The sequence below is a fragment of the Falco peregrinus genome, chromosome 3 (genome assembly GCF_023634155.1).
Source record: "Falco peregrinus isolate bFalPer1 chromosome 3, bFalPer1.pri, whole genome shotgun sequence".
Taxonomy (NCBI): Eukaryota; Metazoa; Chordata; class Aves; order Falconiformes; family Falconidae; genus Falco; species Falco peregrinus.
Genome location: NC_073723.1, coordinates 89,821,842 through 89,962,541, shown reverse-complemented (window position 1 = coordinate 89,962,541; position 140,700 = coordinate 89,821,842). Strand labels below are relative to the sequence as shown.

Genomic DNA, 140,700 nt, shown 5'->3' with positions numbered 1-140,700 from the left:
ATCTTTAAATCAGTATTATAAAACTCTTAAGAAAAAGAAAAAAAAGGTAATTATGAATCAAGAGAATGACAACTTTTTTAGTAGAGTATGTACTGAGTTTACATTTACAAGTCCAGTTTCATTCTCAACTTCCTGCTCTATCAAGCTGGTGTCTACTTTAATGAATTTCTTTGTCCAGAAGGTACCAGTGTGACCATAATCATCAAATGGTGATTAGAAACTCCATGCAGGTGCTGTTCCAGGTAGGTTTATTGGAAACTGTATCCAAAGGAGGGCAGAATTTGTCTCCAAGTGTAGATCGAAGGTGGCATACAGGTTTAAGTCACACAGTTTCCTTGATTTTTGGTGTCAGTGGTTTGTATTAGACACGTTTCTTCTATAAAAGCTCTGAATGGTACTAGAAGTGGAACATCCACTGTGTTTGGTGGTGGTATTTCCCACTGATTACCAGCTTCGTTGTAGATGTTGGTGCATTGTTTGTACTTCTAATTTGCGTGCTTCAAGCCATTCATTTTCATTATGCTGAGTTCAGAGTTGAAAACAGTCCCTTAGTCGTATTGCATAGTCATTTCTCTGTCTTTCTTTTCTGATAAGTGGAACAGATAAAGCTCTTATTTTCCCTAACTGCATATTTTCTTCCTGCTCCAGATCGTTTTTGGCGAGTCATTTATGCATCTTTTCTGATGTAAGTAATGCAGATGTATGTAATAAGGTACCAGGCAACTTTGTGATCATGGATACATGAGTCTGGCCCAGAGAATTGATACAGACTCCTGAAAAACGTTTGCCTGATAGCCACGCTACACTGAACAACAAATTCAGCGGTTGTCTGAAGCGCCTTTCTGTAGGCGTGGGATTGGACATCCATGAAAGTACATTATTGCAGGTGCCAAAGTAGACGCAAGTGTAGCTTAAAAGTTCAGACTACCCAAAATGTCTTCCAGAGCTTCACTTCTGAACTAATCAGTATGTGTATTTTCATAAGCATATTTTTGTACGCATGCAATGAGATGTTCTTAAATGTGGGGTTTTTTTTAAAACTTGACCCCACAGCACTACCTCACTTGTTACAGCTTCTGTGATTGCCTTATCTTAATAGATTGATGCTTTAAATCCATTTCAGAGGATGAGAGAAAACAAAGGAAAAAAGCCAAACATTCTGTAATTTAGAGAGTGGTAATAAACCGTTAAAACATAAAGGAGGGGATAAAAACAACAAGATAAAGGCAAGTAACTGCTCTATGCTAGATGCTGCTGTTCTTTGACTTCTGAGAAGTGATTCTAACTCATAGCTTCAGTCTGTAAAATAAAAGCTGAAACGCCTCTGAACAGCAGTAGTCTTGAAAACTAAGCAGCAACAACTGCCCTCAAGTCTTTTGTGTTTCAAATTCCTTTGTACAATTGCCCATCTGCTTCTAGCAGTAAGAGGAAATGGTGCATTGGTAAAGGGTTAAGCGTAATTGTGTACACCATTATTTTATCTTTCCCTCTTAACTGTGACCAGATTCATGTGTTTAACAAGTAGAACACGTAGTGACTTCATTTTCAGGTGTATGGTGGCTTTGCAAATTTCTCTCTTCCTATCTGATATCAGCAGACTACCCCAGCAGAATTGTTAACTCATACTTTAACATTTTCTTTCTTCCTGTGCATCATTTCACTTCTCAGCTATAAGAAGACTGTGAGCTTATTCATCAACATTTGCATAAAAATGTCTTGAATTTATCAGATATGCTGTCTGGGGGAGGAGGAACCCAGAACTGGTTTTTTGACCCAGAAATTGCTTGAAAACAAACTTCTAAAACAATTTCTGCATTGCATTACAATTAATGATTTTTAGGTCTTCCTCAATAAATGAGGACAATGACCATTTTTTTATGAGTGGGCTATGTTCCCTTTTTTTACTGGTTAAGCATGGGCTAGGAAGATTGAAGAAATTTTATTTTCCTTGAGGGCAGAAAACAGAAGGTAAAGAAATTCACATTTCCTTTGTCTATATCAAAACCACAGTGTATTTGCACATGCGGTGTCTAAAAACAGTGGCTGTGGATGTTTCTGATAATTTAAGGAGATGCATGGAATGTGTAATGTGAGCGTAGTGCTTTGTAACATACACTAAGAACAGAAAGTTGTTTAAGTTGCCTTAAATTTCAGAAAAATTATTACTGCGATTATGCTAATCAGTGGAACAGCTGTAATTTATAACTAGGCAACTTTGGCTGCTTTTTTGGAAATGTGAAGGTGTCTCTGCCTTATTGATAAAGTCCTGTTTTTTGATTGCCTCAGAGCCTGATCTGTCGTGATCTAGTTCTCATGCAAGATCTGTTGACTTGATTTGGGTACAAGAAGATGAACAAAGAGCAAGACAGATCTATGTGGATCCATCAGATCCCGTGAAAGCACATCTTTTTTTATTTTTAATGTGCATATGTACAGAGCATTGAATAAAATTGTAGCTCATGTGATTAGGAATTTGAATTGGACTTGCATAACATTCATCATCATTATTTCCAGAGCCTAAGCGTGCTTTGTAATATTCAGTTTCTGGAAGATTCTTTAACAGTGATACTAAGAGAACCTTGGCCTCTAAGAGTGTTGTAAACATTGTCACTAATAAAGTTTTCCAGAAAAGACTTCAGGCATAGTTGTTACTTGGTAAAACAATTTGGAAAGATCAAAAGGCAAATCCTGATCATCTGTCTCCCTACTTCAAAGAGTCTGATTATACAGGCTGCATATTTAAATGAAGTGGTTCATTTGTAAAAAGTTTCTGTTTGGTAGAAGAGCTTAAAGAGTTGATTGTGTACATCGTACCATTGTACATTGTCTTTGATTGGGATGGTATTGCAGTAGAGATTTCTGTGACCCATACATCCCACCCTGCTTCTCCCCCTTCCCACCCCACCCTGGGTTATATGTTTTTCATTGAGCATTTGAAATAGTTTTGCCTAAATGGGGAGTAATAACCAGAAAGTGGTTCCTGTTTTGTTTCTTCAAGTGTAGTGAAAACTTGCAGTTGAAGGGTGCTCTACTGTCTTCTGTTGCCTGCAGGCCTAAATGTTTAGTGCTTGGAATGACTGGCATCTTCGTGTGAATAGGCTCAGAAATGAAATATGACATGTCTCGTCATTGGGTGCTGGTAATTATTCTTGGCCAGTACACCATGCTGCCAGAGGACAGGCATTCTGGGTTCTGCTCTCTGTACTTCCATTCATAGTTAAGCAAATGTAGTGAATAACCTGGAAAGCAGCTGCAAAATAAACCAGTGGCTGGATAATGAACTTACATTTACTTATTAGACTAACAAAAAATAATAATAATAATGCCATAACGATATGGTAGGCAGAACAGGGAATCGGATCTTTAATGGACACACCTCAGTAGCATTTATTCTTATTGCAGAGTTGCTCATTAGACCATCTACTGCTGAAAATTAGGTTAACCCCTTGTATTTTGAAGACAATTTGTATGAAGATGCTCATTAAAGTGGATTGCAAATCTGGAGGTGTGCTGGTCACTTCAAATTATAGGCAGGGTGGCAGTTTTTATTTTGGTGAGAATGGCCTTTTTAAAGCATTTAATGACTTTTTTTCCCCTCATATTCTGATGTGGTTTGTGTTCCCAGCTTGAGTTACAGATGGTGTGTTTCTTAGCAAATTGTTCATGTTCATGGACATACTAAGACTACCTAGCGATGAAATGTTAGGCAAGACCATCCATCACATCTCATTTCTTTGGATTCCCATTCTAAAGCCATTCTCTGTCTGTAGAAGGGCCAGTGGCTTTGCACTGGTCTCATTTTGTTTTCCTCCTTTTTTTCTCTTCATGGTAGACTACCTCATGGCTGTTGCAGTGAATTGCTCAGCAAGAGCAACGGTCCAAAGCCTGCAGACAAGAAAACCATCCTAGGCTCTTGTGTCTGTGCTTTCTGCTTGTAGGTGCATTTTTGACCTGGAAGGTCATGAGCAGAGGGAAGGCATCATTGCTGACTGGAGGGCATTGGGTGGCATCAGCATCCTGGAAGATCTGCCAGGGAGTCACAACAGCAGTGCAGTCAGGGGCTGCCCCCTCAGCTGAGCTGAGTGCACTGGCCAGAACAGGTGGGCTGAGTCTGTGAAGAGAAATTAAAGGAAATGTCTTTTGACTTTTTTAAGAACACAGGAGATAAGGACTGCTCAAAGACAAAGTGACTTTTCTCCAGCTGTCCTGGATTTTTTGTTTCCATGCCTGTTTTTTTAGGTACCATCAAATTTCACAGATTCTTTCTGGGGTCCTAAGATGAAATAGGCTACATGCTCCAGCCACTCAGATTTCCCCGTCCATCAGGGAGCATGTTTACCTTGGAGGCCCTTTTCTTCCCCTGTTTGCTACAGGTAACAAAGGGAGCACCAAATTTCACCAAAAACCTCACTAACTAGGTAAAGTTCTCTTTATCTAAATCCTCACTTCATTCCTCAAAAGGATTCCCAAATCTGTCATGTGTAAGGGTCTAAACGGTATACCTGTGACTTAACAGTCATACCTGAATGCCTCAAGCATGATTCTGTGGCTCTTCACAGCACCTGTGTAGAGGGAATAAGGGACTATTTCTTCTATTGCTGAGCGATGAAAACAAGGATGAAATTGTCACTTGGGTCCAGGCCTCAGGAGGTCTGTGTTAGGGCAATGATCCTCATCCAGTGGATGCCTTAGTCTGTGGATTAAGTATCTTTTCTTTGAAAGCCTACTACATTTCTCTACCTGTGCCTGAGAGTGTCTTTGAGGCAGAAAAGGAGAACTTGGCCATGCAGACTGGGCACTGTCACCCTCATCCCTTTTCCCTGCGTAGTCTTGGAAAACGATGATTGAGATGATCACTAAAATTGGAGGCTCTGCTATGAGAAACCAGAGCCCAAACAGTGTGTTGCTTATATGCCTTTTTAGAAAAAGTAAGTAAATAAATAAAACCATCCACTTACAGCAGACATTTCAAAAGTAATCCATCAGCAAAGGACAGACTCGAGCTGACAAATTGTGAACTTTTACTGGTGGCAGAAGCAGCTCATACCTTGGCAGTCCAGAAGTGATGCAGCAGTGATGGGTGAGTGTTTGTCACTGGAGGTAGCTTTTTACTTTATTTAAAGATGGGGATGGTGGTCATGGGAACTCATGGGACCCCACTGATGCAAGCTGAGCCAACATTTCTAAAATAAATAAAAAAAAAAATTTACTACCCTGAAGATTTTCTCCTGTCATTACTTCAGCCATTTACTGTGTCAGAACAGTTCTGACATGGTGACCAGTTTCTGCTGCCAACTAGAATTACAATTCAAATATTGCAGCTCTGTTTCCAGAGGGACACTTGAACTGGCAAACAAAAAGCAGCCATCTCCCAATCCAGCAACACTTTAAAATGCTGATGTTATTCAATACCCAATTATGAATTTATTTTTATATTTAGAAAAAGAAAAAATTAATAATCTTTATCTTAGACAATTTAAAATTACCTCATTGGACAAGTAATCCAAAATTGCTGCTCTTACCTTCTGTTCTTGTGATGAGAAACATTGTCAAATACACACAGAATCTTTCAGCTTTGTCATCATTAAGAAAAAACAAATGCCATCCAAAGGAAAAAATAAGAAAAAATCCTGGTTTAATCTTTGATATTTAAAATTCCTGTCACTCAATACTGTTGTCTTCTTCCTTCTTCCAAAAAAACCAAGCAAAATATTTAAAATACGTTTTCCACCTGTCAGAATGTCAGATTTTACAACCAATATCCTGTCTCAGTAGGTGTCTGTACACTAACAATCAGAAGCAATCTATGTGTTATTGCTTGCTGTTTTTTGAATCAGGGCTTAGCCAGACATCCAAAACTGGTGGGACACTGCCAACCTTGTAAGCCCTCAAAACTTCCAGAGTACTCAATGGCTTTACCCAGCAACTGGTTTTCAAAACTTCTGATGCCTTTTGCCCCCATTGCTTTCAATGCTTTCCTCATTTTTCAATGTTTCATTGTTTCTTTAGTTTGTGATGTGGTCTGTAGCGCTGCTGTCTCCTATTTCAAAGTTCCCTGATGTTTACTTCTGGTCAGTAAGATATGGAATCAATTCCTTGCCCACTGTGAAAAAAGAAAATAAATGACCTTGAACTCTTTGCCCTTGCAAGTCATAACTCTGCATTTGTATCAGAAATCAAGTGCCAACAGCAATAACGAAAGCCTTACTGCGCAGCCATGCAAATAAAATATCAAATCTTTTCAGTTCAATTTTGGGGGGATTCTGTTGGACATTTTAAGAGAGATTGTGAAGTCTTTAGGCATGTAGTGATGTACTTTTTGCTCTTTATGTTGTGAATTTGTGCAATTGGATTGGCATGTGTTTCAGCTGGCAGCTTCTAAATGGTAAGGGGAGAGAAGTAAGAAAAGGCGGAAGTGTTACTGAAACCACTAGAAAAAGACCTGTGTCAACATTGACTGCTGAGAAGCAGGTTGGTTGAGATGGAAAGACACGTTAACCACTTGCAAACACATATTGAAAAATACGGGGTTTCATTGTAATGTAAATACAATTCTGTGCCATGTGCTTGGAATAATGATGGCTTTTTAAAAATGCATTAAAAGTGGAGTTTTATGCAAAGCCAGAGTGCAAATCTTAAGGATATGATACAGCAAATCAATACTTTTTCTTAGAAGTGAGGCAATAAACTTTTAATATCTTAAGATACAGAGGTGGGAAATAATCTAGCAAAGCTTTAATAGGCATCTAGATTTTAATTAGGAGCATATTTGAATACATGTGTTTGGGGTAATTCATATATATATGTATTTATTTATTTATGAAACATCTGAAAAATTCACTCATTGCAACATGAAAATTTTTTACCAAGAAAAAAGGTCTCCTCTGTGTTATTGTTGGTTTCACAGGTATTTAAATATTGCTTGTATTGTAGTAGCATCCAGATTTATGCCAGCCACTATGAACACCAAATGAAAGGTGAGTCCCTGACCCAGAAAGAAATTGAAAGCAAACAACAAATTACTCAGTCACCAAACAGGTCAAGGGTAGAAATGAGAATAAAACCCGAATCTGTCAAATCCCAGCTAGGATTTATCCTCTCTTCATCCTGCATAGCATTTAGCTTTAGATATACTAGTTGTTTTATTTCTGCATTAATGTGGGCATTTTAAATTTCATGCCCAGCAGACTAGAATGCAGTTTTACGTAATTTCTTTCATACTGAAAGCTTGTAAAAGTAATTTTAAAAAGTGAAAGAAAAATCAAGTGGCTGGTGCTGCATGGTAGGAGTCTCTCTCTTCAGCCAGCATGTTCATGTTTGCCTGGCTTTGCTGTTGAGCTCCTGCTGTGGCAGCTCAGGCTCATAGCTCCAGGGTCTACCACTCGGCACATCACAACGGTGTGTGTGACAAGCGTCACTCGGGTTGTAACAATCTGCGTCGTTGTGCTGTGGCAGAGCTGGCATTGGCTCTGCTGTACACACACAGGACAAGGCAGGTCTCTGTTCTGGATGCACGGCCAAGCGTTAATGGCTGGGGTTTTTTTAAGTCCGATCATATCCTCAGTACATCCATTAGAGGTTAGTATGGCTCTAAGCACATATAATACACTTCCAGCATGGTTACAAAAGGAAATAAGCACACAAACAGCTGTGCTGTCATTTGTGCAAAGTACTTGATTTTGAGGTTGCCTAAGCAATTTCCTTGGTTCCTTGAAAATAAGTTGAGGAGACTCTGCCTTCCCATAATGGCCACAGATGGGCAGAGGGAGCTATGGGTTAAGGCCGCTAAAAGAGAAGAGCGGCCCCTCAGTCTCCTGCTGCCATGTGTACTTGCTCCTGCAGGAGGATTAGCAGCCGCCAGCCCCCATGGCAGTTACGGGAGGTGGAGGTAGGGCAAGAGCGCTCGCCATGTGCTGAGGCACAGCCCCCAGGCTGGGAGCGTTGGGTGCCGGTGCCGCGCCAAGCTAGCCGGCGTGCATCCAGTGTGTTTTCAGCTGGTAAGGAGGCGAGCGCAGGAATAAACATGGGGTTTAGCCCAGTCTTGACTGGCAGAAATCACTGAGATGGGAGTGAGGGCAGAAGGCAGAAGCAGCCCCTCTCTTCTCACAAACTGCCTTGTCACATGCTGTGGCTAATCTCTGACTGAAATAGTGTTTCCCGTGAGCCGGTGAGGAGGAAGACTAGAGGTCCAGAGGACAGTGCACGTGCAGAAGAGCTAAGTTCAATCAGCTGTTGCTTCCGTACTGTTCGGTAATGGCTTATCTCACAGCTTCTCATGTCTTGAGGGGGTATTTGCCTGGTACCACACATTCATGCATTGTACAGACATACGTATGCATATGTGTGTGCGGAGTTAAACAGATAAGAATATGTGTGTGTGTGTAAAGAAGTTTGGGACTTTGCAAGTGTGGGAGTGAAGGCGGCCCAGAGAGACAGCTGCGTGACTCCTTCGGCTCCTAGGCAGGTCTGTCATTCCTGGCTATAGGATTGGTTTGTTTATACCGTTTAATGATACTGACCTTTGTGTTGAATAGGTTGGCCTGTTGAAAAGCTAGGATTTGTGGCCTTTTGGGACTTTAGTTGTTTGAAAGACAGGATAATTTTTACTACATCGGGTCCAAAGAGAACGACTTCTGATGACCCAGCTGCCCTTAACTCCTTTGCCCTTTACCTTTTGACAGACAAAGTGACTTCAGATTTAGTCACTTATTAAAGACTGTCTGAACTTGAAGAACATTCTGGTAATAAATAATGTCTTTTGGTAAAGGGAAATTGAAAGCTGTTTTGAAAATTCCTGGGTTTATTACGTATTGTATGTACTTTCTTGGGGGAAACTAACCCTGAATTTGTAGTGTGAATTTTTAGAAATTACTTACCTTGAAAGGTAGAAAAAAAGATACTAATTTGGATACACTGGAGGGAGTATTGCCTCAAACTGATTGTCTTCCACATGAGATCTTACACCAATGTTACTTTATCTGTCTCTGAAAGAGCAGTTTCTCTCTTACAGTGTAAGAAGTTGTCCCCAAATCTTATTTGATTTTAGACCCCCAGTCTGATTCCACAATCTGTTTTAGCTAAGTGAATCCCTCAGGATTGGTGCAGAAGGGTTGACACCTGAGCTGTTTTGCAGCAAATCAACAAATAGCCTCGCCTCATTTGTTCTTTAGTCCCTAGACTTGTAGTGGACCTGATCCTGCAATGCTTATGCCTAAGATTAGTTTTAAGCACATGACTGTTGAGTTGAGCATGTTAGAATTGGCAACTCACATTGTTTTGACTAGCGTGTTATCAGCACCACCAGCTTTGCAAGCTCTGCTTGTACATACAGCTCTCCTCTGCAAGCAGCAGGAGCGTGGTGGTGGTCGCAGTCCAGAGACACACAGGCTGCCCAGGTGACCCTGGGGTTTGGTTAATAGTCCCGTAAATACACACGCTCAAAATCCTGTCCTGTTTGCTTCCCCTCAGCTGTGTATTAGTTCTGCAGGGTGGAAAAATAAAGATTTTAGTACTTTCAGTGGTAAGTTAAGCAACACTCTTTCTGACTTCACACAGGAAAGGGTTCTGCTGAGTAAGAAAGTGCTAATTTCACATCGTTATTTTTCGCAGTAGAGCTACATTGTAAGTACCAAGCCCGAGAGGAACGAGAGCGTAGTCAAATTAATGAAAAATAGGTTATGATGATAAATTATTCAAGTGCATAAAATTACTTCGGCTTCAGATGATGCTGAAACTTAAGGGCCAGGTCCTTTTCTGGTTTAAAAAAGATTCAGCTTCATCACTTGCAGGGAAACAGTGGGAACTTATATAATTCAGTTGATAATCTGACTGATTGGCAGCATAAGCAATCATTTAAAACTTGGTGGCACATATTTCTTCTACTTTGGGTGAAACCATAAGGTGAATGTTTTAAATTCTGACATGGCATAGCCTTTCTTTTGAGATCGGTGGTGTGATTTGAAAGGAGATGAGATAAAAGCCGTGCCTCTCCAAAGGCACCTTTTCTCTGATGTTAAAGGAAACAATGTAAAAATATGCCCACTAAATAAATCATCAGGGACTTTCAGAATAGATCACATCCTTCTGTCTTAAAACTTGTAATACAACTCAAGATGTTCACCTTAACTCAGTTTCTTTTGTTCAGCAATTTTTCCGTACAAGTAGGCATATGTAGAGAAGGCAAGTCTGGAGGAGACACCCCATCAGAAGACGTTCCAGTGAACATAGATAAGAAGCTCCTTTTCTGGCACGGCACTTTCAGAAGTTTAATCCTCCTTGATCCCACTCACATTTCCAAGGAGGGGATAGTGAAGAAAAGACTAAAGGCTGTTGTTTTCCTGAAGGTGAATACCAGCAACCTGTGAACATACCTGCTCTGCAGAATAGCCTCTATTTCAATTACCTTAGCCAACATAGTGGAGGAAGCATGCTGATTTGGCTTCTGCTAATCTAGGATGAATTTTCACTAACGTTTGTCTCCAGCTTGCTTGCATGTAAGCATGCAGAGTGGTGGAGGGAAGCATAGGCTGGCACAACAGGCTTTTAAGGACCATGTTTGAAATTAGAACTTGCAGCAAGTGTCAACTATGGAAAAATAAAATACCCCAAGCTCAAGAACACCTGGCAGTGTGCCGTACTAAACTCTTAAGGCTGAAACACATCCTACCAAATAGTAGACACTGAAGTCATAGCTATGGGTCCCTAGGCCCCTGCTGTGATAAGTCAAAAGAGAAATCAGTGCCTCCAGAGACTAGTTCATGGCTTAGGCAGGATGAGTCACCCAGTCTTGCCTGAGAACTGAAGGGTGACACCTCTTTTATCTTTCTGATTAGTCTAATGCACATAGTTAGAGGAGTTGAATCTAGTCTTTAAACATTTGTGGCATGTAGCTCTAATAAGATGTAAGTGCTGAAATTGAGCCAGCATGGCATAGCCTACTTAACACTTCACATGGCCATTGCTGTAAGGAGGATGCTTCTTTATCCCCAGATGACTCCTTCAACCATCGCCTTCAGTGCAAATGTGAGGAGTGACAGTTTTTCCAAAGTGAGAGTATTTTCAAATGTCAAGAAGCTTTATTTTTTAATGTGTTAAACCATATAAAATCCCCAGATAATATACCTCATAAATGAAATTAGTCTAATTAGTAGGAAGTAATGAGAGAGCATTTACAGAGGTTACATCCCAAGGTCCAGTCACTGCTATGGAAAACGTGAAGGAGGGGTAAAAACTGCAGTCTGCTTTGTTCCTCTAGCACTGGCATGCATAGCTGTTAATTAACACCAGCAAGGGCAAGTTTAGAATGGCAAAATGAGGAGAAAAATGTTAAGGGACTATGAACTTTGTCTTTGCTTTCTCTCCCTTTTGCCTCCTGTCATTGTCCCTGCGCTGGTGTGAGCTCCTTACTGCTACACCGCCCTGTCCTTGCATCTGTACTGGCTCCATCCAGCTTTCCCTGCATTACAGCCACACACTGGGAAGCTCAAGTTCAAGTGCTTTTTCCAGGAAAAGCTTAAGGGCTACTGGGACACTGCAGAAGTCCTTTTGGAATTGGTCATCAAGGTTATGTAGGTGCCCAACTCCTTTTTAACTGAGTGAGCTACCCACCTGCAAAAGCAGAAAATAGCACTTATATTATTGGAAATGTAAGTCAGTTCCAGGTCTTTGAGCACTTGTGTACAAAGTTATGGAGAGTTGTGTGAGGACTTAAACCAGACTGTTGAATTATCTGTGATAGCAGAAGTGGAAGCTATTGTACTGACTGCATGGTAAAGGATCCAAATGGCAAATTTATGTTCTGGGTTACTTAAGATTGAATAGAAGTATAAGGTCTCATTCAAAACTCATCTGTGTTGATAGGGTCCTTCCCTTTACTTTAATAAGTGTCTACATTGAGCTGAAAGCTGAACCTTGAAAAGAAACCTTTCAGAATGCGAGTAACTGAGACTTTGAAAGCATGGATTTACAGTTTGTCAAAATATCAAGGGCATACTGCTGATAAAACCACATCTATGCTGTGTACTAAATCATAATGCACTTAGTGAAACACAGATGTCTCTTGAAAGAAAAGACCCATTGAAAACCAGCTCCATGTTGAACAAGGGTCATCCATTTGCAGAGCTTTTAACAGTCGCCACTTCCACCTGAATGCCTACAGGCTTTCTTGGATCAAGAGAGAATTCAAAATGCTTGAGGCAAATGCAATTGAAGGAACATGCAGTCAAATCAGTGCTCATTGCAAAAGAAGCATCTGTATCTATATCCTGATTGAAGGAGCTGGATGGAAAGGGAACAAAATGATGAGCTGAGGAGATGTGGTGACTGAAGTATAACTGATGAGAAGCCAAATAAGATTTTAAAAAAAGAAAAGAACAGTACTGATGTCAGCTGTCATAAAAGAAAAAAAAATTATGAACAAGCAGGTGTAATGAGAAAACAGGTATGTTGCAAGCCATACAATTTGAACACTGTGCCAATCTGTAGTTGATCAGACCATTGTGGAGAAAAATCATAGACGGGGTACCAGGGGAGACTTTCTTCTTTGTTTCCTCTCAGAACTTAAATTTTACAGATCTGCTCTCTTCCCCATGTTATTCTTGGTCCATTGTTCTTAAATACATGGATTAATTGCACCTCAGCTACCTTTGAATTTTTCAGTAGCCTAATTACCTTTAGGTTTTTCCTCATGTTTAGCCTAAACTTTTCCTTCCTTTGTTTATGGACATTACTTCTTTTTTCTGTTTTCTTCTAAGATGTGGCGTAATTTCCTTTCTTCGTTTATATGGTTGCTTTGAAGATGTTTACAGGCTATGCTCATTTTTCTGAGGTTTCTCTTTTCCCCTGTGTTTCTCTTTTCAGTTCCTTTCTTTTTTATTCTTTCGCTCATTTTTATGCTCCCCATCTCTTTATATTACCGGTACGGTTTTGCATTTTGACTAATTTTATGTGTGATCTTTTTCTCATGTGTTTAAGAGTAATAGTGAAGTAGCAGAACTGACCTTAAAATGCTGAGGAACATTTCCACAAAAATACTGCGTAATATTCTCTCTTTTATCACCGTATTTTGTGCTTTTAATGTCCGTCAGCAGCAAACTTATTGTATTGCTAAGCCAGCTGCTGCAGTTATGAAAAAGAAATAAATCTATAGCCCTCTTTTTTTTTTTTTTTTTTAAGTAGGATTTTGTATTCCCATTTATTTAACTTCTTGTTGGTGCATATCTTATTTACAAACTGCCCAGACTTGCACGGGTTCTGCGTAATTTGTGGTAAATACCTGAATCTGGTGCGTGCATTTGAACAAGTAGCCAGTCTGTGCTCCGCAATGAAAACTCCAGAGTAGACTCGGCGTGCATGTCGTGTTTTGGATGTTTTCCATTTAAGAAAGGCCAGGCCAAATTTGCAGTTATATTTAAGCAGATAGACCTGCATGCAGATGTCTGATGGGATTTTTGGAAGTGATTAGGCAGGCCGAGTTCCTAATGCTTAATTTCCTGATTTTGCAGGTTTACCCATGAATACCTTCAGAAATCTGCTACCTCTTCTTGGTAAGTTTGCTGGGGAGAGAACTGCCACTTTCTCTGTGCAGCGCTGAAAGCAGCAGAGCTCTGCCCTTACCAGTAGTACCAACTTACCTCAGCAGTACCAACCTGAAAATGCCTAACAGCAGCAAAACAAAACCAGACTGATGTCGAGGGGCCATACAGCGGGAATTAATATGAAGTAGAAAGAGCCAAGCAAAAAGACACCATGGAATCAGTTAACCTGGTGATGAGAAAGTGAAGAAATAATGATCAAACACATCTTTCTTAGCAGTTCAAGATGAGGCATTGTCTTTCCATTCTTTGCAAACAGACTGATTAAAAATATCCACAAATAAACAAACAGGCTGGAAGTATATAAGGTGCAAGAATATACTTTTTGCAATCTCTGGCCCTGTATTTGTATACAAAGATTGCAGCTGTCCCTCTGTTAATCTGAGAATGCGTCTGCACTGGCATTGCAGTGCAAGGGAATGGGAATCTTCAGTCTGTCAGAAAAGGAAATGTGTATAGCAACCCACAGGCTCGAGAAGATGCAGCTCCTTTGCCCTGAACCCCCTATTGTCACTGGCTGCTGTCAAGTGGAGGGTTTGGTTTCAGTGTTGTGCAAAACCATAGGCAATCTCACACAATGCAAGTGAGAAAATGACAGCCCTCTGATGATGCAGCCGGTTTTCCTGATCAGCGTGATTGTATGAGAGTGCTGTACTTAGTTATATCGATTTGTCTCTGAGAGCTCTTTCTGCCACATAAATCTCATCAAAAATCTTTAAAGATCTTGCCCCAGAAGGCCACTATGTTTTCTTGCTCAGTAAAAAGAAGCAGAGCCAGGAATTAATTTCTCGAAGTTTTAACTAGAATGGTCCATTTATGAGGCAGGTCTGAATGCACCTCTATTTTACATTTTGAAACATTTAAAAACAGCACTGCACTTTATGATTAACCTGCACATCTAAGCAGTACTGCAAAGAGCTGTATCTGTCCCCTCACCTTTTTTTTTTAGTTTGAGAGGCCTGAATGAAGAAAATAAAGTTTCTTTTAGATGGAAGAATTTGAAGGAACATTGTGTTTATTGTAACTCAAGCCTTAAGTACAATAGGCACCACATTATAAAGATAATAGTTGTGCCATTCTAGTTAAAAAGACAGATAGTGCTCCCCTGATGAATTTTTTCTTTCAGAGTAACTAAAATTATTTTTAAAATAAATAAATATTGTAAATTAAGAATCAAGTCTTTCAACTCCGCCAGGGCCAAGGAAGCTCAAAATACAAATACATACTAATTCTCCATAGAATTATCAACAAATTTCAATCACAAAGTGTGTCTTTATGCCTGACAGACTCATTTCTTCTAGTATATATAGAAGTAAATAAGAGAAAACACAAGACATTTGACTTTTTTTTTTTCCTTGACAAAAATACTTTTTTGAAAAAAGCGATTATTGAGTCTTTATTATCTGTAACGCAGAAAAAACCTGCTTGTGTAAACACACACATGTGTGTGAGTTTTAGGCTGTTCAGTTACAGAACAGCTTGTATGATGGAGCAATAAATGCTTCAGTAACATTCAATGTTTGGCAACATTATTATTTTTCCCTCTTTAATAGCCTGGTAAATTATTCCTTGGCTTGCTCTGTCACTCTGCACAGATGCAGCGGTCTATCCACATACTGTAAGAAGAGACTAGAGACCTCATTTTCTTCCCCTTTTTTTTTTCTCTTCTAAACAAACTAACTCAAAGACCTTTTGCAACCAATATACGCCAAAGTGTCATTTATTCATTTAAATTGTGCAGCCCAGTGCAACTTAGCTTTGTTCTGCTGTGTGGTAATTATATTTAACTCCATAAAACCAGGACATGGCAAGCAACATCTGACTAGACAAGCATCCTTCTGCAGGTGCAAACCCATTAGCAGCGAAGGAGGGTATTGGAAATCAAACAGGCCATCCTTTTGTCATTTGCTGCAGAGGGATAGACCAGTACTTTTGTATTGAGCCAATTTCAAGTGAATGAGCGCTGCAGCCATCCCCTCAAATGGAGCAACTTTTTGAACATGGCGTTAATTGTGCTAATGAACCCTGGCCTGGAGTATATTCATGTGCTTGAGAGCTCTCTCCAAAGCTGCTTTGCCTAAGTATTCTTATTCTGACTTTATGACAAATGACTTGATGTGGCTACAGCCAATGGATGAGAAGTCTAATGCAGTAAAGCAGCATTGGTTTTGAGGATTAGAACAGACAGCACCTAACAGTACATGTGATAATTTTGTCACAAGTATAAACTCTCATACCTGCAGCATATCAGCATGTCTTCACAAGTGTGAAAGTGTTTTTTTTTTTTTTTCAAATAGTACTTCAGACTGATTAGAGTTTCAATCCGTGTCCCAGACTTGAAGAAAATAAGACACCAATCTTGCCAGATTTATGCATATTTTTTCATTTTATGCACCGGTACCTTTAGTTTCAGTGAACTGACAGGCTGAATAATTTTATATATATATATATAAATTAAAGTCAGTTTTTGAGCCCCCATCAGGTTCTAGAAACCAGCTCCATATTTTTTGGAACAGTCTTTGTATTTCTGAGCTCCCTTTGACCAGCTCTTATGTGCCTGCGATATTAATGGTTTGGGTTTATGGGAGGTGTGTAAATGTGTCCACTAACCCTTTATGACAGTCCAAGTTATAGTTCTGTCAGGAACAACTTTTCTCCAGTTGACTCTCAGCACTTCTTTACATTTGCTGCAGTGTCAACCCCTTTTGTCCTTAAGTGAGACAAACACAGACAGACTCTTGTCTTTTCCACAGCTGGTGCTGAGGATGGAGGGGGAGGAAGAAAGCACTAGCTGGCCACTGTTTTAATTGGAAAAATTGCTTCTAAAACTACTTTCTGGGCCTTTCTTTCAGTGTTGGAGGAATGATATGTGTGTCTTCTTTTCCTGTACTCAACATGCCTCACACCAAATAAAAAATGTGCCTTATTTGCTAAGGAGCCTAAAAGAGTTCTGGTGGCCTCCAACTCACTGCTTGCTGTCCCAAAGAGATTGAGCAGTGGGAAGGTAGGCTAAGTGGAAAGTGTTTTACCTTGAGTAATCAAAATACCTTTTGGAGTTTGCATTTTCTCACTTCATTGAAGTACTAGCTCCAGCAATGACAGAAATAACTCATGTGCTGGCAGGACTGCACATACAGAAAAGGTCTTTTGGACTTTACCAACAAGTAAAAGGTATGTAGTGAGTGCCCAGAACCGTGTGCATCAGTGAAATGTGAATAGTCTATTCACACCTGTAGGTGTAAACCAGAGCGTGGGCTAAGTACCTGGCAGGATTTCAAAAGACAAGATGGATTAAGATGTTAAGACTGAGTAATCATTAGTGTAACAGCTTTATATGTATATAGTTACTAGATATTGTAAATGTTTATGAATGTGTGTAAGCTATCCAGAGGATAACAGAAAGAAGATGCGAGAACAAGAGCTGAATGAAATAAAAGTCTGCAGCTGAGCTTTGGTCCAGTTGGTCTAGAGGCTGGATACGCAGTAGGGGTGGCCAGAGCTGGCACAGAGCAAGCTCTGCTGGCATCAGGGACCTGGGCTTCCAGTGGAGAGGAATTGAGAGAGAGAGAAAGGAGACAGCTGAGAGGATTTGATGATGTCTCAGCTGACATGCAATGAGGAGGTTTTCTGGTTTCGCAAGGTAATTGTTAACGGGCAATAAAATGAAATGCTGAAGTCTCGGCACAATGTTTTATATATTATGATCTTCCTGCCAAAGATCTTTGTTCATGTGTAGTTGTTTTATTTCATAGTCCTCAGGAACAACATCTAAACTGAGTCTCTCTGTCCTCTGCTGTGCTTCATGCTGGTCATGAAACAGTTAACTTGTATTGTCTTTCAGGACTCCCATTTCACTCCCGCCAGAATCAATGATATAATTCTGACTGCTCAAGCTAGTGAGCCCATGGGCCAGATGGGTATTTGGTATCAAAACATTTGAAAGGCTCTTTCTGCAATAAAGAGCTATATGAAGTATTTGCTCTAAAGACAAGTACCTGTCTTCAGGGCATTTGTAATCAATATTATATTACAGGTTGATTAAAAACCGAGATATCAGAACAGTGAATCTCAAAGTGTAGTTTTGACTTTTCTTTGCTACTAAAAACAACTGTAAAAGTTGTATAGAAAAATATTGACAATACCAGAAAACAACAAAACCAAAAAACCAAAATACCATTGTAGTTACTATTTCTGAATGTGCAAACTTGGCAAGGGGGAAACACTCATAATTGGGTCAGTACCTGGTAGATGCTGCAGGTGAGCAGAATATAATAAACTTGCGGGCTAAATATTTTGCCCATCATGTGCTCTGTGCAGGTAGATAGTAGAATGTGTGGAATAATTTCTACACATAGCTCCTTAGACTAGTATCCAGTGTGCGCATAAAAGGTGGGTGCCTCTCAAAAAGTTGGTGGCATGCATGAGAAGCCAAATAGAAGAGCTGAAATCTATTGTCTTCACAGATAAGTCATAAGGGATGCCTGGTATGGGAAACTCTAGATTTAATGCATTTGACACTGTGACAGAAAATGGGTCAGTAAAAGAATGAAGGCTTTGTGAAGAGACATGGCTAAGCCAGCCATAATTTAGAGCAGTAACAGGTGGCTTGGCCCTCTTGTCACTGGATTCCTTTTAACCCTTTAGGCTTTCTGTCTTTGGCAATAGGTATTAGGTTCATGTCCATCTGAATATAAGTGATAAAGTCTGCGATTAGTGAGAGGAGGAGCCAGAGAAAACCTGGCTTTGGTTTTGCAAAGTAATTGTTAATGGGCAATAAAATGAAATGCTGAATGTGTGTGTTTGGTTTTTTTTTTTGGCATAGTGGGGTTTTTTGGCACAATATGGGGGTTTTTTATATTATAAGCCCAACTATAAATAAGTTGGGCCATCAAAATTCCCAGCAGTGGCAAAACAAAGGTGCACATAGCTCTGTTTTTTGGTTTTGAGGGAGAAAAGTATGTGAAATGAGTAACAGGGTGAAGAGTGCACCCTCTGCAAGCTGCCAGTAAGAAGACTTATGGGAATGCTGTGCCAGAGACTAAGCCAGTTAGACCCGCATGTTCTCCTTCTGTCCCTATACCAGCTTCCTCACCGTTTCACTTACCAGAGCTCTTTTATTCAGTCCTCTTGTCAATGTCTTGTTACCAGAGTTTAGGTTTGTTCTTTGGGGGCATTTTTGGCTTTATTTTATTTTATTAAAGGAGGTTTGAGAATTTGTTCTAATATGCTGGAGCTGTAATTGGTAAATGGGTTAAGCTTGCTTCTAATTAAGATAATTGACATGAAATACACAATTGCATCCTGATAGAGAAATAAGTTCCCTAGCTAAGTTGTAAAGACAGCAGCTTTGTCTGACAATGTAGGTAGAAGCAGATGTTTAGAAAAACATATGAAAGTAATCAGGAGGGGATTTATTCATTTGTTTATTAATTAAGATCATGCATGAGCAGCCAGCCAGCAAAGTTCCAGTAGAGGGTACAAGGAAAGCTGTATACAGGTCTTGGGGTTCAGGTGATTTTGCCCAGTTTGGGTTTTGTGGGGTTTTTGTGTGTGTGTGGGGAGTGGTTTATAAAGGAGGAAGAACCCCAAAGCTTTTTGGAAAATTCAGGTCAGTATGTCCCCCTGCGTACAGTCTTTCTGACTCTCTTCCCCTGATCCTGATAAGTTTTTTATCTTTTTATTAAATAAAGTAAGATACATGATAAGGTCCTATCAGGCTACAGGTATCTCCATAATTAGTAAAAATATACATGGTTTTTTACATTCTATGGTTTGCCAAGGTTAAAAAATGCATAAAGAGTACTAGAGCAAGTCTGAAATAGTGAGTGACTGAGGGCTCTGACAATGCTCATGTTTGCTTTCTAATTTGTGGGGAATAAAGAAAGTGGAACTAGGTTTTCTGATTAGAGAGACAGAGATGCTATGCTTGGACATCTGATGTAGGCACAGGCAGCTGCTGAGAACCTGTTGGTGTGGTCAGTTTGGAGAAAAGAAAATGTAGGGGGTGGGTATTTGCTAGACAGCTGACTGTGCTAAAAACAGAGAAAGATGTACTAGTACTGGCAAGAAAGAGGAAAGGATTCAAAGGCTTTAGATAAGAATATGTACTATTTTAAAAAAATGTCTGTACCTTATCCAAAAAATTTCGGTTTCATTTACAGCATCAGAAGTAACATTATCTGCGATTAAAATTGGAAGGACTAACGCTGAATTCACTTGGCTGCTTGTGTGATTATTCCTGCAATTTTAATGCATTTATTAAAGCATCAGTTAAATGTATTGCTTTTTGCTTTGGTTCCCTTGTTTGAGCTGTCCTTGAAATTCAACAGACTGGTTAAATGCTTTAATGTCTTGTCTAGCTAACTTGTCTCTGTGATGACTTTGGTAGTTTTACTGAAAGATGATTATTGGGGGTTTTATGGTTTGTGAGTTGCTTGTTGGGGGGGAAGTTATTTTACATAGGTAAACCTGGTAAATTAATGTCTGAGAATCCAATATGTTTTCTGGCTGAAATGCTAGCCTTTGAGGTGTTCTTTGATATAGTAAATCCAATAAGAGGATAAGAAATGTGGCAGATTCTTCTTTCATGTAAATAAAAGTGGTAGAGTCCTTCTGCTTCTGGCACTCGGAGCCTCAGTACACATGGAGGGTTACAGAGCCTGGACCACCTCTCAGCAGGTGGACAGCCAGGATTCCTGCTGCTGCTTCTGTCTTTCGTTTAGAAGATGAAAAGCTCAAGCTGAGGTTTTGTGAAATCTTGTAGGGCTGCTCTAGTGCAAGAAGTTAACAGAGCCAAGAGATGGGGTAACTGCAGCCCCTCTGTGGTGACACCTGCAAGGTGTGTGTCCTTACTGCAGGGTGGGGAGGGGAAGTAACTACGTCCTCCATGTACAGTGAAGTGCTGAGTTTCTGTGATTTGGTGTTGAGATAATAAGATTGTTAAACACTTATGTATTTATAGCCTTATGATCCACCATTGTCTAAAACACCTGATTTCTTAGGTTATTCATACAGATTTTTTCTTCTGAAGGTCTACCAAGGATTGCAGGTGGATGTTTAACCTAATTCCTTTCATCAGTTACAAAAGTTACACTGTTCTTTTACAAACCACATAATGTGTTTCAGTGTTAAACTGGTTGCTTTTTGTGGTTTATTCTAATGCTTTTCATGAAGTACAGCTTTGCTGTGACCTTTCCCACTCTTTTCTTTGTCTTTGTATTTAGGAAGAAATTTGACCATGATGGATTTTCTGGAGATTTAGACAGATCTCTTATTAAGGAAGTGCTAAAATGAATAATTTTCTCTGGAGGTTGTTCTCCTTATGTAGAAAAATAATGCAAATGACATTTTGCACTCTCCATAAGTGAACTGAGCCTTTAAGTCTTTTTTTTGGACCTCATATAATGAAAGGCAAATAACTGAACAGTGCTATTATAAATGATATGGTCTTTACATGCTTCAAGGAAGGTATTCCACATGATTCTTCAAGAAAGCTCCTGCTGAATTCCTGGGAAACCTTGGCTAGTCAAAATTTGGCTTGTGATTATAGACTAATATCCTCCCCATAGTAAGCATTACTAAATGATGCCTTCTGAAGTGATACCACTCTTCTGTGAGGCCTCGCTGATCACAGAGTAGTGATCCTACTGCTCTTACTGCACATTGCAAGCCCGACACACAACCAATGGCATTTGAAAGACTGAGTCAGTTTAACCCTGTGTCTTAAAGTGATTGCAGAATCTTTTCAAAGGCTGATCTTTATGATAGTGTTATAAATACAAAACATAGAGAGAATTAGGAAAAAAAAAAGTTAGAAAAAACAATTTATTAAGTAGTATCATATAAATAACTTGTTACAAAAATCAATTTGCAAAAAGGCAAACTCACTGTCTGTGAGAAATTGTTGTTGAAATTGGTTTCTCATTATATCCTTAAATTTCATTTCTCCCTGCCCCCACCCCCAACAAAGAAGACAGTACAGTGAACAGGAGATGTAAGGGAAAGAGTGCGCGATTGCCATCTGACCACAACAGATTGCCCATCCACACTACAGAAGAGATAATCATTCCAGCATAGGTCCCTCTGCAACACAGGGAAGCTTCTAGGTGTAAATCTCTTGGGTGTCAAAAATTGTATTGCCTGCAATCGATCCTCTGTGCTGAGCCATGACCAGATCCATCCGATGCTGAGGCTCCCTTGGCACAACCAGGGGATGACATCGTGAGAGACTGTGTGGCTTGAGCATGCCAGCAAGTAAATCTTCCCAGGTGGTGGCATCAGTTTCAATTTATGTTTGGAAGTATTTTTAATTAAAAAAAAATCAATATTGAGAAGCATTTATTTTTAGGGTTTAAAAATCACAAATCGCAATAAGAGTTTGCCAGATTGATTTTGCTCAGTAACACAGTTAAGATGCACATAGCATTTATTGTAAGGCCTTTCTTTTAAGTTTAATTTTTCAAAGCAATGAAAGTAATCACAGAATTAAAACAGTACAGTGATTTTGAAGAGTTTTATGTGTCAAAATTCAGAACAATTTTGTGTTTGCAGTGTTGTTTCTTTGCTGTGTTCACCTGAATGATTAATAGTTCTATACATTTGTTTCTTTAATAAACACTAAAGTAATAGATCATAGAAAACTAAAAGCTCATAGAAAGTGTCTCCAGGTATATTTACATATATAGTGCAGTCTCATAGGAAAGGTCAAAAGCCCATGGGAGTGGAAAGGATTTCTCTATAGGCTGGACTTATGCCTTATCTGTTAAATCGACCTTGTGGAAGGAGAAATTTGAAGTTAGCAGCTCTTTTTTTTTTTCCCTTCCTTTTTTTTTTTTTTTTTAAGAAAGCAAAAGACACATGCAGAAAAAAAAAAGAGCAGGTTCTGTAAAAGCTCTTTGAAATTCAGTAACTCTATGCATAATATGATAGTTTTGTGGCTTCTAAGTGCCATGGGCCTGCTTTGCATATGACTGATTACCTAGCCCCCACCCCCATGCAATTCACTTTCTATCCTTTGAAAGTCCCAGTTCTCTAACTGTTGTACACCCTGTAATCCCAGCCATGGCTTTTAGATACCTCCTGCTGAATTTTATGAACTGTTTGGGTAAGTGTTTATTGTATGACAAATGCGGGTCTGAGCTGAAAAGTGTAATATTGCAAAGTGATGGGCAGGATCAAGATTGTTTCAGCTCTGTCTAAATAAAACTACTGAGAGGAGAGTCTGGCATTAAAACATTGCATTGGCTGCTGTGTTTTTTTCCCTCACTTCTGCAGCAATGCATGAAGCTGTAGACATTAAATATGATTTTGTTCCTCTTCTTTCAGTACAGAAACATTCTCTAAGAAAACAAGTCTTTCTGAAGACTAAACTGAAAATAAAAAATGTTGCATTTTTGACATTTATTAGAGGCAGCTGCTGTTTCACAGGTCTAGAAGGGTTGGAAAAAACCCCTGCCTTTCACAACTTACAACATCATTCACAGTCATTGGAAGTAGTGTAATGACTTAATTTGGTCAGCTCTCATTTGACAAGGGAGCTCTGACTGTCGTGTTAATTGAAACACAAATGGGCAGGGGATGGCAGCATCCAGCTGGGACAGTGGTCTTCTGAAACTACTTATAGCCAAAGGAAACACGGACAAATTTAAAACAGATGGCGACAGGAAGAGCTAACAATGTGGTGTTCAGAGTTACCTGTTCAGAATCGCTCTGTAATTCACCCTGCAGAAGGCCATCAAGATAGATCTGCTGCAGAAATTTAACACATTTTAGTAATAATCATGACAAAAGGACTTTCTTTCCTAGAAATCTGCATGGAAATGACCTGGGTTTAGTTTGCTTGCTCTGAAAAACGTGATTTCTGTCTTCCTAGTCATGCAAATCTCCCTCTGGCTGCTGTAGGAAACCTGGAAGTATTAGAAGTGACTGTGCAGCGTTGGCCCTGATCAACATGGAAAAGTCTGGTTTTCAAACATGGCCAACTTTCAATGTCCAGGATTTCCCTTTTTATTCATACTGTACATGTGCAGACAGACATTCCCAGAGCCATTTCTCCCTGCTCTACTTCTTTATGACCATTCTGCTTTTTATGGTACTGCAGATATTCAGTTAGTTGGGTTTTGTGGTTTTTTGTTGTTGTTTTGTTTTGTTTGTGTTTTCTTGTGACAGAGGAATGGAAATGTTGTGCCCTGTAATGTAGCCTGCTACTTCCAAAACTGAATCATTGTAAGGTTGCCTCTCCCATTCACATTTAACAGCTAGGAAATACCTGTCCATAAAATGCATTAAGACCTGACAACTAACAAAATAAAGAATGTCAGAAAAATATATCTGTTTCTTAGGATAAATTTAGAAAATAATAGTGTAGGTACAAGTGTAGTGTTGTTCTATGCAGAATCTTTCCCAGCAATTATTTTATCAGTAATAACTGGAAAACACAGACAACTTGTTTTTCTTATGGTTAGATATATCTCTGTCTAAGTCAGGTTTGGAAACACATCCCAATCCTGTGGTACTGTCAGTGGAGCCCTGTGGAAACCCTTAAATTCTCTTGTTCAGAGCTCGCTGCAAATTTCTGCCTCAGCTCTTCCAAATGTTTGTCTACATAGCGAGTTGTCCTGGTGCAACTGCACTGGAGGCATCTGCTGCCATGTCTCCCCATACTGGTACTGCTGTTGGACAGAATTGATTTTAACCTGAAATAATCATTCTTCTGGAGTGAAAAAAAATAATCATTTTTCTAAAATAAAGTGGCCTGTTTTGGAACTGGGATGAAATAGCTGTACTAGAAGCTATTTCAAGTGTAGAGATGTTATTGTTTTGCAGTAGTAAGGCTGGAAAAATCTCTCATGTAAACAACGTCCTGGTTTAATGTTAACTCCACTGAATTCCTTGGTGTCTTTTAATAGATACCCTGCTGTTAGATCGGATGCTTTTCCAACTTTAAAGCCTACTGCATTGCTCATCTCTCTATCTGGCATAGCTAAACTTCCTAACAATATTTCTTTTTCTCAAATAGGTGTGGTTGTAAGAAAAGCAGGCTTAAAACAGCCCCACTTCAAAACCCATAGTCTAACATTTGTTTATCTATTCATGACAATTCTTGCATTGTGCGAAAGCATTGTTAAATACTGACTTCTATCATCTAGCACGCTGGCATGCAACAAAGTGCAAAGAAATACTACTGTAAAGTTTTGTATTCACTGCAATATGGCACTTTCAATATTTAATATGCAGTACTGATTTTATAAATTGCACTTTGCGGTACTGCCAAACAAGAAGAAAAGACAGAATTGAACACTTCTTGCTGTGAGAGATTTAAATCTGTCTAATTTTCAGGAAAAATAGAGCTTGCAACCTAGATGCATAAACAATAATTTGGATGCAAGTTTGCCTTGAATTTTCTTAGAAGAATCCATTCGCTATTCAGGCATCATATCTGTGGTGACATAACATAATTTTATATATAATATATTTACACAACAGGCACAAGTAGCCACTCTATTATTTACTGTGTCACTCAGTGGACAAGATAAAAACAACTTCCAATTAAAAGAAAAAAAAAAAAGGAAAAAAAAATCCCCAAACTTGTGCTTGGACTACTACTAGCAATCATTAAATCAGACAAAATCACTGTACAAATATAGGAAAGTAGTTACAAGGAGATAAGTGATCCTCCTGTCTTGTCATTCCACCCCAAGGAGCGGCTAACGCAAGCTGACCTGGGGGGTGGCCGGGACCTTTCAGGGTGCAAAGTCTGTTGGCGGTGGCTCCCTCTTCCCTGTGAGCTCGGGGTGGCTCGCAGGGCCCAAGGCATGTGCGGTTTGCAGCCACCTCTGCCATCCCCTCTGCACACAGATCTGTTTCCTCAGGGCTGAGGAGGGGAAGGGCCAGTTCACTGGCTGGCTTTGGGCACCCAGCTGGGCTCGCTGAGCTTGAGGCGATTTGCTTGTGGCAGCCCCATGCAGTGAAGGGTGAGATGCAGGCCAGTCTTAGGGAGCCGCTGGCGAGAGCCTCGCGAGGGGTACGCTGTCTCTGCCGGCTGTATGAGGAGAGCAGCCTCAAGTGAGGGGCCTGTGGCAGGTGGTGCTGAGCATCTGCTGCTCTCCACCTGTCTGAGACCCAGACGGTCCCTCCTGTGGTGCTACAGCCAGGATCTGTTGCCTCCTGGACACTCTGGTTTCAATGAAGCCATGAAGGGCAAGACTTTCAAAGACTTTTATCACTGTAAATTACTGAGGGGCCCTCAGGAGGGCACAGTAAGGGCCTAGTCGTGCCATTGCCGTTGTGCCAGGTGCAACAGCCTCAACTCCCCTCGACGATGGAGCTGGGCGCCTCACTGCTGGGCTGAAGCACTCTGAGAGGCCTCCATCAGGGAGACCAGGAGCTCTGCACCCTTTGAAACTCTGGGCTCCACTGCTCTGAAAACCCACCCAATCTATCATGCTGGGCACTGTGAGCCATCATGCCTTGCCCTAGAGCTGCAAATGTGCAGTGTCCTCCTCTGCATGGCACAGGGTCCTCCCCAGGTGCAGCCGGGCGCTGCAGCGTGGCTGGCTCACCCCCCGCGCCATCAGCCCATTCACCAAACCTGAAATTATGTCGTCGTGCTTGTAAAACTCTAATACTTACGAATCTTACTGCTCTCTTTATTTAACTCTCTAGGAGTAATGAATTCCAGGGATTAATTTTTAATCCCTTTTAATTTTCTGTTTATTAACTTTTTTCCCTTCTCTTTTTATTTTTAGAGTAAATCAGAGCTGTTGTTTGGTTTTCAAACTGATTCACTTAGGATGAGGGGGAGGGGGGAAATAGATCCATGCCTGTAATTCCAGTATTAAATACCGTTTCAAAATGAAATACATGAGATTAGTTATGTATGAGGTATATTAAAAATAAACTCCTTTCCTTGGCACAGTGCCATGGGCTGTGTCCCTACGTTGGGACACGGGGTAAGTTTTAGCTCCTGGAATTGGGTATGATCCGTGGCAGATCCTTAGGGTTTTCTCCAGATAGCCTCTCCTAGGAGGCTGGATTTGAAGAGCAGCAACTGCATGCATTTGACAAACCAACAGAAATACTGAGTGGTGTACAAGTTATAAAGAAAATAATTTTGGTCTGAGACTACGGTATCTTCCCCCACCCCTTAGCTTGGCAAAGCAGATAAACACACACACACAGACTTGTAATTAAAATTTTACCTTTTGGTGAAGTCTTTAACAAACCTGGCTGAGTAGTTTATTTTAAAAAATGAGTTATAGCTATAAAACCTAATTTTCAGGCCACTGGAATGACAATTGATTCTCGCTTACTTGTGCATTCAGGGCTTGAATCTGGGAAGGAAAAAAAAAACAACCCCAAAAAAAAGAAAACAACCACCCAAAAAGCATGAGAAATTACTTTCTCCAGCAGAATGCCAGCATTTTCCATTGCTAGAGCATTTTCCAAATGACTTATATAGTTTGACATCCTCATGAGGTAGGCATTATTTCCTCACTTTACAGATAGCAAAACTGGCCAGTCAGTGAGGAAGCCACCCTCGGCATCCAGGCAGGGAAGGTCAGGACAAAGAAAACACTGTTTCCTCCTTTGCAGTTGCTCCTGTTGCCCCAATGTGTGGCAGTCACCTTGGGGCTGCTACTAATCCCTTCCTTCGTGTGACAAGAGGCAGAAGTAGATGGATATGAAAAGCCTGACTCCCACCTCCCCAGTGCAGTGGCCACCACTGAACTGATGTGCAGGTGGAGGCTGACCGAAGATGTATGAAGAACAGTTATCTGCTCCTTCCTCTAAGTCATGATCTAATCTGGAGTTGGGTTAAATGACTTACCCTGTATCACAAGGCAGATCTGGGTTAGAACTGGGAAATCATCTAAGAATTAGGTATTGGAGCTGCTAACCACACACGCATGCACGCACACGTATCTCTCCAGCAATGGTGGGTCAGAAGAATATATACATAGTAGTCAATGAACTATATATATGTGTGTGTTAATATGATTCAGTGCACTGGGGGTAATGGCGAGTTCTAGAAAAACACTTAGGTTTAAAAAACCATTAGGCTTTTCTACCCTCCTCATGAGTAAAATGCATGTTTGATGTTTTTTCTCAACTTACTCTACTTGTATAATAAACCTTCATTCCATCACCACTACTTTTGACTATAATACATAGGGTAAACTAGGGTACCTCATTACATTGGGATGTGCAATACACAATCAACAGAGCAGTCATCTGAGCTGAATAGTCTGAATACAAGTAAAAAGAGCAAGTGAGCTTAAACAGTAATATACTCCAATTTACAATATAAGCAGAACAGGTAAAAATATTGCTCCCCATCTGATCTTTTTTCCCCCTCCACTACGGCTGTGCCTGTAAGATTGGCTTGGTAAACTGGATGCACTAAAAAATAAGAATTTTGCCCCTTGGAAGCTCATAAAATGATACTAGAAAAGGTTTTCTGATGGCTGATCCACACAGACTGCAGTCATTTTACAATTTAAATGGGTAGAACAGAGAACCCTTTCACACAGCTGTGGAAAAATAGAGATAAATAGCCACTTCACATATCTCAATGCTGTTTCCAAAAATGAGGAAGGGAAACAAAAAAGAAAAAAAAAAGAAAGGCAACATATTAAGAGTCTTTGTCACTGTCCATTGCGCCATACATATCTGCCAGCTTTTTAAACCGAGGCCCCCAGTCACTGAGGTAATCATAATCCTGATCTCCATCCGTAGTCACCGACTCCAAGGAGCTGAGGGACTCGGCCACGGAACCATTACCTTCATACGCGTAGGTTGCTAACGAGTCATACGGGGGTGCCGTTGGATCTGTATCATTTTCCTTTAACCTTTGGTTAATGAAATCTCTGACATCCGTGTTATCTCGTGCTGTTGCAGTCCGCCGTGGCATAAAAAGTGTTTCTGGCACAATGTCTCTGCGTAATTTGTTATCGTCTATGGCTTCGGGATTCCTCAGCGTGCCAATATCAAATGCCTGGGTGTCTTCCTCTCCGCCACCTTCATCATTATAACTGACAATGTTGTCTCTGATGTCTTCTTTGGAAATAATCAAAGGCTCTTTTTTCCGCTGCCGCCTCAGTGCTGCAAACAGCACCACTGTAACTGGAAACAAAAATAACAGGGGAAGAGAAAGGGAAAGGTTAATCCCTAACTCCATTAAACCCCCAAAGAAATGCTGTGCCTCTGCTTGAATTTGAAGTTTTAAAAGATGTTTTGCAAAACTGCAAATGTGCACGTCAGGTTTTCAGACTGTACTTGCTCTGCCTGTGAGTACCTTGGGAGATGAAATGACATGGATATACACTAGAAGAAAGGAGATGTCAAGCTTGTAAGAAGCCAAGTGAAGTGTCTTTTTGTCAGTAGGCACATTTTTACCCAGAGTCATACAGCAGTTCTGTTGCCTTGAGAACAGAACTAGTTTCATGAAAGCTGGGAAGGAAGAAACACTTTCTCCAAAATGAGTAGCAGATGTTATTTACCTTGAACCCCTGGGAAGAGACGCAACTTTACGCTGTGGACAAGGCTAGTATCTACTGGGCTACGATAAAAGGTTAGCAAAGCTGCATTTCAAGATACGTAAATTAATTCTCCTCTGGAAAAATGCTTGGAACATGGAATGGATTTCCAGCCAGCACGAAGTCCAAGTTTTATTAACTTCCCTGGCATGTTTTTACAACGTACATCACCTTAAAAAACTACATGGCTTAAATCTTAGACTGATGAGATATGATGATGGTATTTTTTTATTCTGCCAGAGGCATGAGACTTCTCAGATATTTAATGCCTTTCATTCTAAGATGTGTGTGTATATACATATATTTTTCATTTATTTGGAGGACAGGAACTCTTTCTAAGGCCCTGATCCAAATGGAAATATTTTTTTCTCAACATTGATCCCTGGTACTGTTGGAGAAGTGGGCACAGAGGGTGGGAGGGGATATGTTCAACACTATTTCCTTTAGAAGCTAATTTCAGATTTCTTAGCTGGATCCTACCTTAAGATGGTAAATGGCTGAATATTTACAAATGAACAGCAGCAAGAAGCAAGGATGTTTTACTACTATCATTGTTGCTTTGGTAATCTGAGGTCCACAGTGTCCAGTACTTCAGCTCTGCTGTGCAAACTCCAAGAAAAGACATGTCTTGCTGTCTTTATAGTTCTTTCATAGCAGAGCAAAGCAAATCAGAAAATGCCTAAACTCATTGATATAAGATGATAAGGTGGATCAAAATTATCTTTCATGTCAGATGTATTTATAAAATGATGTGTGAGTCAAAGCACAGTAACTATTAAAGATTTTTGTATTTTTTTCAGTCCCTTCCTCATTTGTATCCCTTTTAAGGGCGATGCCAAGGACTAAGGACATCCCCCAGACAAAATTTTAGCCCATTGAAACTTGTGTTTCTTAGCTTTGTTTGACAGAAAAAAAAGCTGATTATTTTTGTTTAAATGATGGGCTCCCCTGCAGGATTGCCTAGAGCAAGATGGTGTCTGTTCGTGTGCTCAAGCATGTTGTAGACGTCTTGTAATCTTTCTCTCCATTGACTATAGAGGGATCCAAGAAGACAGGACAAAGTAGGAAAATGTTGTAATTCCAGCTGTGTCTTTACTACAGGAATAGTCTAAGTAAGGGAGAACACCTGCTAATATGAGTTAAAAGGAAATAAGTGAGGTGGTGAAACTGAAGGAATTGGGAGGGCCGGTTCAGGTGGTGAAAGCTTCAAGCAAGTCACCCTAATGATGAGGATTTACTTACAATGTCATGTAAGGGTCCAAATCTGGGTGATGCTTCTTTGTGCTGCTGTGCAAAAATGCAGTAAGAGACAAGTCTCTTCCTTAAGAGCATAATGCTCTGACACCACATGGGAGGACTGGGGAAAGATCCATGTGAGAGAACAGAGGTAGCTGGAGAGAATTTTGGAGAACTTGAAAAACACAGCATCAATTTTGAATAAGCTTCCAGAATAGCGACTTGTAGAATGATCTGAGAAAGCATAGGAATGTTTTTCACATTTTTACATTTACAATTTTTACATTGATGTGTTACTGAAGTACCTCATTAAAAAAAAGACGCTACACAGAATATTCAGGGACGAGATCTTGATAATTATGTCACATCTATGATACTTGGATTTTCTTATTTTGTGCTGAACTTGCAGACAAAACCCCCCATTATAATTTATATGTTAAAGTACATCACCTTTATTTGCATGTCAGTGTTTAGCAGTATCTGAGGCCTCCTGATAAACCGCTAGACTTGCTCAAACTGTAAATAAACCTAGGAATTTGTAGGCACTTTTTGTTGTTGCTAAACTTTAAGATGTGGTTCAGGTCTGCCCAGAGTATTGTTTTTCACTCTGTAGTCATTGCACATGCAAACCCTGCAACCATCTTGAAAACAAAAAATTATATAGCTGAGTTATTTGAAAATCTGCTTATGGTGCATGGTGGCATAAGCAGTAATTGACATAAAGTGCTGCTTAGCACACAGAATCAATTATTTTCGATTGATATAAACCAGGAAATCGTTTAATGTCAGATTGATATTAATGAGCACAGTTGTACTAACAAGTGCAAGACTACCTGCAGCATTAGATTTCTTTCTGGTAAGGAACTTGATACAAAGTAAGCTCAGCCCTTAGAGGCAATGATACCATGTTTTGAAAAATAAATTTAATGGCAAATTAAGAGTAGGATTGTTATTGTGGGAATCTTTTCTGAAAATGGGATAGTGCTTATTTGGGCAAGCCTTGACTATATTGTTAAAAGCTAAGAATCACAATGTGGTCTTTGACTCACTACTGGAGAAGGAAATTTTCTTAATAGTAAGAATTAGGATGATTTGGCAGTGGTGAGGAGCAAATCCAAGGATGGGTATGGTAGAAAGAAGTGGTATCACTGAGGAAACATTTTCTCCTTTGCTTGAAACTACTGCCATAAAATTAGTCTGGCTTCCTTCTCTCCTAAAGGTGACTAAAAACATCTCCCTGAAAACTGCCTGTGTTGTATTGTACATTTCTGCCCAGATGAATAGACTATGGCTACTGACTGAGGGACCGATGGATCACCTGTTTGCTGTACGGTGGAATCCGAGTAAGAGGAATGTGAGAAATGTTTTATAAAAAAATAAATGTTGACCACCTGTAAGTGCTGTAGCCAGACATCTATTTGTACATTCTGCACACGCAGGATCCAACCTGTTCATATTCAGAGGTGGCTGAAAGGAAGGACCTGGCAGCTTTTGAGAGACAGCTTTATTAGCCACCCCATTTCAGCATCCTTTTCCAGCAGAACAGAAGCACGGACACTTCTTTCTCCTCAGTTTAGACACAGGAAGTTAGCTGTTTAAAACGAAGTTATCTGGTCTCCTTCTACAGTTAACAGAAAGAGACAGATTCTTGCAGAGGGTGCCTGGTCCACCTCAGATACCAATAAGGGGATGGGATGAATGTCTCTCTAGAGGTGCCTGTCTCTTTCCATTGACCCAAGGGTGGAGCCCAGCTGTCTTGTCTTCCTTGGACATCACTAACTTTTAGATAACCAAGATTAGATAGGATGTTTTCTATACACTGTATCGGTAGGAGCCCTCAGAGGAGGAAATACAATAATATAAATGCAGGGCAAGACGACGATGTCTTCATTTTGCTCTTGTCCTAGCCTTTGTATCATAACTTGCAGCAATACAAAATAACCATGAAATGAACAAAATACCTCTGAGCTACTTACCAAGTAATATAATGATACAGAGAAGAATGGCAATAAGAGCCCCAGTGCTAAGACCAGTAGGGTGGATCAAGGCTTCTGCATTACAGGACAGCATCTTTCCTCGATGGTCACAAGCACATACTCGAATAGTCACTGTTTCAGTACTGCTCTGGATAGGGTAGTCATTGTCTGATATTACCACTGGCAAGAAATAGGTACTCATTTCATGCCGGTTATATCTGGTTTTTCGGGTGAAAATCCCTGCTGTGTTGTCTGCAAACACAAAGCACGCATTAAATTCTTCATCTGAAGACTGTAAGCAAGGATGAGATAATAAAGAAAAATCTTCCTAGAAATTCACCTCTGTTGTCTTGTAGTGTAAAGTTTGAGCTGCTGGCTGCCTCGGGAGCTAAGGAGAATGAAAACTGATGTCCACTGTAAGAGTCATCTTTATCAACAGCACTTAATGTTTGTATCAGCTGAAAGAATAAGAACAAAATTATCTTCAAAGTCAATGGACCTTACACTTATTTATATATCTAGGATTGTAAAGCAATCTTATTTTATTAAATTTTTTTTCCTCCTGCTTTAAGGCAGCTGATGCTGCTATGGAGAGCTTAAGAAAAGTGATCCATGTGCTGCTGATGCTGTTTAGGATGACCATGTTATTGTATTCCATATCATCAGCCAGTAACATAATGAATTTAGAAGTTGGCAGGAAAATCATGCTGAATTCAAGAGCAAGCTTGGGTTGATGCCACTCCAGACAGGTAGGAAACCTCTGCATGTGACAAGCAATAGAGATGAAAGTTGAGACAGACCAAGCTGGCTGTGTATTTATCTACCCAGATCTCAAGTCACAGGAATGGTTTGGCTGAATCTTCCAAATTACCTGCTACTTTGAACCATTTAGTAATAGGACTGGTAGAGTGAGAGTTATCTGGCAGGAAATAATTATATCACAGACAGGACCTGTAAAAGTTACAGACCAGAAACTGTTTTTGAAGGATACAGTGGAGGTGCCTAAATAATGCAAAGAATCACAGAATGAAAATGAATCGGGGATAACAAGGTGCAGTACAGAAAACAACAGCCTAGAAGATACTGTCACATTGCTGCAAGAATGCCAAGTGTAATCAGATACTGTGCAGCCACTGTTTAGTTTAATTTTGCAAAACTGACAGTTTCATGCAATGCAAAGTACACCTCTTGATGAAGTGATGCAATAGTAGTAGCAAAACTCAGTTAATTTGGAATATTTTCTTAGCACAAGCAGAAAACACACCTGTTCTGCCTTTGCATTTTCACAGACGAAGGTCTCATAAAACATGGCAAACTCTGGAGCATTGTCATTTACATCCAAAACCTTAATGAACACTGGGACACGGCTGCTTTGTTTTGGGTTATCTGGAATGATAAAACCAGAAAGAATAGAGATTTTACTTAGCCCAGCTACTGACTTTATAGAAGAATAAAAATACAGACTTAGGGGCTCATTGTCTTAATTCTTCTCACTCACAACACTCTGCATATTCTGTTGATTTCTGGGGAATGCATGATAGGTAAATCCACAAAATTGTGCTGTGTTATCATTATTCCGATTCTGTGTAAACTATACAGTTAAGGTTGGGCAGGAGTCAAGGATTTACAATTTTTTTTGAACTGTGCAATAATGATTATGAATGTATGTGTGATATATATATATATATATATGTAACATATATAATACTGGAGTTAAATCAAATCTATTTATTAGCCTAACTGATACAGTTTGGTGGCAAAAATTTTTCTAGAACATACTCCCTTCCTTAACTGTGAAGCAGAAAGACTGAAGAGTCATGAAGATGGGACTGAGTGAGGTTTTTTTCTCTCCACCTGTTATATATAATATTCTGCTCCCTATGAATCTTGTTGCAGTTCCTTAAGCTGCCATGATTACCATTATGTTATATAAATATTAACTGTGGCTGTGATCACAGATATTTTCTAATCTGTTGTGAACTGATTTGGCTTCTTTTCTAAAACGTTAACTAAACTGTACCAGCTGAAGAACATAAGAACTATAAAGAATGTGCAGATCCCCATATATAATCACCTTTTTTTTTTCCCTATAAGGACTGTATAGTGCCAAGAGATTGAATTTGACAGGAAAATTCCTGAGCATAAAATACTGATGAAAATAGTAGTCTTTCTAGATAAAAATGAAAACATTTGGGAAAGAACCACATTTTTTAGACTATTCCATTTCCTCTTGGACTATTGGTCCTGTTGGACCATTCCTTTTCCTACTGGGGGGAGACAGGCTTTAGTCATGAAGACAGAGAAAATAAGGAAGAAAGGCAACAGGTGGCAACCTTGCCTAGGAGCCATGAATGGTGAAATAGGCAAGATTCTGAGGCACAAGTCTATAACAACTATCGACTCTTTAAAGGTATCCGATCTGCCCCAAAATCAGTTTGTTATCACTAATCAAAAAGGAAACCAAGAGACGTTGCCAGGACTTGACCTGTGTCCTTCATGCTCCATATCACACAAAGAATGATCTGGGCCACATCACCCAGACATACCCACCTCGGTGGGGCTGGGAATGTGAGAGAGTGAAATCTATGAGGGAATGAGTGTGATTGAAATTAGTTTCATTTAAAAAAAAATACCTTCCCTCTCCCTTTCATGGGGTTCACAATGAGTCTGGCTACTTTAATTTCCTACCCATGTTAATATAGTTTATTAATGCGTTTTAACCTATGATTCAAATGAAAAAAAATGCAATTAAGTATAGCAGACCTAAGACTCTCTATGCTTCTACAAACATTCATTATAGTAGCTTGTTGAGTTAGGCTTTAATAAAAGTCCTATTACTGTGTTTATCATAGTTTTATAAATTCGAATATGCCTTCTCCAAAATTGGCACTGTATATTTGTACTAAAGAGCTCAGTCATTTGGACAAAATATTGTGCTTTAAAGCTCCACAGTACCATTGAAGTTAATATGATTCCATTAGGCATAAACCATTTTCTAATATGAACCATTGGGCTAAATTTATTCAATATATAAAATAACGGTTTATGTACAATATAGACTAGGCTGAATTCTATGCTAAAATACATCAATACAAATGTTGAATTTTTATAACAGGCAGAAATCAAAGGTACTTATTTGAAGTTGCAGGACTATTTTACAGGGGCATACCTTTCTAACAAATACTTTCAATATATTGACTAATGTGTTTCCTCTCCTCTCAAGGATTAGTTGTTTTCTTTCCTGCTTTTTGAACCATGAACTACATATTTTCATTTTACTTCTAGGTGCTTAAGATCATCACAATTTAAAATGATACTGTAATAAACAGAAGTTTCATAAAATCTGTATTCTCTAAGGACATGGGCCTTTTCTGTGATTTAATGGAAATCTAAGTTGAAATATATGTATACACCTCTAAGTCTTTTTTTGTTTTCTCTTTCAAATATAAAAACCCAAGTATTAATCAAATTATCCTTTCAATAATTTTTGTAAATTATTTGATTTATGTTAATTTGTTTGCATTATCCTTTAATTATCGCTGGACTCCATCTCCAAAATAAGCTCCACAGACTCAACAAACTGCTTAAATCTATTCATCCCTATAGCGGTATGTTTTCTGTTGAGCCAGCAAACAAACTATTAAAGATTTTTTTCTGAATACAGCCTCAAAGTCCAACCAACGTTTGATCTACCCTTAAGCATTAAGTAAAGGATACTTAAAAATACTATGGGAATTCTCTCTGGTAAATCAGCTGTAATTCTGCAGCTGTGAATCAGTAGCCCTATGTACTGAGTTTTATTGCCAGTTTGCCTTCTGACTATGGCGGATGTACTGACCGAGTGTGTCACCAGCTATTTGTTTGCAACATTCACAGCATGATTCTCCCGGCTGCTGAGCAACTGCAGCTCATACTGGTGAAAAAGAATAACACTTTAAAAATGGAGCTATTGACATATATTGGCAATTCTAGTCAATTAAAGGCAGAACAACTTCCATATTTTCCTTTTTTTTTTTTTTTCCAGTTGTAAAATGTAATCGAGACCAGTCATCACTGAAAGGTGTTTCTCTTTAAGACGTCATCATTTTTTTAACTTTTTTTTAATCAAAGAGAGCACCCATCTATCTGAATCTACATTCTGCCTGTAACATGAATAGATATTTCTTTTAGGTTACTTCAGTGAAATATATCTGGAGGTCGATGCGATGGTATGCTACTGAGAGCAATCAGTGATTAGCTGGAATTTAGTGGAATGGGACTTGAGCTAGTCTTGCTAGAAATTACTGGTTTTAGCTAGGAATGTTAAGCAGTAGTGCTTTCCAGTCTAGTCTCTTGAGACTAAAATTAGTGAGATAGCCTGGATCAGACCAAGGCTTGTTTAAACAGTAGCTGTATTTCAACCAAGAAAATTGCCTTTGGAAGGCATTTACACCAGTTATGCCAAATTTGGTCTATGTTTAGTGAAACACAGCCTGGGAAGTAGGTTGTTGCAGCCTGGAAGGATTCAGACTAAAGAAGAATAATAGTTAAGACAGAAGCCTGTGTCAGACACAAGAGGTTTAGCTGAGAGGGTTTGGCCCAGTAGAGAGTCTGTCCTTAGGGAAGGAGGCAAGGAAGTAATTGAGTATTTCATATAGGTGCTAAGTTGGTTTTCAGACAGCATACTGCTTTCTATACTGTATATTATTTCAGGTCTGCTAGGATCAATACAATTGTTCTTCCTAAATGTTCTTGCTATTCTTTCCTTTTTAGGTGTTTATTTTTCCCCTCCTCCTCTACCCAGGAGCTCAGTCTGCAACATACAACTCTCGACCTGAGATCACTCCTCCAAAGACTTAATAGAAACACAAACACATGACTAACAGTCAGCCAGAAGCAGTTTGGTATGCTGAAACCACATACCTAGCACTGAAAGATACAACTTTAAAGAAAGGGAGGAAACTATTCAGAAACATCATTCCTGTAGGCTCTAGCCCACCGCTCCTTTACATAACCCCACCTGCTTGCCTCAATAGGATCGTTTCACAACAATTTTCAGTTTTAAAAAGACCTACAGAATAAAGCTAGAGTCAAGTACTCCTTAATTACACCCTTCTCACCATTCAGCATCTGACTGAGCCATCTACACATACACACACCACAAGAAAGCTGAGCTTATATCGTCTCAGAATATGTTTAAAAAAAAAAAAAAAGCAGCCATTTAGCCTCCAAGCTGCACAAAGACTGTCATAGAACTGGTGTTTATATTAGATCTATCTACCATTCCACCATGCTTCGCAATCATATGTACTGTGACTCTGCAAAAGCAAATAGAATTGCATTCCCTAATATGCAAGCATGTCACATGCTTATAGTTAATGTAATAAATAAAGAGGATTGTTTATTAAGGCCACCTAGCATACATGTCCTTAGGTAGATCCCTGGTATTTCAGTTCCTAAAATCAACATGACTAGTAATATCACAAGATTCCTTCTTCTGAGCAATGCTAAACTGACAGACAGATTTGTAACTTTAGCTCCTATTTCAAAGGATATGAAAGAAGTTAAAAATGGAAATCCTTAAAACTGATTAAGATCTGGGCCCCTAACTCAGCTCAGCCACCTTAGTCTGATTTGAAAACATCCAGCCTGTGTTACATTCACTCTGACTGAATTCAGCCATGGAATGCAGTTTGGCTTTAAACCACCTTGCTTGCTGCATGCTAGAATTCTGCAACCATATTAAAAATTAAAAATGGCTATTACTGATTAGAAAACACAGGATTGTTACCTCTGCTCCCTGCTCAGCTAAGTTACCTCTTTATGAAGTGTGTTCCCAGTAAACACAACAGTGTGGACCACCTCTTGCAGAGTTACTGCTTCTTCATTAGTATTGAGTGGACTATCCATATAATGTGACATGTCTCCAGCCGTGCTTTCCACACACTCAGCTAGGAGGCTAAATTCATGACATGAGGGGCAGCAGTGCTATTTAGGTTCGACTTACTGATCTCTGCTGCTATTACTGTAATGTTGTGCCATAGCAGTGTTTCCCGGTCAAGGGGTTTTGAAGTAAATATGGAACCATTTCCTGAATTGATGTTGAATACTCTGTCCATATCAGTGTGTCGATCTACAGAGTACCTGCAAATACAGAGACAGGGGTTAGGAGAATGCTTTCCTTTTAATTTCTAATTCTTAAACCATTTTCTAAGACTAGACATCAAACAGCTAGCAAATGGGGTTGTCTTTTGTTTTCAGCGCAGGCTTCAGAGTCTTTATTTATTCACACAAAGAGCTAGTTCTGAGTTACTGGATAATGACATGTTGGAGGTTTGATTTAGAAGGTGGAGCATTGTCACTGAGTAAATGAATTACTGCAGAATTTACATACCTCTGAGAATCATCAAAGCTTTGTTTTTAGTGAGAAATGTTAAATCTGTGTCCTGAAAGATATGAAGTTTAGTTTAAGGCTGAGTTGGCTTTCCCTTTATAAAAAACCTCTTTTTATGGATATCTCAACTGTTCCAAATGATTTCTGATATAAAATCTGACAGCTGGGGTGCATTTCTGCCTTTTACTTCCCAGCGTTTAAAAAGACTGTCGTACCCCCCACCCCCCGCCCCCCGAAGTCAGCATGGAACAGAGAGTCATTGGTACATATCACATAAGGGTTTGCTGTAATTCATTAAAACTAACATGCTTAGCCCTGCTTGTTGGTATCTAGATGTGAAAATGAATGCTAACGAGCTCTGGAGGAGCTCAGAGTCTGAATATAGTTTCCAATTTTCAGTATGATCTTTGCTTTTTCTGCTGAGCTAAACCCAGCTTTAAAAGCATAACTATCCAGTTCATGGGAGAAGGTGATACCAACCTGATCCAAATGCTGTGACGTGGTTTCATCTCTCACAAAGAGAAAATTCTTGCACAAATTGCAGCGGTTTTGACGGAAATACATCCCTGGTATTGCTAAAGCAAGAATGCAGTTGCATTATTCTGCTCTTGTTTCAAGCCCAAATGTGTCCTGATGTACAATCCAGGACAGAGCCTTAGGAAGCCCAGGGTGCTCCCTCGGTCTCCTTGCAGGTCATGACAATGGAGACAAGGCAGCTACTGTGTCCCCTGTGTCCAGACAAGGAGAAAGATACGGCTGAGCTGGTATGCAGTCAGACAGAAACTGGGCCAGGACAATGACTACAGGATTGAGGGGAATGCAGAGGATGAAGAAAAAAATTCCACTCCCTGTTCTGCCCTAGGATAAGCTGTGTGACATGTCCCTTATTCTGAACAGATTTCCCAGTGCCTGTGCAGTGTCTCAACTTCTCAGAAAGATCTTGCATGGAAAGAGGAGGGAACAGAATAGTCCAGTTGAAACATGTGATTCTGACAAAGGTTTAAAATTACCTAACTTGATAATTATCTTGTAACTGCATTTTTTTTCTTCTTTGCAAGTAAAACAAATGGGATATAATATCCACAGCAAATTAGACTAGTCTTATTCTAAAATAAGAATTTTAGTGTAGCCTACCTTCCTAAACAAAACTATATCAAGTATTAATTATTTGCACTAGACTGGTTTTCTTTTTCCACATTAAATTCCCATGTCAACAGCCAAATGAGATTCAAAGGTACTTGCACAAAAAACTAACCTTTTTTAGTAGGACTTGCATAGGCAAACCTTGCTAGTTTTTCAGGAGTTGATTTAATTTTTATTCATTGCTGTGACTTACCTAAAAGTACTGCAATTTCAGCTGCAGGAAGTCAGCTGTGGTGTCACTAACCTAGTTCTTTTATGCAGCATTGCAACATTACCATCAGCTTGAAAAGAGTATGTGAGAAGGTACGCAATAGGCAAGCGCTGACTGATGGGACAGCTGTGTTATTTTGTCCAAATCTAAACAGCACATGTGAATTTGTTTACTTAGCTGAAATGTTTAGTGGAAACAAGTTGCTACAAACCACTCTAACTCTCTTATATTTTGACAAAGTAAGTATTTGATATGGTAAACATTTCATTTCAACGTTCATTCATTCAGGCTTTTACATGATATTATGTTGGTATTTTGTGAATTCAATTATTTTTTTCAGATATTCTGTAGCTCTTTACCATATCTTTCAGCTGAAATACTTTGGTATTTCCATTTTGCAGTAAATCTAGATTTTGCATTTCTATTTGAAATGAAGTATCAGGATTTTCCATAGATTAGCTGTTCCAGCCAACTGTAATAGTATGTTTCAGGCTTATTCAGCAAGATATTTAAGTAAGCAACTGGCTTTAGGCATGAGTTGTCTGTTCATTGGGAGTTTTAATCTTCAATTATGCCTTCACTCATACTTCCTATTATAAATGGTTTAAAATATCTTACTGCCTTAGCACATTCTAATGCCTTGGCATATTGTAATCACTATGTTTACTTTGTAAGATTTTCTAAATTCAATCTGTGGTACAGTATCTGGAAGAAATGGAAAAAAATAAAATTGTTCTGGACTTTTTCTAAGGTTACCAGAGCTGTAACATTAAGGACTTCTTCAAGATATTGAGAATTTTAAAGTATAAGTCCCTGTAAAACCATATGTATATTCAGTCATTTGTACAGCGGAAAATTAAACTCACAAAAAAACAAAACGAACCAGATAAAAGCTTCTTAATGAAATGTTAATTTTATTTCTTCATATCCAAAAGAAAATACATACAAGGTCAATGCAATTAAAGTATATTCTAATTATACCATTAACCCTTGTCTAGAAGGATGATTTTAATAAGCTAGGCTGTCACTTCTGTTTCTCAAGTTTCTTTTGATCAAGGACTGTTAATTATGTTAAATTGGTGGTGATTCTGACTTATGGATCATAACCTAGTGAGTATGAAGCAGACAACATCAAACTAATTTTTATATTTATTTAATGAAATTACTGGTGTGTATTTGCCTGATTTCAGGACTTCATCAGGAATTCAGGAATTCAGGAACTGACAAGCTAGGAAGTTAAAAGTATCTATGCAGATTCCAGTCTCTCCTTGTACATAACAGGAAGAAGGGGAGGGTGAAAGACAGAATCTAACACATGCAAATATGTTTTCAGTAAAAATACACAAACACAATTAAGCCTTACATTTGTTTGCAGATCATTTTCATCTGGGATACTTTAGTAAATCAAATCACAGCAGGGAGACAGTTCCAGTGACTGATGAACTTCATTATGCCTCTGAGGAGTTACTATAGCAAAAAAACTCAGCTAGCAATGTAAAAAGATCTGATGTACAATAGAGCAGTGCCAGTTGCAGCATTATTTTTTTTAAGTATGAAGCACTTCATAATATTTCTGTTTAGATCAAATACAATCAGGATGCAAACCTTCTTTTTATAACACAGCTGGAGAGTGGAGTGTTACTCAGGAATGTATTAAAGTTGCTAGGCTGGGATGCATATTCAAATACTGCCAAACATCTATTAGTGTATTTTTATATTTTCTCAATTTCATGGCCACAGTAAAGTTTATTTACAAGGTCTGGACTGATGAAATGTATGTAGCTCTACCATACACAGGTCATGAACGATTATGCAGTCTTACAATCAGGGCAGATGCCCACTTCATATTTTGCTATTGCTGCATTGTTCAGCTTGCTGTCTAATGTAACCACAAGTCAGGAAGATTTGTGGGTCAGGAAGGTAAGTGTATGTGAATTTTTCATAATGCATTTTCATAATGATATTTTGAAGGTTTCCTTTAATGGAAGATCAAAGGGGCTTTCATCTAACAGAGTTAAGGCTCAGTTTGTTTAAAAAGAAGAAATCTTCACTCAAGTAGAGGAGAAAATGGAAAGTTTTCATTGTAATATCAAGTGTCTAAAGATTTTATTTTTAACCGTCAAGAAAAATTGACAAGCAAGTGACAAGTCATATATATACAGTCTAATTGCATCTTCCCCGAAGCTCAGAGTGAAAATCGGATTTAGCATCTCTATTGCATGATGGAAAAAAAAAAAATCACCCTGTCAAAAAGATGCCGACTCAACCCATGCCCCTAAATTCTAGGCGATACCCAAGATATTAGCACCATAAAATTATATTTATTACGAGGTAACATCTCTCAGGCTACTGCTCTCTGCTGATTTCCTTCCCCTCTTACTGATTTTGATGTTTTTTCTTGCTGTGTTTATATCTATTACTCTAACCTCTTCCTCATTTTTCTTTTTCTTCTTCTTTCACCTTGCTGTTGCATGCTATTAAAGCATAAAGGAGACAAGTTTTCTGCTGCACTGCATCAGTTTTGTCACCTCTGCTAAATTTTGCTCAATTACTATCTGATATTTTAATATGCAAATATACTGTATTAAAGAACTGCTCTTCGAAAGATAGGTAAATTTTAGCACACACATTCAATTATCAGAAAAAAGCCAGTAGGTAGTACTCAACAATGAACAGCATAATCCCTATCCACAGTAAATCACTTTTAATTAGGAGCTGATGCTGGTGCAAAATGGAAATGGTTGTAGTTACCACCACAGGGAAGCAGGGAAGCACTCCCCTTACTCTCCAGTGTCATTAGATATAAAAAAAAGGCAGGTTCATATGAAGACTGCAAGGGGCCTGGGTGTCACCCCAACCAATTTTTCATCTTACTAGCATGCCCATGAAGACATGCTATAGAAGGTGTTCATTCTGTCCCAGGGCTTCACAAAGTCAGCAAAAAATTATGTTGCTCTTTAAGTTACTCTGCTCTGCTAGTCCAGAACTCCATATAATTGTTGCATGCCATCATATAAATGAAAGTAAGTCCTAGCAAGGATTAGTCTTGAACATGAATTCATATGCAGGTCATTGCATGTAAACAGAAGACAGAGAGGGTTTCTGACAGAAACATTTAAGATTTAGTTTCTTCATCTAGGAAATTAAGATGATAATATTTACCCCTCTCACAAGGTGAGCTGAGAGCTTAAAACTTACGCGTGACTCATAAACATTTTAAGATATCTTGAGGAAAGATACTTGTTTGCAGAAGTGTAAATTATTGATGGATTGGATTTGTATTAGACCTGCATTATTTTATTTTGATCTTGAGACTACTATTGCATTTCCAAGGTGCTGAACCCAGAGACATGCTGAAAATTGACCTGAAATTAGTATTGCTGTTATTTTTCATTTCCTCCTCTTACTGCCTTGTCAGTAGCAATGAACTTTAATTAAAGCACACACCTATTTAAAAGGTCTATCATACTCTATCTAATATGACTTGAATACTCCAATATGTTTTCAGTTGTACTGAAATGGTGTACGTGTAAATTTACAAAAAAACGAAGGTTTAGGTTTAGTTACTCCAACCTTAACATTTCCTCCACTTCCTCTAAGAATAATTTCTTGATTCATGGCAAGTGTACTTCATGAAGTCCATGAGACTGATTCTTGTCTTACTAACCTTACACTGATACAAGTGAGATCAGAGTCTATGTATGCACATGATCTGCTTTTATGGTATTTCTACTTGCAGTTTAGAGGCGGTGAATGTGACCTCTGTCAAGCAGACCTGGACAGATGGGAAAAGAAAGGGCTGCTGAATCGCTCCCCTGTCATATAGCCAAGAGGATGAACCACACTGTAAAGGTGGAAGGCGAAGATGAACATCTTAGTGTTCTTTTGCAGTAAATTCTTCTATGTTAGAAATAGCCACAAACATTAGTTGCTGAAGAGGATAGGATGTAATTCAAGATGTAAGGGCCATGCAAACACAATCACACAGCTAGATATGCTCAAGTGTGAGAGATCATTTACCACCTAGCATACTCCCTTCCCTATTTGAGCATACCTGAACAGTTTCATTGTTACAAGGGATATTTTTATGTGCTGACATGAAAAAAGAAAAATTAGAGCTATAAAAAATTTACTCACAAGATGAAACAGTCTATGCTTACTTGACAGGGTTCTTGGCAGCATCTGGATCCTGAGCAGTTACTGTTCCTACTACACTGTTTATTGGAACATCTTCTTTCACTTCCATGATGTATGCTGGTCTGCTGAACACAGGGGGTTCATCTACATCTTCCACCTGAATTCTGACTGTAGCTGAGTCCTTGAATGGCCCAAGGTAGAGGAATCGAGGGTCCACATGGGTGTTGGTAGCTTCCACTTTCAGAATATACAGGTTTTTATTTTCAAAATCCAATGCCTGGGAAAAGAAAAAGAAAAAAGTCTGAGAGGTCTGTGGGGATTGCTGTGGCTTGTAGACAGGTGAGTCAAATGAATGGGAGGATGTCACAGAGAGGCCTGTGCTAGGTAACAGGAGCCTGATTTGAAATTAAAATGCCAGCACAAAAAAGAAAGTTAGGGTTCTATGCCACTGATGGCATGTTATAGGAAAAAAAACCCCACTTTTTCAGGGAATTCTGTGCCTGCCTGGAACTCCTAAACACAAATTAATCTTTCTTTCTCAAATAGCCGTAACTCTTCATGCCTTTTATTCTGTCATTTTTGACATTTTGACATTTTGTTGTCTATTCCTTGGTGCTAAGCACCACACACTAAAGGGGGGAAGATTTTCTAGGAACTGCTTCTTTAAATATTGCCATTCCATCACTGAAATGAAACACTTTGACATCTAGTGTCTGGACATCCAGGACCACCCATTAAGGAAAAAAAATGGTTTTATGATAGGCTATGACTATATTACACTCTGTTAAAAGTATGAACAAGCAGCATTTAGTGACTCTGTTACAGTACTTAGAGAAATGTGGGGGGAGAGTAGTCACCCCATTTTTCCATTATGTTGTAGAAGATTCACAGCTTCTGTCAACAACAGACAGAAATGCAGACGGAGTTAGACTGATATCATAATCAGCCCCTGGAAGGCATCTCCTAAAAAACAAGTAATGACAGGTGTCATACTGATATCAACAAGCAAGTGCATGTTCGGAAAATCTACACAATGCCTATCTAGTGATGACTGAACTTGAACTGATGGAGGATGATATCTGTAACCTTATCAAGCTTGCCTGATAATGCACTGTAAAGAATATTTCTCAAAACTTCTGACAGCCAATGTGCAGCCTAGTAGATGATGTCTGCTGTGATCCAGCAAGGTGCTGTGATTATTATTTTTCTAAAGTAAAAGCATGCTGATGTATTTATTAATTACATTTTTACTAAATCAGAGTAAAAAAAAAAAATTGTCTATGTACTTTAATACATTATAGCTATAGAATTCAACACTTCCTGATACTGAAAAATAGGCATGTAATACTGATTATTTCTGTGGTCTTAACACAGCACCTTCTAGTAATTTAGCAAATCCTGTAAGCATCATAGGGAGAAAATCAGACAGATGGTGGTGTCTCCTTGAGTTATTCTGTGGATATGTTGTACAATTTTTTCTGAGTCCCATCCCACTCCCTAAGTTATTTACTTTCTCAGATCCTTCAAAGTATGTGTATTGGTTTAGCAAAGGAGGCTATAAGAGGAAGTACCCCAATTAACTGTATAGAAATAAATTTACATAGGTCATGTAGAGATTCCTAATAGATAGCATTCAAATTAAGAAACAACACATGCTGCACTACAAATGGAAAACAAGTATAAGTAAACTTGTGACTGCTATTTCAGAGCATAACATTGTGTTGTGTACCTTTTTGACAGTTATAATTCCTTCCTGTGTGTCCTTGTCTGTGGTAATTCCAAACATGTCATATCCATCCCCCTCAGTGATGCTGTATTCAATCTCTGCATTTTCATCCACATCAGCATCATTAGCTTTTATCCTGCCGACTGGTGAATCAGGTGGCATAGATTCAGGAGCTCTAAATTGGTAGGTGCCTATAGCAGACAAAGAAGGAAATTTTGTCAGTCTTATGGTACTTTGGACACCATCTCTCAGCCCTCTGTCCATGCTGGGCATGCACAAATGAGTTAGCAAGTCACTGTGCCTTCAAGCCTTCCTGGGGCAACAGCCTTTAGCTTCTACCTTACTTTCGTGTGGATAAAAGTAACTTATTTTTCTATCTATTTTCAAGTATGAAGGATAAGCATTTTGTTTTCCTACAAATATGTGTCTTTAGCAGCATATTTCTAGACATTATCAGGGCCTCTGTTGGGCATATCAAAATTGTATATGAAAAATGTCTTGAGGCTAAAGGACAAATAGTAAGAACTGCCACAGGCCAATGCAGCTTAGTAACACTAAAACCAAATCCAGCCCAAATGCCTATTAATAATGTGCTACATTGAATTCTCCTCTGAAAAAAACTCTACTTGGGGTATGCTGGCATTATGAAGCTGTATCTTTGGCTTTTATACTGAAGACATTTATGTCCAGAGATGTATAATTAACTCATTGGGGGTAGAGTGCTGTATTTTCTCTTAAGTTGCTCTAATTTAAATGGAAACGCGTTGCCCACAGCTAAGAACAGACTTTGAACTTAAATGACAAGTTGCTTCCAATAACTTTCCCAGTGACTTAACCGCCAAAGCTTGCTGATTTGTCTGATAGTATCTGCAATTATTTTCTCTAACAGCTGCTTTTGACTTTGACACACACTGACACTGTGATATATACACATCACACACTGCAGTGGTTAGACAAAATAAAAAGAAGAAAAAAAGAGTGAGAAATAAGGAAGGAAAGAGAACAAGAGACAAAGAAGGAAAGAGGCAAGGAAGGAAGAGAGAGACAGAGAAGTGGATGAAAGATGAACCACTTATGGTCATGAATGGTCATTAATAGAAATTACTTTCCAAGAGATCTTGCTCAACTGATTCCCTCAAATATCACACAGATATCTACCAAATGATCTGAAACAGGGGAAAGAAAATAGTCATAAATATCTGGTATATTTATGTACATGCCTTTGTTTCTGCATGCAAAGAATACAGGAAAAGCCACCGAGGCAAATGCTTCCTGGGTATAAATACTCATTTTGATAGAATTGCTCTTGGGATCATTTTACGCTTAAATAAATATGTTTCAAAGCTTAAATAGAACAGATATCTTAAAATGTAGTCAACCACAACATCTAATAGAAATGATAATGCACAAGAAAAGTTTATGTAAGTCGAAGCTATTTAATAGACAGGAAAAACAGAAGTTGTTTCTGTACATTAATTCACCTCTCAGACTGCCTACTGCAACTGTAGATTTGTTTCCCAGTTACTGCAATTAATCTGAACATGATGCCATTTCTTGATTCTGTGTTCTCTTTTTCTTTCTTAAGGGAAGTTTTATACTCACTAAGTACATGACAGCAGATATCTGAGTTAAAAAATAGACCAAACCAACTTTTGTCCGTTTTAAAGTAAAGACATAGAATGTAAATGTTCCATACTCTGGGGGAAGCGAGGTGGGTTGTCGTTTACATCGGTCAGTGTGATGTTCACAGTGGTGGTTCCTGATAATCCGCCCATCTGGCCTCCCATGTCCTTAGCCTGGATGACCACTTGGTATTGCTCCCTGTTTTCACGGTCCATGTTTAGCAAAGCAGTTTTAATAATGCCTGAAAACATGAAAATTAAAGAGGGGGAGTTCACAAGTAAGGTACTGACTTTGATGGTAATTCTTATTAAGAAAAACCCCACAGCCTAAAGAACAAAACAATCTCCGCGTAACAGGTAAACTTTGCCCAGTACAAATATTTACTTTTATAAGATGACTCATTAAATTATAGACTTGTCATATCATAGCTCAGGCTGCTGTCTATGTGACAGACAATATTAGTGGCATCCCAGAAAGATGTTCTACTTATTTGTGAGTGGTGTTATTTTACATAACTATTTATCCCCTTTCAGTTCCATGCTAAAGTCTCTCACTGAACTGCAAAAGGGCTCTTTGTTCATTATAATGTGCTCCATCTTTTCTCTCCTGTTCTGACAATATTTTTATTTTGACAGATGTGGTAAAAAAAAGAAGAAAGCTAACTTCAGCAAGACATCATTAAAGAGGCAGTACAACAACATTAAATGGGAGAAGAGAAATTAATTAAGAAAATTATGAGCATCCAAGCACGCCCAGGTAAATATATTTCTATTTATACATTGATTTGAATAATTATGCCAGTCACTTCCACCTTTAAAGGAACCAATATCAGTTATGAGGCCAACTCCTACTGAAATTCAGTCATTCAGATTTACCATGAAGCAAAATGTTTGCATTCTCACTGGGTCTCTTAAGGCTAAGAACTGACTCCTTTGTAGGCAAAAGGGGGAAAATCTGAGCACTGAAATCCATGGCAAAATTCACAGCAGCTTCAACAGACTTACTTCACTGTAGGAGTTTTGCAATTGATTTCCATGGCAGGAAGATCAAGCCTGTGGTTTACCTTGCTTCCCCTCTGTACCCCGCACAACCCTCTTGCTAAAAGATTACTGGTGAACTCCCAGCTACATTATCCTTATTATAACTCTAGATAAAGAGCACATAATGCACTGTCCAAGTCAGAATAAGTGCATCAGTGCAAAATCCTTGCTTTTATTATCTAATACCTTATGCTTGAAGGGAAGCTCCCTTTGATCTTGGCTCTCCCTCTTTTCACAATTATGTACCTTTTTTTGCCTCAGGTTTTTCTTTGAGATATCTAATCTGTCCCTCCTTTTCCCTGTCTGAGTGTCTAAGATTTATTTAAGAAACAATGCCAAAACCTGATTAATCATCTGGGATAATCCATTCCTTTCCTGTAAGGATGCTGAGGAGAACAAATTTCTCTAGCTTCCAGCAACCTATCACAGTGGATGTTCCCATTTAAGGAGTTTCTTGAGGTCCTTTGTTTCGTGTTGGATAATTTTGTTTGAAAACTTGGGAAGGGACTGTCTATGTAATCAGATAGTCAGTGGTACAGCAGATTCAGTCAGCCAGAATTCATGTTTTACACGCACAGCTTCCAAAGCTGTTATTCAGTCCATAAAAAATTCCAGTCACTGTGTATAATTTCAACATTTTCCAAAAACAGAACTCAGAAGTTTGGGATTCTATTTGTGATCTTCTAGTATAGCACAACAGCCAATTTTACCTCTTCTATCATTATTCTTAATTAAGATTTCTTTCATAGAATTAGCATTAAAGTGATATGTTCCAGATGTACAGAAATTATAATTACTTCAAACAAGTTTTGAAGAAATAGGAGAAGAAAAACCCATGAACAAACCCTCAGTCTTAATTTAGCCATTGTGAAGATCTATGAAGATAAAGCACTTTTTTCCACATCCACCTGTTTCTCGTTTTCATATAAAAGCCAACATGTCTGGTTTAATTTCAGCATCCACAATAGTCTCTATACCCACTGCTTGTTAGAAATGACTGAAAACTGGTTCACATCCAGTACTAATTGTATTTATTAGACTTTACTGGTAAGATTAAAATAATGTAGGTGTCATGTTTACAGATGTATCGCTCTATTAAGTTTGTCAGATTTTGCACTGAGTAAGATGCAATCTCTTTGAAGTTTTTGCCTAGTATGTTCTAGCTTGGCTTAGCATGTCATTTTGAATTACAGACATTGTCACAGAATGACAGATAAGGTCCCCTAACCTGTCTCAGATTCGACAGAGAAATATGGTTGTCCCTGGAGAATACTGTAGACAACTTTAGCGCTGTTCCCATACGTAGGATCATCAGCATCAGTTGCGGTGACTTGCACAACAAAGGTACCTGCAATGATAAATGAAAGAAAATAAAAATCCACATTTTTTTTCATGGTCAAGACAGTTTATTATATAGAAAAAAAAATAGCTTAGGTTCAGGTCAAAAGGTTAGGTTTGTGGCAAAAAGTTAGAGATATTCTTATTTTGTAGAAGTTTCTCTGTTGATAAAGGACACGGATACAAAACCAAATAACAGTTGGCTTATTCTCAGTTCATTAAAAATCACATTTATCGATTAGATATGTAGATGCTTCATCATGTTTCTTACAAAGAAACCAGAAGTGCACCCTTCCTCAGATATTGAAGCTATTCAGAATTTTATCTAGGTCAAGGATATACTTTTGCAAATTTACTTATGCTTGTAAGGTATTTGCCCTAGGAATGTAAATCTGTTATTTCTTGTGTCTTCTAGAGAAACAAACGGTGTTAAATCCTAGGCAAAGTGTTAACAGACATAAAAAATGAGCTTAGGTTTTGGTATTTAGAACAGATTTGTGAATAAAATATTCACTTCACATATTAAAATGTGAATATTAGGTTCTCTCTTCTCTAGATGAGATTTCATCCATATGACAAGTCCCATGAATGAGAGGAGAGAGTATGCCCCAAAGTCTTTATTTTTATATTGCTTGAGCTTTATTTTAATCTCATTCTCGATCATGGTTAATTAATGCTTCTCTCCCTGGATATTAATTCAGATTAGAAGAGCGCTTCTTGCAGTTTAACCATCCATTGCTCTCTGACAAAGAAATCAAAATAACCTCCCTAAGAATCAGAGATAAAGAATCCAAACCTGTCAACTTCTCTGGAAAACATCCAATCTCAAAATCTTATTTCAAGGAAGTTGTTCTATTTTCTTTTATTGATTAATTCTTACAGCTTGATACATTTTAAATCAATATAAAGATTTCAATGAACTTCAATGGACTTTGGAGCTCTTTGTTTTTTGCATGAAAAGAGAAACATAGGTTACAGGAAGTTAATGGCATATCTCAGAATTAGTGATGAGTTGACTTGGGTGACAGTTTTCACTCCTGAAGTGTGTACAACCACTTCTGAACCTGTCCTTTTCTTTTCTTTTCTTTTTTCTTTTTTTTTTTTACCTTCCTGAACCAAAGAAGGGTTGCTGAACAGATCTAGGGGTGGCATGGACATGCTTAGGTGACCATGGATTACCATATTATTACACTGCTACTAAATCACATTAACAAAGCATATTAAACTCTTTACAGGTGTCATGTAACACAGCTTAGCTCAGCTCACTTTCACTGTAGCTACATCAGATTGTATTTTATTTTTTGTAGTACAACAGAGAGGGTTTCACTTAGCTAACATCTCTGATTTCAGCAAACTGTTGTCCCTATTTTCCTGGAGTTAGTTGTGGTTTTTTAAATGGCTGAAGTACTTTTACTCTAGGCTCTAATAGCAGATGTCTGTATTCAATGCCTGTAAAGTTCGGGTTCTTCGTTAACTCCACAGAAAGAACCCAGACCAGACATTAAAATCAATTATTAGTTAGCACCTACCAACATCTGACATTTCGGGAATGCTGGCATTGTAAACATCCTTTGTAAACATTGGCTCATTGTCATTGATATCATGGATCTTAATGATGAACTCAGATTCTGGTTCCACTGGTCTTCCAGTCCTTCTGTTTATAGCCTGGGCACGGAGTATGTATACAGGCTTTTCTTCCCTGTCTAGTCTCTTTGTAGCCTGGATGTCACCAGTGTTTTCATTGATAATGAAGAGGTCTCCTGCTCCATCTCCAGAAAGGATGTACTTAAGTGATCCATCTCCTTTATCCTGGTCTGAATGCAGCTGGTGGTGAAATGGGAATTGAAACAAAAAAAAAAGAAAAAGAAAGGAAAATCAATAATTGGGACACAGTTCTAGATACTTTAATTGACATCATGATACATGCTTTACTATTAGCAATAGCCACCCAAATCGCCGTACACTGCTTTTGGGAAATGATGATGATACCACAGTAGAAGCAGTAAACTGGTAGACTTGTATCTTGATGTTCAGAATTGAAATGGTCTGCAATATTATAAGAAATTGTCTGAGGAAACCCACAAACTGAAGTTGCAGATCGCTCTCCCAAGCGAAGCACACATCAAACAGATCTAGTGTCCTAGAACGCTAGTGGCTTAGGTGGAATCCTAAGAGTATGTAGGACAGTGAAATCCTGCAGTGGAAAAACAGTGGATTCAGGAATTTCAGTAAGCCAAGAATTAAAAAGTGGCCAGGTCAGCCACTTCCTGAGTTTAAATTCTGGGTGCTGGGTTTCTATGCCCCATGGACATTATGTAATATATCACACAGTGCACAACACAATAACATACTAAATACATAGAAGAATAGCAGATAAACACATGCATTCACAAATTTGGCAAATTAAGAGCAGAGACAGGCAGGCATACTAGACCATTACAGCACTGGCAGTGAAGAGGTCAGTTGCCTTATCCAAAGGGACATGGACCAAGATGAAACATGGTGGATGCAGGGGAAAGAAAAAATGATGGTAACTAGCATACAAAGCTTGAGCTGCCCAAACCATTATCTTTTTTTTCCCAGAGATATCCGTGTCTCTTGAAATGCTACTTAGCACACACACAAGGTACGACTGATTAAATCATACTCTCATGGCTGTTCTTTTGATAAAGGCTTATTTATCCCCCCTGGCCTTAAAATCAAGGCTAATCAACTACAATTTATTTTGTTGTTACTTTAGAGAAAATAAAAATTAAACAAATGAAATAAAAAAAATAAAATGCTTTCTAAAGTCAGGGCATAGGTGATTAAATTCATAGGGAAAAAATGAATTTATTAGGTAGCAGATTCATGGAAATTGTTGCTTTCATAGAAAAGACATGTTTCTGAGTCAGGAAAGTTGGATTTTCTCAACCAGTTCTTTGCTTCTCTTTTCCAACATAGAAGTTAAAAAAACCCAGAGAAACCTACTAGACTGTGTGGCAAAGTACTCAGCATTGCTGTATGGTATGCTTTGTAGAAGAGAAAGATTTGTAGGTTGGAAGAATGTAGAAATTTTCACATTGACATTACCAATACCTGGCTATGCCCCTACCATACTGGAAAGGCAGCTTCCAGCATGACCATATGGTCAATGTTTTGGGCTTCCTCCAACTTTCTCCCAGATCAGTGCTATGCTGATGACCTACTTGGTGGCACAGCGTCCCACTATGTGTGCTTATGCCTATGGTCCTCACAGAAGGCATGCTCCATGCAACAAGTCTGCCTTTAAAAGCAAAACTCTTTGTCACCACACATACCAGAAGTGTTCAATAATACAAAATATCATAACCGTAGCATGGTTAATTGTTAGCAGACGTGCTGAGGCACTCTTCTTAATTTTCTCCTTCAGGGAGAAAATGGGCACTCTATGTAATTCCTGCACAGAGCCCTTTCTCTTGATAATAAGAATACAAATAAGTAGCTTGTATGCAGCACTTTTCATAAGCAGATTTCAAAACCCTTCACAAAAGTGTCAATATCATTTGCTCTGTTTTTTTTTAATAATAAAGCATAGAAACTTGAAGTTTCCCAGAAGGCTAGACTTAGAACCTGGAACAGAGCTTAGGTCTCCTGAGTCCCATTCAATTGGCCAATACACTTGGCCATAGGGCCCGAGGAATTATATGATTTACTAGATATAACCTCAGCTTCTGATGAGTATCTGTTAGACCTAAGAAGTCAAGACTATAAGTCTATTGTGGGAAGTAATTTCAATAGGTTTTTTGAGTATAATTTTCCTCAAAGGCAACCTGCAACAGAAAAGGCATGAAAAGAATGTTGTCTTTAAAACTGTCTATTTTTTATGACTCTTTCACACCAAATAATCAACTCTTGTTTGCCTTAAAAGCCTCTTTAACTTTGTCTGTATCATACTGGGACAGAAATATTCCTCGGTAACAGACTATCATTAATTCATATGAATAATGGAATAGTGCTGTTGTGAGACTTGTTATAGGCTGAACTCCCAATCTAATTTTTATCATAGTTTTAATTAAAACTGGTTTCAATGAACAAGTTAGCAAAAAAGGTCAAGCTAGAAAAGGTGTTGGAACCACTGGGAATTGTCTTCCACAATATTCTTTACCTAGCCCAGACCACCTAAAGAGCTAAAAATGGAAAGTCCTGTGATTTTTTTCAAGTCAATTGTTTCAGAAATTTCCACACCTCTTCTGCAAATAATCTACCTGTGAAAGATTGACTGTGACTTTGGTTATCAAGTCAAAGTATATCTTAGTGTAGTGACTCATCAATATAGAGAATGAGGTGTTCTTCACCAAAGGTTTAATCTCTAGCCCTTCAGCAAAAGTGCTAACTTTTGAAAATAAACTTTGACAAGATGTTTTTCAACTTCAGTACCTTCAGTTTTACAAATTTCCTAAGACATGACAGAACAAAGAAGTATTCAGTCGGCCAGGCTGTATGTGGATTATTTCCTGTGAGAGCAGGACCTGAGGGAGGTCACGTCATATGTACCAATGTATATTATGTACAGCTAAGGCTGGCTGAATGCCTACTCTTCAAACCCACAGCGAACTTACAGTGTGTCATCATGTGTGGCCTCAAGAACATGATTGTTCCCTTCTTTTTTGAAAATAATTGGTTTTATGTATTGGAAAAAACAAGCAGATCTCCAGAGAAGTTTCTCATAAATTGTAAATGTGTAACGTTCAGTTGTTAGGAAAATATACAAAAAACTTATTTATTATTTTAGATTACATTATCTGTCCTTGACTGTTTACTTGGTAGAAAAGTTTTGTCCAGGACAAGACAATCATCTGTTTTATCTTTTCTTAAGTGTCAGTTTATCTTGGAAGCAATATTTTGTCTGTGTGATCTATACGAAGGAGGAAATTGCTACTGTAACCAGGTTAAAAAAAAAATAAATTGGAAATAAAATTAAAGGAGAAAGAAGTGGTGCAAGCTGAGGTCAAAAGAAGAGCCTGGAGGGGAGATGCACTTAAAAATACAGTTGATGGTTTTGTAATATAAAACTTAACACTATTGTTAGGTTATGAAGATGAAATGAGTGGTAATAACCCTCCCTTTCCTTTTAAGCTGAAGTTATTTTTCACTCTCTAGACACCTCACTGCAAAGAAAGTTTGCTGTGATGAGATAGGTGTATAAATTATACTGCAGATGCTTTTAGCAGCACTGATCCTAGGCAATGCAAAATATTATAGTTTCACTCTAGTTTCACTCTGTGTGCTAACCTGTGTTGCAAGAGTGTCCATTATCTTCGGTGTAAAGTTGGTCAGATAAATGGGCCATGTCAGATAATCATGGGATAGAATAAAATGTTTGGGACGCAGTGCTCATGTCATCTGAGCTGTATCATATTAATATTCCTCAAGACAAAATTACTTCAGCCAAAGGTTTTTAGGACTCCACATAAAGGTAGATTTTTTATTTCCACAGGAACTCAGCATTACTCAATGGCATTCATTTCAATTGGTGACTGAACTGAGCAATACCCCAAGGGTAAGCTAAATTGTGAAGAAGTAAGTCTATGCAATAAAAAGTAAATGCATCAGCAATTGCACTGTATTAATATTATAGTAAATTGATTCATTCAGAATGTAATCTGAACACTTTTGTGAAATCATCCATCAATCACTGGCTAAGGCTGAGGATGAATGACAAATTATAGATTTTACTATGCCCTAGGCATACTTTTACTCATTTTACTTTAATACCACTGTTAAGTGAACCATCTGGTTTGCTTTTAATGACTTGCAGTCAGGTATAAACTGTCCAGCCTTTGTCTTTCTTCTGCCCCTCTCAAATGTCCTGTCTCCAAATGTTCAAATACATCTGCCTGAAAACAGGGAAGGCTTCACGCCTCCATCAAGAGGTGTTTAAAGTGCACACAGGACTGCAGCATTAGTTGCCTGTATTGGACATTCTGCGTATTGTCAAATTCATAATCATTTTAACAGGAGACTTGTTTTTTTTTTTGGGTTTCATTGGTTGGTTGGTTGTTTTTTTCAAATTAGCCACAGTCTGGAGTAGCCTCTTCTCCAAAGTGTCTCTGGCAGAACCCTCTGAAAGCACCAAGGGCAGTAGCAACGGGGTATCTTCAGCACAACAAAAAGGAAAAGGCAAGTGAATGCTCTGCTCAAAGCACAGGTACTGTGAACATTTTTTTAATTATTATTGTTATTATTTCCAGAGTGAATATATTTACAGCTTTTGTGTTCATCTCCAATACACAGTATTGCTTCACTTTAAAACAACACTCCAGGAAAATTTTACCAGAGTTAAAAAATTGGGTTGGACCCATGCTACACACACAGGAATTACTTCAGCAAAGCATCTGAGAAGAATTTAAGTGCATCTTTCACATGAATTTGCAGTAAGACTATAAGATGATGTGGCATGAAAATAGCAGATCCAATTGGCATTAAGTTGCACAATTCATTATTGCCCATCTCTGGTATTATAAAGTCACAAATCTACGCCAAAACATTGGCAGCACTTCCAAAAGAAGCAGCATGGGTGTGTTTGAAAAGAGGTGAGGGATAGCGGCTCCCTGGGTAGGTCACGCCAGGGCCTGGCAGCCAAGGCCTGTCCCACCGCCTCAGCCAGGAGCCAGGCAGCCAGGGGCACTGGGGCAGCCCAGCCACAGGGCACCACCCTGGGGACAGGGACAGGCAAAGGCCAGGTCAGACATGAGCCCATAGGTGGGCCTGGCTTGGCAGGGCTGTGGGGAGCTGCAGATCAGCCCTGCTGCGGCATCCCTACAGCAGGGCCTGACAGCCCTGGAGGCTGACACGGGGTCCTGGGCCTTGGGCAGGGTTGGGGGAGCCCCAGGGGCCTGGCATGGGGTCCTGGGCCATGGAAAGATGTGGGGAACCCTGGCCTAGGCAGGGACAGTCAGGGTTGGCAGTGCCCCAGGGCCCCAGGGCCCTTTCCTAACCATGCTAAAATCACCTTAGTATGAAACTGTATGGAACAGCAGTGCCAAAACGGTAAAAAGAAAGTGAGATCCCATGTATTTTAACAGGTTAAAGCTAATCACTAACTTTTTTTTATTTGTTTAAGTGGAATACATCAGAGAGGAGCGGCTTTCTAGCACACGTATTTGTAATAAGGTTGTACTAAAAATGTACTTTTATAGTGGTGGTAATTAAATTCCAAATAATTGAAATTGTAGGAAGTAGATATTCTCCAGAATGAAATAACATCTCTCCTGTACCTCACTCTATAACACTGATTTAAACAGGACAGTTAATCTCATTTCTGAAGTAGCTTTAGATTATGCCAGAGAGCTGTAAATTGCAGTTTAGCTCCCGCTAATATCATATTGGTGGTTATGATGCCTGGCAGTTTGGTGGGTAAAATAGTTTTCCATTCATCCTACAGACCAAGTTCTCTTTCATATTGTGAATGTAACACCCTACTTGCTGAATTTCAGAGTGGTTACTGAACATCTGCAAAGATCAAACTCAATTGACCTTGGGATGTACACACTGAAAGATCAGCCTATAATTATCCAGAAATAAGCTGTCTGTTGCATCTTACTATTTGTTTGTATTTAGAAGATTCTGTATTTAGAAGCTATTCTGGGCTTGCTCTGTTCACCTTTTTTCTCCTGACACAATAATGAAATAGAGACCAATTATTAAAACAGTAAGCAAGCAGTTGGTAGGTAGCTAACAAAGAGAATCACAAGTTTACTCTTCGCAGTATTCATAGCGCATGATTTCACTGCAAACTGAATAGGTCCAAACACCAGAGTCCTGTCTATGTAATGAACAAATTTAACCAAATGTATTGCTTGAGGTTACACAGTGCAATGCCAGAGCATTCAGAAAAAACTAAAGCACTCTAAATGAGACTGCTAATACTATAATATTAAGAATAATAACAATTTCGCACTCTTCCCTGTCTCTCCTGGTGCTCTATACCCCTATAGCATCACCAACCTCCTCAATTTATATCATAACACCATTAATATCACCAAATAATCAGCACCAAAGGTTTTGCTCCACTTGGTGACTCTGTGTTAAAGGGAAAATGGCATTGTTTTTGCACATTAGGTAATAAGTATTAATGTATATTTTGCTGAAGTTTAAGTATATTAAGCTTCTTGGTAATGTATAAAACTTACCACCAAACCATTGTATATGTGGTCCACATAAACACACACTATATCATGTATTATCAGATTAAATTCCTACACAAAGATTTCTTTTAAGCCATAAAAGAACCTTTCTTCTAAAAAGATATTCCACAGGATCCACAGGGAGATCCAGCATCACCAGAAATGACAGATCTCCAATGGACATGTGTGCCATGTTCTTATGGCCTCAATTATGCTAAGCTCTGGTTCCTTCCATGCTCCACATAATCTATCTGACTCAACCTAACGTAAAGCATCCTGCTCCGCCTCATATCACTTAGCCCACTGCATGCTACTGTAGGCCTCCTGCTCCTGCCCTTGCCTGCAAATCCTCTTGACTGCAAAATGCTGCTATTTCTTGTGTTCTGTACAAACTAGCTGGAGAAGAGACAGCATGGGCTGTGGTTGGTGGCAGTTCATATGTGTATTTATGGAAACAGCCAGCTGACCAAACAGTCAAGGCACAATGTAGATTTGTCTTATGCAGTTACTGGTTTTTTAAACTGCGTATGAAATTAATGGTTATGACACCTTTATTACTCTGTAAAATTTAATTGAAAGCAGTTAATGAAATTAAGAATTATTTAGAGGACACCAACGGGCAGAAATAGAGACTAGACTGCTGAAGCTAGTTATCTGCTCAGGTCAGGTATCTGGAGGGTTATGTCAAGACTTAGGTACTTAAAACTTAGGGACTAATATTTTAAAAATGTATCTTAATTTTCTGGTAAAAATGGGAGGTTAGATGCTAAAAAAGAATTTGGAAGACAATGGGAGAAAGATGCTACAGTGCCTCCGACTCTCCTTGGCATTTATAGAAACAAGAAGAAATGATTCCTTCCCATTCTGATATAAAGCAATTTGAAGATTATATGAAGATTAATACTCTACAGCCTCAAAAGAGCTGGAGAGCTGGAGTTTGAAGTAAGATTCAAGCACTGTAATTTTCAAAGAAAATAACATAAAAAAATACATTTGACAAGGTTAAAAAAGAAATGCAAACAAACCCAGCCTTACTAGATCACAGCACCATGATTTAAATAGACAGGTTAGAGAGCTGAGCAGAGAAGAACCTATGAAGTTCAACAAAAGCAAGTGTGAGGTTCTGCCCCTGGGGAGGGACAGCTCCATGCACCAGCACAGGCTGGGGGCTGACCTGCTGGGAGGCAGCTCTGCAGAGAAGGACCTGGGAGTGCTGGAGGACAAGTTGCCCATGGGCCAGCAGTGTGCCCTGGTGGCCAAGAAGGCCAATGGGATCCTGGGAAGCATTAGGGGTAATGTGGCCAGCAGGTTGAAAGAGATGATCCTCCCCCTCGGCTTGGCCTTGATGAGGCCACATCTGGAGTGCTGTGTCCAGTGCTGGGCTCCCCAGTTCAAGGGAGACTGGGAACTACTGAAGAGGGGCCAGTGGAGGGCTGCGAAGATGACAAGGGGGCTGGAGCATCTCCCTGATGAGGAAAGGCTGGGAGAGCTGGGCCTGTTTAGCCTTGAGAAGACTGAGTGGGGACCTTATCAATGTCTACAAATATTTTAAGGGCAAATGTCAAGAGGATGGGGCCATGACCTTTTCAGTGGTGCCCAGTGACAGGGCAAGGGGCAACAGCCACAAACTGCAAGACAGGAACTTCCATCTCAATATGAGGAAGAACTTTTTTACTTTCAGAGTGACAGAGCAAGTAGAACAGGCTGCCAAGAGAGGCTGTGGGGTCTCCTCTGGAGATATTAAATACCCACTTGGAAGCGATTCTGTGCAACCTGCTCTGTGTGAACCTGCTTTAGCAGGGGGTTGGAGTAGATGATCTTCACAGGTCCCTTCCAAGCCTGATGATTCTGGGATTCTGTGAGTCCAGACATACAACTGTCAGCACTTCTACACAGGGGCTGTATTTAAACTGTTACAACAGGCACTTAAAAGATTGTGTGCTTAGATTCCCACTTTTTTGTCTCTCCTCACAAACCCAGGATCTGCTGTCCTAGAGCAATCGGCAGTCTTGAATGTTCATCACTTTCTTGACTGTACAGATATCATAGTTTATAGAATATTTCAATTAGTTAATTATATATAAGTGATTAGTTTATTACAGTAAGTAGAGTTCCTATGCTATAGTTAATACAGTAAACCTGAATATGGCTCAGTGTGACTGATTCCCAAGTATTTGAGTTTCTTAATGTAGTTTTAATTTGCTTGGTTCCACCATGCCTTGTGAAGAAAAAGGTGCAACAGGTACACAGTTTCTATTTGAAGAAATTGCTTCTCTGGTGATTAGAAAGAACCTTGTTTCCCAGATTAGATGTGCTGGGTTTGGGCCAGCATTATTTTTCTGTTTTAAGAACTTCCTCCCACATATATAGATTCTTCCTCATGCAGCATTTATAGATAATAATTCCATATGCTCTCATTATTTTTCTTTGCTAGGCTACCAGCCTATATACAGTCTTTGCTTGCAAAATAGGCACTTCTGAGACCTCAGCTGGAATCCTGCTTATAGCCACAGTCGCTCATTTTCAAGTCAAGTGGATTCCAAAAAAAGCCAGTAAAGAAAAGGCCAGATATGAAGGGCTGATGATCCTAGCCATTTTTCTGTAATTAATTGCTGCATTTCAGTTGGCCTTTCTTCTGTGTGAATGGACATAGGTCTTTGAACAACAATGTTAATATTTTCATATCTGTATTAGAATTGAGTACAAACATTTACCATTTCCATTGCTATATCAAACTAGCTTCTTGCTGTCTAAACCACTTCCTGACTAAAACACTCAGGTTTTTCTCCTTCTCCTGCAGTTTCTAATTTATGACCATTCATTGTGTATTAGATTAATTTTTTTTTAGTACCTCCTATTTCATAAACATTGCATTTCTCTTCCTGATTCTATCCCTTTCATTTTTAAGATCACTCTTTTCTTCCTGTAGGATATTCCAATCAGCAATAAAGGATAAGATTCAGTACTGAAAACAAGAATGCAAACATTAAATCTGTAATAAATTAATGAAATAGAGCACTTAATAATTACTGAGGTTATACGAGGTTTCTGTATTTTGAGGTGTTGGTTTCTTTGGAGTTATTGCAATATATACTATGTCCTATTTGTATTGTGCTTACTTTTTTGGTCTATAAGACTTTGTATAGCAGAACCAGAAATACTCTAAACCCTGGCTCATTCAGCTGTGGAATCCTATTAACTTAATAATATATAACAGGCTGTGTTTTTATAGAAAGTTCCTATCTACAAGCTACTTTGTTTAAGGAAATTGTATCAGCCCTGATTGCATGGAATCAGGTAGATTAGAAGAAAACCTCAGTAAAAATTGAAAGAGTAATGTAAAAAAAAATTAAAGCATATAGGGATCCAATAGTTGGACTATTAAAATGTAAATAAAATGTTTTATTAAGACAGCCACCTCAGTGTATAACAGGCAAAGGGTTAAACAACAATACCCCTTAAGGGCCTCCTTCAACATAAGTACTATTTCTTAGCTCTAACCCTGCAGTTTTTACACACACACACACCCCCTGATATTCAAGAAGGAAAAAAATGCTAGAATTGCACCCACTGAAAATGGGGACAAAAGCTAGATGTCAGATAGAAGTGTTCAGTAACTGCAGTATTATCTGCAAAAAAGATTGTCCTGATATCAAGAACTACCGGAGGAATAAAAAAGACATCTTGAAAAAAACACCAGGGTGATGCTATCTTTCTGTTTCTTGAGAGTATAAAAATGTCAGTGAACTTTCTCATTCATTCTCAAAATTAGTGCCAATCTCTTCCCTGTAAATGAAGGACAGAAGAGAAGCTAAAACCAGTTTTGTGCTGCTGAACAACTTCAGAAAATACATGGACCAATAAGCACTAAGCATTTTTCAAGAGTCAGAAGCAACCAGGTACTGAAAAGGCAAACAGAATAAAAGATGGTGGCACCCGATTTCAAACCAACCAACCAACCACAACATAGAAAAGGCACTATAATAAGAACATAGGGCTCTGGAATGAAAAAAAAAAAAAAAGAGAAAGGGCAATGGAATAAGAATTTTTCATTAGACCAGGGATGAGAGGCAAACTGCTCTCACTTTGGAGCCTCCAGGCTCACACCCCCCAGTCAGGCTGGAAGGCTCCTTTCATTCTCTTCTTGTGAGGGCTGTATGTGAGGCCACATGGCCTGAGATAGACAGAGACAACAGTCTGGCTGATGTTATGATCCTTGGTTTCTGGAATAGGCTGCCCAAACTGTAGTCAGGAACCTGTTGTTCTAAATGTATGAAGCTAAGAATAAACATCCATTTGGTGACTCACATCTTTATTACACACCCTTCAAAATCGCAAATGGTTTTTCTAACCTGAAATACAAACATGTGGCCACAGCTAATCAGCTTTGCAAGAAATCGATTGGAAAGTGTCAATGTTTTCAACATTGCCTAGGGCCTATGAACTTTTTTCCCTCCTGGGTTCCCCAACTGCTTCTGTTCTTCATTGTGATGAAACAGGGATGATGGCAGCATAGCTATCATCCCACTCTGCACTACCTCATATTTGAAAGGTCCCTTATTCTGTTGGCCCTTCTCTCTAGGGGCAACTTGTTATCAGATCTTATAAAGGTGTCATGTTCTCTTGAGCTGAGTGCTGGTAATACAGTTTTATTAGTTCCTCTTCCTGTTATCTCTAAGCACAATTAAGGCAGGAATTTACAGAGTTTGCATGTACAAAGACAAACAGGTCCTTACTTTATAAGGCATAAGGGACTGTGGTGTCCAGTCTGACTTCTACACATATAGGCCCTTGAATTTCATGTTCTTTTATCAAACTTTCTTTTCTTTTAATTACTCTATAACAGTAAGAAAGATAGCCAGTCTTCCTTTTAGGCTCTAAGGAACTCAAAACAATTTTGCCTCTGAGTTAATAACTGACTTCTCACTTAAAAAAAAAAAAAAAAATCCTTTGTTGTAAACTGAATTTTCCCAGTTTTACTTACACCAGTTGGGTCTCATTATGCCTTGGTCTGAAAGATCAAAGAGCCCTCTCCAGCTAAACAGTAGTGATGGTAACAGAAGAGCATTGTACAGACTTCTACAATTACCCTCACAAAAGCACCGAGATCTGGTTGCTCTCTTAATGAAGGCCAAGGCAGTTTAAACACCTGGTTTATGCTTTTTGGTCCATCTGTTTCAGGATCTGGCATTTCTTTATCATACTGACAATCATCCCTTTTTGCCAATGTTTTTAAACTGTGTGGTAGCAACAGTAGCTGGTAGCCGCAAAGATTTGATTTAGTTGAGGCATCAGCATTAACTTACCAAAACGTATGAAAAACTCAGCCACCCCCAGACTTGTCATACCTTAGCTCATGTAGCAAGAAAACTCTTACATGAATAGCTGAGCTGAAGGTTAGGAGGGATAAAAAATTATTTTCTTACCTAGTGTATGCATTTCACTGATCAGGAATGAAAATTCAAGCCTGTAAATTCTTGAAAGCCATAAAGAGATGTACAAGTCATTTTGTTTTAGAAGATAGACTTTCTTATCACTGCAAATTTACCACCATAACTGAATAGTCAGTCGCTGGATTCAAGTGTGAGTCTTAAAGACGAATTTAGGAAATCAGTTTGAGGTATCACTGATGATTTTCTTGGTATAAAAAAAAAAATACAAACAAGTAGTGAAGCACATTTAAGTGTGTCTCTGACAAAACAGAAGATATGCAAAGGAAAGACAGGCTTGTAGCCGCAAACACAGGACTGACAGGTTTTAGCATTGTCTCTGTCACAGCTCTTGTCTGATCTTAGACAGATCACTATTTGATGCTTCTACATTCTCCCTGCAGTAAAATGTGGGCAGTTAACAATGTCCAGTTCTGTATGTAATGATTATAACATGATCTGAGAGCCTTGGGTGTAATTTGTTCTGTGTTGGTTTGTGGAAAGACTGAGAATTGTTCAGCTGGAGGAAAGATTAGCAATACTGTGGCTTTGCTACAGCCCGCTGAATTTAGAGGTTGGGGGAATAGCCTATTCCTAATCTAGCCACAACGCAAGGAAATTGAATTGCTCTCAGGTATTTGTTATTATCCACCAGCTGAAGGTTACTGTCATCACAGGCTGCCTAAGGGATGGGGTAGATGGGGGAGTTTCTGCACCCTGGGGCTAGCTATATTACTTCAAGTAACAGTTTGAGGTATCTTAAGACATACTCCGTGGTAAAGTGAAAAGGAATACACATGCGTTCATTTCCACCAGGTGAGCTGTGGGGTTAGGAAAATTAAGTGCCTAGCTTGTAATGATTTTCAGCAGGAATACACTGAGTCTCTAAAGGGATGCGTGTCTCCCTGGGAAATGTCTCCCCTAAACCTCCATTTTTCAATAAGAATTGTGCATACAATTCAAGAGCAGCAACTTTCCTTATAGCTTTTTTTCAAGTCAGAGCAAAATAGTTTCAATATCCTGATATCTTTGTATCTGAAAGACAGGTGAAAAGGTACTTACAGCATCATTAATGTACCTGTACTTTTTAAGCTTACTAATTAATATATAAACTATGTCCTGTTTTCCTTTTTTGCAAGAAAAGATACTGAGCCAAAAGGTCCATATATATACATATATATATATATATATATATATAATCTTTTAAAAATTACACAGGAAAAAATAATCATATGAGGTTTTTTGTGCACCCAGCCATTTTACAGTGGAATACCTTTGTTGGTTTTATCTAAATATTTCTCAGTTAATTTGAAGATCTTCAACTGACTATAGTGGGACTTCTGTCCTGTACTGCATTACTCATTCAAAAGGGGAATTCGCATAGTAGTAGATGACAGCAGGTATTCTACTGACTTTAAGAGAACATTTATTTTTTTTTTTTTCAGAAAAGAGTACATTCAACAAACATGCACTTATAAGTAAAAACTTGTTTTAATACATGTTCCTTAGTCTCTAAATTATGTGATATATAGTTAGTGAAATCAGTCTCTATTATATGCCCAGCTTTGATTGCCTTTGATTTTTTTAGGGAATTTACCCAGGGACGGTTATTTCCTCTTTATCAGTGGTCAGAATTATCCATTTCATCACCGAGAAAATGTTTTCTTTGGACTCATAGACTTTCAAAAATCCCTTAAAATTATATGGTAGGCAAATACAGCACCTTAATTAAGGTATATGAATAAGTACATTTCTAATTCATTGTAAACCTCTATTCTCCTGTGGGAGTAGGGGAAAATATGTCTTAAAGATGAACTAGGAAAAAAATAAAACAAAAAAACCCCTTGGCCTAATATACAGAAATGTTTTTTTCTGGAATATAGTTGAATAAAACATCAGGCTTCTTCAGCAAGTAACAGCTTCTGACTACTCCCTGATGGATGCGCTTGAAAGCAAATTCTCATCCTTTGCTTACTGACAAAGGTGACCCTTTGATATTCTGAGCACTTGACGCTGACAATCAAATCCTGAAATACGTGTATGAATTTTATATGCTACGTAAAAGTGTGTGTGGCAGGGAGGAAAGTAGGGGGATGGAAAAGGGAGGATATAGACAAACACTAATACAAATGAGAACCCATATTCAGATTTAAATGAAGACTTAACAAGAAGGAAATTAATTCATGTCCACAGGTTTAGTTGAGTCTTTAATCTATTTGCATGCCTGGATCATCTATTTTTACAGTTCAGAAGCTGGGGAAAGGAAAAATATCTCCATACTATCATGTTCCCCAACCTTATTTCTAAACAAGTTTGTGTTCTGTAAGCAGATAAGGATTTGTGAAAGACAGCAGGTACACAATCTAAGAGGCTGCACATTTAAATTTCAACAGGACAGTCTTGAGGAAGGTTGCTCAACAAGGAACCTTAGCTAAGGCTGCCATTAAGTAGATTTTTCTTTCAAATGAGGGTTCCTCAAAGTGTATGTGGAGGGAAGGCTTGCATGACTTGAATGCTGCAACAGAAGGATGTAGGTAGGCCCTTTAGAAAGGCCAGGCCAGGAAGGCAAGGAGGTGGATTAACACAAGATCAGCTCAAATAGATGGAGTTTTGCCTTGAAACAGGTGACAAATCAGTCAAGAACTTGTGAATAAGAGGACAGACCCACACAAGACATCATGGTAGGCATCTGCTACAGACTGCTTGTTCAAAGAGATGCAGTAGATGAAGCCTTCTTTAGACTGATGGAGGAAACCCTGTGATTGTAGGCCAGTACTCATGGGGGACTTTGATCATTCTGATGTTTGCTGGATAGGTAATATGTCTGTATGCAAACATATGACAATTTCTTGACCCAGGTGATTGATGAGTTGGCCAGAGGATGCATCATGTTGGACCCATTACTCATGAATAAAGAAAAAATGCTCAAGGGTACGAAAGTGCAATTTGCCCACAGGCCCCAAAGATCCTTGAGCCTAACAGAAAATTCTGGTGGAGTGAAGCATTTTCCACAGCAGACAAAAACCAATAAATTAGGAGCCTTTCAAGTAAATTGGACAAACTCAGCAGGACAACATTGGCTGCATCTAGGGATGGTGATGAAATGTTTTTTTTTGGTTTTTTTTTTTCTATAATGTCTGAAAAGTCAAAGTCATTGGGGAAAGTTCTTAAATTCTGAAAATAGGGTAAGTCACAGCCATTCTAAAGTAAGGCAAGAAGAAGGATCTGGGACCTAGGGACTCTCCAGCTATACCTCAGCTCCAGGCAAGGCCATAAAGCAAATCCACTTGGAAGCTAAATTCAAGTACACGAAGGAAAACAAGATGATTTGGAACAACCAACACAGATTTAAAAGTGGAAAATCATGCTTAACTAACCTGATTGCCTTCCATGATGGCATGGATTGCACTGTGGACAAGTAGAGAGTAGTGGATATTGCATGACTTTAGCAAGGCCTTTGACATAGTCTCCCATAGTACACTGAGAGACAAATCAGTGAGATATGGACTGGAAAAATGTCCAACAAGGTGGGTGGAATATTGTTTCGATAGTCAAGCTCAAAGGGTTGTGATCTGTGGTACGTCTGATCTGGTAGCTGATAACTAGTGAAGTTCTTCAGGGGTTGATACTGGGGGCCAATGTGGCTTAATACCTTTATTAATGGCTCAGATGATGGAATACATCCTCAGCAGTTTTGCAAACCATAAAAAGATGGAGTGAAGCACTTTCAATACTGAGAAGGTAGAGCTGCTACCTGGAGGGCCCTGAACATCCTGGAGAAATGGACTGATGGAAACCTCATAAAGTTCAGCACAGGCACATGCAAAGTCAAGAATAATCCTTTGCAGCACTACAGACTGGAGAGAAAACAGTTTTGCAGTGAAGTATCTGGGCATTCTGGTAGACAGGAAATTGAACATGAATCAGCAGTGTGTCCTTGCTGAGAAGAAATCCAGCCAGTTTGTTTTAGCAGAAATATAGCCTGTTGATTGAGGTTATTGATCATTCCCCTCCCTTCAGAGTTTGTGAGAATACAACTGCAGTACTGCATCTAGTATTGCCCTTCCTCTGTACAAGACACTAACATATTGCATTGAATTTACGGAAGGATCACCAAGAGGGTTAGGGGGGCTTGAGCATATGATATATGAGAAGAGGAGAGAAATGGTTTTGTTTAGAATTAAGAAGAGGAGGCTTGTTGTTTACGGTTATCAGGAGGGTGTAGAGAAGGCAGTGACAGGATGAGAGGAAATCGACACAAGTTGCAATGACAGAAATTTTTATTAGATACTAGGAGGGGGGGAAAAAAGAAGGAAAAAAAAGAAAGGAGAGATGGTTAAGTACTGAAAGAAGTGCCCAGAGAAGTTGTGGAATCTTCATCCCTGGAAATATACAGAACTTGACTAGACATTGACCTGAGCAACTTGCTCTAATTGGACCTGCTTTGAGGAGGGAGTTAGACCAGATAGACTCTAGGGGTTTCTTCCAGCCTTAAGTATTCTGTGATTCTATCTGGCAGGAGTAATATTCAGTCCCAGGCTTCAGGTAATTGTTCAGGATCCAAGATCGCCTGTCTAGGAATGTGGGTTCATTTTGACTGGAGAGCCTGGAATTCTTTTGGTGAGAATACTTGTGACTATGCTCTCCCAATGATAACGTATCTAGTATTCATGAAAGAAGAAAATTCTCTCTGAAGCGCATATACTTGGTATGATCCTTTCAATCTAAATAATCAAAAAGATTTTTTTCTTAAAGTAATTTCTGTAGGTAATTTTAGATATTTGATGTAGATATTTGGATGACGTGGCTTTACCAGGTGAATGGTGTAGATCCTGACAGGCTTTGTTACTTGGAAGTAGCATGAGAACCAAGCTCACACCAGTTTACAATCACCATGTATGCACACACAAGAGTTTTCATCCACAGGGCATTAACTGTTCGTTTACAACTGCCTTGTCAGTTGTTATTCTCTATGTGTACAGGACATTCTATGAAGAATTTTAGCAGTTGTAAGCAGCTTTAAGCAACTGACCTGAAATGTGTAAAACCAGAGAAAGAGCATGGAGTGGAAAGACATTATGAATGCTCTGACACCTCTGTTTGCATGCCCTTTAAATCCTTTGCTGGTGCCCCATCAGCTTGATTGCAAGGGCTGCTAGGTAGAAGGAAGCATGTCATAGAGCCAAAGGTACCATTATATGGTTTAGTTCTGTCTTTCAGGGGCAATGTAACCTTCCATTAATAATAAGATGCTAAACACAATAGTTTTACAAATGACTTGACTTAACCAGATGTTGCCTTCCAACATGAAGATATAGTATGGACAAAGCTGAAAAACATGCTAAAGATGACTGAATGATCATTGCATGATCCTGTGTGGGGCAGTAAAACTTTATTTGTTGCAATAGACATCTAATGGTGAAATATTGTTTGATGTTTCACAAAGAGACAAGTAAGAAATAGTGCAGATAGATGATATTCTTATACAGAGAGGCCATTCCAGCTGATCTCTTCTGGAGCCCTGCTTTGTACAACACAGCATTCGCAAGTTGGGGATAGAAGGACTGCAGGCTTCAGTGAATGCTTTGACTCTAAGATAAACAACTCTGAAAAGAAAACAGTAGGAATTACAGTTCTACCATAAACATTTGCTGATCTGTTTTTCCACTTTTCCTTTAACGTACATTTTTAACTCCCAGCACACTCAGTGTTTTATTTCTTTACAACCTTTATTGTTGTGTCAGGGTTTTTTTTTGTGAAATTAGAATAGAAGAAAGGATTGATTTATTTTTTTTTCTCATTTCCTTCCAGAGGGTGATTCTTTCCTTTCCTTCATCTGCCACCTCAGACTTTCATGATAACTACAAGCTTCACTGAATCCTGAAGTACTTGCAAGTGCATGCTGAGGTTTGTTTCACCCCATTAATGGTGAAAGCAAGCTACAGCCTGCATTAGCGCATATGGATCAACAGTAGGTATTCACATCACAACACATTTTCAGTTTGTGTTTTGAAATGCTACACTGACTGGCCACAGTTCTCAATCTGCTGCTGTCCCCCTGTGAACCTATGTTCACCAGTGAGGGAAATGGCAGCAAAAGAAAAGGAGTTTAAAACAATATGAGTTTCACTTAATAAAGAGTTTTCTCTAAGCTTTATGGTTTAATATTATTGGTAAGCTGACTGTAAACAACAAATGGTGGAGTAACATGGAGTAACAATGGTTCTTTGTCTTGAGCCTGAAAGAGGGATTTTTTTTTAAGCCGTTGCTATCCTGCAAGTTCTATATTCATGACACTGCAGCTTTATAGTGAAGACTTTACTGTGTTACACAAACAAATAAGAAAATGTAATCACAGCTTCAAAGACCAGTGATCTAAGTAACCCAAAATAAAGCATGAACTTCACCTGCAGTCTCTCCCTGGGTAGGAAGATTAATGTGTCCAGCTGTTTTTTTATAGCTAGAAGTCTAGGGGCACACAGTTCAGGAAGACATGCAGATTGCTAACAAGAGTAGGACAGGATGATCTGTGAAAAGACATGGCCCAAAAATGTAAGCACTGGTATGAGCAGACCATTAGCATATAGAAAAAAAAAAGTTTAGTTCAGGGCACAAAAAAAGAAAAATAAGAATTAATAGAAATATTAGCTTGAGGGTCCCAGGATTTGCTTGCTTCTTTAGCTATAATGGGAAGAAGGGGAGGAGGTTATGTACCATTACACTGTAAGTACCATCATGTGCCATAATGTAGGAAAAGTGGTATGTTTGAAACAGATGGTTGTAAGGCTCTTATATTGTGTAATATATTTGGATACAAGGATAATGCCAAGTAGATTCACAATTACGATGATCGTAAACTTTAACCATGCTATATTTCCTGCCTTTTCATTTTTTGAATAACATTCTTGCCCATCCCACCCATTTCTCATTATCTCCTTTCTTAGCTCCCATATGACGGTTTAAAGTCTGCAAGCTGTTTCTGGATTGTCATCCTGGGCCTCTAACCTCTCAACTGTCCCTCATTTCAGAGTTATCTCTATTCCACAGAGACCGACAGTACAGAGAACTTCTATCAGTGCCAGTAAATCTTTCAAAGAGGAATATAAGACAAGTGTGTGTATGTGTGTGCAATTCAATATAGGAATGAAGGGCACTTGGGAAAGTCAAGTGGTGGAACATAAAATATGACTGATGGATGAGGAATAAAGGAAGTGCAGATGTGCCACAGCATTTGTTCTACCTTTTAAGAGAATGACAAGTATTCAGCCTATTGAAGCGGGAAGCTGGTGACCTAATCATTTAAACAGGGGAGGAGAGAAAGGGCTAAGAACTCTGATTTTTATTTTTTATTTTTAAATCTTGGTTTAGACATTTCGGACTTTTAGCTGCGTATAAGGTCATTTAACTTCCCTGTACATCAGTTTCCTTATGTGTAAAAGGCTGGTGGTAATGCTTCTTTCACCGCAGAGTTAAACATATGTTTGCAATTAACTAGTATTAGTACATGTAAAGGACCCTGTCACTTCCTTGTCAGGAGCAGGGGCAGGAGTGCCATAAATGGCCCACAAACACCCTATGCCCTGCTAAGAGACATGTTCCTCGCGGAGAGCAGTGCAGAGAGCTGTTAGTGCTCCCTGAGGACCACAGGACCCTCACACAGATGCTGCGCTGGAGGGAGCCTAAATCTGGAAAGGTGCAAAACTTTAGTCCTCCTCCTTCTGCCTGGGAAAGGGTATGGAGGTCCTCTGAGAGGCACAGCGTAGTCAAATTTCATTTACACATTTAGCTGTGGAAGAAGACCATTGAGGACAAGCCAGGGAGAGGGGTCCAGCCCAGAGCTTTGTGTACACTGTGGGTAGCGCTGCAACCCAGAGAGTACCTCAGATTGACTGATGCAACCTCGGGATTACTGATAGCTGTCTTTGGTTTTGCTATAACCCACTTCAAGCTCAGAAGTTGTTCAGAACTGAGAGGTCATTCAGAGACTTAAAGCCTGGCTCTTGGGCTGACAATTCTCTGGGAAGCAGAGTGCAGAATCCAGACCTGTAGGAAGGGTATTCTGAGAGTCAAAACAAGTTGAAAACTGTTTTGAGTAGACTCCCTGAATAAATAGAAGTCACAAGTGGAACTTTGAATTTCAGGCCTTGTAAAGATAACAAATAGTCACTGTGTTTGGAATCAGAAACTGAAGGTATCAAGTGTATATTGTAATGCAAGTTAAAAGATAAACAAAACAAATACTGAGCAAATGTTTGCATAGAACTCCATAAAGAATGTTAAAAGTGCAGATGGGAAGAGTCATTTTAGTCTGACTTTTCACATTTTGCTTTTTTTGGGGAAAAAAGTTTTGATGGTAAGTACAGAATGTTAGCGTACTAAAGATCTGAGAGAAAGTGAAGCTTTCTCTTGCTAGTTATCACATCATCCAATCAAAGTTTAATACCTTTTAACTATTAATGTGATCCATTACTGCCTCAAATGCTGAAAATGCATGACAATAATTTTCCTTGTTTAAATAGCCCCTCGTATGCACTCACAACCAGATATTTTGTCTCAGTATGTGACTTGGTCCCACTACTTGCAGTGGTTTGGAAAGATTCTACCTTTTGTTTGATTTGCTTCTGGTGACATACACTGCAAGGAACGGTTTTGCTTGCCTTCAGAATAGCTGTAGCCAGAAGTAAAATCAGGCAACAGAAAGGAAACCAGTACTGAAACTATACTGTGATACCATTTAGTTCATCATCTCCTCCTCCAAAGCAGGATCAATGGTACCTTATACCATTATTGACAGAGGGGAATTTATCTTTCCCAGTGGTTCTTTCAACACCAAACAAAGGATTCTGGTTTTGCCTACAGTAATGCCTTATCCTTTCTGCTTTGCCAAGCCACATAGCAGCAGGACTTTGACTTTATCTTCCTTGAAAAATGGAGTTGTCAGCAGATGATGATTGTTTATAATAGGTTGTACAGGTAGTAACATCAGATAGCTTCCAGGCAAGCATACTGCTTGAACTGTGTGAACATCAATAAGACCACCAAAAATGAAAAGTATGTCTGGAAGTTTCCTTTTAGGGCCAGACAGAGAGTGTGTGACAAAACCATTCCACAGTTCTGCCTGTTGTCAGGAAAGCAAGTTGCTTCTTTCCACTGCAGGCTGCCAGAAGCTGTTTCTGGGTTAACGAGTAAGATTTAAGACTTGTTCAGATCTTCCTTTAGTCTAAAAGAAAGTGGCATCCTATTCCTTTATGTTAACAGTAATTTGTAGGTGTGTGCTCTAACAAGACCACTCAGTGACGCCAGTACATAGATTTTATGTAGCCAATGGGACAGCCATGCAAAGATATCAAGTGCATACAAACAGTAACTATACCTTTGAGTATATTCTTGGAAAAGGCAGATTTTTTTCACTCTTTTGCCCAGGACTGTCTGAAGACCTCTAGGGAGTGTAGCACATATTCCTACATACAGCTACACTACCACTCCATTGTTTACCTGTGATTTAGAGATGCATTCACCCCCACCCTTTAAAATTGTGCTAAGCAGCCACAGGTACAACTAGGTCTCTTTTAAAACCTGACTCAAATGTTGCAAATTTTTGCTAGGTAGTAATGCAGGGCACTTCTCTACTTTGATGCTCATGTAATCCTTTTATTTTATTTTGGGACTGAGTCCCTGCCAAGTGCCATAATTTCTGAACCAGAAGAAAAGATATCTTCAGGTTAAAATGTCACTGTGCCCATCAATCACACTTCAATGAATAGCTGTAGTTCACAAGTTATTCAGCAGTGAAATGAATAATTCCACTCTAGAAGTTTTCTGCAAGTTTCTTATATTATTATGCTTGAGACTAACCAAGACTGGACGTGTGAATTTCTACTCTTTTTAAAAGGCTTTATTTCATGAATATACAGGAATGAAATTCAGGAATACAAGAACTGAATAATAAAATGATGGATCTGGTGTCAAAGCCATAGCATACAATAAACTGGTATTGATAACACTGGGAGCTTCTCGTTGGCAGCCACATATTCTTGTCCAGTGTGATACAGAAGCATATTTGGGCTGACAGTAAAGTGTGTGGCATACAAAACTAGGGAGCACTTTTTAATATCTGACTACCCATGGGTACCAAAAAAGGGCTACCTTGTTTTGTGTGTGCTTAGGCAATTATCTCCTTAAAGATGGAAAACATTTGCATTCATTGGATATGGAGTATAGAGGGTACAGAGCACAGTAGTGCTCTGGTCCATGACTTGGATGATGCTTCAATGTTGTCTTCAGTACTGCCTTGAGCTCTATCTTCAGACAGATTACCTTCTTCATTTATCTCAAATCTGAATATATTCCCACTTTTCTTCCCCTTCTCTCTAAGACTGTTACGGTATAAATGTGGTTTCCTGTAGTATAAACAGTTACAGGATTTTGCAACTGTAATTCAGGAAGTTTATAGAAATACCACTGTTAGACTCTTTCACAACAGACTTCTTGTATCTCAGATTTTGATATAGATGTTTGAATTAAACAGATTTTAACAAATGAGAAGAAAAAAGTAAACCCAACCTGAGTAAAAGATTCTTTTTCTTGTAGCTTATATGGAGTAATTTTTTAATAATTATGATGTTAATGCCCACCAGCTTTAAGCACTAAACAAAAAAACCCAGAAGATCCAGGTCTGACTGCTTACACAGTAAGTTGTAAGCACAGCTGCCCTTTACATACATATATTGCTATTGTTTTAAAAGATTTTCTTGTTCACATTCCTTTATGATAGAAGAGAATAAAAAGACTATAACCAAATATTCTTACCACTTTCAGTTCATATTTAAGGTTAACATTTAGTTCTCTGAGAAAAAATATGTTTCATAAATATGTTCATTATCCTCATTTGCCCACACCAATCAAGTTTAATTGCTCAGTTAAATTGTCTGGTTACCTCAATTTGGAGACATTCAGCTGTTTCTATAATTCATCCTCACACCAACACTCAACTTTGTCTAATAATAAATGGCTGCTCTTCCATGCCTCCTGGCTAATTGTTCAATTACAAGGGTGTGAGCAGTTCTGGCATTTGAAAGACATGTGAAAGGCCACTTGTGAACAGCCCAGCAACACAGAATCAATGACATTTATACGTTATGTGTTGTTTCTACGCTTTGTAATAGGAAGTGTATTAAAGTACCAATAGTAGAACAACTTTTAAAAATAACATCCACATTTCTTTCTCTTCAATGACTCCAGTTTAAACTTTTTTTGTTTTCTGGTCCAACTAGACCATTTTTTAACTGTTTCTCAGCAAACTCATCCTACAGGAATATTCCCTGCCGCATCAGTCCCTCTGAAGCCAATAGCTTCTGCTCTAACTCTGCAGTGGGGAGAATGGGGACTTAGGGCTGAGCACGTCTAATGTAAAAATTCACAGTGAAAATTACAGGCTGTAAGACTCACCTTAGGACCACATACTTTATATACGGAGAAGGGATCCCCATTACTCTCACACTCCCAGAATAAACTGTGAAAAAGGAGAGTGCATGGAGAACTGCTGTCTTTCAATTTGTAGTTGTTTTTTGTTTTTTCCTTGACTCCATATTTCTTACACACACTCACCCCCCTTCACTGTCTCATCTTCTGTTCCTATTTGTCCTCTCTTTAGCTAAACTTTTTCTCCCAGGTCCTATCCTCTACTCCCATTTGATGTCACTTTACCCTCCTCTATCTGGATTCCTCTTCTGATTTCCTCTCCTTCCACCTCCATCTTTCTAGCTCTTCCCTCTTACTCTCTTCTGGCTTTTTTATTACCTTCTTATCTTCCTTCTCTACTTCCCCTTTCTGAGGACTCTCTGCCTTTGGCTTTTTCCTGTAGATTGGGCTCAATGGTACCCTTCATGAATACTGATTATCCTGGTCAGAGCTCTAAGAGTACTACACCATCTGAGTAGCTCTTCATTTGAATCATGCCTTGCAGCCATCCTAGCAGGAGAGAGGTGTCACATCCAGCTTTGACTGACAGTTGATTGGCAGGCAAGAAAAGCAGCCACCATCTCTCATGGGAATTCTCAGAGACTTTCAGAGGGAGATAAAATGTCAAACCACTGTGACCTGCAGCCTTTGCTAAGAGGCTTGAGAGATCAAACTAGATTAGGCATAATCCTATTTCAGTTTGGAAAACTAAGCTGTATTGTTTCTGCTTCGAATGTCATCATCAATAGCACAATTTCTGAATTCTGCAAGAGAAACTCCTATAGACTATGGTACCATGGGCAGTATAGATTCTCTCTAGACTTACCACAGTGCATTAGCTCTGCAATTTGCATATTTACCTACATGGAGGTCTGCTGCTCAGGGAGGTGGATATTCTCAGAGTTAAGCTGTTATTTTTTTATTATTGTTGTGGTTCTTATTATGACTACTATTGTTATTATTATTTCTATTTATTTATTTATTTATTTATTTATTTACAGACCCTTTTCTGTCAGCAGGCTTTGAGCTTAGAAATGCTCAGCTGCCTGTTGCTTCTTAGTGTATAAGCACAGTGTGCTTCAACTCTTTGTAATAGCATGGCTCATGATATTAAGGTCATGTCATAGAGTCCTCGGTGGCACCACAAAACCTTGTCAGAAAATGGCTGCAACATTGTTGTGTGCAGTGGGGGATAAAACGGGAAATTATGACCTTTTTCTGGGTAAAAAGAACCCTCACCAAAATACCAGCACTGTGATTCCCAGATACCTCAGATCAAAACCTCTTCTGGTTTATACAGTTTGACTCTAGGAAAGTTAATGTGCATGAGGGAAAATGCATATTACATTTTAAAGCTAAAAATCTGGCCTAGACAACTCTGTAATTAAGCTGCATTATTTCCAAGCAAAAATGAAAAGAAAAATCTTTAATATAATTCTGCATGATTGGCTATGGCACTTGCTGGTTAAATGAGGAACTTCCTGTTGTTGATTATAATTTGAAGCTGAAGTGCACTAACCTTTCCACTGAATTACTCCTCAGCAGAAGCTCAGCAGACAGGAAGGTGAACTAAACGTTGTAGCAGGAGTTGTTCTTACCTACTTGCTATTGCTGGCTTTCCAGTGCTTCTAAAATCAAAACATAGATATGTATGAAAGAATCTTACCTTGCCAACATATTGGTAGTCAGTTCCTGTGTATTCCTCCAATAAAAAGAACTGATTCCACATCCAGCTCCTTTTGGAACGATGGGGGTCTTGTCTGCTGCTTCCAGACAATACCAAAATCTTTTCCTTTTCTGCAAAGCCACTAGTCCTTCTGGATAATGAAGTTAAGAAACTTTGGTGGGGCTGACCAGCCCAAAATAGCAGCCAGAAGCAATGGTAAGTTCTCATCACGGCAACACAAGAAAAATCTAAATAACCACTTTTTGTCTTGTCCTCAAACTAACCTACTTTACTGCACTGAATCCAATCTCATGCCGTCTTCCTTCTTCAAATAGTCTTTGCAGTCTCAAAGGATCTCTGAAAAGAAAAACAACAAATTTTTGAGCTTTTTCAAAGGTACTTAACATTCATGACTACAGTAAACAAGTCCAAAAAAAGTAGAAGAGTAATAGCGATTGTTAAAAATCTGGACTGTTTCTGGTTCAAAATGTTGCACGTGGTCCTTCAAATAATCTGGGGGGATCTATATTGAATAGGAGGAAGGAGTTGCGATATTTGGGGTTTTTTGCCCCCCCCCCCCCCCCCTTAACTCAATTTACTTCCATTCATCAACTAAGGCAAACCAGGCATTTCTCTTTTTTACTGCCCGAACTTTGGGACGTAACTGCTCAGTTTCTGACTGGGGATCTTGATGAGGTTATCTTATTACATCGAAGAAGGGCTAGCAAGAGTACACCTGTCTTCCCAGGAAGTATTCTGTCACTATAGTTATGGGCTGAAGAGCCTGGACTTAGAGAACTCCAGGATTTCCCCCTCACATTTAAGGAGTTTTGCCTTTGGCTTCATTTAGGTGGGGACAAGTAAACAGGTTAGTGAAATAAATGTGCATATTTGTCAATATCTCCCACATACTAGACCTGTTTGATACTGTGTAGGAACTTCAGTGGACATTTTGGTTTTCTCAGTTACCTACTGCCAGAGTTTTGTACCAAGTTTTGGAACTTTAAATACCAAGTTATATATGTAAATGCTTTAATTAGTAACTTCTAAAATAATAATAATAAAAAAATCAGCTATTTCATTGCTATCTGTGGGTTCTTACTAGGTACTGCTTCCTAGTATATAGTATATATTAATAATATCATTATTAATACTAAATATCTGTGCACCTACAAGATAATTATGAAAATGATCCCTATCTCTGAAGATTGCATGGGTTTCATCATGAAAAAAGCTACACAAAAAGTACCACAGTGTAGTGAAGCCAGTTCTGTTTTTTAAAAAACATTGAAAGCTTCTCTTCGGGAAGAAGAAATGGTACTATGAGTCTCAGGTAATCAGTCAGGCAAAATGCCTAATGAACAGCTTCGGAATGTTTTATAATGTGAAGAAAGCAGAATTAGTTGACAGAAACAGTCCACAACATATATGTTTCATAAAGACTTTGTTAATTTTTTAGTCCAAACAGATCCATACTTTTAGAGAAGGATAATTTCATTAAATTTCATTCGGTTTTGCATAGATTCTTTTAAGTTAAGTTTGTTCCCCCCTCCATATTCTGTTCAGAAAACAATAATTCTGAACCAGCTTAAAATTCAATGCAGCAGTTCTGAATCTTTGTAAATACTGTGGAATGACAGTCTCACTATACCAAATTTAAAAGAGGAATTTATTTTTTTTCTAAGCATTTTACACAGCACTGCTTGGATCATATTCTATATCAAAGGTCTTTTTTTTCCCTATATTATGTGTGTTTGGTTTTTTTGAAGGTGTAAATCAGGCAGAATTTAGCTTTTGAGCTACACTGATGGAGTTAAAGCATTTAAAATTCCTCAGATTTGCCACTCTTCTGGTTCTCATTGTTCTTAATAATGAATTACATGAAATAACCTCAAGTCCCTTACGGTTCCTCTTAGAAAATACCACTTAGCTTTTAGATGGGGAGTAGGTAATGGAACAGGGCTGTTCAAACAATATTGTTTTACTGCTTCACAAGGTAAAATACTGTAAAAAGGTAACTTCTGGATGAGGAGTCAGTTTTTTTAGTGTTAAGAGGAAGAAGAGAAAAGGTACAATTAATTCTGAAGCAGTGTAGTTTTCTCCAGAGAAGAGAGAAGGTTTGTAGTTAGCTCTCGTTACTGCCAGTGAACTTCCCGTAGGCAAAACCAACTCTGTCCTGCAGGTCGTGGAAGCTGTGTCCACATAAACTTTGAGCATTGTGAGGTAGACAGAGGCACACATACCTGTAACCGTACACACACACACGCACACAGATCCAACAGCAACAACTGACCTGCTGCCCACCACAAGGTGACCTTCATAGAGCAGGAACAGAAACAGAGTGACTAAGCTTTAAAATTTTTTTCAACAATCGCTTTTAGTGCGATTCATGGAGCAGGGGCAAATAAGTGCACAGGTCGCTAAAGGGGAACATGGACAGATTCAGGCTCCGGAGACCTGAAGTGGCTTTAATTCTCTCCCAGTTTATACTCTCTTAACCACCTGCTGTACCCTTCTGACGTGCGAAAGGTCTTGTCCTTTACCACTCTGCTAACATCCACTCCTCTAACCCCCAGCTCTGAGTGGAGTCTGTTCTAGTGGGCATTTCCCTGGTGTGATGTGAAAGAGGAGATTATATCTCACGCAATATTTTTGACTTCCATTTTCCTGCCAGGTTGCTTTGCAGGGAGGTTGGTGCCTGCCCAGGTGAGTTAATTAGTGCCCTGGCAAGCTGCCATTTAACAGCACACCCCTCATGATCTGTGCTTGGCGTGCAGATGTGAAAAGATGGATGAGACAGCAGCTCTGGCTGTGCCCACACGGCTCGCCTTATCAGGGAGACAGGGTCTGAGGTAGGGACTGCAGCATAGGAGAAAACCTATTTTTTGCTATTAGTGCAGTCTGCATGGATTGCTGAGGCATAAGCGAGTGAAAATCATCACTTGACAGGCTCCCCCAGTGCTCATCTCGTTATCCCTATGGCCACATCGCACAGTGGGGCTCCGTACCTCTGGTCCTGCACTTAATGTTTCCTAAGCAGTGCTACCCAGAGCAGCATCAACTACACAGGATTTGTACCAACCTTAAAGAATCGGTCCTTCAAGTGCCAATTGCCAGGAAACAATTATTCCTGGGGGGAATTTTCTGCACTTGAAGTCAGCTATATTTCACAGGTCTGATGTCATGGGAGAGGTTTATAGTGGCTCGTGCTGAAATATAGCTCACGAGAATGATATCATAGCTGTGAAATACAGCCTTTTACTCTCCTCTGCAGAGATGTGTCGAAAATGCTGAAATAAGGGCATGATCCCATAATGTCCTTCTTGACTGGGAAGTCTTCTGAAGCAGCAGATCAGCTAAGCCCCAGCAGCTTCCCTGTGAGTGGCAAGAGAGGAGGCACACCTTTACAGACCTTGGCTTAAGCATGCAATTGGGTAAGTACCAAATGACATGCAGGGTGTCTTTGCCCTCTAGGTGCTGATAACTGTTTTATGGGTCATAGTGATAAATTCAGTTGAGTGAATAAAAAGCACAGAAGCACTATACTCTAAGCGGAGCCTTTAGCAAAGAGTGAGATCCTGTGGCTCTTAAATGCCATTCTGTGCTCCAGTCCCTGTGTCTCATGCTCCAGAGAGGTCTCTGCAAAAAAAAAAAAAAATAGTTTTTCTTGTGCAATCTCCTTTCTTTATTTTGAAGACAAGCCATTCACCAGGGATATTTTATTTTCTTCAAATGTAGATGTGCAAATATAACTGATGGGACCTTGGGATTGTGGCTAAAATGTCTTTGTTTTCTTTACATCATGTAAAGATGAGCAGTAAGACAAAAGGGCTGCTTTAAGTATGGTGTTCTCTCGACCATCAGCCCAGTCAGCTTGTTGCGGAACTCATCATGTTCAACTGTCAAGAATGAAAAACAATTTTACTGTACAACAGACTCAGACAACTGGCTTAGCTCTGTCAGCTCAAATATATAGCAAATCTGGGGGGTTTATGGGAGAAGAAGGAATCTGCATAGCCAAGCATTAAAAGAATCACAGTCTAACTTTAGGTATGATGATTGTTAACATAAAAACACTGTTACTTGCAGTCACAGAACTGTTTTGGTGTGACAAGCTGCAGATTGAAAGTTTATGTTCATGCCTCTTTGAAGGATCAAACCCTCAAACAATTGCTTAATCAGTATAAACATCAACTTACTTCAAAATCATTTCCCCTAGGTGATGATATTCTTAGTCAACCTTTCTATTCACCTTCTCCCACAGTATCTCATTAATGTAGGTAATGTCTTGATGACACCAGTGTGAGAATTCAGTGCAAATTCACACCCTTTCAGAGAAATACTTAATTATTTCAGCTATAAATCAAAGAGAAAATGTGTCCATTGGAGTTGCTCCTACAAATCAGGGAGCTCTGCCCTGGACATGCCTTTCTGGCACAGTGACAGGCATCAGGTGCAAATTCTTGACACCAGGAACCCCAAAGATGTTCCACCTTCACTCCCACTCAGCCCTGTGGGTTGTGCTGTGCTTCCCAGCTGCTGGTTAAATAAATCAGACTAGCAAAGAGCATTCCCGCGAGAGGTAACAGCGAGGAGAGGGAAAACACTTTTTCTTCATTCTTTTCTGTTCAGCCCCATAGTATCCCCTCCTCAATAAACTCTCAAAAGAATATGTTTTATAAAGTGTCCTAGATTCTGGACTTGAAAATTTCTTTTCAGATTCCATGCATTTAATTATTCTTCTGTATGTATTTATAAATCCTGGATGTTATGGGCTGCTGATTATTAGATTTTAGATAGCCTCTAAATATGCCAACAACCATCACTGTCTCTAAAGTTTCTGACATAACCTTTATTTAAACAGAAGTGCTGATATTTTTTTCTCTTTTTTTCTTTTTTTCTCTTTTATTCACTAGTCATCTAGGTGCAGTTTCATTGTTTGAGGGTTGGGTACAAACCTTCATACATTAGGAATTAAGGTCCATTAGTACAATGGAATGAATATTAATTGTATTTTCAGGAATTGATAATGCATTGTTATTCTCACACAGACCCTGAGTAAGGAGCTGAAAGTTAGTAAGTGATGTGGTATAGTAATTTAGGAAACTAAGCATGGGAAATGTTGTAGGTTTAGGTGGATTTTGTTTGCGTTTTTCTTTTTTCTCATTTATGCAACACAACTAAACTGCATCCATCGTCACAGACACCATTTAGATTCTTGGGTAAAAATGCACAAAGACAGAATAGAGCCTGCTCTTTCATTCTAGCAGATGACACTGTGAATCCAGCAGCGTATGTGCCTTCACTGCCCCCAAATCAGGTCTGATTTATGGTTGGTGGTGGATAGATGCAGACCAGTTCCTGGCTTCTTTAATAGTCATATTATATGAAGTACATACAACACTTTTGGAAGAAAAGGAGGATTTTGCTCTGGTAGCTTTAAATTATATTTAATTTTGTAGAAGATGTGGAGATGCACTAAAAATATTCTGATATCATACCTTTCAGATGCATACTCAGCCAGTACCGATTTGAGTTTGCCAGGCAAACTGACCCTGTTTAAATCCCAACCAATTCTACAGAGCAAATGGCCCACCACAGAAACTGGATTGCAGGTTTCAGCTTCAGTTTCCCTGTGCAGGACAATCAGTTGCTAGTCCTCTGGCAAGAACATGCAGTGAGAGATACTCTCCATACTCACACAGTCCTGCTGGAAGAACCTTCCCCTGGCTTAAGCATCAGGTGCAAGTATTTAACCCATCAAGCCTGACAGAGAGGAGGAAGACATCAACACTTAATTGTCAAAGCCTGAGGAATGAAAGATGGGGAAAGCACTAATGGGGGAGAAGAATAATGGCCAAATCCCGTGTTTGCTGTGCAAAGTGTGATAGTCTGTAGTATGGAATGAGGCATGTTAGGTGAGGATCTGGTGATCAGTTGCTTGTATTTTACCTTGTTGCAAAGCCATGCCGAAGAAGCAATGTCTAAGTCTCTAAGGGAATTTGAATGACCCAGGGAAGCCAGGACCCTAGGCTGTCCTTGTGGCTGTCCTTGCAAATGTAAAGTATGTGGTTCTGCTACCCTGCAGGCAAGACTGCAAGGAAAGGATTAAGGCTGTATGGGAAATCTGCAGAAAAATTATTCTCATCGGGGGGGTGGGGGAAAGGTTAAAGTAGCAATAGTTGTACAAAGAAAAGACAGTATTCCAGCTAACTTCAAAAAAACGGAGGCTTCCAGATTTATCACATTAACTTCTTTTCAGTGTCATATTCTTACATTTTAATATATCATATTGATACATTTTCATACATAGCAAAGAATTCCTTACTAGATTTTCAGTAATAGCTAAGTTTCATGTGCTCAGAAGCTGTAACACTGCAGACTTGTCCATAATTGACTTGGACTTAAAAAGCAGTTGTTGAGTTTGAGCTTACTTTACAATTACATCTCTCTTATGACCAGTCAGATCTGGAAGTCTCCATCTAATAATTTTCTCAAATGTGAATTAGCTTTTACAGCTCTGAAATCCAAATGCTTTTTTTCCTTCATTGTCCATGAGGCATTCCTTTGTAAATAATCATCAACAGAAAAAAAAAATATCAATTTTTCAGTGTGAAGATAGCTGAGGAAATTTTAATCTTCTGATGTTCACCTTTTTTTTTTTCCTATCTTTGTTATATAAACCCATATACTCTAGCGATCATTCCTGTAAATACACCTCTGAAATAATAAAACTGAACAGAGCCAAGAGAGAATTCAAACTGAAAGATTTGTGGTTTTAAACTAGAGGCACTTTCTGAAGACGTGAAGTACACAATGTAATTGCAGCCATCAGTGGTTGATTATAGTGTCTTTCAAAGTAATTTTTTTATTCAATTCTCTCAGCATGAAAAAAGGTCCAGAACTATAAAAATAACTAAATGCAGAAGAAATGTTAAGATAACTACCACCTCTATCCTGCACTAGGATCTATTAATGTGGCACTTTTGAACAATGCAACTGCTTTAATGCTGGTGGACCTGAACGCACACAAACACCAGCCTTCACAAAAGCACACCCTGACAAAAGAGAGAAAGTGAGAAGTACATCTTCATCTTTAGTTCATGACTGGTGGTGGCAAAAGACGACTGTATGACTTTATGAAGTAGCTGGTGACTGGATTGATGATGATGTTTGTCTGCTCTCAGATATTTTGATTTTTTTTTTCACCTGGCATTTGAAAAGAGCCTTAGTGTCATCCTTTTCCAGAGATGCCCACTCTAAGTCTGTATTTAGCCACACTGTGAGCATGTCTTTTGTCCACTGTGCATAAACAGCCTCAACACAAAAGATCGAAGCACAGTAAGGAAATCGTGTTTCCATTGTATGGTTGCATAAAGTGACTTTTCTGTGGTCATTCAACATTACCTGTGCAGGGCTGGAGCGTGGACTTAGATTTCCTGAGGCATACAGCAGCATTTTAATCACAAGGTTATTCTTCTTCCTTTCTGATGGTGTGCCAGTCCAAGCCATAATATCTGTGCTTTAACCACCACGTGCACCTTTGCTGCACAGACTGGCTGGATGTAGGCGTATGCTGGAGAGTGTGTGGACGCTGTAGTTGAAACACCTGGAAAAGGATCTGATGTCCCCCGGGTGTGCAGGCAAGAGCAGTAACTGCTGCAAGAGCAGCAACATTATGTAGGTGTCACAGACTAGTCACCTCTGCAAGCAGCTATATGGAGGAGGAAGGACGGACCCAGCTCCAGCTGATCCTATCCTCTTTGTGGTGCTTCTGTGTGGCATTAAGAGGAAGCAGTAGCTGGTCTTGCAAAAGGCTTCTTGCCACTTCTGCCTTTTGCAGGTGATGGGACAGGTCTCCACAATATTTTATTGTCCCCCTGCAGCCGGAAGCATTCCCCTAATGCTTCGTTACAACCAACAACAGGGGACGGGTATGTGACTAGCAGCTAATACTAATGCTGTAAATCATATTAAGTTTTTCCTTGATGGAGAGAAGACTAAAACAGCTAAGCAATTTAGTAGTAAAAAACATTTAGTAGGAGAACAAATAGGTAGCACTCCTACTGCTATGCATATCTGATACATCGGTCTTTTATTCCTGAATGATATCTTAATGGCAGAGAGTAGCAGATGTACATGGAATCATAGCCAAAGGATTTTCAGCAGTACCAAAAGTATCCCTGAACGCATGAAAATTGTTGCAGCACTTGATGGAACTCTCTAGTGTTGTCATCCTGTTGTGAAAGTTACTGTTGTTTTCAGACATGCAATAAGCTGCTATCAAGCTTGCAGTTGTTTTTATAAAGTTGGGATTTTCCCTAACCCTATTTATCTATCTATTTATTTATTTATTTTAGAATAGAGAACTATCAGGTTCTTCAAAGCAGGAGTGTCATCAAAAAGGAATTCAGACTACGTTATTCAACAAAATTTGATGTCTGAAAAGGAGCCTAGTCTCCCTACCCAGTTAATAGAAAGTGAAAGACTCTTGGGTGACTCGAAGTGCCTAAGTTAAAGCATTTTGTCACTCCACTAAAAAAGCTACATCATTTGAATGCATCTTCTTCTATTTCTTTTTAGGCACTGGTACTTGAAAGTCTCCTAGACAGACTCTTAGAAATGATCAGTGACATTGTAGGCTTTTCATTGTAAAGCAAAAATGGAGCTGTTTTAAATAAGACTCCATTCTGAGAAAGGCATGAGATGCCACCACCCAAAAATCTCTAGTAAGGGAACTATTCCAAATCTTTAGGCACATTAAAAAAACATCTGGTCAGCTTCTCCCTGAAAACTGTTTCTTGTATTGTAGAAGAGATATCCTGTTTCACTTTTTCTATGCGCACTCAGCCTACCATTTATCAGGCATCTATCTCCACGCCATGAGAGGAAAATTATCCACAAGCTCCCATAAATGAGACAGAACCATAGACAACAGATCCTGTCTTTGCTGATCAGCAATTACTTAAAGCCAAGGTGTCAGCCATACTCTCCAAACACAAGAGGAAAAGTCTGGGCTTGCAGCTGCTTTAGTGGCCTTGCAGTTCTCCCTCAAGCATTGCAGTGTGATAATGAAGGCAGAGGCTATACTGCCACACGCATAGCCAGGAATAAAAGAAAGGAGGAGGTAAGGTTTCTTTTTCAATAGGCACCAGCATATCTTCCTATCAAAGACTAACTATTTTTGATGTAGTAATGAAGCAGTTCAATAACAGACACAAGTAAAAGAAAATTCTTTGACAGGAATGTCCTGGTTGTGCTTTGGGCAGTGTATACTGTTGTCAAACATGATATTAATTGCTAAAATCCTGATTTATTTCCTACAGAAGAAACTCACAGACTGAGATAATGGGATTATAGCAACTGGTACAACTAAGGGCTAACAGGTAGGTGGAGTTCACCTGATTCTAATTTAGGCATATTAGAGTTTATGCACTTCTATATGTGCAAAAGAGTTTGTTCTTTTCTACTTTTTGCATTTTGGCTATTTACAACTGTCTGTAACTTCACATTTCTTGGAGAGCCACAATCCTACATGTGATTGCTACTATCCTTTTTGTTTGCCTCTTTTTAGTGACCCTAATCTCTTCTGCCTGCCTTTTGCAGTTCCCCCTTACAGCAACTTTCCTTGCTACCCCCACATTTTCAGCGTGCCCCATTTCATCTGTGGGAGAGCAAAGCAGTTGTCTGTCTTAAGCAGTTCTCCATTCACCAGCTGCTGTTTGCTTCATTCTCTCTGCTAGAGGTTCAGTGCTCACCATATTTTTCTTTACTTCTTGACAGAAAAGTGTGATAATTTCCCACTATGAAGCTAGGTGAACCATAGGGACATATGGTACTGGACCTGGGGAAGATAGAAATAGCTGAACTTTGGCTTTGTATTTGATTGTCAAGGGCCTTCTTATTTCTTATAGACTTTCATGGTCATTTACCAGTGTGAAATGGATGCAGAGTGGTACCAAATCAGAAACGCCTGCAATGCTTGGCTTATTGTGGGCAAGTGAACTGCATTTGTGCAAATATGCTCCAACAGAAGCAATCAACTGGAAAATAGAGAGATGCCCATTAAGACTCATTTCATTACGAGAGTGCTATTAAAAGAACTGTAGATTAGTAGGTCACATCTTTTCTTTGATGAAAGAGTTTATTATTTCTTTGATCGTGATAGTAACTGGCTACACTAAAATGCTATAGCTTCTTTAAAAGCCTCTTAATGTTACCTCTATTAACTGCACAGCTTAAGCTGTAGCAGAAGAGCTAATGCAGATCTGCTGGCCTCCCTTCTCAGATCTCTTGATCCTACTTGGGATCCTATTAAGGGTCTAGGAGATCTTCTCAAGCAGGGCTATAATGAATGACAGCAGGTGGAAATATCCATGGCAAGTCCTCCTGGGCTACCCTCATTGCTAGCTTAAAAAAAAAAAAAAAAAAAAAAAAAAAAAAAGATGCAGCAGTGTAAGGGACTATTTCTGCTACTAGGATACTAGGACTGGTTAATGACTATTAAAATAGGAATAAGGCACGTTTGAGGTTCATCCAGGGTGAATAAATACCACGCCATGATGGCAGGGATGTTCTAGAAATCTGGCTAGTGGGACATTCTTGTCCAGGCAAGATGATTTATTTGTTGTACCACTGCATGCCAGAATCATCTACACTCTGCCTGTGACTTCAGGTGAGGCAATAAACTTTACCACTTCAGTGTGTATTTCCAGCCACTTGATGACTCATTACTTAACTGAGGTTTTGTGAACAGTGAGTGATGTTTCTGAAACTCTTGAAGTTTCTTGAATAGGAAACATGCATACTTGCTTTTCAAATCACTAATCTGAGAGGTGGTTTTCTTCTTTGAAAAGGGCCTTTTAATATGTTTTTGCTAGTAATTTTATGTTTCTCAGAATATGAAAATGTATAAAAGAATAATGTTACTTGTGACTGAATAGCTTTTGAAGTATTTAATAATGCCACTTATGTCACTAGTTCTTTGAAAACTTTAATGAGTTGTTTAATTAGGAATATTGAGGGAATTTGAATCACACAATTATTTTTTTTTCTCTCTTAGTTCACACAGCTCTGCATACATACACTGTGAACATCAAATAATACAAGTGACTAACCCCTTTGCTTGTATTATTAAAGCATACTCCTGCAGGCATTAAAAACTGTAGGAAGGTTCCTTTCAGTGCTATGTATCACATCCCTGTAAACATGTTGCTGCTTAGGAGTAAAAAAAAATCTGGAAAGATTCCAATCTGCTTAAGACAATTGGTGTTAAAAGTATTGTTAAATTCTTTGCAATTATAAGTAGAATCTCTTTGGGATATAAGAAGAGTTTATAATTTTTTGGAAGTGAGGTATCTAATGGAATTACTGAAATCTTCCCCACGTGTAATGGAGACGTGAATGTGGTGCTTTATTTTAAAATCTGTTCCAGACAGACTCTTTGTCATCATTTTCCATGGAAGGTAGCGGGAGTCACACTGCAACTCTTAACTATATTGTTAATGCTGAATAACTATGTGATCATCATACACAGCAAATTGGGGATTAGAAGCTTCTAGGACAGCTCTGCTATTATGTTTTAGACAACTGAAGGAGCTAATCCTAAAAATACAAAATGTCTGATGTAAGTGGTTGTTCTAGGTCCAGGATTCAGTGGGACGTTGCTCTGTGCAAGCCTCTGAAGACGGCAAAATTGGCCTCCTTTGTTCAGTGGAGTTTTGGTTTTGATTCTGAATTAATTCCACGGAGCTGCCGGGATTGATAACCAAGATGAAAAACACTGGATAAGTAGTTTGGGAGGAGCAGAATTAAAAGAAAGTATTTCTGCATAATTTGTGCTTTCATGTCTGTAAACAGATGTCTCTGTTTAAAAAAAAAAAAGACAAAGAGATACTAATCTGGACAAGAGAGACTTCCTTCTTATTTCAGAAAATCCTTTTCATTTGAAAGATATTCCCCTGAGCAGTTAATGCTCAAGAAAAGCATTTCTAGTAAGAAACGAAGCTTGAGCAGCCGAGGTGTCAATACAGTCTCTGACACTGCTCCCCATCAGAAAGGGATAAATCTGCTATTCTTCCATTAGGGGAAAGACTAGTCCATATGTCTTAAGTATTTTCTTGAGGCAAAACTAAACTTCTCTGATGCTTTTACAGAAAGTGGTAAACAGAAACAACCAGCCTCAGTCTTGTTGAAACTGATGAGATTTTTGTGTCATAAAAGCCAGCATGTCACTCTTAATTCTTTTTTAAATGTTTCTTCATTCTACTATTGCTTCTTTCAATTGTTGCTATTCTTTTTATTGACAAAAATTCTGTTAGCCTGATTTTAATGACTACAGCTGAAGACACTGGAGCTTAAATACTACATGAAGTGACCAAATGTTTACTGACTGTATCTAGAGAAATCCATGCTTTTGCAAAAGAGGACGCATTTAATTAAATCTCAGAGATTCCAAAAATTGCACTTATTTGCATTTTAATGCAAATCTATCCTAAATATTACACTGTACCACTATCCTAAATATTATGTGCCCTTCTACTGCACGGTGACTGTTGTCAGCTTAGGTTACTTCCTTCTGGAGAGATAAAAACCACCTTCCTGTCAAGGTCACTTAGCTTTGATCCTAAAGTCCTCCCACTTTCTGCTTTCCTGTTTCCTTCTCACCTCTAATTATGGGCAAACTGATGTAAGCTGAAAATTGTCAAACTGCCCTGAAGGTAAACATGACTGTTTATTCACCTGTCTAAGGTACCCATGTAGTCTCAATTACCAAGGAGTTTGATCACTTAATTATCTTTATTATATTTAACCTCAAAATAATTTTGTGAGAATTGTAAAGCTACCATTCCTGAATGTGGAAACAGAGTGAATGTAAAGACCAGACCTTCAAAGGTATTTAGAAACCTAACTCTTACTGCAATAGGGTCAATGGCATTTAAGCCTCTTATCCCATGTTGTTTTTGCATTAGTTCAAAAACAAAACACAAAATGGAGACCAAAAAATCTGACAAATTATTATAAACTGAACATGGATACACTCATAAATACATACACATGTGTACGCTTCTTTTTAATCTGTAAGATTTCATGTATTTCTACTCAAAGTCTTAATAACTTTGTTTTTAATGATTTTTTCTTAAATAAGCTGCAGGACATTTACAGTTTTATGACATTTCTCATGTGCTGGTTGAAGACAAGTTTTAAAACAAACCAAAATTACACCAGCAGTTTATTAGCTCCATCTACACATTATCTGATTGTCTTGTAATGAAATGTTGTTTCTTCAGTTACATAACCAATCCATAATTTATCTGGTTTAAGACAGAAATTAGATTCTCTTTCCAATTTAAAGTCCTTGCAGCTTAGCAACAATGCAGGTGTTAGGTACATGCAGGTAATATGAAGGAAAGTCTGCCCTGGAGCTGTCTGCCTCCCCTTCCTCCCCATAATCTCTAGCCAATACCCCTTTCTTCTGATTTACTGCAGGTTATTTTACACTGTAGGTTGTAAGAGGACTTATTTTCAAGTATGGGCGCTTTTAAAGCAGTAGGGATTATCCAAGGTTCAGGCTGTCTATGAAAAAATACGGTATTTCATTAAATGGGAAATCTAAGATATATCATTTTAGATTTTCGTTCCTTTCTGTTTATAAATGCCTGAAGTTTGTCAGAAGTGTGATACATTGTCACTTTGTTCCATATTCCAAGTGTTGAGCTTACATGTGTATATATAAATATATATAAAAATATATAAATTTATGTCTGCACCTGTGTGCTGTACACTACTACCTGTACTAGTAATGGCTATAGTAATGCTACTATTGCTGGAACTGAACTTTGGTTTCAGTGCTGAATGGCTAAAGCATTTCCTTGACGTTAGTGTCCAGAACAGGACGGAGGCTGTTTTCATGTTGAAAACCACATGAAACCACAAGCTGCTGTTTCTTGAAATGCAAGTGTGACTCTGTCAGATGTGAACAGAGCCGAGCAACTTCAGCTGGAAAGAAAACTGTAGGTGTTTCAGGGAACAACATCTAACATTTGACTGTAACTGGAAAAAGATCAGGTAAGCAGAGTTTTACTGACAAAAACATTGACGTAATTGGTATGTGTGAGAGCACGTATGTGTCAGCAGCACCACTGTGAACACAGCTTTTGTAGCCCTGCACCTTAGGAAATAAGATGTTGCCATTGCTACTGAAAAAGTGCTTATTTTATTTTATCTTAACCAGGCCACTTCAGGCCTTGTATGGTCCCGAGCTTACACTAGCTTGTTTTAGCTGAACCAGCAATTGCCAAACAGTGGCTGATGTCCAACTTATTTTTTGTTATTTAGCTTAACACTGTGAATTTCATGGGTTTAGCCCGAAGAAATTAAATCATGTATGTTGTTCCAACAACCCCTAAGTGGATATTCTGTTACTAAAATTGGGCACCGATTAAAAAAAGGGATAGCAACAGACTATGAAAACTCCAAGCAGACCCAGGACCAAAGATGAGGAAAATAACCATCAACAGCATACTCCTCCCAGTGAGGAACTTGGGACACTAATTACTTGCTGTTGCTACTCATAAGCAAGGTGAGCATGGCATGACAAAAAAGAGGTAGATACCAGGAAGCTGGTGACTAACAACCTGGACTGTACTGATAATAGAATTAGCAATAATTAGTTAACACGGACTACAAATGTTAGCATCATAGTAACTGGACTTTGTTTCATTTTGATTTTACTGTTGAAACATTAATCAGACTAACAATAAACTCTAATTATTGGCTCTGCAAATAAGGTGTGTTCCCCTGTGCCCATAATGAGATTTTGACTGTAACACTCTTTGTCAGATGGGCAATTTTTATGCAGCAGAAGTGTGGAAAACGGGAAAATAATGAGAAGTAGTAGCAAGGAGAAAGAGAAGGAGTGGCAGCAGAGAGGCTCCAAGCTTGGCAGTGCTTCAGAGCTGGGACACAGCTGGTTATCCAGCTGGAGCCTGGGACATAGCCAGATGAGGAAAACTGAGGGCACGCGCCCCAGATGTACCTTTTCACTGCATTTATATTGAGCTCATGCCAGTGGCACTCTGGCATATTGACCTGCATCACAGGGGTCAGGTATTTAGGGATCTGAGTGGGTGTCCCTCCCCCGTGCTGTCTACTTGGAGCAGCATCAAAGGCAGGGGACTGTGTGCAGTCACAAGGGCAGTGATCACTCTGTTGCTCGCAGCATCAATTCTGCTCTTGGAGCAGCCCCCTATTCTCAGCAGTTTTGCACTGCAGGGACAAGCCCCATGCCAAAACAGACAGCATCAATTCATTAGTCAAGGCTGACTGAAATTCAGATCCGCATCTCAGAGGTGCAGTCTCTAATTTGGAGGCCTGAGGGAAACACAGATGAGGGTGACTTTAAGCACCCTTGCCTTCTGGCATGCTCTGGGGCCTGAAGTGGATCCTGACAAAGCCTAAGCAGTCCCGGAGAACTCTGTAGTCACTACAGCAGCCTGTTCTTTGTTGCTTAGTCTCTGCTTCCTCAAATCTCTGCATCTAGAAGCTGCAGTCCTAGACCATCCTGGATATGCTCCCTGTGCTGATAATATACGTGAGCAGAGTCACTGGAGTTCTGTTCCTGTGCAAATTATGAAATCTGGGGGAACATGTCCTTCCTGGTGGCGTCTGGGGCCTTTAAGGCTCCTTTAACAGCTCCTTAAACAGACCCTTTAGTAAACACAGGAATGTGGGAGAGTGATGGATAGCTCCTTATTCATATCCAATTGCAATGTATGGCTTGACACATGAGTTGGCTTTCTCAATCCTAAAAAAAGAAAAAACCAACATGCCTCACTGCTCTTGAAAGCTAAACAGGGAAAGAGAGCATTTCACTTCAGTGGAGTTGCATACCCATTGAACTGACGGTGGGGAAAGGGCTGGGACACAGTTCCTGTGGGGGCTCCCAGTTAAAAGGCACTTGAGCCACGAATCCTGAATAAGCATATGAAGGAAAATTAGTTGTCTTCAAGGAAAAATAGCCATGTCTGGCCTTCCTTGCCATTCCTTCTCAAATGGGGGAGTACAATATATCATCCCTGCCTAAAGTGTGCATTTTGAGTTAAGCCTAACATTTGGATTTATTAATAGTACAACTTTCCTCCTCCATTCCCCCCACCAGGATAAGAATTCAATCTTTTTTCCCAGGAGCTCCATTTTTCTGTGTACTTATGAACAGGCAAGGTTTGCAGAAGGTGACTCATTACAGAAAATGTATGGCTTCTTAATGTCAATCTGTTTCTACATTTGCTGGAGGACCCTGTAGTAATATGGATGAATACTTGCTGTAAATTGGTAACAAAATATGAAGTCCTAGAATGTATACGCTAGCATGAAACACAAGGGAAAAAGAATCCCCATTCCATTTAAAATTAGCAAAGTTGTTTCAAAATTGAGAGATTTCCCTTTGAGTTCCAAAGTAATTTATATGGTGGATATTTTTATTACAGCTGTTTGACAGGTGGGATGGGAAAGAGACAGATCATTGATGAATGTGTTTTTTCTGACGTGGGGGGATGTAAGCACAGCTTGAGGCTGGGGGAGAAAGGAAGATTAGTTTTCAGTTGGTCTATTGTGCAAAACTTTGACAAACATCTATATTGTGGAATCTACACTTCTTAAATGCCTGTCTTTTTCTTTCCCTAGATACACGTGAATCTAATGGCCACTGTTCTAGGTGTGGCAGGAAGGATGTTAAAATGCAAAACTGCAGGAAGAAAATTAGAAGTAGAATGGGTCACCATTTTACTTCTGAACATTTCAGAGCCTGGGAGGGATGGGAAAGGAGTAGCAGACAACTTTGACTCAGTCAAACAGAATTTTCCTTTGGGTTTAAAAGGGAGTACATTCTGTCATTACATCTCTTTCAGCCACTGTGAGGAGATAGTATTCCGTGAGCACTCTCAGCATCTAACCCTGTTCCTCGTACTTTTGGCTGGGTAACATCAACCTTGTGGCTGTGGGTTCTCTTCTTCCTTTTGCCTGCAGCTGACCTTGTTTTAGTCATGATAAGCTTTTGGTTTTTTGGGTTTGGGTTGGGTTTTTTTTTTATTTTTTTTTCTGAATTGCTTCTAATTGCACTTTAAGATTTATTTTCATCCTCATAGTAGAAGGGCAAAATCTATAAATTCTATTTTAGACAAGGAAAAAAGCTCTGAACAGTTTTTAAAACTGTTTTTCTTATTTGCTGTTATTTATAGGCATGATCTCCAACCCCATGCCCCAGCTCACCTCTGTACCAAACCACATTAAGACTTAATGAGAAAATCTTTAGAGTGAGATCACAACAAATAAATAGCTGTTTACCCATGAGTCCTTTCTATTGTTTCTCTCTTTTTTGTGTATGTTGTAGTATTTCTGTGGCTTGATAGGATCAAAGTACTCTGGTTTTCATATTCCCATAGCTGGTCACAGGCTATATGAACATTTTTCAAATTCAACCTTCCACCCAGGATATGTACTAGCTCTCAAGGAGGCATAAAGGAAACATCCCAATCCAATGACTGCTGCAGATGTATTCAATAAAAGAAGAGCTGTAACTACACAAATTACCTTTGCTAAGCTGCAGGGTGCTGCAGAACTCCTGGAATGAATTTCTCCCTGCCACACTTTTCATTCTCTCTGCTGGTTGTGAATGAATACAAATTAAGAAGAAATCCCTGAAAGAGGTTATAGGCCTATACAAATATCTTACAAGAGAACTGGGCTGCTCATGCAGCTTATTTTTTACATTGCAGAAAGTTCTTTGGAAGAAGGAATGCTACTTCTTTAGAAGCCTGCATGAGTAGGGCAGGAAGGTGAGATGTTCAGCACAGCTGATTGGCAATTTCATTACAAGTCTTGCAATAATTGATATTTTAATTAAAGCCCCAGCTCCTGGAGACAGGTGATTGTTAGAGAATCCCCATTTTCATTTAGGAAAGCATGTTTCTAGTCTGATGTTTGCAAAATAGTATTTTTAAATACAACCTGTGTCCTATCCATCCCAGAGCTGGTATGCAATGAAAGCCAATCTGTACTTACAACGCGTTTTCATCATTTGAGACAAAATACCTCCTGAGCAGAAAGCCAAACCAATATATGTTAGGTCCAGGCCCCAGACTTTCATATGTAGCATGGTTAATTCTGGATGTTCAAATTCAAGATCTGAAACATGCTGAGACAGAACAGGAGATGGAAGAGGCCACAGCAGTCTGTCACAGGGAGGAGATTGGAGAGATCGTGCAAAATACCTGTTGGGACCAGGAGGAACAGAATATTTGTAGCAAACACTATCTGCTAGCTGCATCCCCAGGAGGAGCAAAAGCATTCACTCTGCCAGGGAATGAAAAGCTAACAGAGAAAAATCATTGTGTTACTTTCTACTGAGGAAAACAGTTTCTTACAGAGATTGATTTACTTCACCTTTTGGCTTCAAAATTTCATTAAAAAGTGTATTCAAAACTGTATGATAAAACCTGGGCCCTGGTTTCAGTCTATAGACAACCCAGACACTCTCCAGACCTCTATACATGTTTAAGGCTCAGCCCAATTCTTTCAGCAGTGGCATCCTCAGCTCTGTAGCATTTTAAGAAACCCGGCTGCTGCTTCTGCTCTGGCAGAGGTGCAGAGAGGAACTGGTTGTATTTTGGCTTTGTAGGTATAAAAGCAGGATTTTACCTGTTCTTCTGTACTTACAGGTCTGTTTCTCACAGCAACTACTTTGTAGAGTCCCTTCTGCTGCAGAACCCCAGGAAATGAGACCAAGAATTTACACAAGAGATATGCTGCCATAGCTTTTTTGCTGTTTGTGAATTTGCTATGCACAATCAATTTCAAAATGCTATAAAAAGAGCCAACATGAAAGAAATTCAAAACCCTTAGTGAAGTGTTGCTTTTAAAAATAACATTTTGGCTTCAGGCCAGCCGTGCTGAGAACAAATAGAAGAAAAATTCTCTTAAAATATTTAACATTACACAGTGGATTATAGTGGATTACAAATAATCAAACATGTCTGTTTATTTTAAAAAAGACATTCATGTCAAGTGCAGTTCTGTAGCTTTCATGTTTGTTTGTTACTACTCAATAATATTTTAGTAAAAGCCTCTTACTGGCCAGAAAATAATACTTTATTCTTTTTTGGGTTTTGCCTTTTTCTTATATCTACTTAAATTCAGGGGATTTCTTGCATGGACTTCAGGAAGAGTAGGGTAGAATCCATTTCCAGTTATCAAATGGTACCTTCTTCTTCCTTCCCTATCTCATGAAACATGTCACTTTACACATGCGAGGATGTTCATGGAGTGGCCTAGTTTGTTGCACTGAATCATTGGTGTGAATATAACCAGTTTTACTTATAATCTGCTCTGACATTAGCTGTCAGCATAGGTAATTTAAGGTCTTTTTTCTCCCAAATGTGGCTGATAGCAGTCTCCACTCACATAATTGGCAGAGTTTTGAGAACAAGCTTTATTACTTTGTCCTCTTTTAAAAGGATGATTACATCAGAAAGGAAAAAAAAAAAAAGATGGAGAAAGGAATGGACTAAGATTGGTTATTAGGTTATTATATGGGATTTTTAATGCATTAGTGACATTTGAAGTTGTGGGTTCAGAACTGCGAAAGCAACTTTCAAATTATGGAAGTAATATTTGTCCAACCAAAAAGTCAGTAGGATCAATTCAGGAACAGTCAACAGGATCAATTCTCCCGTCCTGTCTCCTGGACAGAGAACTTGGGCTCTGAAGCTCAGTATTCAGAGTCTTTGAACCTTTTCTCAGCTGCCAGCTGACCCTGGCAGTGCCAGAATTCCCCAGGCACTTGTGCTTCTGCCATCAAATCCCTCCAGGTGCATGCACTTCTGCTATTGAGAAAGGGCACAATTATGCAAATCTGATGCAGGCAGGCAATGTGGCAGCTAACACTTGGCATGATTCACAAGCTAGACCCTCCTTTCCCTATTTCCCCTCAGGAGACTCAGCTGGGACATGAAAATGTGTCCATCAAATTGGGACAACATTCAAGCCCATTTCCCACATCCAGCCACTCTGCTCTGCTGGGTCTCTCTGAGCTGGATCCTCTTGAATTTATGTTGTGCTAAGGCTGAGTAACATACTCTAGTATTCATAGCACCCAGGCTGTCCATCTGACTGCCCTAACCACCACATCTAAGCCTCCTCTCCAGCCTTTCTTTGGCCCAGTAGCAAAAGGAAAGTTTTGGCTCAAGTTCTTTCTTCTGTCTGACTGCTTTCCCTAGTCGTGCCTAAATGGATAGAGCATAAACTGCACTGCAGGTCTACTGTACACAACAAAACGGGCTTAGATGGGGGAGCGAGGTCTTATCCACATGTTGTCTTTCAGCTGCAGCTGTGTTGGCTTAAGAGCCTTTTTGTCACCAGACACTCATCTGCACACCTTCCCAGGAGAGAAGCTTGTTAGCTGTACTATGCCTCAGCCTGCTTCAGTCAAAATAAGCTCATTGTAGCTTGCAGATCTCTAGCGAACCTACACAATCCTCACACAAAGGAGGTAGGGAGGGCTCCTAGGAGTGGGTCTATGTGAAAATCTCTGGCAAAGTGGCTTGCAGGTGGAGGAGGGAAGCACAGCCAGGAGAGAATGTGGGAACAAGATTTCAGCCACATTGTAAAATGGGGGCTGATGCAGCTTCTATGCAGAATACATGAAGGGAATGAATTGTGTCTGAAGCCCTGCGCTTTGCTTACTTGTATTGCCTGGTCTGCAAGATGCCAATTTAGCTATAAAGGTCTAATAATAAAATGGAAAGCTCAATTATAAATGATGAAATGTTGCATTAGAGGTTAATAGAATGGTCTGATAAACAAATCAATTGTATTTCATCTCCCTGTTGCCAAATTACTGATTTGTCAGATGTAGGCTTACACCCTTCCCTACTCCCTTTCTATGCATTTTTGTTTGTAACGCAGCTGCTTTGTATGTTATCTGTCTCCTCTTTGAAGATAACAAAGTATAACTAAGACTTAGCTACATTTCTTTAGCTAAAATATCCCCTGTTCTTCTATTCCTCAAACCACATCTCTTACTTCAGTCATGCAGAAATGAATGAAATGGGAATGAGACTTGGGGGATTTAATTGCAGTGCCAAAAGGCACGGAGAGCCCTGGGGATTTGGTACCCTCTTTTAGCTGTATGATGTTGACACCAGGGAAATTGGAGATGAATGTATCTGATAGAACAGAGCTTGCACATTATCTCCATAAAAATCCCCACTGTTTCCAGTTTCACTGAATACTGTACACTTAGGCACTTCTGCCAGAGTTGAAAAGCACTTTATAGGCACTGAGTGGAGCCTTGCAACACATCTTTATGCTAAGTGCTATCTTTACTTAAAAGATTGAAGGGGAAAGGAGGAGAGGGAAGGGAAGCCAAGAGGGATTTAGTGCCGAGGGCCTTACAAAAATACTTGCACAAGTTAACTTAATGGGAATTAGGCACCCAGCTGACTTCTGTGCATCCTGCAAAGGCATCTAACTCCCATGGATGAACTCCCTTGGGGACATTTGCAAGTCTCTTGAAGCAACATTAAATCTTTGCAAATCTCATACAGAAGAGGGTGTCAAGCCTGAGCCAACTGTGATTAGGACTAAATGTTTCTACCTCTCATTGCAGTAAATGGGACTTGGGGCTATAGAAGAGGTCAGCCTGTACAACTCTAAGGGGATGACAATGAGCCCGAATAATCCAGGAGCCTGCCAGACTAGTCCACTAGTCAGCCAAGTGTGCTCAGGTATGAAAGGCTCTACATGCTCTGGCTGTGTGTTCAGGATCAGCATTTAACTGGTACTGAGGGTGGTTCTGGGCAGCCCCCAAAAGGCTAACACCTGTATGGTGACTTGCATATGCTACTCTTTAATGGAGCAGGAAATAAAAGCTAGATCAGTTTATATCAGCCATGGAGACAATGCTTCTTCTTGCTGTAGTTAGTGGCAGGGTAGGGAAGGAGCTGCTGAGGCAGTAAAGGCTACAAGGAAGCAATCCACTCCCGCTGAAGTTTTGAGATATCTGGTGGTCCCTTTGTGGCAGAGTTCAGAAATACTCAGCATTTGCAATGGTACATTTTCTTCTACATCTGATCCTCTGATCTCTATTATTACACCCAGCCTCTACAAGCCTTTTGAATTGGATGATATGTTTTAAAATCTCACTGTCTTTTCAAAAATTGGACATGTCCCTCCCCCAAAAAATCTCAGCAAGACAACAGACAAATCCACACTTACAGGCAAAAAGTACAGAAACTCAAAAAGTACACAGACAACACAGAACAAGGTAGGAATTCAATTATGGGTAGCATACAGCACTCCCTGAGCACAACTATAACGTTAGTTCAGTATAGATGAGACACTGTCAGAGCTTTTGAAACTTCTTCATGTGTTTTACAGTGTGCTGCAAAACTAGCAGGCTTGGCCCCAGTGCTTCTCTGATCACGAAGCAAAGAGAAAACCAGTAGCAGAATGAGAGCTATGTCTGCTGATACAGTGAATGCTATATAACCTGCTGGAGCAATCCTGATACAGGGCTGCATGTAAAACTGTGTGTCTTTGCTCAAGTGTGAATATAGGTATTGCTCCCCTTTGTTTACATGGATGCTTTTGTTTCTTGGGTTTATACAAGCTTGTTTTAAAGGCTGGCACATCTCATCTTTGAAGCTGTGAATCCCTCAAATTCCATCCGAGCACACTGCCAGCAGTTCACAGCTGTACACAGCAAGAGCAAGTGAATAAACCAGGTGTGACTGGAAGGAAAGCAATGCTGCTTTGCTCTTGTGTGAGCTTTCTCTTTAGTCCTGCGAAGGACCAAATTTAGCTGAGCACTTTAATTTCAAACTGTATGTTTTTACTGAAGGCTGCTAGTGGACCTAAAGATAAAGATGTACTTGAATGCTTTGCTGAACTGAGGCCTAAGAGGCAGAGCATAACAGGGAAAATGTTGATCATTATCTAAGAAATGATGGGCTGGCATCATGCTGATAGCAGTACTCTTTCAGTGCACATAAAACCAGTAGGGATTACAGGTGAGGAACGGATTTCTGCATCTTACCTCTCACTCATTGGAATAAATTGTTTTATGTTTCCAGCAAGTTTATTTAACTTACTAGTTTCAAATAGGCATTTTGTGTTTCAGCCAGGTACAGAAGAAAGGGAACAAACTCTTCTGATTGTTCTGCAACTTCAGGGCAGCCTGTTTTTCTCCAGTGACACATCTGTAAATGTGGTGAAAGGCTCCATGTGGGAAGAAGCTTTGCACTGAGACTTTCCGTTTGCCAAATGACAAAGAAGATTTTGTATTACAATGAGTTGGCAGACCAGGAGCAAGGTGACTCTGTTTTATCATCTACGCTGGAAACCACTACACATTGCCATTCCCAAAGTACAATAGCATTTCTGAAACTGGGAAAAGCAAACAATGGTCTGGTAACATAAATGTCTTGCCTGAGTTAACAATTTCCCTTGCAGGGAAAGAGAAGGAAGAGGAGAATTTGAATTTGAATATGCCCCCCTACACACACATGCATATATACCTCCTGCCAAAAGATGCATCTGGTTCTATAAAAATCACAGATCCTCTTGCATGAATGCAATCTGAAGTCATAGGTTTGCATAAGAACGAAATCCTCAGCCAGAGGGCTGTGAAGTATCTGTCAGCTTGTCAGCTGGATACATACAGAGCGAGCTATTTACAGCTGATGCTGCTACTTCGAAGACAGGAACTTGGTTATCTTTTTACTTCTGTGCACCTGTGGCCTATCTTGCTTATTTCATAATGCTTCTGCTTGGTTTTACCTCACCTTGTTTGAGCTAAGGCCAACTTCAAAGTAAGTGGCTAAAGCTTGAGTGCTCTAACCCTTGTGCGTGGCAAACCTTTACTCAGGGACAGGGACACTGAGGCAGCACAGTGCCAAGGTGCTGTCTTGTGGGCTGGGGAGGCAGGGCCATACGTGGTAGGAGAGCCCAGTGCATGTCAGGGAGAGAAGCAGTCAACAAAAATAAAGGGAAAAAAGGTAAGGGGACCGCATCTGACCCATCAGATCTGCAGGGAGGTAGCTTGGGAAGGGTCTGCTTTTATGAAGGAAGCAACTGCTGCACAACAAGAGCTATATGAGAAAATATTAGGTGAGATTCACCAGAACTTCCCACCTTTGTCTCAGGTGATGTGTACGCTGCTTTAATTTCTGGTTCAAGCAAACTACAGGCTTTGAACAAAAATTCAGCCAAAACAATCCAGGTTAAGCAAACAGACTTTCAGAAAATCATAGTGCATGGTTGACCACATCATTGTACAAATAACCATTCGTAACAGAGGGCAATGACACCCCCAACTCTACCCTTTTAAAAAATAAAAGGAAGCAAATAAACTATGCTTTTGGTCCCAATGTCTTTAGATCAGCTACAGGTCTCCATAAACTATAAGCAAGTTACTCAGAGAAGATATTGCAATGCCTGTAATGCTGGTGCTGTCAGAATCTTTTCCTAGATGCAGGTGCTGGCCAGGAAACTTGAAATTAAATCCCACTGTGATGTTCGTTTTCCTATTCCACGGAATCAAATGGGGTAGTGGTTCACTGCTGACACCTTCTCAAAGTGTGGTCTGTGACAGGGATCTTGGAAACAGGTCTGTGAGGCGAGCTCTCCCATTCCTGCTCTGAAGCGCTCTAGCAGATTAAAAACAGTGGGATGGAGAAGGAGGGGTTGCTGAGCAGTTAATGGCACTAGAATGGAGAGATTGCATGTTGCGATGAACATTGCCATAGTTTGTGACCTTGCCTGGTGCATGCAGTGCTGATTATACCAAAGGATCAAGCAGATGTGAAGGAAAATTGAGTTTCATCTCCTCCCAGCTATCACAGGCCTTCTTTGGTAAGTGGAGGATTATGATACTTTAGGAAAATAATGTATATATCTGTGTGTGGCTGCAATAATGATGGATTTTTTTCCCCAGCCAAAGTAACTGTGATTGATGCAGCTGGCTGCAACCTATAACAAACACTAAAGTTAATTGGAGCCAAGGGCACAGCAGTCCTTAAGTAGCATTATTCTGTGGTGCACTCATGTGCTGTCATTAATTTTCCTATTTGTTTGACTTTACAAAAATACATAGGAAAAAAATCTGAAAAGAACAGAAAAAAGAGCTCAATTATACCTCTTACAAGGTAGCACTGAGGATGGGGAGGAGCTGAATCACCCAAGTGCTTGATGACATTACGCTTTTGTACAGCATAACACCTCCAGGTAACTAGAGAGGATACTGTGCAGTGGCATTTGCTACATCTGTGCTCTTCTGTCTCTTCTAGCTGGTGCATTAAAAGATTGGGCATCATAACACTTCCAGGCCACAGCTATTTTATTACAGCAGAGTTCATCCTGAGTCAGAATTTGAACTCCTGAAGCACTGAAAAAAATATATGGGACGTAGGACTAGAGCCATCATGCTGTGTGAGAATGAACACATGGTAGATCTGGCCTGGTGTTTTTTTTCCTCTGAAGGTGGCCAGCATCTGGTGGATTGTCAGCAGCTAGAGGAATCATCAAAGACCCCAGCAATAGGCTGATACAGGGATAATCTCCTCTCCATGTGGGGATCCTAATCTGCTAGAGCTAGAGACTGCTTGAAACTCTGAAAATCTGAGGTATTATGGACTTCACAAAAGCAGTTGTGGGGACCCCGAGGCGTTCTCATTCAGTGTCTGCTGTTTGTGTCCATACACGTGTCCCATTCCCTTTTAGATATTAGTGAAGTTGGTTTTAGCAGGATTACGTGTTGCAGTGGTTCCTGCAGTATATATTCCTGTTACATTGGGGGGGGGGCGAATAAAAATCTCCTGTCATATGTATTTATACAGTTAGGGATGGGGCCAGAAAGCTTAGAGTTGTGGGGTGCACTGCAAAGTAGCCATAAGAGTGGAAGGTAGCAGGAATTACAAAAGTGACGTGAATGGGAACTGATAAAACACAGATAGCTGACAAAAGATGTTTGTCTCCGCTGATCCCACAGTGTTGCACAGATATGCAAGACAAGTCAAGCCCATACAACATGTGAAACATTATATACCTGTCAGAATACTCCAAACACAAACCTACCAGATTGCTTCCTCCCCTCCAACAAACAATGCAGCATAAAACCTTTTGCTTTATTATCGAAGTCAAGTCAGAAATGATTCATATTCTTACATAAAATAGATTTTTACAAGGTTTTGTTTGAATGAATGGTGACTGTCAGTATATGGCTACATTAAGATGTGTATAAGGAGAGCTTTCAGTGTAATGTAGTATCAAGGACATAAACTACATCCAGTTCACTGAGAAAATTAGGTCCCTGTGATCCAGCTGACGTGACACCCTGACTTCTAATACCTTTGCAAGATTTCAGGGCAAACAATAACATGCCAGCTGCAAAATCTACTGACCTATTAATTCCATGATAATGGCCAAATTATGATGTTTGGCCATCAAAAATAAATATGGACACCAAGAAAAATGACAAATGTCTCTGTACTGCCTACGAGTAACTCTCTATGTGTACTTTTTCACACTTGCACCCTTACAACATATTCCAAGCACATGAGGGAGAGGAGGAAATGGGAGCAGGGGCAGGATTTCTACATGTGGCAGATACTGTTAACAACTTTTTTTTAGTCTTTCCCTAAGACCTTCTGGTTGTTGTATTTCATACATGAGAAAATTTCAAGATCCTTCCCTTGTTATCACTTATTCTAACAGCTATGCGTCCCCTGATGAGCCTGTTTTCTTGGACATATTCTTATCAGTGCTCTTAAACATGTATTTTGATATGGCTCTTTTGGCTGAAGTGCAGGAGAAACCAGTATGCAGACATACTGGCACATAAGGACATAAACTTCTACAGACTTTTGCAAACAGCCAGACCTCTGAAGAAGAGGAATTATTATTGATGTTGAACTACTCCTTTCTTGTGAAATGTGAAGCCCTACCATTGTGTCCAGCAATTGCAGAGGAGTCTATCGGGTGAGCAATAACATGTCATTGTCAATCTAACTAATAAGCAATGGAAAAGCTGGCGAGTAAAATTCAAGCTCCTAAAAATAATTTCTGAATATATTTCACATTCTTAGTTTTAATTATTCATTAAAAGAAACCAGAATGACTGACAAGATCACAATCCTTTTTCACGGGGCCCTAAAAAGTAATCAAAATATTAACTCTGTCCATGGTGGGGGTTTTTAGTGGAAATGCAGCAAGAAAGTAGGAAAGGCACAGGTACGATTTGAGGCAATGCATTCCTTAGTCCTTATTGTCATATGTTACAAGATATATAAAAGAGTAGAATAGTGTTCACATGTCATGCGAGCCTGTATTTCATATGGGGATATATTGACAGGGACATAAGACTTGGGGCAGTACGTTACCACAGTGAGCAAGGTCTTGCTTTTGGCCAGTATCAAACAGAACTATTTTATCATGCATTTTTCAGCTCATCAGTATGATGTTACATGATCCAGCAGAAACCATATGGTACAAACTCCTACACAGTTGCAAAGCACTCAGGCTTTAAAATGAGTGCAACAAATCTTTTTGCCAATCCTTTGTACTTCTAGAAAGGATTACAAAGTTAGCATTGCACAAAAGCAGCACAGGGGAACCTGACTCATTCCAAGCTGTGGCTTAAGAGCAGCTTGGGGAGCAAAGGTAAGGTTGAAGGTGGCTTTAAGCCATCCCTTCATACTACTAGCCCTCTGTCAGTTTCTGCCAGATCATAACCTTGATCTCTTCCTTTCCCTTATTGCAATGTTTTACCGTTTTTAAGCTGCTTCTGCACCTTGTACCTCAGGTCTCAGGTGGGTTAAAAGATGTAGTGAAGGGTGAAGTGTGCTGTGCACTCCTGCAAACCAGATGCCTATTATGTGGAGACTTGTGATTATGGGAGAGCTGGACTCAGTGTCCCAAATGATTCCTTCTGTGCTATGTTCCCCGGAAATTCAGCAATATTTAGAGTAGCCTGAAGGCTATTTTAAGTTGCACCAGCTGCTAAACACAGCAGGGATTCAACGGGGTGATAAAGGACATTTTAGACCAAGTCCTGACTAACAGTCTCTGCAGGGAGTGTAACACAAAAACTGCTAGGAAAGCTCTGCTCAGTCTGAGAATTCACCTATTTTTGGATAAGCCTTCCAGGGCTCAGTGAGGGTAGATTTATACCAGAGCAATGGTGACAATCTGCACTAATGCAAACAGGCTGTGACTGTGGAAAGGGAATAAAAATAGCAGAATTACTTAAGTCCAAAGATTGATATTTGAGACCTAGCTGGCTAGAGGCTGCGGTTTTTGGTATTTCAGTTTTCATTCATTAAACCAATAACCCGTTTTCAGTCCCTGTTAATGCAACTCAATTGCATGAGTGCTTTATCACGCCATTAAAGGAACCACCTTATAGAAACAGATGGGCAAAATTGTGTCCATATTACTGCACTGTGACTCTGATCACAGGCATAACGTACTAGGCATGATATAACGCTCTTTCAGTACTCTCACTGGATCTAGTAAAAAGCAAAGAAAGGATGGGATGTTCAAGGGAAAATCTCTAAGCTCAAGCTCTGTGCTTTCATATGCGAAGCCAGGATTTTGAAATGACACTAGCTAGGTATAAATTGAAGCTGCCAGAAGAAGCAGTGTGTCCAGATAAAAGCATGCTGCCTTGTTATATGCATCCAAAGAAGGAAACTGAGAAACTTGAGGGAAGAGTTGATGCTATCAGCTCTTCTGACTTCTTGTGCTTGCTATCTCAGTGAATTTTTGTGCTTGCCAAAACCAAATATTCATCCCTCATGGCCTGCATGTTGCTGAAGTGATGGAAAGGGGCCAAAAACACCCTCTCGCTCCTCATGGAGGGCTCAGGCTGACCCGATACATAGGCTCTGGAGCTGACTCAGGCAAGAGCTGTAGTCAGATGACGCAGGTGTCTCTGCAGGGCTCAGACCAAAAGGCCAGTCACAGCACCTCAGCTGTAAGTCTTTGCCCCCATACCTAAACACAGAGACATCTACACCAGTGCAGTCCTCAGCCGCTCAGACTGGTTTGAGTAAGCCCAGGCGATTTAGCGCTGAATATTGCACTCTATCAATGCTAACTGCTGGTAGCGGCATGGCGACATATGGCTGGTGGCAAAAAAAATGTAAACCATTTCCACAGCGCCATTCTGTCCATGGCCAAACGCCTCCTCCTGCGAATGCTCAGTGGAAGGACAGGGTATTTTTAGCCCCCCACTCCCTGCCTGTGCTTACAGCCCTTGCTAGGTTTGCCCTGTGTGTCTGGCAGAGCGACACAGCCCTCCTTCATGGAGTGTCCCCTCCTTCTGTCAAAGGACACGGCCTCGAAGTCCCGCCGGGTCACACCAAAGGCCTGTGGTGCCGGCCCCCGGCGTGGCTCCCGGCTGGAACAGGCCACAACCCACACGGATGACTCCTCAGGCCACCAGCCTCCGGCTACACTTCCCTAGAGGAATTTGTTCCCCCTTCTTCATTGCTCTCGGAGAAAACCGCGCAGAATGAGACTCCGTAGAAACAGCGGGAAAAAGAAGGTTGCTTGGGTGGGGCTTTTTAGTAATTGAAAACGGTGCTGCAGTGTCAATTTTAACGACATATGTTTGCATTTGATGGCAGGGCAGAATTTCTGCTCGACCTGTGCAAAATTCCCAGGAGGTGCACGGAAGCCCGCCCCACCTCCGCTTCCCTGCCCCGCTTCCCGGCCCCGCTTCCCCGCTTCCCGGCCGCGCTTCCCCGCTTCCCCGCCCCCTTCCCCGCTTCCCGGCCCCGGCGCCGGCCGCCGCGTGGGGGAGCTCCAGGCCTGCGGACAGCCGCCGGCCCGAGACTAAACTTGCCCTCACACCCGGTCAACTGACACTTTAAAAAAAAAAAAAAAAAATTAAATCAGTGCTTCGATGGGGTATGTAGATCGGCAAATAATTTAAGGACAGAAGGGAAAGGCCTTGTAGTTTTTTTGAAAAAAATTCTCCTTCACCAATACCCATTTTAAAACACACAATGCTGCTCCTCTCACTGTTTCCTAGGAAAGTATTTAACTGTGACCAGAAAAGGGTTTTTCTGAGCAATTTAAATAGCTCAGCTGGAAGCACAGAAATTAGCATGCAGTGAAATATTTATGGCAGCTTAATACAGTTTAAGATCGTTATTTTCTCTGCCATAAGACACCAGGACCAATTAACTATTTCCAATTAAGTAGCCTAAAACTATCATGCGGCAAGAACTAGCGACCAAATAGTTATGACTGGACTGCGGAATGACGAGAGATTGTGAATGTCAGGTAAATAATTTTCTGATACCAAAACATAATACTACTACAGCATGATAAGGCAACAATTGGATGAAAGAACGAGAAGGGAGAATCATGCTCAGAACTGACATTATTAAATACTTTTCTCTTCAAATATCATCCGTTAAGCGTGAAGCCTTTTATTTGTCTAAATGTGCATCATATTGCACTGCACAGTTCTTCTGCACTAAGGTCTAGTGGAACACATTCCTCTCTATTCTTCTGCCAAACTGCAAACTTCAGTCTTTTTTTGGTGAGATTTGTATACAGAACAAAGTTAAACATATACAATAAAAGACATGTATTTCATTTTGTCTTTGAATGATGCAAAAATCATCTAATCAGGATGTCACCAGGCTGTGGTTATGTGTAGTTTATAACTCTGGATTTTTTTTATTTTTTTTTTTTTATAATCTTTAATGTTTTTGGAATCTGAACAGTTGACTTTGGAGTTGGCAGTTTCTATCTCATTGTCTGAACAGGGAAGAGAGTTAAAATTTCTCTGAAGCGGATGAGGTAATGTTTACAGACTCATAACCAGGCTGCTGCTTGCGCTGTTGTTTGGTCTTCAAGGTTGGGTTAACAGTCTGACTGCCATGGTGACTCTCTGGAAACCTAGAAATGCAGAACAGCACTTGAGCAACTGAAAAAGACAGCAACCTAGCATTAGATTACAGGATACTTCGTAGCAAGGCAAAAATTTTGGAAGGAATCCTGCAATCCCAGAGGTTGTGTTTATTTTCACATGGATGATTTATGATGACAATTTTCTCACACTTTGTAATGACACCTCAGGTAAACTGTCTTGCTCACAACACAGAGCTTGGCCACAACGGGGAGAAAATGTGCACCGTAGCCTCACAGGTAGAGCCTGACAAAAAATTTAAGATGCTCTGATACTTTTGGGTGCTAAAAAAGCAAACTCTGAGCGAGTTTCTGAATGACAAATGTTTTCCTGTGAGCCCAAGATGAATATAAACATCAGCACTTATTTTTCAACTGCTATTTTTCAGAGTTCAGCCAACTTTTGAGTTCTGTTGGAATAGTATCTTAAAGAGACCTAAAAAAGCATGTGTTTAAGCTACATTGTAATGATGATCTTCCTTAAGATCACTGCCATGTAATGATTAGATCTTCCTTCAATCTCTGAATGATAAGCAGGTGACTACACATGTAGTCATGTATCTAAAAATATATCTGTGCATAAGTATTTGCAGGACTGGGCTCATCTGTCTAACCTGCAACCACCAAAGCTAATTTTACTTTTAGCTTAAATTTCTTTTGAATTCATAGCTGTCCTTTGTTCAATACCCCGATAGCTTTGCCTTGCTATTATAAAAGAAGCAGTGACTTTTAATTGCAATTCAGTGTCAAAATTTTCCCAAACTCCAGAGTTGAAAGAGATTTGCGCTGATCTTGCATCCATGTTTCACAGTGCTCGGGAGCTCTCTCACACATGCTCCCATTCCGGTCCCCATCTGGGATAAAGTGCTGCGCAGCGCTTGCTGCCTGCCGTCCTACAGAGCCACGCTCTTTGTTTGCAGCACTTGTAAGGGTATGCCTACAGGGCTGTGCAGGAGTGCGATGAGGAAAGCACCCAGCCCTGCCACACCAGCACCACAGTGCACCTCGCCTCATCCATCCCGCTGGCCTCATCCCTCCGGTTGACGGGCAGCGGCAACTAGCTAACAGGACACAGCACAGGGCTGGTACCACTCAGCGGCTGTTGTGGGATCTCTGCCTGCTGCTGGATTCAGCCCTTGCACGGATACCAGCGAGCTCTGGGACCTGCAGCATAGCACCAAACCCTCCATAAAGATGTTCTTATCACTTCGGTATCAAAATCAACAGTACCGCTATCAAACACTGCTTGGAAGAGACATCTGCTATTTAAATGTGTTACAGTGTATGAAAGAAACTGAAACATAAAACCCAAACACTTCCCTTTTTCCTAATATAATCAGTATTTTTAAGTAGTTTATCTGCTTATTAATGGGAAGGTTTTAAAACATTTTGCTTGAGCTGACATTCTCTAATTATAATATTCACACTGCTGAATATGCAGTCACACCAGCAAAAGCTCCATTGTGAAAGAATGCACAGATTTAATCTGTTTCTTTCTCTCAATTTTTCTGACTTGGTTGTATTTAATCCATTCATCATTATTTTTTTGTTTGCTTCTCACATTTCTTCTTAAATATGTGGGGGTTTGCCTCAACTCTGTTGTTGCACTTGAAAACACCAGGATTAGCATGCAGATGTTTTTTTGATCAGAGATTTTTTTTTAAATCATTCTCATTTTCCACAGTCTATTTGGATGGCTGGGGATTTTTTGTTTCTTTTTGACCCTGTCTTTTGGGGGTTTTTTTGGTTTGTTTTTTTTTTTTTTTTCCTTTCAAATGCATTATCCCAGCCTTCTGAATGTAAACACCTTCTGTTTGATATTGTTTTCTTAAAACAGCATTTTAGAAAATGAACTATTTCTTCCAGTTAAATAGATCATGGTCTGTGCTAACTATGCCAATAATCTAGTATCTTCTGTGTTTTTAGTGCTTTGCTAACCAGGAAAGCTGAGGTCAAAAAGATACAGTTTCAGGAAGGTTTGGGGGAAACAAACAAAAAAAAATAAGTTTTCAGCATGTCTGTTATCTGTTGTAAAATTGTGCTGTAATACCTTTAAAAATTGCTTTTAGAATTTGTCTGTTATAGGATTTACTGAACAGAGAATAGGTGGATGAGAAAAGTAATCATACTCCTTGCCAATAAAAAAGGACCAACTTTTTTTTATTTATTTATAAAGAATAATGACCTCTTTAAATGAGCACCCATTGGAATTTTGGCTATCTTGTTATCTGCAGGCTAATGTTCACAGGAGTTGAATTACACTTAATTTTTAGAAAGCTGAGAGGAGGAAAAGGGTGTTCAGCAGCTTAGCCTAGGGAAACTGCCATCAAATGCCACTTAAGCAATGACCAGCAGAAAGAATACAACCTGAGTTTCACTATCCATGAAACTGGCAACATCCACTTTCACTAAATCTGTATTATATACACTGAAGAGGTCGAGAAATGTCTTCTCTCTTGCATTAGAACAAGTAATCAATGGATTTTACAGGGCTGGTACTTCAGTATAAATTTTTAATGTCAAGAAACTAAAGTTGGCCAGGAGGTGGGTACTCTTCCATAACCCTGAACATTGCCAGTAACTAGGGTATCCACCACTGCCATTTAGTGGCTGTATATTTTTTTAAGAACTTCTATTCCTGAAGCACCCGTGGAGAAGGAAGTTCACCTATGCACCGTTTGTTACAAAAAAAAGCAAAACTGCCATCAGTGATGGGTGAGCCCAGAAATGCCATGAACTTCACATTTTTTGGAGCTTGGCCAAATCAACAGAACGTGCTGCTCATTTCCAAAGTTCATTTAATGCCTAAAAATTTGCTGGTTGATAGTTCCCTCTCATCCAGAATGACCCGGTCGTTCCCTGGCGGGCAACATCAATTGTATCCCCATGTCCTGGCACCCCCGAGGGGCAGCTCCGGGGCAGCCCCCGGAGCCTGGCGGGAGGTCAGTTCAGCAGACAAAGCACAACCCTGCAATTTAGCTGCCTCTTAGGGAGCATCTGACACCACCTCTTCCACGCAGCACACTTAACTCCTGAAAAGGGTTATCTGCTGAAGTTAATAAACAAGAGGCCGTGGAAATGTGAATTATCCCTTGAAAGTTTTTCTACAAATAAGGCAAATGAGAAAATCCATGGATAATGCTTTTTCCTTTTCTTTATTGTTAGACACCTCATAAAAAACGGGGCATGTTTTTGAGTAAGTTTTTAAAACAAGCTATCTTTTCTCCCACAAAATAAAGAAGATTATCTATTACCTGCAGCTATGATTGGGTTAATATTACAATTTGCTCAAGTAATTATTTTTTTGTGACATCACATACTTCAAGGAAAAACACAAGATGACTGCTACAGCAGTATGAGCAGAGCAGCAAAGAGGGGATGTTTTTTTTCTCTCTTGCTCTGCATTATGTAACTGAAAATGCTTTAGGGGTTAGTCAGCTTTCCTTAAACCCGTGGCAGTTAAAAGGTGTTTTACCAGCCCTTCTTTGGTGTCCTATCACGAACACGCAAAGGCAAAAGTTCCTATAGCCCTGCAGCCCCTTTGCACAGGTACAGCTGAAGCAAAAGCAATGCAGGCAAAGTATAAATGTCTCCTGGAAAGAAGAGTAGGTGTTTGTGCAGAAGTCTAGATGTGTGCATATCTCCAGTGAAGGACCTGGGTGCATGAGGTTACAGAAGGATTACCCTAAAGCTGCCTCCTTCTATTTTGTAATCTAGTGATTTCCTATCCCAGCACAGCAGTTTATCGCAGCAAGGACACAACTTAGCATCTCCCTGAACATACCATTATTACTGAACATATCGTAATTAGTTCCTACTTGCAAAGCACTTGGACACGGAGGAACATGAGTGTGTTAAGTGTTACAGCCATCAGCAATCACCTTCACTTGATACATTTCCATTTTATTTAGCCACTTGTGATGAAGGCATATGCGTGTCTTGTCCAGATTGTACCTGGGCAAGCCAGTGAGACCACAGGAACAGAGAGATGGAGTCCTGAAACCTGCCTTGCTCCAGAGAGCTGAGAGATAAGATTGCCCGTAATGTAATAAGCTATTAGTTAGAAAGAAAGTAATAAATTATTGCAATTAAATTAACTGTATTGCCAACTCCAAGTCTCCAAATAAATCATAAGTTGGACTGACCTAAAAGATTAGGGTTTTTTATATTTTTCCCCCTTGATAGACTTCACGTTTTCAAGGCTTTTTTTATGTACAAAATCTAGGAATTTTACTTTTCAGTGCTAATTAAAATCCCTGTATAACAACATTTTTACCTTAACAGGTCAGCACTTTAAGTAAAATGAATGCTAAGAGTGGGCAACAAAGAATCACATCAGCAGTGAATTTCAAGATGAAATAAACACCACCAAAACCCTAAAATATAAGGGCCTGATTCATTGCTACTAGTCACATAAGCTGAGAATAATTTCACTAAAATCTAAACCTCTCAAACTCACAGAATTCCACTGAAAATGTTTCCAGGATCTCTGGTGGAGAGGGAAGACCAATAATCCAATGCAAATAAGAGCACATGTAGGTCCTGTCCTTTGACCAGACAGTCTAAATGACAGAAAACAGGATCATGTCCTCAGCTATTACAATTTTAATTTGTTTGTGCTTTGCTTTTCCCTTGGAAGAATACTGATGAATGTGCATGCCTTTCTGATGAATTGAAACTTAAGGCTGAGCTTTAGGTGTGACTAAGATTTAAGTGGAAGGCAAAAGGTGTCTGCATGTGATGAATATGCATATACATCTATCTGTGTGAGGGCAAAATCTGTTTATTTACAAATGCATGTCGTATGGTCTCTTTTTGCATGCTTGCGCTTCTAGTAAGGGGCATATCTACAAAGCATGGATACTCAGAGAATGTTCAAACCCCAGTGTCCCAGTCTGCAAGCTCCTATTCAAGTGAGTCACCACTGGCTTCGTGAAATAATTTTTCCATTGTAAATTTGCAAATTATCTGCTCTGGGGTATAAAGACCTTAAGAGGCAGTGATAAAATGCACTTTACAAAAAAAATTTGAACTCAGCATGAGTAGGGATTACTCATGAAAGGCAGGGCACTGACACTTAAACCTAGAGTTATCCAATTCCTTTTTAAAAACTAGTCTCCAATGGGTGACTGCAAATCTGCAAGCAAATCCACTCATCTACCCTTTCCTGTTGCCCCTCCATGGCAGGAGATACTGCAAGTCAAAGTTTTAAGATTTAAAAATGTGGCCTAAATGTATCAGGTATATTCACTGCAGGTCTTTCACTGCATGACTAGAGTGTGAGAAAAGTGAATTCCACCCTGAGATAGGAGACTTCCCTGTCTGTAGTTGTCCTGTCTCTGCAGATATGAGAAAACACAGGATATGGGCTCTTTGAGTAACTTGGGGCCCCAAAAATACAGGAATCCTTCCCGTGCCTGCCTCCACTGCAAATCAGCTACCTTGGAATGAGGGTTTGGGGTTTTTTTTTTCATCTCTGTACTGATGCAATGTTTCTGTAGTGTAGACACTGGCAGCTGCAGAGGCTGAAGGCTTTTATTTGTCCACAGAACAGATAAGGGATAAACAGCAGCAATGAGAGTTTCTTCAGCCCATCTTGCCAAGGAGCCAACAGCTCATTTTCTAGTGCTGTCCTCTGTGTCACTTCTGCTACTGCTTCACTCAACAGATGATGTTGATACATCTGTTGATGATACATGCAGATATTAATACAAACTACCGCTACTTATTTTTTTCTGTATGAAAGGGAATGGCAATACTCATTTTGCTTCCTGAAGAGCCATTAGGTGGTACTAATGGTGCTTTCGACTACTGGCATCTGTTCTAGCTAGGGTCTGAGTAGGGGCCTTGAAGGCAGAGGGCTTTCAAAAACCCCTCTGCTTACCAATCCCCTGACGAATACCAGCTATGTTGGTACCAACGTACCAAAAGATGTGCAATACCAGCCAGCAAGCCAGGTACTCTCAACAGCAGAGTAATGGTTTATTGAAAGAGACAAGAGTGTGAGGGTGAGCCATGAAGTAAAGATGCGAAATTCCTCTTGTGAGGCCTTTTAAACCCTCTTACTGAACTACCTTGCCCAAGTAGCGCTAGTTTACTGTTTTTGTAGTGTGTTCTGTTCTATTCCCAGATAGCTCTCCCCCAGAGGCATTTACCAATCTACCGTATTGTGAGTCGCTCTTTCTTTTTGAAAATAGAATTTTAGAAGTAAAATACAATCATATTCTTTATAAATTCTCACCATTCTACATTTCTTTCCTTGACAGTCCTGTATTTTTTCCAGTGCCAATGGCCTGAATAGTAATTATGTAGCACAAGCCAGGCTGTCACACACTACTCATCCTGAGCAGGAGTTGGGTTAAAATGCTCACTCCTTTGTCAAAAAGAATTGGGGTTGTTCTTGTAATCTTTTAAGGTTGTGAGGTTTTTGTTTGTTTTTCTGACAGAGGAGAAATTCCACAGACAACCAAAATACTCTTTCTGGTGTGGGATCATTCCACATCCTTTTTCCTCTTTGCTTATGGCTTTTAAAGAGATCATTTCTGCAGGAGCTAGGGTTCAGCTTCCTATTTTTGGCACAGTGTCCATGCTTCTGAGTTTGCATGAGAAGGGTTAGAACTGAGAAAGCAAAGCTGAGTGTTCATATTACAAGGTATGCGAGTTGTGACTAGAGCCAAGCAGCCAGAGGTGCAGAAGGCATGCAATGTGTGGGCATACACACTGTTCTGCCCAGCAGACAACAACCAGAAGGCTGCCTCTGTGAATACATACTCCTTCCCTTTGGCATCCTTTCAGTCAGGCAGAACCAATGCATAGCCCAAATGCTCCAAAGCATCCTCTGCTTTGCAGTCACAGAGGCTCATTCACCAGCTGGTAAAGGTGATGACAGTTCCTTAAAGTTACTATTTGCACATGGATTTACTCCAATTAAGGACTTGGCCCAGATTCCCTTTTTTTTTTTTTTCTCTCCTTGTTTTAATGCATTAGCAGATGGCAAACATGCACTGAGTACAGACAAACTACTGGCTTTTGAGGGCAATGGCTGCTTGCAATGCTAATGTGGGGGTTTATGTTTATGCAAGCTAACCTGGAGGGACACATTTCAGAGCTGGGTTGAAGCAGCAGAAAGACTTGAGCTGGAAAGCGCAGAGCTGGGTACCAGTAACCCATTTAAAACTGGGGTATGTGGATGCAGGGCTGGGTGTCTGCTGATTCTGCAAAGATTCATGAAATAAGGCAGGAGCAGATATTAAGAGATAACAACTTTATGCTTTTCACTCATTCTGTCTTGTTAAGATGAGGCCACTTGCACAACATGAACCTCATTTCAGTCTCCAAACACCTTCATTGTGTCAAGGTATTTGACTTTATAGTTTGGGTTCAGGCCAGCTGACACTCCACTGGAAGCTGACATCCACATGTTCTCCTGGAAACGATGTCCACATGAGAAAATTTTAGTGCACTGGTGTGTCGTGGAATTTGATTAGTAATCAGTATCCAAAAGCAGAGGTTGAGAGATGTGTACAAACCAGGTAGATTTTTTTTTTTTTTCATCTAGCAGTTCTTCTGATGCATACATCATGTCCTTATCTGCAAACTGTGCCATTCTGTTGCAGACTCATGTGGAACAAAGCCAACACCTCCCACCAAACTCTGTTATCTTTGCTGCAGAAAGCAACTTGCGATTACCATAAAATACCTATTGACCAAGGCTGAACAGCTTATATATAACTAGGCGCTAGTTAGTGCATAGTTCAAACTGTGCAGTTACAGAATAGGATAAAATGAAAAACAAAGCAAAGAAGAGGCCATGTTCCTGGCAACGGTCCTACCCACAAATACAGTGGAACTGTGGAAATATGTGTGACACCGAGGGCAGAATTTATCCTGAAGACCACTGAAGGCACATATCACTGTCTCCAGGGACCTCCAGGAGCTCCCAGCAAACGTTCTGTACCTCACTTTTTATTCCCTAGTTCTTTCTCTTACTTTCTTCAAAGAATTGTGATATCCTTATGTTAGACCTAATACCTTGTTGTTCCTCCACATAAGATATTGTGTGCTACGGACAGACCTACATGGTTGATTTTTTTTTTTTTTTTTCATTTCTGATTTATTTAAGGAAACCCAGAAGCCATAATTGTGATTGCAATTTACATTGACCATACCTGAAAATCTTGTACACAGAAGACTAGAATCATTCCAGTGGCAGCACAATGAATCAGAATACAGTAGGCATTCAGCTATTTTTTTTTTTAATAGGTGTGCTTTAATTGGACAAAAGCATAGCTGACATGTTTAACTTACATATCTATTACAGGGTAGAAGTCAGTTAATCACTCTCTTCTAATATGATTTCCTGCGAAGTTAGCCACATTTTGGTTAAATAATCCTGCAGTCAAGACTGATTTCTCTGAACACACTTGCCAGCTGGGACTCTATTAGGTTAGAGCCCCATTTCATGCAATTAGGACCTATGGGCACTAATTTAATACAAATAAATAACAATATGTTGCTGTAGAATAGTTTCAATAAATAATTCATCACACAGATTAAGTATGAACTATTTGCTTACACTGTTGTTTGCTGTGTCACTGGCCACAGAAGTCCCATGATATCATTCCTGCTCTCTGGCTACATGGCTGAGGATTTTTTAATGGGGAAGGGAGAAGAAAGCGGGGGGAGCTGACTGCTCTCAGTTCCTGGGCAAGCCCACTGTTGATAATTTATTCATGCATTTTCTTCTGCTCGCTTGGTCCAGTTTTTCAGCTCATGCTTACCATTACAGCTCCCTGGAAGTCAATGGAATAATACTAATTTGTCCTCTTTTGGCTGAGAATGTGACGAGATAAAATTTCAGTCTGAACTGAAGAATAAGTTAGAAACCTTGAAATGTTGCTAATCCCAAATCTATAGGCCTTATTCCTCGCAGGTACTGCTCAGTCCCTGATTCATCACGATCTTTTGAGCATTTTCTTAAATCCCACTGACAGTAATGGCCCACAGGCACATGAATGCAAGTGCCACAAGAAAATATTCTGATCGCAGTTCTCAGAGTACTTCTAACAGCAGATCCTTGAAATATGAATGCAGCCCTAAAACTAAAATTGAGTTTATCACGTCCTGAAAAGCTAGGAAGATGAGCCTTCCTCTGAATATGTTAATGTTTGGTTTTGCTTTGAAGAACCAGCAGCGTTCAGATTATGGCTCTAGTATTTTAAAACTTAAAGCCCTTGAGTCCAAGACAAAAACTAAGCTATTGATTAAAAGAAAAGCCATGGAGATGTTGAGAGTTCAAATAAAGCACTGAAGATGCTTAAATATCAGCATTTCTTTTGAGCCTTTTACTGTCTTACTGACTAGAGAAGCTCAAGAAGACAAACAGCATCTCCCTTGCTGCGAGCCAGTGGAGCTCATAGCCCCTAACTGACAATCTCTTCCCTTATCTCTACAGGCTATGACCACCACATCCAGCCCTTGGTGAAATGAGTGTTAAATCCACTGAAGAGTATCAGAAATGGAAATACACACGGGGAAAAAAAAGAAAATATGGTTTACACTTCTCTAAAGCTGTTGAATTTGGAGAAGACAAAGTCAAGGAGGGGCATTAGGTCAATTTGAAAATTGGTAACAGAACAGACCACTGTTATTATTTTACATTTAAATGTAAAAAAAATATTAACAAAAATAAAAAATAGCTTTGCCAGAAGTGAGTTAAATTCCACTCTGTTCCACTAATTTCCATGTCTTTGGCCTGGTGTTATACTCAGAAAAGTGAGCAAAGTTAGGCCAGCAGATCTGCTGTTATCTACTCCCCACCCCCTTGCCACCTGGTAGCACTCTCCTTCCTGGGCTGCCTCTGCAATAGCGAAAAAGCAACAACTCCCGCTGTTGCTTCCTAGAATATAGCAGCAGGATCAACCCCCTGCCTCCTCTCCTACTAGAGACTGCCCAGCAGTAACCTAATAAGCAGGGCTGGGAGACTTATAGAAAAGCATCACTGATACATAGATGTGACTACTTGTACAAAGTAAATGTCAAAAAGGAAAATTCCTCTCTGGGAAGGTACATCAGGCAAGCCCTGGTCATGTACATTTCGATTTCATTTTCTAAAGTAATGTTAGCTGCACAGCCTTCGGTTCCTGGACCTGCAGATCTCAGCCTGACTCTGCCAAGTGCTGATCACCATCCATCCCAATGGACTTCAGGGACAGTGAAAAGCAACTGAGCCCTGCAAGAGACAAAAGCCATCGTTTTGCAGGATCAAGCCCACTGCATGACACAAGAGGCCAGTTTTCCCTCTGACGCATGCAAGGGGACGAGGTACTAAAACATCAGTACAACAAACTGGTGCCTGCAATGTTCACATAAGCAATGTTTCAGAGCCAGCAACAGTAATAATAAAAAGAATAGACAATGAAAATATAAACCTGGGTATGGTTTCTCTTAGATGCAAATTAAGATTTAAATATAAAAATGATAAGCTGCTGCTAATCCTTCTTAGGAAGTCATAAATTGTTAATCAGACCTTAGGCGGTGTTGTTTAATACCAACTTTAATAAAATAGCTGCCTGAAGCAGAAAGACAGTTGGGATCCTGACTCTAAAACTTTGGTAGCCTCATCCACATTTTTGTAGCCTGAGGCTCTTACACTACCATTGATACCAACTCCTTTGAAATATGCTCATTTTTTAGGCTGCTAAATTATTAAACACCTTATTAGTAGAAAGATTAGATGTGAGAAAAGTCATCTCTGTATGACGGGAAATGGATTGGAAGAGGAAGGAAAAGTTGAGGGAATATTTACATAAAAGATACAGCTCTGTTGTTGATATACAGAGGTAATCCATAATCCATAATTCATTTAAGAAATGAACCCATCAAATTACATCACAATGCATGACAAATTGCTACTGTTGAGCTTTCCTATAATAAATTACATAGAATCCTTCCTGTCAAGAGCAAAACTTGTTTGAGGCTAAGAAAGCAATGTCACTATAAGGTTATTTTCCCTGTTGTTCTACAGCATTTGTCTATCAGACACAATGTCCCACATTTCCATCATATACTTTGATGTGGGATAGCAAAAGCTCCCTTGTATGGGGTAACCACAAAGTCTTCCAAATTAAAACTGCTTTGAAAATTGCAAGAAAAGGGGAAAGGAAGAAAAACGAGAAATGTTTCTTCTTTATTACTCCTTAATAATATTTATCAGTCAGGTGAGCAGATCTGTAGACTAAAAAAAATAAGAAGCAGTCATTTCCTAAAGTGCAACACCTTTCCACTCTATGTCCAGAGCAGCTTGTTAGCATGCTAATTGTTAGTTTAATATGCAATACAGAGCACACTTACTACTTTGAAGTGCTTATTCATGATGTCATGGATATTACTGTATATTTCTTAATTACACAACAGGACAATCTTTCCCCTCTTCAACCTACAGTTTCTGCTGCTCTGATTGGTTTCTGTAACTAGCCAGAATAATCATTTTGCCACACAGAAGCAGATAAGGAAAAAAAAAGTAAACAATTTTAAAAGCCATTTTAATTTAATAACAAATTGGGAGCTGTACTTTGTGTTAAATTAGCACTGCAAGCCTCATATCAATTCAAGGCAAGGCTCCTTGTTCGTTACTGCTTAATTAATCAGTCCTGTTTCCATCTAAATGAAAAGTTTTCTCTCTCTCCCCTATCATCTCTAATATCTCATTTCAGGCAGCACATCAAGTTAATCTTGCTTACATTAGCAACTTATTTCTAATGGCTCAGCTCAGTTATTTACAATAATTCATCTATCCCAGCTTGCAGCTGAATCTTACTTGGTCTCTTTGCTCTGTTCGGGCAGTTGGAGTCAAGGGTGAAACAGCAAGTGCAAAGCAAGCTCATCCAGCCCTGTGCCGCACCCTGTGAGGACAAAGACCTACTTCCAACACACTGATGTCTACTGAACTTTTGGCTTCCTGGCATATCTTGTCTTCCCAGAGGCAACATTGTGCTTAGGGACATAGTTTAGTGTTGGACTTGGCAGTGTTAGATTAACAGTTGGACTCAATCTTAAAGGTCTTTTCCAACCTTAGATGATTCTATGATTCTAACATCCACAAAGCTAGGCAAAGGATTGTTACCCTATGAAACAACAGATGAAAATGAAACAGTTCAATGGAAGAAGACAAGTGTGTAAGGGAAGGAGACCATAGGAAGTTGTATGATGCCTGAAAACATAGAATCACAGAATGGTTTGGGTTGGAAGGGACCTTAAAGATCATCTAGTTCCAACCCCCCTGCCATGGGCAGGGACACCTTCCACTAGACCAGGCTGCTCAAAGCCCCATCCAGCCTGGCTCTGAACACTTCCAGGGATGGGGCAGCCACAGCTTCTCTGGGCAGCCTGCTCCAGTGGCTCACCTCCCTCACAGTAAAGAATTTCTTCCTAATACCTGATCTAAATCTTCCCTCTTTTAGTTTAAAACCATTAGCCTTTGTCCCATCGCTACAGGCCCTACCAAAAAGTCTGTCCCCACCTTTCTCATAAGCCCCCTTTAGGTCCTCATTACCCTTTATACAGCACATCCCATAAATAAAGCTGGGATAACCATGAGTCCCACACTGCATTCAGTAGTGTATATTAAATATATATATATACATAAGCCTTCAGCCACGTTATCTTTGAAGGAAGTTAAGAACGGGACTTGAAGCACCAGCTGGCTTATTATCTCCTATTTGTGCTCACCCCACCATTCCTAGAGCTGGAAACTGCTGCCACTGCCATAATCTAGTACTTTCTTTCATGTAGTAGCCAAGCACACTAAGTTTGGGACTTAACAAAAGACCTCTGGTCATTTCGATTGCACCAACCTGGCCCCAGTCAAACACTTACTGAAGCAGTGATTACTGGTAGCTATCTAGTCTATGTGCTCACCTTTGCTAAGTTCACCCAGAACTAAGTGTTCTGGCTGCCTCCTGAGGCTGGGATGCCTGCCCATGTCAGGATGACTGTTGCTAACCTCCTCCCTGCCAGCACCACTGCTCCAGCAGTTCCACCCCACAGTGACCCACAGCCTCTGAGATGTAATAGATACTTGCTCAGGTCAGGGCTCGAAACTAAATCTGCACCTGAGGTGCCTGCATCACAGGAAGGCTGGCTTTAATGCCAGTTTGACCAAATATAAATACCTCTGTAATAAACACAAAGTATATGTAATATTAAATGAGCAATTCCAAGAGGACAAAACCTGTTTGTTCCTGAGTAACCCCAGTACTTACTTCTGCATCCAGGATTCAGGATGGTATTGCAACAGGAAACAAGGATGTACAGTGTATTTTAACCTCCTAGATTTGTGGCAACCAGCTTCTGACCTCTCATTTGCCAGCCTGGTTGAAATTACAACCTGCTGCTAAGGAAAACTGTCATACCTTAAAGTAACTGTGGTATCAAGTATCTTTGAGTCATCTGACAAATGAAATACAGTAGATTAATGAGGAGCTGCTTCAGAAATCCCGCAAAAGGCACCCTAACATGTTACAATATGTTAATACATTTAATTTAATAACAATATAAATTCTGTACTGAGAAAAGTGGCAGCCTGTTTTTGTGTTGTTTTGTTGGGTTTTTTCCAAGAAGAAGAGAAATCCTTTCTGCAAATCAGAGTGCACATTTCTGTTTCTGATGGGAAACGCTGCACTGAAAAGCACTGAATTTCAAAGCTGCTTGAGATTAGATTGTCTGCAGAATTGTGCTGATGGCTGTAAATATTAATAACTAAGATACACTGGGCCAGCTTTTTCCCTCAGATGCTTATGCACTGCTTCCTCTTAAGTGCAGATGACCTGAAGACACAGGCACCAGAAGGAAGAATCTGAGCTAAGAACTGGCTTTAGAGATTTAATGCACAGCGACACTCGCACAAAGGAAAGATGCTCCTGCTATATTCCAGCAGACCCAGCCAGCCAGTGACAATCTCAGTCCAGTCCTCTGCATCCCCACTGCAACTGTCCCCAGCTGCTAATGGGAGCAGGACAGCAGAGAATCCACTTCCATGCTGTGTAAATGAGCTAGGGGCTTCAGTGGGAAATGATGATTATTCCTTTTTTTCATTCCCACTTTTCCTAGTCTACTATTTAGGGAGACCAAGTATACAAATTTTTGGAGGTCATAGTTTGGTCACCATGGAAATAATTGCAAAGTTGTAAACCATTACAAGATCCTGACATCTTGATCCAGGAAGGCACTTAAGTATTCAAACAGTCTTGTGCAGTTTATTGGTATATTTAAAAGTAAACTGCTCTGGGACCAGGTACGATAAGGCAGAGAGAGAGAAGAACACTGCTTTGTTTATAGCAGAAATAACTTGGTAATTTATCAGCAGTGAGAAGGGAAATACCATAGCAGGGCATTCATATTATTTAAACTTAAATGGAGTTTAGATGAAATACAGAGTTTTATAAAACTGGTTGGCACACCACGAATTGCTTAAAGGGATGTGGCTGGTGGACTTAAAAGTTGTTTCTGCATCTTTTTCCCTTTCAGCAGTGACAGCTAAATTGAGTACCAATTTCACAAAAGGAATTTGCTCCCTGAAAGGGATTCTAACTCTATATATTCCTGCTCTGTGATCTGCCAGAGCACTCTTCGCACTGAAAATGAGGAAACAGGCCCTCTTGAATTCTTGTAGTGGCCATCAGTTTGTGAGGCCAGTTCCAAAAGCATTAGGGCACAGTAGGTGGCACGCAGCTCAGAACCTGGTACTACTTGGATCTAAGCCTGTCATATAACTTGTAAATTTAATAAGTCTTTTTAATGTGTCTTTTTCTACTCTCTCTGTTTATTTATACCAGGATCAATACCCATTGCAGGGGTATTGGTGTAAGTCATGTTCTCATTCAAGAAACAAAACAGTGGTGCTTTGAAATTAATTCATACAGGAATGGACGAGAACAAGAGCGTGGTGTGACCTCTGGCTGCCCTAAATGATGGGCAGCAGCGTGAAGAAAAGGCAGCCTTTTATGAGACTTTTTTTTATCCCCTTCTCTCCCACAGGCGTAAGTAGGTGGGAATGGACATGGCAGGGAATGGTAAGGAACCTCTTTGGGCAGTCCAACTGGGCCAATGCAGAGAGGAAGGTCATTGCCACCTTGCTTGGGGACAGCTCAGATTCCTTTCTCCTGGGAATAAGATATTCAGTCTTGTCCCAGATGGCTCCGGAGCTACCCAGCCTCCCCGTTCCCCTCCATGCAGAATGTGGCTCAACAAACAAGCAAAAAGCATCCAGAAAATCCTTTGGGCAAAGAGTGTCAAAGTGACTGCAAGAAGTCCTTGAGAAAAATAATTGGCTTGCTTTTGGATGAAAAAAGAGACCCAAATCTGATTTTTTTTCCCCCATCCGTTCTTTGATCAGCTCCAACAACACAAGTGAGCAGCGGAGAGGCAGGAGGGTTGACTGCAAGCTGTACTTGCTGTAAGATCCTGGTTCAGCATCCCTGCTGTGCTACGGCCTCCTTGTGTGACCTTGGGCAAGTCACTCACCTCCGTTGTGATTCGCTTCCCCCTGCTGTAAAACAAGGCCAATTATACAGGCCAGTCTCACAGGGGGGGATGCGGTGAAGACATATTTTTTAGACATTGTGGAATACTTGAACAGCTTTTGAGTGAAGGTCTCATGTCAATCAGCTATGCCTTGTTCCTTACTTGAAGCAGGGCTCCCAAATGTCCACAGTGCACCTCACTCACAATGATAGTGGGGGGTTTTTTGTGGGGTTTTGTGTGGTTGTATTTTTTTTTTTTTTGCAGGATACTATAAGCTATTTCATTTTCTTTTTGTCCATGAAGATGCTTTTGTCAAATAATGATTGCCAAACTAATGACACCCTAAAGTTACAAACTACCAGGTACTCAAAGAGAATCAATTCAGCGAGGAGACAGATTTCACCTGAATGCTTAGGGCAAAACTAGAAGCAACCGTGCTTTTAATTATTCTTGTTAATGTGTGGGAACTGGGGGAAATGAGGGAGGAGGACACATGGATATCCTTCACCCAAGGGAAAGCCCTCTCACTTAGAGAACGCCAGTACAGAGGCTGTCCCCCATGCTGCACGGTGTCGGTGCCCCAGCTGGGACCCACAGGCACACGTGGTTCTCTCACCACCCCGCTGCCTCACACACGGGACAGGTCTGTATGCCATGACCTCCAAGAACACAAAGAGGAGTTACCGTCAGAGGCAAGTATTTCCTTTGAGTTTGGCTTTACCCTTCACACCAAAGCGGAGCTACACACTAATGATCGTGTTGATTAAGCAGCCTTTGTGCTTATAGGAGCTATTAACTGACAACTGAAATGCAGCAGTTAGGGAGCAGGCCCTCACACCCAGGCAAGCATGCACCTGCAGTACCTGGGGAAACCCAACTAGTGCTTCATTTCTGTGCTAATTTTCAATTCCTGCGGACCCTTCTCCCAGGTCCTCCTGCCCTGGCTCTGTGATTAGATGAGAAACTGGGAATGCTGGAAGGATACACTACCTATTATCTCGCAGGCAGCTGTAAACATTACAGCAAGATAATGGAATTAGTTTAGCTGAGAGGAATTAAGGTACCCAGATAGTACAGGGCCGATCTCATTCATAAAGTGCTCTCTTCTGTGGGAAGAGCTGAGGGGTTATGACGGGTATTTATGTTGCAAACCAAATCTAATAGTCACATTCTGGCTAGAACTAAGCACTTTCTGACTATATATAAATACATATGTATATCCTGACAAGAAATGCTAATTAATCCATAAAGCATTTGCCCGCAATGCCAGAATAAAGCCATTATTGAACAGGTTACTTAAAACATAGCAAGGTTGGCACTGTTCCTGAATGTGACCAGATGGAAATGTATATGCTCTTTTGTCTGTGTGCCTGGCAAAGAGAAAAGAGCATGGAGAGGGTGTCTTGTGGCTGGGTGTGAAGAAAGACAATGTGGTATCAGTGTAATCTTGGATGTTTCAGCACAGTTCTATTAAGTGCTCTGGCATTGTCACAGTTAAGCAATCACTTCTTCTCTTAAAACTCCTTTTCAGAGGTCCAACACCATAACTCATGAAGGACACCATGCCAGACGTGCCTTTTCCATCCTGGCAGGGCTCGCAGGCTCCCCTCACCAGAAAGACGCAGTTATCCTTCCTCATCAGCATTGCTCATCGCCACTGCTAAGGGGGTTGCAGCTGCAGGAAAAACTGTCTTTTCTGCTTTGCTTTGAAAGGAAAATACTCGAGGAGTGAGCAGCTCCACAAGACTGGTTGTGTCAATCAGTAACATTAATTCACAGCACTCTAAACAGTCCTGAACTACAGTTATCCTACTTTCTTCAGTTGGCAACCTGCCACACCTTAAGTACAGGAGATGGTCACGGGTGCAAGGAGGGATAATGCTGCCTGAAATGGGGAGGGAAAGCCGCTGATGGGTGATCAGGGTTAGGACACACAGCAGTGCCCTGGAGAAGCTTAGGAACCCAAGGCTGGATGGACTCCCAACAGATACAGCCAATCACTGAGGAAGAATGAGAGAAAAGCTCTTCGGCTGAGATTTACAGCAAGAAAAACCCAAATGGATGTGAAAAGAAGTAGTCAAAGTTTAAAAATGCTTTTATCCAGGACTTTCTGCACCTAGTTCCACTGCAGTGTCGCTCACAACACAGAGCGAATGACTTTTTTCTGCTGATATTTTGCATTAATTATGCATCCTGCAAGAGTGTTTTTAAAGCTCAGACAGGGACTAATAATCTCCCCGGTACCTTTTGTTAGGCAATACAGATAACAGCTGGGTTTAATCACTCTAAACATTCCCTCAACATCTCATCTCTCCCCATCCCAAATGAAACAAGGCAGGATGTTGTAACATCTCCCTCCTCACAGAGCCCAGTTTCTCCAGTCTCCTTGGAAAGAGCTGCCATGACTAAGCAAGCACCATGAGCAAACCAGCTAGCACTGGATTTTTATTTCAGCCAGACCACATTTAAACTTGAGAACTGTGTTTATACTGCGAAAGTTAAATCCTGCATAGAGTCAGCAGAAGAGATTTAGTTCAGTGGCACACAAAGCTGTTCACTTCATGGGCAGGACAGGGGATTCACTTTAAAGGTTTATGTTGAAAAGGTCCTAAATTTGGCCCCATATGGCAGTCAGGATAATCACAACTAAGTTTATCAGTCCTGTTTCTGAGAGTTGTGAACCCGAGTAATTATTCGGAAAAAAGAAGCAAACCCCAAACAATGCAAAGCCTTGGAAAAAATGGGAAGTTACTGCAGCTAACCAGGTCTTTAAGGGGTTAATGAAGAAGTCTCCCTAACAACCAGCTTCCAAGGTACAGCCCCTCTAATGGCATTTCCCACATGCTTATGATAATCAAAAGATACTGAAAACCGACTCTACTTTATTCTGGTATAATTGCAGCTGAGCCACTAGAGGAACTGCAACCATTACGCAAGATGAGGCACCATCACAGTGGGGCCTGCTGTTTCCAACGGAGTCTACCCACTTGTTTTTATAGATTTCAGCTACCTTTCATTTTAGTAATTAGCCACCATTTCCAAGGAGATCCATAAGCAATTTCCTGCCCATCTTGAGCCATAATGCTACAAGATTGCACTAGAAAGGGAAGGTAGTTTAAAAGAAGTCAACAAAGGGCAGACAGCATGCTAAAAAGTTCAGTTAAGCAAGAGATGGAGACCACCATTTCATGTACTAACAGATAAATCTCGTTGCCCTCTAGATGTGCTTGACCACTACATAGCACACAGGCATCCACTGGAAACCCCAATACCGATTCCTTCCAAACCCCAAAACACTGTAGGATTCTATTAACATGCAGCAGATTGGTGTGCTGAAACCTTCAGTCAAAGAAAAAATGACGTAGCAGACCCGAGGGGATAGTGTAGTGGAGAGAGGATCCTGGCCCAAGGAAACCAGTGTGCCCTTGGGTAGAGGATTGCTCGTAGAGAGAAGATGCTCTGGCAGGATCTCAGCTGGTGAGAGCACAGGCATATTCACAACTTCTATCAAGTTTGCATTAGTTTTGACATCTTCAGCAGAAAGGAGGGGAAAAAAAAACCCCACAACATTTAATGTGTGTGTTTTGCTTTCAAGGAAGTCTCTCAACTAAATATTATTGAAACAGCAGATGGCAAAATGCAAACTTTATGAAAGGGAAGGCTGCCATGAACGGCAGGTTACTGTTTGCATGGGAGAGCTGTACAAAGCAGGGAGGGAGGGAGGGAAGGATTAGAAGTTAAGACGCATATTCCTAGCTGAACAACTTGGTTTGAAAATTATGACCATGTCTATAAATGTAATCTTTGGAGTGCGGGCATGGAGGTATGCAAGAACTGGTGTGAAAACTAAAATACCTAGAGGGACTATTAATTCCCTATGGGGACCCCAGTTCCTTAAATGGCTGCAAAGGATAATTGCAGAGGACTACAACAGGACTGAATCAATGCCATTTCCCCTGGGGGAAAAAAAAAAAAAAATATGTATTGCTGCCTCTGATTACGTTATTCTGAAAAGACTGGCTGCTTTCCCCCTCCCTCCCCCAGCTCAAAAGTCAACTGCAAGCCACTAGAAATATGTCCAGAAAGATTATGGTGCAGCTGAAAGCCAGAAGCATATGAGATTATATATTTACTGGTGCTGTGTCAGATAACATCTGAGGAGAGGAAAAAGGGATTCAGCCCTGCAGTCTTTATTAGCATGTTTGGGCTGTTTAAAGGAGCTATCCAATTGTGTCATTGCTGCCAGGCCTTTAAAACTGTATATATCCATGATAAAGAAATCTACTTGATCTTGATCATAAGCCTCCAAGCCCTCCCCGACTCTCCTGTGACATGCAAACTTACTGTCTTTAAACAGGAATTAGAAAAAAAGAAATGAATAGGGATGCACCATTACCCATAGCATTATATTGCTCAGGAACAGATGTTAATCAATTTTATAGAATGCTTTAAGTAATATGCAAGCACTTTTGCACAGAACTGACTGCATAACAGAGATTTCAGCCCAGCAAATACATGAGATAAGCCATTATCTTGACTGGGAGAGTTATGTTTATTTTGATTAAAACCAAAGAGGTCTGCATGTTCAAGCAATTTTATTCCCTTGGAATTATGTTGTTTTCAGGGTGCTATTACATATGGTCCTATGAAAAAAGGGAACAGAAATAACCTTGCTCTTGTTTGTAGTGTTCTCCTTGCGCATATGTTCATGCACACAGCTCATGAAGTACACATGTAGGATGCATGTACCATGTAGGATGTATGTACCATCATCGCAGATTCCTGAACAGAAACAACTGTATTTATTCTCTATTCCAGCTGTACTAGAAAAATCATAAGTTTGGAGAAAGGACTGACCTTACACTCTGTAAGTAATTTTTGCTACACAATCTCCCATGCAGTGCGAACAGAACTTCAAAATCCCACACCATACACAAATACAAGGAAAAATGTGCCCCATCTTCCTGATTTGTATAAAAGTAGCAGCTGTGCCATCGTGCTGGGAGTAATTTCGGTCATTAAAGTTCTTGATCCTTGAATGTCATCAGGAGTTACTTAGGTGACCATCCACTTGCACTTACAAAGTACTGCATTTAACTCTCCGTAAAATATGGATTTTATTGCAGCAGTGACAAGACTTCTTTCCACTGCCACTGACCTCTACTGTTATTGCTTATCTCTTGACTCAACCTTTTGAGTAAGAATACATATATATAGTATACATACTGTGTATTTGATTCCCTGTTTAGGTTTTTGCATTTAGGTGTCATATACACGTGAATATCTAAGTAGTTCAATCTATCTGACATACAAACTATGTTAGCAGCTCCTTAGAAACATTTACAACATAACCGAATTCAGCACTTTCTTTCCGCAATTATCCAACTTCTCTCCTGTAAAACACCTTCACGCCTACCCCCTTTTCTTCCACCACCTCCATCACTCCCCAACCCATTCTTTTATCAAATAAAAGATTTCACATTTGTCAATTCCTGCAGCGTCCCCAGATCTGCCCCCTCTGCCCCCTTTTTCCGCTGAGGAAGCGCCTCATTTCAACTGTGCTCTACATGCAGCTCGGCACTTCGCCTCGGATTTTGCTCATGATCCGAAGGGGTTTGTCCTGTATCCGTTTCACAGCAACTAGGCAGCGTGAAGACCCCGAGACAGATTTTATTACTATTATTTTCTAGTTATTCATCACGCTTCTCCTTTTGTTGTTGTTATTATTATTATTCCCTTCCAAACACACACGACCCTCACCTCGCTCTCTCACCACCTCCCCTCGACCGAAGTGTCTCGCTGGCGGTAACAATTCCCAGGAAAACGCCGCATCCTTTCGCCTGACTGAAAATGACAGCAAACGTGGTCCCCACACGCCCCTGAGCCGGCGGGCACGGCGCGGAGCCGCAGGGGGGGCACCCCGGCGTGGCGGTGGGATGCGGAGCCCTCCGCAAGCCAACTTCGCAAAATAAGTGCTTGCCCCCCTCCCCCTCCCCGCCCCCCCCCTCCCTTAATTAGCATTCCCAGTAAGCCCGGCAAAAAGAAGTTAAAAAAAAAAAGGAAGGAGGCAGGAGCCTGGTGACAGTTGAAACTTGTTCCCAAAGAAGCGCAAAGCCGCATCTCCTTACCGGCACGCAGGGACGGCGGGGCCGAGCCTGGCCCGGGTCGGCGCGGCGGCAGCGCAGCTCCTGCCCCTCGGCCCGCCGCTCAGCCCGCCCGCCGCGCACTGGGGCTCCCGCTCGGGCAGCAGCACTTTTTAACTCCCGCATGCAGCAGCCCGAGCCGAGGGGGCTCTCCAGCTGATTGGTTTCCATTCACTGCTCCTGATTAATAAAAAAAAAAAAAAAAAAAAAAAAGGGGGGGGGGGAAGGGAAGGAGGGGGGAGCCAAACTCCTCCCTCCCTGCTCGCCTCCCCGGCAGGCGCTCACACGCACACTCACACACACCCGGGCACACGCACACGCGCTCCTGGCGCCGGCGCTGCGGCTGCTGGAGCCGCCGGAGCTGCCGCACTGGGGACGGGGAGGTGCGGGGCGGGCGCGGGGCGGGCGCGGAGCGGTGCGGGCTCCGGCGGGCGGGCAGGGATCTGCAAGTGAATGCGGTGGGAGGGCAGAGGGGGAGGGCTGGGCGGCGGAGCCCCCCTTCCCCACGGCGGCCGCGCCGTGCTTGAGGTGGAGAGCAGCCAGCTTCTTCCCAAGCGTTTGGTGGTGATAGTAAAAGCGGGGTGTGTGTGTGTGTGTGGGGGGGTGGTGGTGGTAAAGAGGAGGGAGAGACATGCTCCTCTGGTGAACTGCATGTTTGTGCTGTGCGGCTTTTCTCAGGCTTCTCATCCTCGGAACCCTTTTTTAAGCCCTTCTCTTGACACCAGAGATGCCCGACTGGTCTTTTCCCACACTTCCCGGGAAGTTCCTGGACTTGGTGAATCAAAAAATTCGGTGATTTATTAAAGGAGATGATACTTGGTGGGGATGATCACATGTGGCTGTGGCTGTGTGAATGGGAAGCAGCGGAGGAGGATTTTCCAGGTGCCTGGCCTTGCTCGCCCCCCCCTCCCCCTCCTTCCCAGGGGCTCCCCACTCACGAGGTTATGACTAACCTTAATGCAGAATGAACTGAAATTTCGGCTTTTGCCGTGGGGCTCGTGGAGCCCCTCTGCACACATGCATGTTGTACAGCCCCCTTCCCTAAGTCTAGCCTGAAATAAGGCTTTAGGTGTTTTAATCTCAATATTAAACGGCAGGATGAAAATTGCCTGCCAGTTTATTATTTACCCAAGAGTCCACTCCAATTCAGCTGCGCAGTGTCCCTTTAAGATTCATGGCAAATGTTGCAAGGAGCGAAGCTTTCTACCATTCCTCTCACATCTCCAGTCTTAAGTTTGACCTTTATAATGTATTTTTTTTTCCCACTAGTCAATCTTAAGTGATTCCCCCCACCCCCCCTTTTTCTTGTCTTCCCTTTCTCCTACCCACCTCTCACAATTTCTCGTTGCTGATGCCTTAAGAATGGGTCTGTTCTGGCTCTAAGCCACCTTTGTGTCTGCCTGTTTCTGGACCGTTTCAAGGCTTTTAGTATAATTTAAATACTCTTAGCACCAGAAGTTCAGGTAACAGTCCTGCTGCTTGTTCTGTAATTTCTACAGTACTGCAGCACCACCTCCACAGCATAGCTGTTATCCCTGGAACTGGTACTCAGCGTAGCTTTTATCCCTGAAACTGGTACTGGGCTCCTTAAGGAAGCCTTCAAGTTATTCCCTACAGTCACGGTGTTGACAGAGTACTTCTTCAGCACAACATTGGGCTTTTAAGGACTCTGTATGATACCTGCAAAAGCCAAAGCAGTGTAAAGAGGCTGGATTCTGCTTTCTAAATGTTTGTGAGCTCTGCTTAGGCATATCACCCAGAAAAGCCACTTAGGTACAACTGCTATTGTCCAGCCAGCTTTGTCTTCCCACACAGCTGAGTTTTTCCTGTCTGCAGATCATTCTGATTGCTCTTCCTTGAACTTCTAGTTCCTTATTTTATTTAGTTATTTATTTATATTTTTTTTGGCAATGACAGGTCAGGAGCTCAGTGAGTGTTTGCAGAGCATTCCCACGAGAGCCTTCTGGACACAGTTTATCTCTCCTTTATGACAGACCACATTTGAAGGCTTTCTTTTTCCCTGCCATATTGTATTGTCAATGTCTGATTCACTGCTCACTCTGACCCTGAGGTCTCCTTGGGCATTATTCATTCCTGGATGTGTTGCATTCTGGTTAGCTTTAATAAACTGCTTATTTTTTTCTTTTTTTTTTTTTTTCCCATTAATTCCCTAGACAGGACAAGGTTATTTATGTCCAAGATGGACTTCTATATTTTTGTCAAAAATGAAGAGTTAGTACAGGAACTGTTGTGTTCTCCAAAGCATGTGCATGAGATTTTTATCTTTTCATTAATTATGTGAAATTTTGGTTGATAATTTTATGTGTATAGCTGTATGACAAAAACTTTTTTCTTTTTTGAGCAGCACTGTCAAGATAGTGCTCTTCCTCCTCAACTCTCTTCTGTTGACAGCTATAATGATATTAGAATTCCCAGACTAGATCACGTCATTAGCCCATGAAGTGTCCTGTACCTGACAGTGAAAGGCTCAGCTAAGATTGTGAAAATTAATCAAGATTAGCACTGGTTGAAGTCAGCTTCCCTGTCATGAGGTGGAGAATTTAAGAAGATTCAAAGAAGGACTGAATGTTTATGAGTGTACCTAAGATTAGAAAGGAGATAAAACTTTTTTTTCAGCTCTTGGACCAATCTAATATTTGGAAATCAGGATGAGTACTCCAAGTAAAACACACTGTCTCACACCTGTCTTGTCTGTGGCTGTTGTCTGAAGCAAGTATTCCTGCCCATGGACAGACACAGCACTGAATTAACCAGAACAAAGTTCCAAAGTGGCAACTTCTGGCTCTGTGGAATGCCCAGACCCTGCAGACTGTTACCAAAATGCCCATGAATCTCAGCCACCAGCACAAAACTGAAATACAACGCAAGCTGGGAATATGTGATGGTTTTTTTCTAAGCTATTCAGGAGAAATCCCATTTCCAAGCAGTAGAAGATTCCTATGTGAGATTTAAGGACTAAGAAGAAAAAACTGAAGCTGATGAAAAGTCACCTATGGTTCACTACAAGCTGCAGTATCTATGAAAAAATCTGAAGGTCTCACTTTATAACCTCTCACATGAATCAGGCACTTCAGAGGTTTCCCAGCCCTGCTTATTTTCCAGAAATGTTGAGGGACCTTATTCTGAATTAATAAAGGGGAAACTTCAGTGTAACAATGTCTCTGCACTCTTTTCTGCTTTTGTTTTTTGGGGTTTTTTTGGGGGGTGGGGGGGTGGGGGAGGCAGTGGGGGAGGCTGAGTGCAGGGAGTCAGAAAACATCCCAGAAAAGACTATGACTACAGTTTTGCATCACTGTGGCAGAAGGGAAAAAAATTATATTGAACCTGGTAGGAAATCAGTTGATGCCAAAATTTTTGAGGTAGAGTAAATTATTAACTTGGTGACACATCATTACGGATGCTATGCATGGTCACTATCCAGATCTTTCAAAATCCACAGTTTAACACTTCTGACCTTCTGTAATAATGAATTCCACAGGTGAACTGCATACAGCATGAATGTGTCTTTCCTTCTTTGTTTGCTTTATATTTATAGCCTTTTAATTTCAGTGTCAGTGCTATATTAAGTATCAGGAAAATAATGAGCTCCTGGATAGTTTTAACCATATTTTTCATTTATTATTGCTAATAGAATTATTTTCATTAAAAAAATTGGCTTTCTCAAGCTTGAATGCAATGTCTTCTAAGTTTCTAAACGCTGTCCTGTAGATCTATGTGCAGTGATCAAAGATTAGTCGGGCAATTTTAAGGGGCTGAGATAACATGTCACAATTTACCATTCCTTAAGTGAGGCATGCTTCTCATAGCGCTGAACCTGACCCCTTGTGTTTTCCTAGTCCTAATCAGTTGCAAATACAAAAGAAACAGGTTAGCTCCAACCAATTTCCAGTCTTCTCCTGTCCATACCCCTGGTCTCCTTGACCACTGGAGGAGTGATGGCTTGCCAGATGGATCCCAGTGACTGCATGCAACCCTGCATTGCACATTTGTTCCCCTTCTCTGAATAGTTTTGTTCTTTGTTGATGTTCCTCTTCCAGTGAGGCCCCCAAAATTGGAGAAAGAGGTTATTCCAGCAAATCTGAATGCCTTATTCTAATCTGAGTTTGTTAGATGTTTTAGGCCCTTCTAGAAGCTATGACGAAAAGGAGATGGTTTGATTAGTTGCTTCATACGCCACATGAGGAACTACTCCATTTCTGCCTATTTCATAGAGATTTTAAGGTGAAAGAGATTCCCATTGTGAGGTACAAAAGGACAAAGAAGCAAAATTTGCATCAGAGCTTGCTGATTTCATGGAAACATTATGAAATCTGCCTGGTTTTTCTTAGCTTACTGTCTGAACCTCTCAGCCACCTCCCAATACAGAACCTGGAACTGCAAATTCTTGCAGTCTCATGGCTTCTTGGGTGTTTGAGTTTCTCCATTTCAGTGGTGAAAGTCAGGAAATGAAGGTAATTAGAAAACAGTAATAACATTTTTGGTTTATCCTTGAAATGGTTGCATTTAATCATTAATAGCGTAGCTCCTCTTAATGAACTGGAACATCTGTCTTCTTGCCCTGGTTGAAGACGAGAATTTATTTTTAAATTCAATTTTCCAGTCAACCACTATGTTAGCTATTCCTCTGCTGCTCTGTGTCCCTCTAACTATTCTGAATAGCACCATTTTTCTTTAAGAATTAGTTATTACTTCTGAATTGAATAATCCTGATCATCATGGCCCTCCCCCAGTTTTTCCTCGGCTGCTTGGTCCATGTCTTTTTTTGCCTAGGGATGGCAAAAACAGTCTCATTTTGAGTTAAATACATACTGAAACAGATATTTTCAAAACTGTCATACACCTCTGAATTTTTTTTACCTCTTCTAATTCCTTTGGTCTTGAAATATCACAAGAACAGCTGTTGTCATGTTGCTTCTGGAGCCAGAAATTACAGAATTGTGTTGTGAAAGTAAGAAGCTAAAGGGTGGCAGGTTAAGTTTCACATACATCTAGTTTAGGTATGTTCAGCTGAACTGAACTTTTGCATTTCAGGGTTCACCCCTCACTCATTGCAAACTACAAGGAAACTGCTAGTAAGAAAAATGGTAAGGGGGTCCTTCACCTCTGCATTACCAATATGTCCGATTGATCATTCCTGACAGAAGCATAAAAATGTCAGCATAACAAATAAGACAGGTAAATAGCAGCTAATGCCCTGGGAGTTTCATTACCTCAATAGGTACATGAAGTTATAACCCCTTTCATCAGCACTCCTACAAGCAGATAGCACTTCTAATGGCCATAGAAGAGGCCTGAAAGGACAGAAACATCTTCCATTTGAAACACCATAGAGAACAAACACATCACAACTAAAATGGTCTTTAAAACTAAAAGCTTACATCATTAGGATAAGTCAGGAGCCAGCACACATCTGCACACATGGGATAGAAGCAAATGGAAAATCAGATTCTATCCCTCTAGCTGAATAATCATTACACAATAAAATCAGTTCATGACCAAATTTCACTGTAAGTCATTTGGCTACAGTCAAAATTTTGATAGCTTCCATGTAACTGATAAGAAATGTTATCAGTGATCCTCTGCTGCTGCCGCTGTAGGAGTTGTTAGTCATGGGCACCAGTCAGAATCTGTAGATGTTACTCCTTTCCACATGCAATGCTATTGCTGTAAAATGAGAATGCAATACCATTTTGCTAGCTGTGTCAAAAATTTGGGTCCCTTGGGAATATTTTACAAAATGTGCCTAAATATTTTTCAAGAAACGCTTCATTTTCTGAAAAAAAATCCCTTTAATTAATTGCAGAACCCTCAGAGCTCTTCTATAAGGTTGCATTTGCTATCAAAATGCCCCACTTTAGACATGAAATTAAGATATTACTTAATTGTGTGAAGCTAATGTTCTTACCAGTCCCCTGTCTGTTTTTATCCATCAATTCTCTCTTAAGGCTCGAACCTTCTGTGTAAGTTACCATGGTTTAACCAGTTACTCCTCACTGTCTGAGCCACAGTAACTGTCTGTGTGTACTCTCAGGTGGTAGAGAACACTATGTAATTCGACTTCGTCAATCCCTTTTCACTGTGGACCAGGCTAAAAAGATTTACCTTCCATTTGTTGCTGGCTAAGAGAGCCTATAAGTGTGCAGTAGTAACTTGCTTGTAAGTCTGTCATGGACATACTTTATATTTTAATAACCTCTGGAGAATTGACTGTCTTTTCGGCCTCTGCTTGCACAGCATCTAGTACAATGGGAGGAAAAGTACTAAAAAAGTCATGCGAATACTTAATATATAAAAATCACAGTGTATTTTCCAGCAGTGCATACACACACACACACATCAGCTCACAGACTTCCTGGCCCAGAGGGTTTGTCACCTAAATAGAGCTGTAAGGGAAATGCTGAAAAGGAAAATGAAGAGGTGAAGGGTGTTAAGCTTCACACAGCAGGTTGGTTTAGATCTGGGGATAAAATCCAGACCCGATTCCTACTCCACTAGCTCACACCAGTGTGTTATCCTCCTCTTCACAGTGGCTGCCACGTCTGCTTCCTACCAAAGGTTTCCACCGAGGCATATCTTTCTCATTTCTCAGATAAGTATTGCTAAGAACCACAGGTCACTCCTTCCCCCTGGCTGATTAGCTCCCCTGTCTCAGGATTATGACTTAGTCCAAATCTTCATCTCTCCTGATAATACTACTGATGTATATACCTCTGTGTGTGTGTTAGGTTAGGTCATCTACACAAGGAATAGTAGAACATTTTTGGGTAGTTTTCTAAAACATGATGCTTTGCTTTCCTCCATCTCCTCCACTTTTTGATTCGTATATTCCCAAGTACATTCCTTGCATGGCTGTAATAATCAATGGGGTTACACCAGGTTTGAAGTCTGCAACACACACACTAAGGTTGCAAATGCACATTGCATTTTTCTTAACAAAGCAGGTTAAGGCATTTTCCCCTCCTCTACCCGTGGGCTAGTCTCTCCCACCTCTGCCCCAGCTCACCTCTCTCCAGAGGTTTGTCATTGAAATCATCTGTGGGATGTGCTGTAACCTGGTCACAGAAATTGATGTGTTTAAAAATGACTGTTGCCAAAGTTAGTTTTGTAACTAGGATCATTTGAGTCACGTGTTGTAGTGCTAAATCTGGGGGAATGGTGAACTACTGCATCTCTGTATATGTGCAGGAGAGTGGTGGTTGGGGGAAACTTCTTAAATGGTTATGTCATTGGCAAAAATGTAGTGTCATATTACACGTTAAAAGATACATTCCCTTTTCAGGAGAAATTATATAGCAGTGTAGTGATAAAAATGATGAGAAGTCCCCAGGACATTTGCAGAAGATACTTCTCTAGCTATATACAGAATTTGCAAAGTGAGCTAGAGTTTTGTATTAGCATTTACTTGAGCTAATCAGCAAATCTGCTGCTGCCTTTCTACTTGCCAACTGATACTGTCATCCCAGAGGAAACAAACACCCTTTACACCACAGCTTCGTGGGTTTTCTGTATGCCACTTGCTTTATCTAAGCAATATAACTTGATGTTCCTATGTGCGGCTGAAGGCAAGGGCCTAGCAAAGTACTTGATGAAATTACATGTGGGCTGTTTTATTCTTCCCCACGATATGTCTTATTTTTTTTCTTTCCTTCTTCTTTTTGGAATTCGTCTCATCTGCTTCTTCACAAACTCCTTCATCTGAAGAGTGGAAATTGCAGTTCCTTGTGCCTGGCTTTAAAGCTGCCAGGTGGACTAGTCATTAGAGACCTCTTTGTGATCCTGGTTTTTGGAGTCCAGTGACTAGAACATTTTAATAACTTCCTTGTCCCTACATCTTGTGGATGCTAAAGTTGCGTTACTGTAGGAAAGTGACACATAAGTCTGCAACTTGAGAAGACAGGGGTATTTTGAATTTAAGTGGATGTTTAAATTTCAAATGGGAATGTGATTGCAACTGAAAGGGTAGGAAAGCCTGTGCAGTGGTTGTAAATACATATACTTTTCCTAGGCGGCTACAGCTTTTTTAAAAGTTCCAGCTCATCTGCTTCCATGCTGGTTGCTTGTAAGCCCTCATCCTGATCTTTAAGGGTTACATACATGGTTGCCCAGTCATCCTTCACCCTCTAACCCCCAAGCCCTGGCCCTTTCATGGAACTTGTAGAAACCAGGAGCCAAATTCTTAGCAGAATTTATTATGACTCCCTTCATAAGGAGCTGCACAACTACACGTGTGTGACATTAGCAGCACAGTCCCTAAGGATGCGGCAGCTCACTGAAGGTTGCCATGAATTGCAAAGGAAATACTGAAATTTCATAATGTACCTGGTTACTGAGCCTGGTATTCATTTAATTTGGGGTCTTTTTTCCTTAAATTAAAAGAAACATTTTCTCCGCTGTAAAGGATTTCCAGTCAGAAGTGGCAACCTTTTATTTTGCACTTAATAAGAATAGCCCCCACTAGAAAAGGCCATATTGTCAGGATCTTTTTTGTTTACTTTCTCAATTAGTGGCAAACTGATAGTAATTCACAGGAGAATTAACACACTGGCTTCTGCGCTTCACTGTCTCCTCTTCCTGTAGCTATTTTAGGAGCTGTAATGCTGTGGGATATACCTAGTTCCTGTTAATAGGGACTGTGCTGAAGAGAAGAGAGCTAAATATCCTCTACTTGCTCCCCCTAATCTCTTGTTCAGTGGGCCCTCTAGCAGGGTGGGAAACATTTCAGCAGGAATTTGAGTGCATCAAGTGGGCTTTTGTGAGAAAAGACTGTCTTGATGTTGAATAGAAATAAGTACAGTAACAAGCACCGGTGATAAAACCGGGGAAGACAGTAACTGCTTTGGGATTCCTGTTGGAAGTGTTAGTTTATTGACCTAGGTTGTAGCTCTGCAAGTTAATTAGAAACAGACAGAACTTTGGGCAACTGAGTAGTCCCCCCAAGGCTCCAATGACTATAACATCTTCATTGAATCAGAGCTTGAGGTGATATGGGGATTAGCACTGCAGAAGCCTCCTGGTGGACTATGAAGAGTTAAAAAATCCTGTTTACGTGTGAAGAAATATTTCCTGAACCCACAGGCTTTTTTCACACTTGAAATACTATATAGCCCATTTGAATATTTTTGTAGTGCTTACCATTAGTATCTCTCACACAGTTTACATTACTTTGACTTATGGAGGTCCCACTGTGGAGGATTGGGAAAAACTAAAGTTCTGTATTAGTAAGCCCATGACAGAAAAAGAGGCAATTATCTCTTACTTTAAAAGATCCAAAGTGTAATTCTTGTAATTAATTCCTACAAGGTTCAGAGAATCTAGGCTGTATTTGGTTTGTGGTAGATAGTTACATTCTCTTTGGATCAGCTATATATTTATATATAAGAACAGTGATTTCGATAACAATCTCCTATTTAAACTTGCAAATCAAATAGACCCTATGGGGCATCTGATGTAAATTAGTGAACTGTTGTTAGAGGTCCAGCTGAGTATCTGATGCTGTGGATAAAAATAGGTTTCTTGGCATGTCTTTGACTCCAAAAAAAAAAAAAAAAGTTTATGAGGCTCTTTCTTGCTAGAATTAATTCCCTTTTCTATTTTCTCCCATATGATTAGTTACACATTAGCTAAACACCACAGTAGGGAAAATACCCAACAACTATTTGCTGACATAAACCCAGCCTACTATAACACACACCTGATAGGAACATAACCCATAGGAGCTGCTGGGGTGGGGCCTTAGGAAAAAACGATAATTTATAATTGGCCACTGTTCATCTGACAAAAAAAGAGATAAATTCTGAGTTCAAAAGGGACTTCAAAATGTGAACCTGTCAGATCCTGCGCATTGTATTTGCTTTGGATAGTGCATTAGCATCTCTAGCAAAGCTTATGCTTTTTTGAGGGATGGAGGTCCTACTGTGTAGGGCTGGGGGAAAAAGAAATAAAGTTCTGTATTAGTAAGCATGTGACTGGAAAAAAAGGCAATTATCTCTTTCTTTGAGAGCTACAAAGTACAGCGGTGGTAGCTGCTGACAAGAGTAAACTAAATGTGCACAGCTTAAAGGCAAACTGAGGACATGCAGATGAAAAGTTCAGCCCTCTCTTACTTCCCCCCTCCTTTCTTTACCCACCCTTGTGATCTCTGCTACAGTTTGAGAGAAAATCTGGGGCACTTGTTTCTTTTATTTCTTCCAGAATGTTATTTTATCTTCATTTTTGGTAGAGCGGTAATGATATCCAGTGGCTGCTTAGATGAATCACTGATAGATATTCCTTAGGGATGTTCCAGAAAAATGCATCCCCAGCCAGGACTTATTTCCTAAGTCACAGCATGAATTTGAAACCTATACAGTCTGCCAACAGTAATCAGCTCCTGTCACTGGTCAAGTTTCCATTATTTTTTTCCCTGGCACTCTTCTTCAACCCTTCTATTTTCTCCACCTCCACCAGCAATTAAAGGCTGCAATGAATCTCTTATGTGCATAAGGAGGTGAGAAAGCACACAGGATCCTTTCTTATCTTTGCATTTTATCTCTAGAAAATTACATTTTTTTTTTCTCCTTTTTGCACTCACTAGCTTATGCTGGCTTGGTTTGGGATTTACAGGATACTTCCATTTCTTTTCTTGGGTACTTTGCAAGAGTAAAACTGGCTAGGTATTTCTCCTCTTTGCAATCTGCAAGGAGCAGAGGCATAGTCAACAGCAAAAGAAAGGGTCGGAAATATTATAGTAGAAGACAGGTGAGCTCTATTCAGGGATCCAAAATGCTGAAATGAAAAGTAACATGTACGAAGGTTCCACATCAGTTAAGGAGGTGGATACTACTGCAGTATTCAGTGGTTGTTTCTGAATGTGCAAAGTAATCTCCCTGCAGCGCAGGCTATGTCACAAAATCACCTAAGAACTGTGGAGGGGTTTGTCCCGTTACTTCTGAACCAGTTATCTCGGGCTGGGCTGTTCTGGTAGTGACCAGGATTGCTTTGAAACTGGGAATGGACTGTCGCAGAAGCAGCTCCAGGAGTGTTACAACATCTCCCTGCAAATCCCTGGAGCTGCAGTGTTCCCTTTTATGGAGAAGTTCCTCTCCCAGTACGGCTTTTGGAGTGGCAGAGCACACCAGCTCTCCTGCCTCAAGAAGGCTATTGCAGTTGGTCTTTGCTGGTTGTGCCAGCTGCCGGTTAGGAAGCAATCCGTCACTGCTTTCACTCTGTTACGCGGCGGCCAAATTTATAAAGAAAAACGCCTTTAGAGTGGGACAAAAACAATTTCCTACACTTGCACGACAATGTATCTATTAACATAGCAGTACTGAGAGCTCCTGTGGCTGAGCTGACGTGATGTCAAGTGGATGTTGCTGGCTCCTCATGTGTGCCCGTCTTGCAGCGTGGCCACTGCTGGCCCAAGGG

The 140,700-nt window shown here is 40.1% G+C and overlaps 1 protein-coding gene across 1 annotated transcript; it reads right to left on the bottom strand.

The window, feature by feature from the left end:
- Positions 1–21,429: 21,429 nt before the first annotated feature.
- Positions 21,430–129,440, bottom strand: CDH6 (cadherin 6). The gene is made up of 12 exons (XM_055800628.1): positions 129,262–129,440; positions 76,634–76,990; positions 51,461–51,755; positions 49,822–49,941; positions 47,627–47,794; positions 45,934–46,121; positions 44,228–44,481; positions 38,327–38,463; positions 33,605–33,726; positions 32,681–32,798; positions 32,341–32,592; positions 21,430–28,715 (listed from the first exon to the last, which is right to left on the bottom strand). Exons 2-12 carry the CDS (start codon positions 76,859–76,861, stop codon positions 28,225–28,227), a joined length of 2,373 nt encoding a protein of 790 aa, XP_055656603.1. The 5' UTR covers positions 76,862–76,990; positions 129,262–129,440; the 3' UTR covers positions 21,430–28,224.
- Between the last annotated feature and the right edge of the window lie 11,260 nt (positions 129,441–140,700).

Coding starts and splice junctions, on each gene's coding strand:
- CDH6 (XM_055800628.1), bottom strand. CDS start 76,861: ATGAGAACTTACCATTGCTTCTGGCTGCTATTTTGGGCTGGTCAGCCC. Junction 49,942..51,460: donor TCCCGAAATGTCAGATGTTG/GTAGGTGCTAAC, acceptor TTATCATTGCAG/GTACCTTTGTTGTGCAAGTC. Junction 47,795..49,821: donor CTCTGTCGAATCTGAGACAG/GTTAGGGGACCT, acceptor TCATGTTTTCAG/GCATTATTAAAACTGCTTTG.